This window comes from Chionomys nivalis, chromosome 3 (assembly GCF_950005125.1).
Source record: "Chionomys nivalis chromosome 3, mChiNiv1.1, whole genome shotgun sequence".
NCBI classification, from domain to species: domain Eukaryota; kingdom Metazoa; phylum Chordata; class Mammalia; order Rodentia; family Cricetidae; genus Chionomys; species Chionomys nivalis.
Genome location: NC_080088.1, coordinates 77,179,333 through 77,287,732, shown reverse-complemented (window position 1 = coordinate 77,287,732; position 108,400 = coordinate 77,179,333). Strand labels below are relative to the sequence as shown.

General features: G+C 41.0%; 4 protein-coding genes and 2 pseudogenes across 4 annotated transcripts in view; 4 read left to right on the top strand and 2 right to left on the bottom strand.

Moving 5' to 3' along the window:
* The first annotated feature begins 21,071 nt into the window (after nucleotides 1-21,071).
* On the top strand, nucleotides 21,072-22,001 carry LOC130871769 (olfactory receptor 19-like). The gene has a single exon (XM_057765371.1). It carries the CDS (start codon nucleotides 21,072-21,074, stop codon nucleotides 21,999-22,001), a length of 930 nt encoding a protein of 309 aa, XP_057621354.1.
* A 9,008-nt stretch (nucleotides 22,002-31,009) lies between these two features.
* Nucleotides 31,010-31,939, bottom strand: LOC130871611 (olfactory receptor 19). The gene has a single exon (XM_057765107.1). The coding sequence runs from the start codon at nucleotides 31,937-31,939 to the stop codon at nucleotides 31,010-31,012; it is 930 nt and encodes a 309-aa protein (XP_057621090.1).
* An 11,519-nt stretch (nucleotides 31,940-43,458) lies between these two features.
* Nucleotides 43,459-58,802, bottom strand: LOC130871329 (isopentenyl-diphosphate Delta-isomerase 1-like). The gene is made up of 3 exons (XM_057764678.1): nucleotides 58,736-58,802; nucleotides 58,321-58,399; nucleotides 43,459-44,185 (listed from the first exon to the last, which is right to left on the bottom strand). Exons 1-3 carry the CDS (start codon nucleotides 58,800-58,802, stop codon nucleotides 43,459-43,461), a joined length of 873 nt encoding a protein of 290 aa, XP_057620661.1.
* Nucleotides 58,803-67,131: 8,329 nt separating this feature from the next.
* LOC130871328 (U3 small nucleolar RNA-associated protein 18 homolog) lies at nucleotides 67,132-68,818 on the top strand (annotated as a pseudogene).
* A 25,878-nt stretch (nucleotides 68,819-94,696) lies between these two features.
* Nucleotides 94,697-95,656, top strand: LOC130871327 (Golgi to ER traffic protein 4 homolog; annotated as a pseudogene).
* A 12,001-nt stretch (nucleotides 95,657-107,657) lies between these two features.
* The window catches only part of LOC130871326 (barrier-to-autointegration factor-like), a 1,270-nt gene continuing 527 nt past the window's right edge, over nucleotides 107,658-108,400 (top strand). Inside the window, exon 1 of the mRNA XM_057764677.1 lies at nucleotides 107,658-107,677. Coding sequence (XP_057620660.1) covers nucleotides 107,658-107,677 — 20 coding nt within the window. The remainder of the gene's footprint in view (nucleotides 107,678-108,400) is intronic.

Genomic DNA, 108,400 nt, shown 5'->3' with positions numbered 1-108,400 from the left:
CTACCACGAGTCATGGGGATTGGACATAGGTCAGGCTTGTGTGAAGTACCGTGACACGTAAGCTAGGTTACATCTCGCAAGCCTGGGTTCTAGTCTTTCATACAGTGTACTGGAAATTGCTCTGAGGCATCTAGTGGAGTTGCATCCTCCTTCCAGGGTGTTCCCATCACTGTCCCCAAGTCACATGCTTTTGCACTCAAGAACAGGACCTGAGTGCCCACCAGAGAAGATGACATGATTCCCTGGGAGGAGGACATTTCTTTTCCTTTGGTAATCCGAGTCTTTCCATCCCTTCAACTTAATGGGTGGAGGCTCATGTCTGGAGTCATCTAAGGACCATATGGATGTTGGGTCATCTGCTTTGTTCCTCTGAGAGTGTTGAAGTTGGTGAGGCTTGACTCTTCCTGGCTTCCGGTGATCCGTGGTGATCTATGGTGGTCCACGCAGGCGGTGGGAGAAGCTAAGCAATTGCAGTGGTTCTCAGCCTTCCTGACACTGTGACCCTTTAATATAGTTCCTCACGTGGCGAGGCTCAACCATAAAATCATTTTGTTTCTATTCATAACTGTAATTTTGCTATGTTATGGATCATACTGCAAATATCTGATATGCAGGATATTTGGTATGTGAACCCAAAGGTGTCACGCCCCACAGGTTGAAAACGGCTGCATTAGAGGCTCGCTTGTTCCTATAGCATTGAAACCATCCTGTCTTTGTAACATGGAGCAAGGGTTGCCTGGGTTCCTTGTCACTGTTTAGTGAAGGACTTTTAAAATTTATCCTAAGCAGTTACATTGTATTGTCTTTGAAGCCCAAGATGTGAGTTCAAGGTCAGTCTGATCTATAGAGCAAGTTCCAGGACAGGCTCTAAAGTTACAGAGTAACCCTGTCTCAAACAAACAAACAGACAAACAAACACAAAAAAAGAAAGAAAAGAGAAAAAAGGATGGACCAGTAGTGATAAAAGATACTGTGCCACTATGGTGTGTGCCATACCCAGAGGTGAGAAGTGTGGAGGTGTGCCTTTCTTTGATTCTCAGGACAGCATCAGTTACAGAGGGAGAAGCAAAGAAAACAATGCAGAAAGGGGAGAGAGAAGGAGTTTTTCACGTCTGTAAACTGCAAAATACTACTCTTTGGTCCCTCAGAGGCAAGCTTTTTCTTTTAGTTTGTTCTGAGACAGTATCTTGCTGTGTATACCAAGCTGGCTTTGGATCTATGATCATCCTCCTGCCTCTGACTCTCCAGTTCTGTGATACAGGCCTGTGTTACCACACCCAGCTCAACTAGAACTTAGTATAAAAGCACCGCCTTCCACTGATGCCTGTCAGACCCTCTATAAAATCTATATTGGGCAAGTAACTTGAACAGTCTGCCTGACACATGGAGATTACATGACTGTCACTTATTGGTAGTATTAGGAAGGAAACCTAAATTTTCTTTTGGATCCCAAAATTGTAAGCAAGAACACCGTGGAAACAATGAACTAGGACACCCCACGGGGAGAAAGAACAGTTTGTTGCAGGTTGAACTGCTAAAGCTGTCTCTTGGGCAGGCAGAGAGAAAGAGAAAAGCAAACTGGAGGAGACGCAAGGAGTGTTTCTATGACAGTCAGCAGGGTGGGTCTTCCGGAAGACCCAGAATGCTCAGTTTAACCAGGAACTAGATGTCCTCTGGGGGAGCATTGGAAGAGGTTCCTATTAAACGGAAACCTGTCTTACACGATTACTGAGGAAGGTCGAATGCATGCTTCTGTTTACCTAATAACAATCCTGTTTCCTGGTCAGCATCGTTCTGCTTAGGACACTACCACAAGCATTGCCGTGTGTGTGTGTGTGTGTGTGTGTGTGTGTACACGCGTGCTGGTTTTGACCCAACGAAAAGGCCCATTCTTTTTATGATAGAATATGCTGCCTTGAAGACTGACTGGTCTTTCTTCTTTTCTCAGGTTCATACTCGCATTCAGGAGTAACATTGCTTAACTAATACAAAATCCTAGTTTTGTGTTTGCTGCTGTGATAAAACACTGACCAAAAGCAAGGCGGGGAAGAAAGGGTTAATTTGGCTTACTCATCCTCATCCGTTTCATACTTCAAGAAGGGGTGTCAGGGTAAGACCTCAGCTGGGAGCAGAAGCAGAGGCCAAGGAGGAGACCTTTATCCTGGCTTGTCCCCTACTCACTCAGCTTGCTTTTTTTATACACTGCAGCACCACCTACCGCCCAGGGATGGAACTGCCCACGGCTGGCTGGGCCTTCACACATTAATCATTCACCATAAACGCCCCCACAGACTTGCCTACAGGTCAGCCTGATGGAAACGTTTTCTCAACTGAAACTACCTCTTCCCCGATGACTCTGGCTTCTATCGGATTGACAAAAACCTACAGCAGTGCCAGAGTCTTTTTCTGTTTTGTTTTTGCAACACTGTCCTGCGATGCAGGTGTTGAACTTAGCATCCTCCTTCATCAGCCTCCTAAGTGCTGGGGTCATAGTTGTGTCTAGCAAGAGTTCTTTTAATTTTTTTTTGTCATCAAACTATTTTATTTAGAGACTTGAATTTAGGAAGATGCTATGTTTCCACATGCTTATCCCACCCTGGAACAGGATCCGACGTCCTCAGCAGGGCGGGTATCCCTAGCCTCTGAGTTGATGAAAGTTCCTTTTGTTGACTCCCAGGGTTCTCTTCTCCATTGGGTGCCCAAGTTCAAGCCGTTTCCCATGCTCTATTTTTGACGCTTTTTCCTGCAAGAGAAAATAATAAAGAACATGACTCAAACTGAGCCTCTACCTCTCTGACAACAGAGGTAGGTACTCCCAAAGCCAAGATGTTGAAGCACCGGGCAGGATATGGGAGAGCATGTGAATGGTGGATGGGCTGCAGGCAGGCAGACCGGCCTACCCACTGTCTATACGGAAGGCACATGGGATGACAGATCCGATTACTTCAGTTCACACTGTGTAAATCAGGTGTCACCACAGTTGGGTTTTGTTTTCGTTAAAAAAAAAAAAGTGCAGATAATATTTATTCTTTTAGGCTTTATGGGTTATGTATGATCTCTGTAAGATATTCTTCCACACCCAGTTCTTAGGTAACTTAAAAACCATATAGTTTAAGCTGCATCTAGCTTGGCCAGTAGGTGAAATATTGCTGACCCCTGCTTTTAGCACTCACTTGGGGAATGTGAGACTCCTTTTTTTTTGGAGAGGAAAGGGTTTATTTCAGAGTACAGTTAATAGTCCATCATCAACATAAATCTGGGCAGGAACTCAAGCGGGGCAGGAACCTGGGGGGCAAGAACTATAGCAGAGACTATAGTGAACGCAGCCTCCTGGCTTTCTCCTCATGCTATGCTCAGCCTGCTTTCTTATGCAATTCAGGAACTGTCCAGAGGTGACACAGATCTGTATGGGCTGGACACACAGGTTTCTGTCAAGCTGACTAAACCATGTCACTATTGAACTGTAACCTCTCCTCTCTTGCTTATGGTGAGACTCCTTCTTAATTGGGAGTTTCGATAAGATCTGATCCAATGCCTGCCAGTCAATGTATTAGTCACAGTTCTCTAGAGGATCATAACTGTGAGAGTGAATCTCTCTCTCCTTTTCCCTCTACACACACACACACACGCATGCATGTAGGTATGTGCATAAAATATATTTTATCTATAATTTCATGTAATTCATTATATATATCTATTATTTATTAATTTATTACATTCATTAGAGTGGCTTTAGGCTGTGGTCCAGCTAGTTTAGCAAGGGCTGTTTCCTGACAGAAATTCCAAGAATCCAGTATCTGTTCGGTCCATGAAACATGATGTCTCAACTGGTCACAGTATGCTTCAGAATTCCAAAGAATTGGGCTCCAATACCAGTGAAGAGATGCCTCAGCAGCAGGCAGATAAGCAAACAGGCAGAAGACAGAAGCTTCTCCCATGTTCTTTATATAGGCTGCCATGAGAAGGTGTGACCCGGATTTAGAACGGGTCTTTTAATCCTAAGTGATCTGGATTTAAGGCAGATCTTTCTACCTCAAATGATCTGATCAAGAAAAGCCCCTCACAGGTATGCCCAGGTGCTTGGGTTTGTAGTTAATTCGAGATGTAGTTGACAGCCAAGAGTAACCACCACAAGTTCCTTAAGTTGATACTGTGGTAAGAAGCGGTATGAGAAAAAGGCTCTTAGTACAACAGGCCGGTTTTTCAGCATGGTGTGGATAGAAGCACTCTCTGTATGCCCTAACAGGTAATTAAAGGCAAATGATTGTTTTCTCTGTATGTTTGTTGTTGTTGCATAGAAAAGCTATTGATTTGTGCAAGTGGATTCTGTATCCTGCCACACTGCTGCATTTATTGTTTCTAGAAATTTTCTGGTATGAAGTGGGGCATCTAATGCATCTGTAAGAAGTGTTAGTTTGACTTCTTTCCCGGCAGGTATCCCTTTAACTCTCTGCTTTTACCCTGTTGACCCCCACTAGTGCTTCATGCACAACATTTAAAAGAGCTGGGGATAGGGTCGTCCTTGTCTCATTCCTGACTTTAGTGAAGCTGCTTCTAGTTTTTCTCAGGTTAGGTTAATGTTGGCTGAGGGTCTCTCATATATAGCTTATCATTCCATTGAAGTAAAATAGAATAAAGTAGAAAAGACCAAATGTCAGATACTGATCTATTGATTTACGTAAGCACTGCTTGTATTGCCTCTTTGCCAAGTGTGACTTTATTGCTGCCTGGAACAGAATGACCGAGAGTAGTAGCTAAAACAATGGGTCATCGTCCTTAACAACCTGATGGTGGCCACATAGACTTCTCTAAAACCTTTCTTCCCTTCCTCCCCTGTGGTTTAGAGTATAAAATGAGAAAGCAAACTGGACCTGGACTCCAGGACTTTAATGATATCCTGGCTTCAGTCCAAGCCTGACATCTCCTTTCCTCTCTCGCTGGTGTCAGAGTGCTTATTCCAGACACACTTCCTCAAGGTATGTTCCCTCCAATCTCACTTTCTCTAGGAATTTAGTCTTGAAGACACGTTGCCTTTTGTCAAAGGCTTTTGATGCATCTATTGAGATAATCATGTGATTTTTTTTGTCCATTTGACCATTTCTGTGGTTTATTATATTTATTGACTTGTGTAGGTTGAACCATCCCTGCTCCTATTCACAGCAGCCCCAAAGAAAATGGAATATCTATGAATAATCCTCACCAAGGAAGACAAAGACCTCTACAACCAACACTTTAAACTTCTGAAGAAAGAGAGAAAGGCACTAGGAAATGAAAAATGCTCTTGTACTGGTAGAATTAATCCCATCTCCATTTCTCAATGTTCACAGAAATAGAAAGAAAGAAACTAACCTGGCACAGAACAGACATGAAGACCAATGCGACAAGATTACAGAAATGTATGTTGAGTAAAACAAAGCATCTTCAACTGTGGTGCTGGGGAAGCTGGATGCCCACATGCAGAAAACTGGAATCGACCTCACCTACGACATTGTGCGCGCGTGCGCGAACACACACACACACACACACACACACACACACACACAAATAAATCCAAAAGGATCAAAGACCTAAGCCTATAAACAGAAACACTGAAACTTCTAGAAGAAAACACAGGCAGAATCCTACATGATATAGACATAGGAAATGACTGTCTGAAAATAGGACTTCATTTATATATCAATGAAGGCCAACAATTGATAAATGTTGTTTACCAAATGTTTACTCAGAAAAGTAAAAAGTGTCTGCAGAGCTAAAGAAACAATCAAATAAGGAGGGAGAACGGAGAATGAGAATGAGTCTTTGCCAGCTGTAAACTTCTAACCAAGGATTAACAACCAGAATATGTAAAGAACTATAACAAACAAAAACAATAACAATTAAAAAACCCACAAAAAAGAGTAAATAAAAGATGGCCTATGACAAATAAAACTGGGACTTGAACAGAGAGCTATCAAAAGAAGGGGAACAAAGACTAACAAATATCCTCAAAAAATGATCGTTGTCCTTACCAATTAGGGAAATGCAAATCAAAAGTTTTGAGATTTCATCTTAGCTCAGTCAGAATGGCAAAGATTAACAAAATAACTGCTAACAGTGCTGGAGGGGATACAGGGGAAATGGAACCCTCACTCCATGCATTTCAAAGTGGTTCAGCCACTGTGAAAATCAGTGCAGAGAGTTCTCAAAGAAATAAAAATATTCCATGACCCAGATATGCCACTTCCTATGCCTAAAGGACTTGCAATCCTATTCAGCAGACACTTGCTCAACCATGTTTATTGTTGCTCTATTCACAGGGCAGGAAATGGAAATAACCTAAATGTCCTTCAGTTGGTAGACAGAAAATAAAAATGTGGTATTTACACACAAGTGGATTCCTTTCAGCTGTAAATCAAAATGAAGCCACAAAATTTGCAGGTAAGTGATTGGCACCAGAAAAGATCATATTGAGTGAACTAACCCAGAATAGAAAGATAATGTCACATGTTTTCTCTCTTTGGAGGCTCCTTGTTCCAAATCTTCAAATGTGAGTACATATCCTGGAATAACTGCAGAAACCACAAAATACAAAGGGACCATTTCCACAGTGGTGGGTGGTGGAAGCAGCAGAGAGGGAAATAGCAGGGTACGTCTGATCTAATGGGAGAAATGGGAAAAACAAGCTGTGCTGACCAATTTTATATCAACTTGACACAGGCTGAAGTCATCTGGGAGAAGGTACCCTCAACTGAAAAAGAATGCTTCCATAAGAAGCATTGTAGGCAAGCCTGTAGGGCATTTTTAAATCAGTTATTGCTTGGGGAGGGCCCAACCCATTGTGGGTGGTGTCACCCCCTGGTCTGTTGGTCCTGGGTTTTATAAGAAGCAGGCTGAGAAAGCAATGAGGAGCAAACCAGTAAGCAGCATCTCTCCATGGCCTCTGCAATCAGCTCCTGTTTCTGGATCCCCTTCATTGTTTGAGTTTCTGTCCTGATTTCCTTTTATGAGGAACTGTGCTGTGTAACCATAAGCTGAACAAACCCTTTCCTCCCCAAGTTGCTTTGGTCATGATATTTCACTATAGCAACAGTCACCCTAACTAAGACACAGGGGAAGTTCAATTAGGGAGGATGAAGAAGAGAAACACGAAGATGGAAGAGGGTAAAAATATCAGCAAGGAAGTGTGGAAAAATCATAACAAATTTACTATTACCTATTTACCTTAGAAAATCTATAATACATGCAATTCTGTGTATAAACATTTATACATTTTTGAAATAAAATTCTCTCTTCTGGTGGACAAGAGCCAAAGGCTACCTATTGATAGCTTTGAAGGCCTGCTCCACAAAACTGTCTTCCAGAGTTCAGGTCAGAAGCCCCAGCAGAGCAAAGGGGAACTTAGGATCGCTCTTAATCTGAGGGAAAGGCTCACCTACATGCTGTTCCAGTCATGTCTCGTTATTGTTCTGCCTCTATTCTAATTTTCCTGTCCTAATTCTAATTTCTCTTAGTTTCTCCTCTTCTAGCCTAAAAACTTTTCCTTTTCAGGAAGCTTTGAGCAATTAAAAAAACTACAAGAGTTACCTCCCATTGCTCAAAAGCACATTCCTAGGTAAGCGAATAAGGAGCTGAACCATTTGCCATGGCAACACAAGGATTTCAAGGTTTCGGGAGTAAGACTATGACCAGAACGGGAGGGGGCACAGTTTCCAGTGACAAACTTTGAGACATATGTCTGTTGTCAGCAGACTTGGCAAGTGAAGAATTGGCGTGCTTTTCTTAGGGTACTTTGTGTAGCAACCTGGCTGGACACCTGCGACTCTGACCTGTGCATAGCTGTAAAGTTTTAAACTCATGATCTATAATTACAAAAAGCCTTTAGTCTAGTTTGAACTTGCTCAGAGGTGAAAGTGAGCTAATTGTGTGCAGTTAGTCTGAACAAAAGGAGCAAGGCAGGCTTTTAAGTCTGTCTATAGTCCTCATGGGACAATAGATCTAGTTATGAAGCATATTCTAGTATGTTTTCTATATATCAAAATTATACACACAAATGTTGAAAAATCATCTTCCTGACTATCCACAGATATGTATGCCTATTGATGGAATATTTTCTTTTTTTAAATATTTATTTATTATGTATATAATATTCTGTCTGTGTGTATGTCTGCAGGCCAGAAGAGGGCACCAGACCCCATTACAGATGGTTGTGAGCCACCATGTGGTTGCTGGGAATTGAACTCAGAACCTTTGGAAGAGCAGGCAATGCTCTTAACCCCTGAGCCATTTCTCCAGCCCTAGATGGAATATTTTCATGAGATAAACACATAAGCATTAGGGAAGAAATAAAGTGGCCCATTAGAGAAATTACAGATACAGGCAGTTGGTTTTCATAGTCAGTGGTCCTGTAAGCCTTGGTAGACAGGATTATCTCCACCAGAGTCTGGTGGGTTGACACTTGAATCATCAATTGCCATATGCTTTATACTTCTATGGCCCCTGTAGCCACCGAATAAAACCCCAGCACCAGGAATAGGAAACTAGTCAGGATTGCTCAAGAGACTCAAACCATTATAAACTATTGCTATTTCCTTTGGTTTCCCCACAGAGGCAGACACTAAGTCTATGTTTCTGAGAACACCATGTACTTCAAATACAGGGCAGAGAGGCCTTTGAGCTGGAACTAACTAGGAAGCCTCTTACCCAAATACTGCCTTTCATACACAGTACCAGAAGAAACCATGAAAGCTTCCAAAAGAGGGAAGCAACCAACGGTTCTACCTGGCTATGATGCCTCTTAACCACAAGGACCAGCATAGCACAGTAAGTCAAGGAATGCAATAGTGGCACACACACCTTGGCAGTAACCAACAGCTCTCTAATTGGACTTCAGGCCCACTCAACAAGAAGGAAGCCTGGTACAGGAAACCTAGCCAACTACCCAGGGATAGTGTAGTGAGGTATCCTGGAGGACAGCCTACAATCACTTTACTAAGCTGCATAATCCATAACCACACTCTAACTAACTATCTTTCCTTAGAATTACAGGTAAGTATAGTCCTCATCTCTCATCAAAGGAACTTCTTTGCCTTAGATGCAGGAGACCCTTACAGAAAAATGCAGTCAAGCAAATTATAGAGTTGTAGATTACAGTCTTCATGCACAATAAAAATGCTGCATCTAAGGATCAGGGAACATTGGAGAAGAGAGGGTGGAAAGATTGTTAAGAGACAGAGGAACAGGAAATTTGCTGTGAGACTGTGTCTTTTAATAAAGTCAGAAGCTAGATACATAAATTGTCAACAACATGTTTGTATAAACATGAACTGAACAAGGACAACAACAATAAGTTATGCAAACATGGATGGGGAAATACCATGAGGCCTTGACCCTACACAAAGTACCACAGGCAAGTAAAGAATGCTGATAGCAAGAAAATAGTTTTCTTCAGGGAAGAACACAACAATTGCTAATCCAATCAGTACCGGATGTTCAACTTTGAAAGCATACATACAGGTGATGTTAAGAGACTGAGCAGGATGTATTTATGTATTTAGAAATACATATATGTCTGGTTTAATTGGAGGCTTTCTCCATGAGAGGGCGCCCATGCTCTGCATTGCCTGAATGGCCAGGAACTGGAGACTGGACAGCCCAGAATCCTAGAATAGAAACAAACATGGCTGACAAACAAACAATCAAACAAAACAAGCAAATAAAACCAAACCAAACCGAAAAAAACACAAACAATGAAATGGTTCCTGATGATATTCTGCTATACTCTTATACTGGTTCCTTGTCCAGTCATTATCAGAGAGGCTTCCTCCAAGAGCAGATGGGAGTGGGTACAGAGACCTAGAGTCAGTCAGACACTACACAGATAGGAAGTCTAAATTGGAGAACTCCATCAGGTCCCTCCTCTTAGAGATTGGAGAATCCAGTGTGGGGGAGATGTAGGAGTCAGAGGGGATGTAGGATACCAAGAGAACATGGCTCACTGAATCAACCAAGCAGGGCTCACAGTGGCTTACAAAGACTGAAGTGGCAAGTACAGGGCCTGCATTAGGTCTGCACCAGTTTGTGGATGCTAGGAGTCCCACATAAATACCAAGTTAACAGTGGGAGCAGATGTATCTCTGACCCTTTGGCCTGTTCTTGGGGCTCCTTTCCTGGGTTGTCTTGTCCAGGCTTGATATGACAGTTTTTGCCTTGTCTTATTGTATCTTGTTTTGCCCTGTTTGTCTGTCCTATCTTGAAAGCATGCTCTTTTCTGGGGAGAAAATGGGCAGGGATTGGATCTTGGGGAGAAAGGGAAGTGAGGGGGGAGCTAGGAGGAGTGGGTGGAGGGGAAACTGGTTGAGTGCATTGTATAAAAAGAAGAGTTTATTTACTTTTAATTAAAAGGTGTGTGTGTGTGTGTGTTAAGAACAGTTAATGAAAAAAGAGGCTGTAATTTGAAATTGGGTATCTGGGAACATCTAGAGGAAGGAGGCGAAAGTGGGAACTTTTGTAAATACACCACACTCTCAAAATAATAAAAGAAACAAAAATTTCAAACAACACCACTAACAAAAGCCAAATGTTTGTTTATAGTGCAGACTAGAACAACTCTGAGGCCATTTCTGAGGCCTCTCAGCCTTAGTGCTTTCCCCTCTCCCCTAGGAACCTAACAACTACACATGCATGTGCTGGAATGTTGGGAACTTTCCATCTCCCTGTGTCCTTGTGGATGTTCTCCAAATAGAGCTCTGTTCCTGGAATTGGGACAAGATAACCCACAGATGTTTTGACTCAGTCCCTGGAAAGGGGGTCAAAGTAACCCTCAGATGTTCTCTCTTACCTCACCTGATCTGGCAACCGCTCTCCAGCCCTGGCTCAGACCAATTATTGTTAGTAGCTCTTTGAATAAGCCAATCCTAATAGTTGAAAAACAACCCCCAAGCTTCCCCCCTTGTCTCTATGGCTTTTTATTTTAAAAGTAGCTTGTGACAGTCATTTGGGGTCTTTTGGCTTCCTGAATGCTGAAGGACCCTGTCACGACAGAATTAAATCCTCTTGCTTTTACATCAACTGCAGTGTGAGAATGGTCTCTTGGGGCAACTCCTCCTTGGTAATTGTACTTCCCGGTCCAACATTAGGTTGATATAATTGAGATGTCATTCTATCAATATCAACTGTAACATACTTTCTGTCTTACCTCAAAACAAAACAAAGACTTCATCACTATCACCAGATGTCTTAGTTTGGATTTCTATTGCTGCTACTAAACATCATGATCAAAGAAATTTGGGGAGGAAAACATTTATTTGACTTACACTTTCAACACTGTTCATTATCAAATGAAGTCAGGAAAGGAGCTCAAACAGAGCAGGATACTGGAGGCAGGAGCTGATGCAGAAGCCATGGAAGAGTAGTGCTTACTGACTTGATCATTATGGCTTCCTCAGCCTTCTTTCTTATAAAACCCAGGACCACCAACCCAGGGATGGCACCACCCAAAATGGGCTGGGCTGTAGACAGCAACTGCTGATTCTGCTCCTAAAGCCTTTGATGTTTCAGGTGTGACCATGGATTCAGGCTTTTAAAAAAAGGATGTGTCCTTTCCAATGCACCCTCTAACTATCCCAAAAGAGTCACAGTAGCCCATGAAGTTTAATATTACGTATTTACATAACTTTTCTGGGAAGAATGATTTTAATGACAAGAGTCTTGGAGAAATGCTAATAAATCAACGATATCAGGAGTTAATGGGAACAGTCTAGAGATGGGGGTGAAGTAGAATCAGAGGCCCTCAATTCTCTCAATGCTAATAACTGTGCCAAACCCCAAGAACCTAAGGGAGAAGGACATGAACACAAGGGATAAATAGTGCCAGCTATTAAGAGTAAGTTTTCAAGTTATGTTGCTTATAGAATAAAAGGAAAAAACTGGCATATCCCCAGAGGTGTTGGAGTAGCACAGAATGTAGGATGGATTGATCCAGCTTCAGTGGTAGTTGATTGTCAGAATCTAGACCTCACCAGATGGAAATATTAATCACCAGAGACAAAACTGTCTCTCACTCTGCATAACGCTGTAACTGCAAATGCTGTCCATTGGGCACACAGTTCTACCTGTAGGTGTGCCAAGTTAGAAAACTCCCTTTGTGGCTTGCAACACTGCTTATGCCTCTAACTTTAGAGCTATAGATCAAGTAGGTAATGTTCGTGGGTGGAAAAGTTGGGGGATGGAAGGGGAAAGAAGCAAAGGAACAAACTGGTAATCATTGTAACTATTTTTAGAAACTAAAGGAAACAAAACTTACCGTAAAACTGTTCAACCAAACCATTGAAATTGTATAAATAAAAATGGCCTAGACTATTCAGGGCCACTTGTTTGAACAATTTTAGTGCCAACTTCACACATTATCCCAGGCCATTGAACCTACCTGGAGTGAGGCTTCCAGCAACTGTACTTCCTCTTTATTAGGATTTTTTTTTTTTTTTTTGGTTTTTCGAGACAGGGTTTCTCTGTGGTTTTAGAGCCTGTCCTGGAACTAGCTCTTGTAGACCAGGCTGGTCTTGAACTCATAGAGATCCACCTGCCTCTGCCTCCCGAGTGCTGGGATTAAGGGTGTGCACCACCACTGCCTGGCTAGGATTTTTTTTTTTTTAGTTGTGCAAAAGCTTTTTAGTTTTATGAAGTTTCACTTGTCCATTATTGGCTTGAACAAATGGAGTCATTTGGAAAGTTCTTTCCTACACCAATAGCATGGGGGTTCTGCCTATGTTCTCTAGCAGTTTCAGGGTTTCAGCTCCAAGGCTTTGACCCGTTTGGATTCAGTGGTGTGTGTGTGTGTGTGTGTTCAAGGTGATAGACAATGGGTCCATTTTATTCTTCCACATGGAGACATCCAATTTCTCATCACCATTTCTTGAAGACTTTTTTTTTTAGCTCCAGCGTATGCTTTTGGCATCCCTGTCAAATATTAATTGACTGAACCTATGCATGTTGATGTTTGGGTCTGATTTTTGTTTATTGGTCTACACATTCACTTTGTGCCAGTACCATGTTGCTTATGTTGCTATGCTTCTCTCATATATGTTAAGATCTGGCATGTCAATCTTTTCAACATTTTTTGCTCAGGATTGTTTTGGTTATCTTTTTATTTCTTTTTTTTTATTAAAAATTTCCGCCTCCTCCCCACCTCCTTTTTCCCAGCCCCTCTCCCCACTCCCCACACTCCACTCCCCTCCCCCTCCATTCCAGTCCGAAGAGCAGTCAGGATTCCCTGCCCTATGGGCAGTCCAAGGTCCTCCCCCATCCATCCAGGACTAGGAAGGTGAGCATCCAAACAGGTTAGGCTCCCCCAAAGCCAGTGCATGCAGTAGGATCAAAACCCAGTGCCATTGTCCTTGGCTTCTCAGCAGTCCTCATTGTCCACCATATTCAGAGAGTCTGTTTTATCCCATGCTTTTTTAGTCCCAGTCTAGCTGGCCGTGGTGAGCTCCCAATAGATTAGCCCCACCATCTCAGTGGGTGGATGCCCCCCTCGCAATCTTGACTTCCTTGCTCATGTTTTCCCTCCTTCTGTTGTTCATTTGGACCTTGGGATCTCAGTCCATTGCTCCAATGTGGGTCTCTGTCTCTATCTCCATCCATCGCCAGATGAAGGTTCTATGGTGATATGCAAGATATTCATTAGTATGGCTATAGGATCGGGCCATTTCAGGCTCTCTTTCCTCAGCTGCCAAAAGACCTAGTTGGGGACATCTCTCTGGACCCCTGGGAACCCCTCTAGAGTCAAGGCTTTTGTCAAACCTAAAATTGCTCCCTTAATTAAGATATGTACTTCCCTGCTCCCATATCCATCCTTCCATTATCCCAATCATCCCATTTCCCCAAGCTCTCCCTATCCTCCCCTTCTTACTTTTCTCTCCCCATCTCCCCTTTCCCCCATCCCACCCCACCCCCAAGTTCCCAATTTTTGCCCAGCAATCTTGTATACTTCCAATATCCAGGAGGATAACTATATGTTTTTCTTTGGGTTCACCTTCTTATTTAGCTTCTCTAGGATCACGAATTATAGGCTCAATGTCTTTTATTTATGGCTAGAAACCAATTATGAGTGAGTACATACCATGTTCATCTTTTTGGGTCTGACTTACCTCACTCAGGATAGTGTTTTCTATTTCTGTCCATTTGCATGCAAGATTCAAGAAGTCATTGTTTTTACCGCTGAATAGTACTCTAATATGTATATATTCAACACTTTCTTCATCCATTCTTCCATTGAAGGGCATCTAGGTTGTTTCCAGGTTCTGGCTATTACAAATAATGTGCTATGAACATAGTTAAACAAATACTTTTGTAGTATGATAGGGCATCTCTTGAGTATATTCCCAAGAGTGGTATTGCTGGGTCCTGGGGTAGGTTGATCCCAAATTTCCTGAGAAACCACCACACTGCTTTCCATAGTGGTTGCACAAGTTTGCATTCCCACCAGCAATGGATGAGTGTACCCCTTACTCCATATCCTCTTCAGGAAAGGCTATCATTGGTGTTTTTGATTTTAGCCATTCTGAACTTCTTCTGTTGAGAATTCCCTGTTCAGTTCAGTGCCCCATTTTTTAAATTGGGTTAATTAATATTTTAAAGTCTAGTTTCTTGAGTTCTTTATATATTTTGGAGATCAGACCTTTGTCTGTTGCGGGGTTGGTGAAGATCTTCTCCCAGTCAGTAGGTTGCCTTTTTGTCTTAGTGACAGTGTCCTTTGCTTTACAGAAGCTTCTCAGTTTCAGGAGGAACAATTTATTCAATGTTGCCCTTAATGTCTGAGCTGCTGGGGTTATACGTAGGAAGTGATCTCCTGTGCCCATATGTTGTAGAGTACTTCCCACTTTCTCTTCTATCAGGTTCAGTGTGTTCAGACTGACATTGAGGTCTTTAATCCATTTAGACTTGAGTTTTGTGCATGGTGATAGATATGGGTCTATTTTCATTCTTCTACAGGTTGACAGCCAGTTCTGCCAGCACCATTTGTTGAAGATGCTTTCTTTCTTCCATTATATACTTTTAGCTCCTTTATCAAAAATCAGGTGTTAATAGGTTTGTGGGTTAAAATCCGAGTCTTCTATCCGATTCCATTGGTCGACTTCTCTGTTTTTATGCCAATACCAAGCTGTTTTCAATACTGTAGCTCTGTAATAGAGTTTGAAGTCAGGGAAGGTAATGCCTCCAGACGTTCCTTTATTGTATAAGATTGTTTTGGTTATCTTGGGTTTTTGTTTTTCCATTTAAAGTTGATTATTGTCCTCTCAAGGTCTGTGAAGAATTTTGATCTGTTTTTTTTGTGTGTGTGATTTTGTACGAATGTTAGCATAGTATTTTATATATTTTATAATAAATATATATATATATCGTAAACCATAAGATGCAGATTTTGATTGGGGTTGATTTGAATCTGTAAGCAGCTTTTGGTAATTTGGTCATTTTCACAATATTAATTCTACCAATCTATAAGAGGGCTGTCTTTCTATTTCCTAGTACCTTTCTCTCTTTCTACAGAGGTCCAAATTTTGATTGTGGAACTATTGGACTTCTTTGGCTAGGTTTATTTCCAGATATTTTATTTCCTTTGAGGTTGTTGTGAGTGGGAGTGTGTCTATGATCTCCTTCTTAATATGCTTGTTCAATAGAAAAGCTATTGATTTGTGGATGTGGGTTGTTTATTCTGCAAGGTTGCTGAATTAATTTATCACTTCTAGAAGTTTTCTAGCCGGGCGGTGGTGGCGCACGCCTTTAATCCCAGCACTTGGGAGGCAGAGGCAGGTGAATCTCTGTGAGTTCGAGACCAGCCTGGTCTACAAGAGCTAGTTCCAGGACAGGCTCCAAAGCCACAGAGAAACCCTGTCTCGAAAAACCAAAAAAAAAAAAAAAAAAAAAAAAAAGTTTTCTAGAGAAATTTTTGGCATCTCCAATGTATAGTGTCATGTCATCTGAAAGCAGGGAGTTTGGCTTGTTTGTTTGTTATTTGTATACTTGAATTTCCTTCTTTTCTCTTAGTGCCCCAGTAAGTACTTTGAGCACAATGTTGAAAAGGATGCAGAGAATAGATGTCCCTGTCTGCTTGCTGCAGTGGGATTGCTTCAAGCTTTTCTCTTTTCAGGATGATATTGTTTGTCATACATATCTTTTATTATGTTGGTGCATATCCCCGACAGACATCAATTTTCTGGGACCTTTATTGTGAAAGTATGTTTTATCCCCCCCCACCCACGTCTATGGAGATGATCATGTAATTTTTGTCCTGAAGTCTGTTTATATAGCCCATCACACTAATTGACTTTTGTATGTTGAACCATCCATGCATTCTAGGGGTAAAGCCAATGGGTCATGGTGTATACTCTTATGACTTTTGTATTCTCACCAGATATGGCTGTACCACACCCATAAACAAAGAACTTCAGATAACAAATACCAGCTGAGAGAGGACAAATTAACCTCTCACATAGAAGGGACCCATATTTGTGATCTGATACACAATAGTAAGCTCTAAAAACACATACACATAAATAACAACAATACATTCAGCAGTTGTATTTATATATTTGTGAACATATAATATATATGTAATGATAATGAAAATCAATGAAATATAGACTATAAAACTGAGAATGAGGTGTATGGCATGTGTTGAAGGGAGGGTCTTTGAACGAAGCTGGTGGAAGAGAAGGAAAAGGGAAAGGGATGTAATTCTAGTTTAGTTAAAATCTGACTCTGAACCTTAACAAATTCAGAAAAATTGAAATAATTCTATGTATCTTTTCTGACCACAATGTAATAAACTTACATCAATAACAAGGGAATCCCTAGTAATCAAACAAACTCATAAATATTGAACAACATGATGATGAATAAGTCATAGAAGAAATACAGAGAGAAATATAAAGATTCCTGGGACTAAAATAAGATGAAAACAGCACAAGAAAACCTCTGGGCTCATATAACACAATTAAATAAAGTCTCAGCCACAGCGAAGATTGAATATGTGTTGCTTGCATGAAAATGGGTAGAACCGGAGGTCACTGTGTTAAGTGAAATAAGACCCATAAAGACTTGTAACCTATGTTTTCTTTAAGATGAGGAAAATACATGAAAATTCAATGGGGTGTGCCGGGAAAGATGAAAAGAAGAGTGAGGGATAAGAAAGAGTCACAGAAGTGAATACAATAAAAATACAATGTATTCATGTATGGAAATGTCAAAACAACTCATTTTGTACAATTAATATGCAATGATAAAAGAAAAAAAAAGAAAACCTCTGGGGCACAAAAACAGCCCTGAGAGGGAAGCATAACAGGATGTTCCATTATTAAAAAATATTGACACAAATAAATAACTTAATGATGCAACTCAAGAATTTGAAAAAAGAAGAACAAACCCAATCCAAATACAGTAGACCAGAAGAAAAAGCAAAAATAATATGGAAAAGTCAGGAAATACAAGTGAAGATAATACAAAGAATCAAGAAATCTAAAATCTGGCTCTCTTAAATGGTAAATTGAATCAGTAGAACTTTGACATACTGTGATTTCATTTAGTTCCATGAATCTAATGTTAGTCTTCATAGTTGTGTAAGATTTCTTTAAATATTTTCAGCGGTGACGATTTAAGGGTGATAAATTTCTTGTGTTTCTGAATATGGTCAATGTCTTGATTCATTTGAAGGATAATAGTTTCCATCTCATTAATTTCCATGCCACACTCCTCACTTGTTTTAGCTTTGTGACTATAATGAAAAAGGCTGAGTGTTTCCTCTTCCAGACTATTATAATATTGGAATTGTTTTGTAATGGGGGCAATGAGGTCAAGGACTTTTGTGATCATAATTTGGTCAAAAAATCATGAGTCACCGTTTTGTTTTAGAAAAGAATAATAAAATACATGGATATATTAAGAGTTGTATACCCAAACAAAGTTAAGGCTTTGAAGGACTCATGAGACCTATTCATTCCAGGATACATTCACCAGAAGAGAGACAAAAGAAACATGAAGCAAACATTTGGTCAAAGTGATGTCATGGTCTTAGTAGGTTATGTTTTGGAAGGTAGACAAGCACATAGAGATGGATAAATCAAGTGTGATTCACATGACACTTAATCAGGTGTCTTGGGAACAGAGACTCCACAAGAAAAACTCATTTCTAAGAAGAGCAAAGTCCCCTAGGAAAATGATGTAATCAGGATTGGAGATGGCAAGAGGGAATGGTGTATATAATGTGCAGGTATATAGAATTTTAAATATCTCCCCAACCTTTGCCTCCACATTTCAACCTTGCTGTGGACAGAGCATTTCTGTTTTATTTAGCATATTCAGTTAATTTGGAAATTAATACATGATCCCTCCCTGCCATAGTAAAACTATCATCAGTCTTTATTTTCAGCCATTAGGGAGAAAATTAGATTTCTAATCAGTGTCTTTCCACCCAGAAGCCCTATCCAGGTGAGTCTGAGTTCTCAGCACTTGTGACAGAAACGAGACAGAGATCAAAAGTAAGACCACGTAGAGTGACTTATCCAGGAGGCTGAAGTTGACAGCAGCCATTTTAAACTTGCCTGATTAATCCACTGATGCAATCATCTGAAGAAGCAAGTTTTCCTCAAGTGAAACCTCCATTTATAGTCAATTTTCTGGATAGAGAAGCATCCTATGAACTGTGGAGGAACACAGTGAAATGAGGATGCTCCTTATTTCTGAGATGAAACACCAATTCGATTAGCTTATACTAAACTTTTGCCATGAGTCTTCCCAAGTAGTTTTTACTTTTGGCTTTTTCTGTTTCATTAAATGGGTCTCTCTTCTTACTAATGAGATTTTGCAGCATTGTAGATAATTTTGTTCCCCAAATCTATATGTAGGTTTTTTAAAAAATGTTCTTTAAAAATGTATGGTTTGTTTTCACACAGTTTTTTTTTTTTTGACCTTTTGTAGTATGTTAGCTAGAGGACTGGTATCATCTTACTCTAGACTGATAGCCACATTTTTAAGTTTTATTTAAATATTTAAGTTTCTATAACAAGCATTCCCTATTGAAATCACATGACTACAGGCAACACTAAACAGCCTCAGCAGGTTGTATTTATACATCTATCTATATATGGATATCTATTACATTTCTATCTATCTATCTATCTATCTATCTATCTATCTATCTATCTAATGTAATAATGACAAAGAAAAAGGCTATGATTCTGGGAGGGAGAGAGGCAGAGACAATGGGAAGGATTAGAATAAGGAAAAACAAGAAACAAAGTGATATTTTTATAATTTTTAAAAATTGAAAAGATAGGCTATATAGCTGAGTTTAAATAACACATTAGCATGTGTTATATTCCTAAATGTACTGAGACTCAATTTCCAATTAATTAAAATAGCTACTGAGTATGTATTATGTACCACAATGTTAAAGAAACAATATAGTATTTATTTATTATTATGTCACTTCCAATTAAGTTATGAATTTCTCTTGGAAACACTTGTTGATGTTCCATTTAATTTGTTTAATCCAAATGTTTTAACATGATTTAGTTAAATCTGACATTATTTTTCTGCCACTATTTTTGTTACATAATATCTTTTTAAAAAACCCTTATGCCAAAAATGCAAATGTGTTTGGCCAACTGAGAATATTGAAATGAGAATAAAACAGAATACTTCTCATTTGGATCTTTAATTACAACTTCAATACAAAATAGACTTAGTAAATGTGCATAGAGTCCAATGTCCTCAGGGACCATGCAATCCAGCACTTGGTTTAGTGCAAAAGGTAGAGCAGTGCTGGTAGGTACAGGACTTAATATAACGTAGTAAATATAACCTAGCATTTGTTTATAGAATTTGAAAATAGCAGCCACAATTACAGTGCTCCTGTGCTATTTATTCAAACAGATAAATTTTGAAAGCCCAGAGTTAGACAGAAAATACTCTATGGGATAATGAGGTCTAACCTTCTATTGTTCACTTGCTAAATTATTGGTATTTCTCTTTCTATATCTGGTGCATACCACAGAACTAGATACAGTGATGTTTCCCTGTGAATCCTAGGACATTTTTATCACAAAACTAGTAGATCAGAATTTTCAGAGACCAACAAATAAGAACGGAGGGAGATAGAAACGTGAGTAGTAAGACAGGAGGTCACATCGAGACATGAAGGAGATTGTGCCCTCCTTTGTGCACCACAATGACTGTAGCTAATGTGCCGTAAACTTCACAGTATGTAGAGGAGAATATTTGGAATGCTTGAACCGCAGGAATTCGTGATGGTAGACATAGAGATTATCTAGACTTGGTTATTATGTCATGTATAGATGTATATAGCTCTATAAATATATTGTATAATTCAATAGATTCAATTATTATATGTAAGTTAAAATTTAAATTAACCTTGAATGTAACAGGAAAATTTTTTTAGACTTCACATGTGCTGTTCTCTTCCCTGTGCATTTTGTGACCAAATGGAAGCTCAGTCTGTAAGGATGTGTGCACCAAAGTGATGAAACAGGTTTTCTTCTGAGTGCTTCACTTTGATGGTTTATTGTTCTAGTGACACCTCAAGGGATGTGACTGGGTTTGAAATGCAGTCAGAATCAAGAAAGTTTTTCTTCCTTTCTGTCTCTCAGGAAGCACTGGAGCTAATTAGAAATTATTACCCCTGGAGACATTTTTAAAAATAAAATCTGTATCTGTTTTTGCTCATGAAGCTAATTCATTATATTTAATTAATCACTGGGTACAAAATGATCATGGTAAAATATACTCTCAAGGGCATATGTGGAGCATGGCCCATATTAAAGTGTATTTCCCAACTATAACATTCATCAGAAACATTTGTACTACAAGTCTTCTTGGGTACAGGCTTAGAGTAAGAGAGCAGTTGCAAGTGAATTATACCAGAGACTGCCCCCAAAAGATCCACCCTCGGACATAAAACAGGAGCTACTGTATGCGTACTATAGTATAAACTATAGTTTTTCTGTTTAATATTGCATAGTATTACAGATAATAATGTAATTCTATCAGGTTACTTTTCTTTTTGTTGTTATACTAGCTATATGGAGTTGGAAAATGAGACACAAACTTTGAAATTTATTCTCCTGGGAATTTCAGAGGATCCGCTATGGCAACCATTCCTTTTCGGACTGTTTTTGTTCATGTACTTGGCCACTCTGCTTGGGAACCTGCTCATTATCATTGCCACAGTTACAGATTCCAGTCTGCACACACCCATGTACTTTTTCCTCTCTAACCTGTCCTTTGCTGACATTTGCTTCACCTCTGTTAGCATCCCAAAGATGCTAGTGAATATTCAGACACAGAACAAGGAGATTACATACGAAGGCTGTATTGCTCAGGTGTACTTTTTCATACTGTTTGGAATTTTGGACAACTTTCTTCTAGCTGTAATGGCCTATGACCGATACGTGGCAATCTGTCACCCTCTGCACTATACAGTCATCATGAATCGCCACCTCTGTGGGTTGCTAGTTCTTGGGTCCTGGGTCACAACAGCTTTGAATTCCTTGCTACAGAGTTCAATGGCATTGCGGCTGTCTTTCTGTACTGACTTGAAAATTCCCCACTTTCTTTGTGAACTTTATCAACTGGTTCAACTTGCCTGTAATGACACTTTCCCTAATGACATGGTGATGTTCTTTGGAGCTGTACTGGTCGGTGGTGGTCCTCTGGCTGGCATCCTTTACTCTTATTCCAAGATAGTTTCCTCCATTCGTGCAATCTCATCAGCACAGGGGAAGTACAAAGCATTTGTCACCTGTGCATCTCATCTCTCAGTTGTTTCATTGTTCTATTCTACACTCTTGGGTGTGTACTTTAGTTCTTCTGTTACCCAAAACTCACAGTCAACTGCACGAGCATCTGTGATGTACAGTGTGGTCACCCCCATGCTGAACCCTTTCATCTACAGTCTGAGGAATAAAGACCTGATGGGAGGTCTAAGAAGACTCTTCAGAAGGAAGCCATGAAAGAGACATTCATCACAAAGTGCATAAGTCTGGGCAGCGAATACAGGCATCACAGCGCCAATCAAATAACTCCAGAGAATTTCCTCTTTTCACTTTGCCCCTAGGGTTTTGATTTCTTATGATGACTTTACTGATCTTCTGTACAATTATTAGCAAGCTTTTTCTTCTCTGTTGTATCATGTCAGAAGCAACCTGTAGATTCTTATCTATTTTACATAGCCATGAGTTGTGCTGGTACTTTGGAATAAACTGAACTTGATGAGGTCTTTGATATCATTTTACTATAGAAGAGATTCTGTGACTGGTTTTTACCACTTTTCTGTTCACCTTTCTATATTGCTGCCTTAACATTTCTTACAGTGTAGACTTCAATGTTATTGCTTTTATATTTGTGTAAGAGCCTAATACTGATTAGGTTCCTGTCTCTCTGTTCAATTTTGTGTTCATAAAGCCCATTATGTTCCTTGGTATACAATACTAGTGAAATATTCATATAAAATATACATTAGTTTGTACTGGTACCATTGCCTGACATGACACCTGTTCTAACGTCATGCTGATGTACTTTCCAGCTGTCTTGATTAGTGCTCACCCCTTTGTTAGCATGCTCACTCTTTTCTAAGGTAGCTTCATTGTTCCTAAAACATTTTGTACAGAAATATAAATTTACCACATTAATTGTCTTAATGTGGTTTCCAAGTCAGATAAGACCTTCTATATGTAAATATTTCATCATACATTAAAATCACAGTAATATACTTTGTGATGTGGGATATCCTTCTGTATATGTATTGTTTTTATTGGCTAATGAATAAAGCTGCTCTGACCGATGTCAGGGATGAATATAGCCAAACTTGAAGGGAGAGAGAGAAAGAGAGAGAAAGAGAAAGAGAGAGAGAGAGAGAGAGAGAGAGAGAGAGAGAGAGAGAGAGTCGGTACAGTCTGGGAGACATCATGTAGCTGCCTTAGAAGCAAGAGGTAACAAACCACAAGCCTCGTGGTAAAATACAAAATAATAGAAATGGGTTAATTTAAGATGTAAGAGCTATCTAGAAATATGCCTGAGCTGTTGGCCAAACAGTGTTGTAATTAATATAAGTTCTGTGTGATTATTCAGGTCTGGGCACCTGGGAAACAAACAAGTAGTTTCTTTTTGCAACTTTTTATGAAATATACAGTTTATGATGTATGTCTGTTTGTTTCAATGCCAAGCCACAATGTCCAAACCTAAAGCATTTATTAAATGACCTTAATTATCAGATATGTGTGAAATGGCCTCATTTGCTTTTCTTCTGAAAAATTTCAAGTGCTGGACTGAAGGGATGCTTTAGGGATTAAGGTCACTGGCCATTCTTCCAGAGGGTCTGGTTCAATTTCCAGTAAAAAAAAAAAAGGTAGATAACAACCATCTATAACTCAAGTTTCAGAGGGCTCTGACACCCTCTATGGACTACATGAGCAATGTGCTCACATGATGTATATATATACAAGCAAGAATATACTTCAACACACAAAATAAAAACTTGCAAATCTTTAAAACCATTACAGACCTTCCTGCAAATGTCTTCCATTACCCTATAGCAAGAACATTACCCTTTAAATATCTGCTCATGAACATTAATGTTCTGTGAGCAAAAACATGTTTAAGTATTGTGTTCTTTTTCTCATGTTCTGAAATCTGTTCAACGCACATAGGAAGGATGTCCTGTGTAAGAACTGTAGTCTTAAGTACACGCACTTCTAAGAAAGAGGCTGGACAGAAGGTATCACTTCATAAACAATCTGTCCTTTCAACTCCAGAACAGCTAGAAGAGAAATCAAACAATGGCCAATTAAAAACAATTACCCTAATGTCAGCTGTGGTTGCCCGCACTTTAATCCCAGCACCCAGGAGGCAGAGGCAGGTGGATCTCTGAGTTTGAGCTCTGCCTGATCTACAGAGTGAGTTCCAGGACAGCCATGTATAGACAGTGAAACCCTGTATCGAAAAAAACCAAAACAACCAAACAAACAAAACCAAAAAGAGTTATGTGAAATAAATGTGAACAATTTGATAATTGTTAATACTACCTTTAAATATCAGAGCAAATGTCAAATGTAAGGTGCAATGGGTTGTTCTGAACATTTTCATTGCTGTTTGCATTTGTTAATTGTAGTCGTCAGTCATCTCCAAATAAATGGTTGAAAATAATGTGCTTCTATTTTCTTACGTAGAAATGCATACTTGGAGTCTTTTGAACCTCCCTCGTCTTTGTCTTGACTGTAGTTAGGTCTGAGTCTGGACTTGCTCTGCTAATCTTAGTTGGAATCATTTGGATTTGAGGGTTTGCCTGGATCTAGGCTGACTGGTGGTGGTCTAGGTCAGGCTATCTGATAGCACATAGTTTCAGCCTATAGCAGGTAGCCTGCTGGTACATCCCACATTATAACAGAGAACAGTAGATCCCCACAGAGGTCCCTTGAATTACAGCATAACTTTCAGTGCATCCTTGAAAAGATCAAGGATGAAAAAATCTACATGGCATGAGGGCATCTCTAACAATGGCTCAATGTAAGTATCATTTTCAATTCAGAACATTCTTACACAGACATTTTAGTCTAAAATTTGAGGGATTATTTCCTCACATACACCTGCAGTGACTGAATCAATTCTTGAATAAGGTAGTGATATTCAAACTCTGTGTATAGTGACATGCCATAGAAGCTGCATGGCATAAAGTCCCATGTGAGATCCAAATATTCCCTTTCTGCTCCTTAATTCTAGCTCAGTGTTCTTTGATGGAGCAGCAAAGAATTTTGACATTCTAAGCACTGGGCCCCTGACATTTCTCACATATTGATTAGCAGAGTCATTGAAATTTAGTCACTGATTTCATCTTAACTTCACTCTTTACTTATGTATATTAATTATATAAAAATGATGATTTCATCATGACATCTTCATATGTGTGCACAATGCACTTTGTCACTCATCCTATGCTAATGGCCCAGGAGAGTCAGTATGTGATGGAGACAGGATTGTGGGGGAAGATGGATTTTACTTTCAGGGATTCTTGGGATAATAACATGAAACTGTGTGTGACAAGGTCTCTAAGCACAAAACTTCAGATTCTCTACAATGTAGGCATGGATCCCCTCACAAGTTCATTCTGTCCCAGCTTCACTTTCCCTCCTCTGACTCAAGTCTCAATTTTCATGATATTGACTTTACTTGCCTGTACCTGATATTTACTCCACAGTCCTGCTCCTGTGTGGCTTCTTATGATTTCCCTGGCATTCACAACCCAAATTCTGTTGAGCAGTGGTATACAGCCCACGGCTCACTTTTTTTGGGGGTGGGTCACATATCAGATATCTTGTGTATCAGATATTTACATTACAATCATTTTGAAATTTTTATTTAATTTTTTTTTTATACATACCAGTCCCAAGCGGTGGAGAGCCCGGCGCGCAGGCCCAAGCAGCGGAGACCCTGACGTATTTCAGCATGTCTTTGGGTTTCTGTGTTTACTGGCTTTTGTGTTTCTGCATGAAAAGTTATAAAACTGTCTCTTCAGACTTTTGGAATTTTAGAATAGTCTTCACATCTACTGAATATAATATTTTAACAAAGATGAGGATAATAAGATATTGTGAATGCCAGGGAAATCATAAGAAGCCACACAGGAGCAGGACTGTGGAGTAAATATCAGGTACAGGCAAGTAAAGTCAATATTATGAAAATTGAGACTTGAGTCAGAGGAGGGAAAGTGAAGCTGGGACAGAATGAACTTGTGAGGGGATCCATGCCTACATTGTAGAGAATCTGAAGTTTTGTGCTTAGAGACCTTGTCACACACAGTTTCATGTTATTATCCCAAGAATCCCTGAAAGTAAAATCCATCTTCCCCCACAATCCTGTCTCCATCACATACTGACTCTCCTGGGCCATTAGCATAGGATGAGTGACAAAGTGCATTGTGCACACATATGAAGATGTCATGATGAAATCATCATTTTTATATAATTAATATACATAAGTAAAGAGTGAAGTTAAGATGAAATCAGTGACTAAATTTCAATGACTCTGCTAATCAATATGTGAGAAATGTCAGGGGCCCAGTGCTTAGAATGTCAAAATTCTTTGCTGCTCCATCAAAGAACACTGAGCTAGAATTAAGGAGCAGAAAGGGAATATTTGGATCTCACATGGGACTTTATGCCATGCAGCTTCTATGGCATGTCACTATACACAGAGTTTGAATATCACTACCTTATTCAAGAATTGATTCAGTCACTGCAGGTGTATGTGAGGAAATAATCCCTCAAATTTTAGACTAAAATGTCTGTGTAAGAATGTTCTGAATTGAAAATGATACTTACATTGAGCCATTGTTAGAGATGCCCTCATGCCATGTAGATTTTTTCATCCTTGATCTTTTCAAGGATGCACTGAAAGTTATGCTGTAATTCAAGGGACCTCTGTGGGGATCTACTGTTCTCTGTTATAATGTGGGATATACCAGCAGGCTACCTGCTATAGGCTGAAACTATGTGCTATCAGATAGCCTGACCTAGACCACCACCAGTCAGCCTAGATCCAGGCAAACCCTCAAATCCAAATGATTCCAACTAAGATTAGCAGAGCAAGTCCAGACTCAGACCTAACTACAGTCAAGACAAAGACGAGGGAGGTTCAAAAGACTCCAAGTATGCATTTCTACGTAAGAAAATAGAAGCACATTATTTTCAACCATTTATTTGGAGATGACTGACGACTACAATTAACAAATGCAAACAGCAATGAAAATGTTCAGAACAACCCATTGCACCTTACATTTGACATTTGCTCTGATATTTAAAGGTAGTATTAACAATTATCAAATTGTTCACATTTATTTCACATAACTCTTTTTGGTTTTGTTTGTTTGGTTGTTTTGGTTTTTTTCGATACAGGGTTTCACTGTCTATACATGGCTGTCCTGGAACTCACTCTGTAGATCAGGCAGAGCTCAAACTCAGAGATCCACCTGCCTCTGCCTCCTGGGTGCTGGGATTAAAGTGCGGGCAACCACAGCTGACATTAGGGTAATTGTTTTTAATTGGCCATTGTTTGATTTCTCTTCTAGCTGTTCTGGAGTTGAAAGGACAGATTGTTTATGAAGTGATACCTTCTGTCCAGCCTCTTTCTTAGAAGTGCGTGTACTTAAGACTACAGTTCTTACACAGGACATCCTTCCTATGTGCGTTGAACAGATTTCAGAACATGAGAAAAAGAACACAATACTTAAACATGTTTTTGCTCACAGAACATTAATGTTCATGAGCAGATATTTAAAGGGTAATGTTCTTGCTATAGGGTAATGGAAGAAATTTGCAGGAAGGTCTGTAATGGTTTTAAAGATTTGCATGTTTTATTTCATGTGTAGTGTAATGGTAAAAATAAAAATACTCATTGATCTCTGGTGGGTGCAGCAGCAGAAATACTGCAAGTTTCTAGGTGGTGGCACGCAGCGGGCCATGTGGTGGCAGACAAGGGTCAGTGGTTCCAAGAGCATCTAGTCCCAGGCAGTTCTCCGAGTGGCTACCGCAGGCCACTAGGAGTGACAGACAGATGGGCACATCACAAGACCACCCCAGACCATACCGCACATCTCCCAAGTTGGCTGGTCCCGGGCAGGGAACCACGCAGTGGGCAGGCAAGAGACAGATGGATAGGCACACCATGCAGAGTGAGGTTGGATATTTATTTCTTGGGTTATGGAGGTGGGAGAAGGTGAAAAGAGCAGAGAGGCAGAGAGAGAGACAGAAGTAGGAAGGGGAGAAGTGGGGAGAGGCAGAAGGTGCCTTTTCGAGAGGGAGACAGAAAAGGAAGGGAGTCAGGCTGAAGTAGGAAGGAAGATCTGCCTGCCTCAGCGGACAGGGGAGGGAGTGGGTAGGGCTTGTCTCTCTCCCGAAGTCCTTGGGACTGGCTGCTATTGGACTAGCTGCTCACTGCTGCTACATGGGGACCTGCAGCATTTCTGCTGCTAAGCCCCTCGGGGATCCGCAGCATTTTACTTTTCCCATTACATGTAGGAATGTATTCCTGCTTGTATGTATATACATTGTGTGAGTACATTTTCCATGTAGGCCATACCAGGGTGTCTGAGCCCCCTGAAACTTGAGTTACAGATGGTTGTTATCTACCATTTGTTGACTGAAAATTGAACCAGACCCTCTGGAAGAATGGCCAGTGATCTTAATCCCTGAAGCATCTTTTCAGTCCAGCACTTGAAATTTTTAAGAAGAAGAACAAATGAGGCCATTTCACATGTAACTGATGTTTCAGACCATTTAATAAATGCTTTATTTAGGTTTGGACACTGAGGTTTGACATTGAAACAAACAGACATACATCATAAACTGAATATTTCATCAACATTTGCAAACAGAAACTGCATGTTTGTTTCCCGGCCACCCAGACCTGAATAATCACACAGAAATTATATTAATTACAACACTGTTTGGCCAACAGCTCCAGTGTATTTCTAGATAGCTCTTATATCTTAAATTAACACATTTCTATTATTTTGTATTTTACCACGAGGCTTGGAGTTTGTTAACTCTTGCTTCTTAGACACCTACATGGTGTCTCCCTTACTCTGCCTACTCTCTCTCTATACCTCCCAATTTGGCTATATTCTGCCCTGACATCAGTCAAAGAAGCTTTATTCATTAATCAATAAAAATAACACATATACAGAAGCATATCCCACATCACAAAGTATACTACTGTGATTTTAATGTATGATTAAATATTTAGAAACATTTCTATATTAAATATAGAAAGTCTTATCTGATTTGGAAACCACTTTAAGACAATTGATGTTGCAAATTTATATTCATTCACAAAAGCTTTTAGTAACAATGAAACTACACTAGAAAAAGAGTGAGGATGCTAACAAAGAAATGAGCACTAATCAAGACAGCTGGAAAGTACATCAGCATATCATTAGAACAGGTGTCATGAAGGCCATTGGTACCAGTACACACCAATGTATATTTTATATGAATATTTCACTAGTATTGTATACCAAGGAACAGAATGGGCTTTATGAACATAAAATTGAACATAGAGTCAGCAATCTAATCAGTATTAGGCTCTTACACAAATATAAAAGCAATAACATTGAAGTCTACACCTGAAGAAGTGTTAAGGCAGCAATATAGAAAGGTGAACAGAAAAGAGGTAAAAACCAGTCATAGAATTTCTTCTAGATTCAAATGGCCAAAAGACACTTAAGGTCATGCTCAACTTCCTTAGCGATCAGGGAAATGCAAATCAAGACAACTTTAAGATACCATCTTACACCTGTCAGGATGGCTGAAATAAAAAACACCAATGATAACCTTTGCTGGAGAGGTTGTGGAGAAAGGGGTACACTCATCCATTGCTGGTGGGAATGCAAACTTGTGCAACAACTTTGGAAAGCAGTGTGGCAGTTTCTCAGGAAATTCGGGATCAACCTACCTCTGGACCCAGCAATACCACTCTTGGGAATATACTCAAGAGATGCCTTATCATACAACAAAAGTATATGCTCAACTATGTTCATAGCAGCATTGTTTGTAATAGCCAGAACCTGGAAACAACCTAGATGCCCTTCAATGGAAGAATGGATGAAGAAAGTATGGAATATATACATATTAGAGTACTACTCAGCAGTAAAAAACAATGACTTCTTGAATCTTGCATGCAAATGGACGGAAATAGAAAACACTGTCCTGAGTGAGGTAAGCCAAACCCAAAAAGAGGAACATGGGATGTACTCACTCATATTTGGTTTCTAGCCATAAGTAAAAGACATTGAGCCTGTAATTCGTGATCCTAGAGAAGCTAAATAAGAAGGTGAACCCAAAGAAAAACATATAGGCATCCTGCTGAATATTAACCTTCATCAGGTGATGAAAGGAGACAGAGACAGAGACCTACGTTGGAGCACCGGACTGAAATCTCAAGGTCCAAATCAGGAGCAGAAGGAGAGAGAGCACGAGCAAGGAACTCAGGACAGCAAGGGGGGCACCCACACACTGAGACAATGGGGATGTTCTATCGGGAACTCACCAAAGCCAGCTGGCCTGGGTCTGAAAAAGCATGGGATAAAACTGGACTCGCTGAACATAGTGGACAATGAGGACTACTGAGAACTCAAGAACAATGGCAATGGGTTTTTGATCCTACTGCATGTACTGGCTTGGTGGGAGCCTAGGCAGTTTGGATGCTCACCTAATAGACCGGGATGGAGGTGGGTGGTCCTTGGACTTTCCACAGGGCAAGGAGCCCTGATTGCTCTTTGGGCTGAGGAGGGAGGAAGACTTGATTGGGGGAGGGGGAGGGAATGGGAGGTGGTGGCGGGGAAGAGGCAGAAATCTTTAATCATTAAATAAATTAATTAATATAAAATAAAAAAAAGAACAATGGCAATGGGTTTTTGATCCTACTGCACGTACTGGCTTGGTGGGAGCCTAGGCAGTTTGGATGCTCACCTAATAGACCGGGATGGAGGTGGGTGGTCCTTGGACTTTCCACAGGGCAAGGAGCCCTGATTGCTCTTTGGGCTGACGAGGGAGGGGGACTTAATTGGGGTAGGGGGAGGAAAATGGGAGGAGGTGGTGGGTAGGAGGCAGAAATCTTTAATAAATAAATAAATAAATTTTAAAAAAAGAATTTCTTCTAGAGTAAAATGATATCAAAGACCTCATCAAGTTCAGTTTATTCTAAAGTACCAGCACAAGTCATGGCTATGTAAATTAAGTGAGCATCTACAAACTGCCTCTAACGTGATGCTAAGGAGACTACTAGAAAATATGAAACAACAGAGAAGAAAAAGCTGGCTACCGATGCTACAGAAGATCAGTAAAGTCACCAAAAAAATCAAAACCCTAGGGAAAAAGTGGAAAGGGAAATTCTCTAGAGTTATTTGATTGGAGTTGTGATACCTGTATTCGCTGCCCAGACATTGTGCACTACGTGAAGAATGTCTCCTTCATGGCTTCCTTCTGAAGAGTTTTCTGAGAGCTCCCATCAGGTCCTTATTCCTCAGACTGTAGATGAAAGGGTTCAGCATGGGGGTGACCACACTGTACATCACAGATGCTCGTGCAGTTGACTGTGAGTTTTGGGTAACAGAAGAACTAAGGTACACGCCCAAGAGTGTAGAATAGAACAAAGAAACAACTGAGAGATGAGATGCACAAGTGGAGAATGCTTTGTACTTCCCCTGTGCTGATGAGATTGCACGAATGGAGGAAACTATCTTGGAATAAGAGTAAAGGATGCCAGCCAGAGGACCACCACCTAGCAGTACAGCTGCAAAAAACATTACCATGTTATTAGGGAAAGTGTCATTACAGGCAAGTAGAACCAGTTGATTAAGCTCACAAACAAAGTGGGGAATTTTCAAGTCAGTACAGAAAGACAGCCGCAATGCCATTGAACTCTGTAACAAGGAATTCAAGGCTGTTGTGATCCAGGACCCAAGAACCAACAACCCACAGAGGTGGCGATTCATGATGACTGTATAGTGCAGAGGGTGACAGATTGCCACGTATCGGTCATAGGCCATCACGGCTAGAAGAAAGTTGTCCAAAACTCCAAACAGTATGAAGAAGTACACCTGAGCAATACAGCCTTCGTATGTAATCTCCTTGTTCTGTGTCTGAATATTCACTAGCATCTTTGGGATGCTAACAGAGGTGAAGCAAATGTCAGCAAAGGACAGGTTAGAGAGGAAAAAGTACATGGGTGTGTGCAGACTGGAATCTGTAACTGTGGCAATGATAATGAGCAGGTTCCCAAGCAGAGTGGCCAGGTACATGAACAAAAACAGTCCGAAAAGGAATGGTTGCCATAGCGGATCCTCTGAAATCCCCAGGAGAATAAATTTCAAAGTTTGTGTCTCATTTTCCAACTCCATATAGCTAGTATAACAACAAAAAGAAAAGTAACCTGATGGAATTACATTATTATCTGTAATACTATGCAATATTAAACAGAAAAACTATAGTTTATACTATAGTATGCATACAGTAGCTCCTGTTTTATGTCCGAGGGTGGATCTTTTGGGGGCAGTCTCTGGTATAATTCACTTGCAACTGCTCTCTTGCTCTAAGAAGAGAGTACCCAAGAAGACTTGTAGTACAAATGTTTCTGATGAATGTTATAGTTGGGAAATACACTTTAATATGGGCCATGCTCCACATATACCCTTGACATTATATTTTACCGTGATCATTTTATACCCAGTGATTAATTAAATATAATGAATTAGCTTCATGAGCAAAGTCAGACACAGATTTTATTTTTAAAAATGTCTCCAGGGGTAATAATTTCTAATTAGCTGAAGTGGTTCCTGAGAGACAGAAAGGAAGAAAAACTTTCTTGATTCTGACTGCACTTCAAACCCAGTAACATCCCTCGAGGCGTCACTAGAACAATAAACCATCAAAGCGAAGCACTCAGAAGAAAACCTGTTTCATCACTTTGGTGCACACATCCTTACAGACCGAGCTTCCATTTGGTCACAAAATGCACAGGGAAGAGAACAGCACATGTGAAGTCTAAGAAATTTTTCCTGTTACATTCAAGGTTAATTTAAATTTTAACTTACACATAATAATTGAATATGTTGAGTTATACAATATATTCATATACATCTATAAATGACATATTAACTGAGTGTAGATAATCTTTATGTCTACCACCACGAATTCCTGTGGTTCAAGCATTCAAAATATTCTCTTCTACATACTGTGAAGTTTATGGCACATTAGCTACAGTCATTGCGGTGCACAAAGGAGGGCACAATCTCCTTCATGTCTTGATGTGACTTCCTGTCTTACTACTCACGTTTCCATCTCCCTTAACCCGCACTACTTGGCCTCTAAAAATACTTGATTTACCCAGTTTTTGTAACAAAAATATCCAAAGTCTCACAGGGAAACATCAATGTGTCTAGTTTTGTGGCATTTACCAGATATAGAAAGACAAATACCAATAATCTAGCAAGTGAACAATAGCAGGTTAGACCTCCATTATCCCATAGAGTATATTTTCTGTCTTACTCTGGGCTTTCAGAATTTATCTGTTTGAGTAAATAGCACAGGAGCACTGTAATTGTGGCTGCTATTTTCAAATTCTATAAACAAATGCTATGTTATATTTACTATATTATATTAAGTCCTCTACCCACAAGCACTGTTCTACCTTTTACACTAAACCAAGTGCTGGATGTCCCTTATCCCTGAGGACATCGCACCCTATGCACATTTATTACAGTGTGCTTTATACTGAAGTTGTAATTAAAGATCCAAATGAGAAGTATTCTGTTTTATTCTCAATTCAATATTCACAGTTGACCAAACACATTTGCATTATTTGAAATAAGGGTTTTAAAAGAAACCCTTAGTATTTGTAACAAAAATAGTGGCAGAAGAGTAAGGTCAGATTTAACTAATTCGTGCTAAACCATTTGGATTAAGCAAATTAAGTAGATAATTGACTAATGTTTTCAAGAGGAATTTATAACCGAATTATAAATAACCTATTAATAAATGAATATCATAATGTTTCTTAAACATTGTGGTGCATAATACACTATCAGTAACTATTTATTAAATGAATTGGGAATGAGTCTCAGTGCATTTAGAAATGTAACATAAATTTAGCTAAATGTTTTATCTTTTTAATTTAAAAACTATAAGTATATCCATTTCTCTCTCTTTTTAATCCTCTAACCCTTCCCATATTCTTCCCTTATCACACTTTCCAAGATTCATGCCTTCTCTCTTTCTTATTACAAATATATATATATGTAGATAGAAATTCATATATTAATAGATAGAAAAATACAATCTGCTTAGGCTGTTTAGTGTTGCCTAGGTGTATATTATTTCAGTAGGAAATGCTTGTTGAGGAAGCTTAAAGATTTAAATGAAAACTTGAAAATATGGCTATCAATCTAGAGGAAGATGATACCAGTCCTCTAGGTAACATATTATATAATGTCAAAAAAACTGTGTAAACAAGCAATACATTTTTAAAGAACACTAAAAAGATCCATGAAATCATAGATTTCATGAACAAAATTATCTACATTGTTGCAAAAACTCAGTAGTAGTAAGAAGAGAGAACCGTTTAGCAAAAGAAGGAAAAGCCTAAAGTAAAAACTATTTAGGAAGACTCATGGCATAATTTTAGTATAAGCTAATCAAACTGGTGTTTCATCTCAGAAATAAGGAGCATCCTCATTTCACTGTGTTCCTCCACAGTTCATAGGATGCTTCTCTATCCAGAAAATTGACTATAAAGACTCTTAGGTAGAGGTTCCACATGGAGAAAATTCCTTTTTCTTCAGATGACTGCATCAGTGGATTAATCAGGCAACTTTTAAGTGGCTACTGACAACTGCAGCCTCCTGGATAAGTCACTCTCCGTGGTCTTGCTTTTGATCTCTGTCTCGTTTCTGTCACAAGTGCTGAGAACTCAGACTCACCTGGATAGGGCTTCTGGGTGGAAAGACAGTGATTAGAAGTCTAATTCTTCCTGATGGCTGAGAATAAAAACTGGAGATAGTTTTACTGTGGCAGGGAGGGGTCATGTATCAATTTCCAAATTAGGTGAATATGCTAAAGAAAACAGAAATGCTCTGTCCACAGCAAGGTTGAAATGTGGAGGCAAAGGTTGGGGAGATATTTAAATTTTTCTATACCTGCACATTATATACACTATTCCCTCTTGCCATCTCCAATCCTGATTACATCATTTTCCTAGGGGACTTTGCTCTTCCTAGAAATGAGTTTTTCTTGTGGAGTCTCTGTTCCCAAGACACCTGATTAAATGTCATATGAATCAGACTTGATTTATTCATCTCTGTTTGTCTACCTTCCAAAATATAACCTACTAAGACCATGACATCACTTTGGCCAAATCAGTCTTTCTTCTTTCTTTCTTTCTTTCTTTCTTTCTTTCTTTCTTTCTTTCTTTCTTTCTTTCTTTCTTTCTTGTCTTTCTTCTTTCCTTTCCTTTCCCTTCCCTTCCCTTCCCTTCCCTTCCCTTCCTTTCCTTTTTCCTTTTTCCTTTCCTTTCCTTTCCTTTCCTTTCCTTTCCTTTCCTTTCCTTTCCTTTCCCTTCCTTTCCCTTCCTTTCCCTTCCTTTCCCTTCCTTTCCTTTTTCTAAGATTTATTGTTATGGATACAGTGTTCTGCCTGCATGTATCCCTGCAGGCCAGAAAAGAGCAGCAGATCTCATTACAGATGGTTGTGAGCCACCATGTGGTTGCTGGGAATTTAACTCAGGACCTCTCTGGAAGAGCAGCCAGTGCTCTTAACCTCTGAGCCATCTCTCCAGTCCCTTTTTCATGTTTCTTTTGTATCTCTTCTGCTGAATAGGTCCTGTAATGAATAAGTCTCATGAATCCTTCAAAGCCTTGAAAGTTTGGATATACAATTGTTAATATCGCTATGAATTTTTTTATTCTTGTCTTAAACAAGGGGGCGATTTGTGTTTTTTTGACCAAATTATAATCACAACAGTTCATGTTTTCATTGTCCCCATTATAAAACAATTACAATATTACAATAGTCTGGAAGAGAAAACACTCAGCCCTTTTTATTATAGTCACAAAGCTAAAACAGGTGAGGAGTGTGCCAGGGAAATTAATAGGATGGAAACCATTATCCTTCAAATCAATCAAGACATCGGCAATATTCAGAAACACAAGAAACTCATCACCCTTAAATCACCACTGCTGAAAATATTTAAGAAATCTTACAGAACTATGAAAACTGATATCAAATTCATGGAACTAAATGAAATAAAACTATGTCAAAGTTCTACTGATTCAATTTACCATTTCAGAGAGTCAGATTTTATATTTGTTGATTCTTTATATTATCTTCAGTTGTGTTTCCTGACTTTTCCATATTATTTTTGCTTTTTCTTCCAGTCTTCTGTATTTGGATTGGGTCCAAATTCTTTGAGTTGCATCATTAAGTTATTTATCTCTGTCAATATTTTTTAATAATGGAACATCCTGTTATGCTTCCCTCTCAGGGCTGTTTTTGTGCCCCAGAGGTTTTCCTGTACTGTTTTCATTTTATTTTAGTTTCAGAAATCTTTATGTTTCTCTTTGGATTTCTTCTATGACTCATTCATCATTATGTTAGTCAACATCCATGGGTTTGTTTAATTACTAGGGATTCTTTTGTTATTGATATAAGTTTATTATATTGTGGTCAGAAAAGATACACAGAATTGTTTCAATTTTTCTGAATTTGTTAACATTTATAATCACATTTTAACTAAAATAGAATTCCATCACTTTCCCTTTTCCCTTTCCTCCACCATCTCCTCCCTGGCCCTCCCTTCAACACATGCCATATGCCTCATTCTCAGTTTGATAGTCTATATTTCATTAATTATCATTACATATATTTTTATTTATTTTATTAAAGATTTTATTTATTTATTTATTATGTATACAACATTCTGCCTCAATGTATGCCTGCATGCCAGAAGAGAGTGCCAGATCTCGTTACAGATGGCCGAGAGCTACCATGTGGTTGCTGGGAATTGAACTCAGGACCTCTGGAAGAGCAGCCAGTGCTCTTAACCACGGAGCCATCTCTCCAGCCCCCTACATATATTTTTAATATGTGCACAAATATAAAAATGCAGCTTCTGAATTTATTGTTGTTATTTACGTGTATGTGTCCTTAGAGCTTACTATTATGTATTAGATCACCAATATGGGTCTCTTCTATGGGATAGGTTAATTTGTCCTCTCTTAGCTGTTATTTGTTATCTGAAGGTCTTTGTCTGCTGGTAAAACCTAATGATATTTCCTCCTATTCCACATAAGCACATATATTGATATTGTAATTGTTTTGGTCTTGTTTATATGGCCATTCTATTTCACAGCAGACTTCCTGGTATTTTGTTATGAGAACCTTTCCACACTCTCTTCCCTAATGTTCCCCGAGCCAGAGATGTAGGAGCTATGATGGAGCTGTATCCATTGGGATTGGAGTCTCCACTAATCATTGGTCTCTACATTGTGTCCACTTACGGTTCTCTGTGATGGTCTCCATTGCTGTAAACAGAAGCTTCTTTGGTGAGGAGCAATAGATACACTTATATAGGGGCATTATGATAAGATTTAGAATTGTGCTTATTCAGCAAATTGTCACTAGTAGATTCTCTTCTAAGATCCAGACCTCACTAGCTCTGGAAACATGGCTAGGTGTCTAATACTAGACATGATTTGTCTTCTGTTGAGTATTTCTTACATTTAATCAAACAGTTGATGAGTGTCACTAATTGCATTTCATGAATATTTAGCCATGTTGCTAATTCCTGTCATTCATAGAATTCAGAGCTGTGTAGTACTATCAGTTCACTATCAGGCACAGTGATACACACTAGGTCTACTTATTTTAAATATAGTGTAAGAAATACTAGCCACAAGGCAAAAAAAAATTAGAAGCATATAAATAGGAGTCAAACAAGTAGTCAAATTATCCCAATTTGCAGATGGTACTATTTCTAAGAGACAGAAAAATCCCATCAGAAAAGAATTAGAGAAAATCATTAATTTCAACAAAATATCAACTTACAAAAACCAATAGACTTTCTAAATATCACCAACAAGTACTGAGAAAGTATCAGAGACACACACTCATTTACAATAGCATCAAAGACAGTAAAATGCCTCCGAATAGACCTAACAATGGGCGTGAAAGACCTCCACAAAGAAACGTTCAAACCTACAAACAAAGAGGTTGAGAAAGATACTGAAAAGGGGAAAAACATTAGTGTTTGTAGATTTAAAATTAATATTGTGAAAATGACCATTCCACCAAAATCAATTAGAGGTTTGATGCAATATAAATCAAAATACCCACAACATTCTCACAGAAATAGACAAAGCATCCTAACATTCACATAAAACCAAAAATACCTCGGAAAGCTAAAACAAGTCTAATCAAAAAGAATAATATTGGGGGAGTCACTATTCCAGACTTCAAGATATTCTATAGAGCTAGTGTAGTAAAGACAAATGTAGTACTGGTCCCCAAATCCTGCACAAATCACAGGAATAAAATATAAGAGTCAAACATAAGTACTTATAAGTACAGCCATCTTCTATGTATCAAAAAGGAAAAAAGAATCAAAACAAACAAACAAAATAGCCACACACTGGGGAAAAGACAGCATCTTCCACAATGGTTCTGGGAAAACTGGATGTGTATAGTTGGAAGAATTATATAAGATCCCTATGTGCTCCCTGCACAATAATTATATCCAAGTTCAGCAAAGACCTCAGTTTGAATCCTGAAACACTAAAGTCTCCAGAAGAAAACACAAGCAGTACCTTACAAGATATTGGTGTAGGAAAGGACTTTTTTTCCTGAACTCTATTTGCCCAGAAATGAAATTCAACAATTGACAAGTGGGACCTCTTAAAACTAAAATATTCTGTACAGCTAACAAGAAATCATCTGAGTAATGAAGAAACATCCAGATTGTCAGAGTATCAAGAAAGAAACAAAAATAAATAAATAAAACTTCCTGAAACTAATTGAAAGTGAAAAGAACAACTCCAAACCTCTGGGACTCCTTGGCAGTCACCCTCAGAGGGATATTTATAGCTCTAAGAGCCTATGTTAAAAGCCGAACAAGAAGTCGGGCATAGTGGTGCATTCCTTTAATCCCAGTACTTGGGAGGCTGGCAGAACTCTGTGAGTTCGAGGCCTGCCTGGTCTATAAGAGCTAGTTCCAGGACAGGCTCCAAAACTGCAGAGAAACAACAACAACAACAACAACAAAAGAACAAAACAAACAAGAAACAAATGACACAGCAACAACCAAAACAATATTTTTAAAAAAAATCAGTGGCTATAAGTGTAGTTGGTTTGTTGAGAAGACAAATAAGAGCCTTGGTCCAACTAGCCAGAAGAAAGAAAGTGAGGACCCAAATTAGTAAAATCTGAAATTAATTGGGAAATACTGCAACAGGTACCAAAGACATCAGAATATTATTCTTAAAAACTTGATAGTAATCTTTAATCATTATTTTGCAAGAGATAGTATTTACAATTCACACATGAAGGTTACAATTATTTACTATTATTGATTAAACATGGAATCTCATACATTCAAATCCTTCAAGATTTAGAAAGACGAATGTCATGTGTTAGCTTCTCATGCTCTGATTTAGCCTTGAATATCATGATTCTCTTTCCAATAGAAAATAGTTTCTGATGGCAAACTTTCCTTAGGGCATTCTTCATCTCTGTATTTCTCAGAGTGTAGATCAGAGGGTTGAACATGGAAGCTATAGTTGTGCATAAAAGAACAAACATTTAAAAAAAGCTAAGTCATGCAGCTGGTATAAGAAATCATGTTCCTTTCTTTGAGAAGGTCGGTGAGAAGCTTGGGAATCAATGTGAAGGTATAACACAGGTCTGACAAAGCAAGTCAATTAAGGAAGATATATATTGGTTGTTCATTTAGCTGGCTGAGTGTGATAGAAATCATTATGAACATGTTTCACCCCAAAATAGCTAGTACCACAACAAGAACAGCAAAAACATAGAATTGTAATTTTTTGATTCTGAGAAAATCCTAACAGTATAAATTCAGTGATGTTATTGGTATTTTCTATACTCTAAAGAAAGAAAGATGTAGATGGAGGTTTCTGTTTTGCCGAGTCCCACAGCCATTCAGTTCCAAAGAAACATACAGAGGATTATATTAATTATAAACTGTTTGACTTATTAGGTCAGGCTTATTACTAACTAACTCTTATAACTCAAATTAACCCATAGTTCTTATCTATGTTTAACCATGTGGTTTGGTACCTTTTATCAGTGAGGCATTCTCATCCTGCTTTCTATACTTCTGGCTGGTGACTGCCAGACTGAACCTTTCCGATTCCCAGAATTTTCCTAATCTGGTCTTCCAGCCCATACTTCCTGCCTATCTATTGACAAATCAGTGTTTTAGTAAACCAATACAAGTGACAAATTTTTATAGGATATAAGGTATCCCACAGCACTTCCCCTCCTTTTTTTTTTAAATCAAAAACTCTGAATCTAATCTCCTTTGCTTAGTTTTTTCCTGATCATTATTCATAACAACTTGTAACCAACACTCTAAACAAAGACAAACATTCATAATCCATTTTTTTGGGAATGTGGGTGTAGTTTTCTAGGCTACTTCCTGCTGATTGTGGGCACTGTTAGTCTTACAGGGACACAAAGATTATTTAGAAGATTATTCATGGGGTCTTTCTCAAAAACCTTATTTTTCTTAACCCAGAATGAATCCACAGTCGCTCATTGTCTGTGAAAACAAAACAAAACCTCTTCTTCAAAGTAACATAACTTTTGACATAAATTTTGAAGTTAAAGTATTTTCAAAATATATAGGTTAAATTAATCCAGCAACATTTATAATCAAATGTCTTTTAGCAGCTTTTGCTCCTTCCTGAACAGTCAAATAATTCAAAGACAACGCAATAACATGCAGTATCCAGATTGTCTGTGTATTTTCGATCTTTATATGGCTTTTAAAAAACCCTATTTTCATCTTTATTTTTAATTTTTACTTTTTTTTGAGATAGGGCTTCTCTGTGTTCTTTCACTGTCCTAGATCTTATTCTGTAGGCAAGGCTGGCCTAACACTCACAGAGATCTACCTGTCTCTGCCTCCCAAGTTCTGGGATTAAAGGCATGTGCCACCACACCTGATTATATTTCTTTTTTAAAGGACTTTCCCTATCCTTTTTTTCTCTCCCAAGCCTATATATATTTTTAAACACAATATAAACCGTTTTGAGTTTCTTGTATGAATCTGTCTTTACTGTATGTATATCTCTCTTTTTATGATCACAAGTATCTTTAATTTGATAAGCGATATGGCTAGGACTAAGGCCACAGCTTTGGTGACTGAATCCACCACATTCGTTAGCTTCCTGAGAGTCTAGCTTCATGACAGAGAGACTGGCAGGACTATGTTTATTGCCACAACTCTGTGGCGTTTCAAGATCCCTGCCACCACCAAGAAGCATGCTGCCAGCTACTCATAAACACTATTTCAGAGTTTGGTGGTAGGACCTGAAAAAAGTTGTAAGATTTTTGCAGCTAAGGCTGAGTCAAAAGCCTCTCTTAAATGAGACATGCTTGCTTTTAGCAAACAGAGCCCAGCTGAGAGAATGCTGCTACCAAGAAACTGTGCTTAAATCTGTGCTTTTGTTTCTAGAATTCCTTCCAAAGATCTTTCAGGTTTTATGGGGATATAGTTGCCTCATGTTGGCACCTTTTGTAGACAGAGGTTTCTGTCCCACCCAGTCCCACAGCCATCAAATCCCAAAGGAACACACAGAATATTATATTAACTATAAACTGGTCTATTAGCTCAGGCTTATTATTAACTAATTTTTACAACTTAAATTAACCCATAATTCTTGTCTAAGTTTAGCCATGTGACATTTTTTAGCTATGTGACCTTTTTTCAATATTAAAATAATTTTATTTATTTATTTATTTAAATATTTATTTATTATGTATACAATATTCTGTCTGTGTGTTTGTCTGAAGGCCAGAAGAGGGCGCCAGACCTCTTTACAGATGGTTGTGAGCCACCATGTGGTTGCTGGGAATTGAACTCAGGACCTTTGGAAGAGCAGGCAATGCTCTTAACCACTGAGCCATCTCTCCAGCCCTTTATTTTTATTTTTTAATAAATATTTGCTACATATCTGTATCTTCAAAGATAAATCAATTGTCCTGAGTTATCAAGAAATTAAAATTTATAACGTTTTTGTAAGCAAAAAGTATTTATTATACAGCACTTAATTCTAAAGTTGTCTTAAGATCTCAAATCTGACACACCATTGGCAAGTTTTAAACAGTGTGTCAATCAAGACACAATCTCAACATATGCCTGTCCTATAACATCAAAATCTCAATATAATACATGCTTATAATATCTATCTATTCCTCGTCACCTTCCTCACTGCTATTCTCTCCTGTTTCCACCTCTAAAGTAAGCCCTGCCTACAGAATTGTAAGTGGTTCTCTACCAGCGGTGTCTCTGCTCCTATCGGATTATCCACTAAAATTCTGGTTGTTGCTGGGCATGATGGTGCAGGCCTTTAATACTAGTACTTGGGAGACAGAGGCAGGTGCATCCTGAGTTCCAAAGCTAGCCTGGTCTACAGAGTGAGTCTAGAAAAACCAGGGCTACACAGAGAGACCCTGTCTCAAAACTCACCCCCCTCCCCAATTTTTCTGTTGTCTTAGCAAAGGGGTGCTAAATGCTATTGAGTGTAAGGGTGCAGATATGCCACTAAACATCCCACCCAGGTCAGACCCCTATAACAAGATTATCCAAGCCCAGTGCTGGTGGTGCTAAGAGTCTTCTCAACTCCTGTAAAGAACGCGCTCCCACCTTGTAACTAATATCCCTTCCACCCTAATGATGAACAGATTTTGTTAAATGGTAAATAACTATTTAAAAGAATTAACCAGTTACCATCGGCACTAAAAAATAATAGTTAACTTTAAGCAATAAAATAATTTCAGGACGATTAAAGCATAAAATCACCCCAAAATAACAGAAATTAGCATATAGAAAAGGCCTTTCAAAACTGTGGGCCAAGTACCCAAGGGTTCAAACCAATTGTGTATTAAATTTGATGTGCACCGATCACAAAGCATAGTATAACAACCATAAACGTTAGCATTTACACTGTGGTCAGTGCTACAACCTACCCAGAGATGAGGTGACGTGTGAATACATCAAATACAACATCATATTGTACAAGACTCGAACTTCCAGAACTTTAGTTTTGAAGGGAGTCCTGAGATTAGGAGGGATGACTGGATACCATTTACTCCCCCTTGAATCTGCTCTGCCTGTTGTTATTGTTATAATTATTTTAAGGACTAGGAACTCAACAACCCATGACCTCATGCCTGCAAGGCAATCATGGTACCACTGAGCGTATTCCCAGCCTTGATCATTTAATCTATTAGTGTTGTTTTGAAACAACTAAGTAATCTCTTTTGCTCATTTTTCTGGCCTATAATAAAATTTAATGGTATAAAAACACTTAGGAATAGCAAAGTGTTGTGAAAATGTTTGTGAAAATGTAAAAAATGAAGAGTTCTACTTATTTCTTTATCATAGTCATGTATTTGGACAGGCTAAATTAAGTTTTATTTATGGCATAATTTTGCAATAACCTCTCATATCTTTTATAAACAGCAGTGCATACATACATACTACAAAACTGAAAGTCAATTGGGCTTTTTTTCTCAAACAAATTCTGGTTGTAAAATACCTATGTATTATACAAGGGAGCCCAGTTCAAAACAAAACAATAAAATATTCTTACAAGGTAGAAAAATTTTCAATTCATTCACACATTTACATTCTATGTATTTTCTCATGGTCAACAAACTGACTCAAATGGTTTAAGTTATCCCACCATTTAAAGAGAAAAGTGTCTGCAATAATTTTAAACCATGGAGTTAACTTAATTTCACCACTGGCTGCTTTCTTCATCATTTCTTTGAGTTCTTCCTTTGATACATAGCAATAGCTTTTAATCTCATTGGGATCTGGATTCAATGTTACATTCTTCCTCAGAAACAAGATATAATCAATTTCATGTTCACCCCATATACCATCAGATTGGACCTTGTAGTAAATTCGTGTTAGATAATGCATTTCCTTTGGATCAACCTCTTCTAAGGGGATACCCAGTTCCACTTTCAAGCGCCTCTGTGCAGCTCGTTTTACACCGATGGCACTGTTTTCTTCAAGCTCATCTGAATTACTTAATGGGTGACTACAGCAACTATTGGTGAAACAACCTGGAAAGGTAATTTTAGCATCTGATCTCTGCTGTAACAAGAGCTTATTTTCAGTATTAAATAAGAAGACACTAAAAGCTCGAGGTAACAATCCTTTGTCAACGTTTTCATTCAGGTGACAATTTTTCTTGGTGTCAGCCCCAATTTTATTGTCATTTTCATCAATAAGAATACACGTCTCTGCCAGAAGTTGAACCTGTTGTTCATCGAGATGGCTGGTATTTATTTCAGGCACTGTGAGAGAATGTCTGATCTGACCTAGAACACAGAGACTCCAGCTAGAACGCTATGTGACCTTGTATCAGTGAGGCATTCTCATCTTGCTTCCTCTACTTCCGATGACAACTTCAGATTGAGCCTTTCCTCTTCCCAGAATTCTCCGAGTCTGGCCACACCACCTAAACTTCCTGCCTGACTACTGGCCAATCAGTGATTTAGCAAACCAATGCACGTGACAAATATTTACAGGGTAGAAGAGCATTGTCCCACAGTATTAAGATTCAATGGTGTTACCTGAAAGCAAATGACAAAGGATTAAAAATGTTTATTAATTGTGGTATGAATCATAACCAATACTATAAAATTTTATTTATTTATGAAAACATCTCTTTTTTTCTCCCTCTCTCTGTGTATGTGTTTCTAATTCTCATATTCTATACAAAAATTTCATTTGAAAACCATCATCATTTCAAACACATTAGTTATTTTGGTAAAAGTGTGTAAAACTAAAAGTCACATTAGTGGAAATCTAAATAAAGTATACAAAAGTGACTTTGAGATTCTTATCACACTGTAATTTGCCCATTTGGTAGCTTAGGGTTGCCAGAAAAAGTGAAAGAACAAAAATAAATATAGACTATGATTTTAGAATTAATATTTTGTTGTGATTTTTTTAGTTATGATAATTTTGTTTGTTAAATTGTTATCATGAAAAGCATTATAGATGCAAAACCCAACCCCTGACTAGGGGCTCAAAAATGCGTTCTTGTGAATACTAGAGCAAGAGGACAGAGAACATCATATCACGTGAAGTTTAAGTAGTTATGCTATTTTTAATTTCATTGATATACGATTAATAAAAACTCAGAGTCAGAAATTGGGGTCCAACCTGAAGATTCAAAAAGCAAAACAGCCAACCACTGGTTCTTACCTCGACCTCAGTTTGAAATGTTGATCCTGCCTCCTGGAATCTCAGAAGGAGACTGTATTTTAGAGCTATCTTCCCCCATTTTATATTTCTCTCTAGGGCTAGGATTAAAGGTGTGCACCACCGTCAATAAAAGTATGCACCAACCAATTCCTATGGCAACTAGTGTGGCTACTGGGATTAAAGGTGTGTGTTACCATAATCTGGTCTGTAAGGTTGAGCAGTGGGACTGTTTTACTTTCAAATCTTCAGGCAGTCTTTATTTATTAAAATACAATTAAAATGCACTACATTTCATAGTTTAAAAAAGTAATCATTAAACTATAATGTGACAAATATATTGCCAGAATACACAAAAATGCCAGTGTCCAAAGCCATGGTTAACAGAAATAAAAAACCAGAAATTTAATAATGTTTAAGTAAGTGAACGCTTAGAATATGAAAAGTTCAGAATTTATAGAAATGACTTTATAAAAGTAAATATTACCCTGAATTTTTTTATGCCAATTCCCACATCATATAGGAGGTCCCTAGCCTCTGTGTATATTTTGTTTAATCTCTAATACCATAGTTCTTTTAATTGCACTCCACATCAAAAGCAATTATTTGCTCTTCAGCCATTAGGAAGCTTCCCCACTGTTGTACGTGGAGCGGTGGGCTGCGTTCCACCACCCGGCTAGCTTTACACCCGAAATAATTACACGGAAACTGTATTCTTTTAAACACTGCTTGGTCCATTAGTTCTAGTCTCTTATTGGCTAACTCTTACATCTTGATTAACCCATATTTAGTATTCTGTGTAGCACTCACGAGCTGGCTTACCAGGAAAGATCTTAACCTGCGTCTGTCTGGAGTGGGAGAATCATGGTGACAGCTTGACTCGGCTTCTTTCTCCCAGCATTCTGTTCTGTTTACTCAGCCTACCTAATTTTCTGTCCTATTAAAGGGCCAAGGCAGTTTCTTTATTTAACCAATGAAATCAACACAAAACAGAAGACTCCCACATCACCATACCTCTGTCATATTGTCCCGTCTGTCTAATCTCTAATTCCCCACAAGTTCACCAATGCTGTCATTAACATGTAATGTTAGTGGTCTCTCTTATGCAGTTCTTCAAGGCAGTTCTTCAGACAAACAAGTACAACATCTTACATTCTGTTTCCCTTTATAATTTGCTGCCATGGTCAATGTATCTCATTACACAAGTTTGATATTCAGATGCAAGATCTGGCCATATGTTCACAGATAAAACGATTGCTAACCTATCTTAAGCTCACCCACTCTTCTTTAGGATGAGCAGAAATTCAGAATATTATAAGGGAATATTTTAAAGACTTGTACTTCATTAAGCAGGAAGTATTTTTTTAATTTGTGAAGCATGAGATGGGGATTTTGATTGGGATTGTATCAAGTCCTAAAGTTCATATGGAACCACACACACACACACACACAAAAACCCAGATAGCCAAAACAATCTCAAGCAAATAAACAATGCTAGAGAGATTGCCATTCCAGATCTTAAGATATACTGCAGAAATATAATAATAAAAACAACATGTTGCTGGCAGAAAGCAGGCATGTAGAACAATAAATAAAATCACACTCAAACCTCAGCACAGGTAAACTAAGTCAATTAACGCTTAACAATGATACAAAAAGCATAAGCTGGAGAAAATAATCTTCAACAAATGGTGCTGAGAACCTGGATGTCCACATGAGGAAGAATAAATTAGACCCAATATCTATCACCTTGCACACACACACACACACACACACACACACACACACACACACACCAGAAAACTAAATTCAAATGGATCAAAGATTTATAGCTGGAACACCGAAACGGCTACAAAACAAGGCAGAACCCTCCATGTAACACCCAATTCTGTGTTACCCCCTCGGTACAGTTCACTCACCACTATACCGTCCGCAAGTCGGGCAAGGGCCTGGAGATTGAAAGAACACACAAAGAGACCTGGGTCATTCGAAAGGAGATCAGCTGAATGCCATTTATTCAACCTTGGGGAAATACTTATATACCTCACTGCTGCACAAGGATTTCCGCCCAAGCAGGTGGGAAATTACCACACCAAAGATGGAGTCAACAATGCCCTACAGCTAATCACCAGGCGGGGCAGAGGGAGCACAGGAACAGAATGTTTTAGCTGGCTGACCAGAAACTGTCCTCAAGATGAACCCCAAGAACAAGGGTAGACTCGGGGTCCTACACCTCCCTACTATCGGAGTATGGAAGGACTCTGAATGGACTCCATTTGTTCAAGAATAAAAGCAACAATGGAGAAGTGGAACTCCACAAATATAAACAGCATCTGCGCAGCTGAAGAAACCCGCTGAAGAGGAAGTGGAGTGAATGTGGGAGAACCTTTGTTAGTTTACAACTGACAGAGACTAAGTACCCGAAATGGACAAAGAATTCAAAAAACCAAATAATTAAAACAACGACAACAAAATGACCCATTCAAAACTGGGCCAGGGACCTGAACAGAGAGTTCTCAAAGGAATTAAAAACTAGCCAAGCAATATGTTCATTGCCCCTAACAATTAGGGACAGCCAAATCAAAATGACTTTCAGATTTCCTTATTCCCTGGTCAGCGTGGCGAAGATCAATAAAATAACCAACAGCACATCCTGGTGGGGTGTGGTGAGATGGGATGCCCATTCACTGCTGCTGGTGTTGCAAAGTGGCACAGGAAATATGGAAACCAATGTGAAGAGATTTAGTCAAACTCAAAATCCGTCTGCTCTGACCAAGCTATACCACTCCCCAGCATGTGCCCTAAGGACTGGATCTCATAACCCACAGGGACTTCCTCATTCCACCATGTCCATTGCTGCTCTATTCACAAAAGTAGGACATGGAAACAACCATAATGCCTTCCGGCTGATGGACAGGGAAGGAGAATGTGGGAGATATACAACGGAATACTCTTCAGCTGTAAAGCAAAATGATGTCACAAGCAAACGTCTCATGTTCTCCCATTGGCGGCTCCTAACTCCAAATCTTCAGATGCAGGTACATATACTGGGTAACTGCAGAAACCAGGAAACTGAAAAGGGGACCCTGTGAAGATAGGGAGTGGGGAGCAACAGAGAGGGGACTAACAAGACACAAATGATCTGGTCAGGGAAATAGGAAAACGGGGCTCAGTAAGAAAGGAGACAAACACAGAAGAAGGATAGAGGGGAGACCAGCAGGGCAACACATGGAGGAAGGGGGCTTGTGGCGACGTAAATGAATGCAGACAGATTATAAAAATATATACAGCTTTAATAAGGAAATAGACTTACAGGACCACAGGTTCCCGCGGAGAACAGGAAAAGCAGAGAAAAAAAGGGATGCTGGGATCACAGGCAGATTTATCAGTAAACATTAGCCCAAGGCGAACACGCCGCCAATGGGTGGGGCTATATCCCTACAGGGGCTCTTTATGATGGAGCAGCAAATACAAAGAAGGAGGGAGGAGGATACCAAGAATGTCTGTAAAAGTCCTAAGGAATCATGCTATTTATCTGAAAAACACTATGATGTATGATTATATTATATCCACAGACACTAATTCCATGCATAAATAAGCATATGTTGCTTTAATGAAATTTTCTCACTTTTGCTGACCTTGCTCCCTCCAAGAGCCAAAGACCATCTAACAAAAACCCCAATATCAGACATAAGAAGCCCACTTTGAGCTGTTGGTCAGGGCTGTCCAAGGAATTACCAAACTAGACACCCTATTTATTTGGTCTTTGGTTGCCACCTAGAGGTAGAATTTGAGTCCGTATTGCTGAACATACCATGTACTTCAGAAATAGTGTCTAGAATTGCCGGAGTTAGTTCTGACCTGAAGGCCTCCTTGCTGAGGACTAGCTTTCAAGGGAATAGAATGTGCCACACCAACCTCTAAAGGAGGGACACAACCAGAGTCCTGCCCAGCTGTGATGCCTGTGATATCCAGCCTGGAACAATATTCAGATGTATGCATAAGTTGCAAATATATCCTGGAGGTAACCGAAGGGCTCTCTAACAGACTGAGTGTAGCAAACACAGGCCCAAATGTGGCGAACATAGGGCTGCCAGGTCTTGTCCTTTGCTCCTTTTCACTCTCCCCCTTACTAAAGTCCACTAGGTCACATTCCTAGGGCTAGTTCTCAAGTTGTATTCCTGTGTTTGGCCACTGACTCATGCCAGAGACAACACACCAAGGTCCAACAACCAAAATTCATTACATGGCTAATATGTCCAATCAGGACTTCTCAGCTTACTCTAGCACAGACTCCCCTTTTCTTCTATTTAAAAATCCACTCCTGTAGAAATACCTGCTTATCTCGACTGTGCTTGCTGCTGCTGCTGCTGCTGCTGCTGCTGCTGCTGCTTACCGCCACCCCTTGCAGCCCCCCCCCCTCCCCGCTTATCCCTCTGGTGGAATAAATCTCCTTTGTGCCTAGAACTTGGTGCCTGGGTGTGTCCTGTACTGAATCCAAGTGGGCCTTCCTCCCTTACAGTAACCAAGAACTCTCTACTTAGAATTAAAACTCATTCATTAAGAGGGAAACCTCGTCTGGTACTGGAAACCTTGCCAAGTACCCAGGGATAATGAAGTTACGGATCTTGAAGCTGAGTCACCAGCCATCATTTACAAAACGTGCATAATCCCTTGCTACATTATGAACATTTTCTCTATGCCCACAGATAAGTGCAGTCTTCAACCCTCATCAGGGAAACTTGTCTCTGCAAGAATCTCCGAGAATTTAATAAACAGCAGAGAGGCAAGCTGTTGCGAGACTCCAAGGCGGTTTAGCACAACAGCACTCAGCAGCTGCTGTTGGTTCCAGCTCTGTGAGTCTGACCCCAAACTGTTTGTATTGGGTACACTTAAACATAGCACAATCTGGTCTTGTGCACAATCCCATGTGCACACCAAAGCATATCTAAAACCCTTTAGAAACAAGGTAAGTTAAATACAGGTCAGATGTGGTTACATCAAACTCTTTGCAAAGCACATTTGACACCTTCCAGAAAGCCAGGTTTTGTAGCTTGATTGAGAAAAACAGGGCCATGGGAATGGGTCAGTAGAAGACTGCAGTGCCAGAAAGTCTTTGGCCACACAAATTGTGCAATGGTCACCAGGTGCAGCCTTCTGGGCAGGCAGAAAACAGGGTTTACTCTCCTTCCTTTGAAGGATCAATCCTGTGTGATTAACATTTCAGGTTTCCCTAGTTCATGTCTTCCAGCCTTCTACAGGAAGCCATTACAGAAACCCATAGCCAATCAAAATGCAGAATTGTGGAGTTCAGGCTCAATGGATACATCTATAAAATACTCCTGCTCCTGAGGTTCAGGGAACGTTTAGGAACATGGGGCAGAAAGATGGTAAGAGCCTGAAAATCAAGGAGCTGGCTTTGAGATTATCTCCTAGTAATGTCAGAAGCGACAGTCATGAAGCCTCACCAACATGGCTGTCTAATTATGAGTTGAACAAGGATGACAACAATACACATCCAAAGCAGCAGCATTGGCAGGAAACCAAGAGGCCTCTATCCTACACAACAAACTATTCACAAGCAAGGAATGCTGGGAGTGGGAGCAATAATCTTCTCTAGAGAAGAAGGAACCAATTGATCATCCAATATCAAAAGGTCGGTCATAAAAATATACACACTCATGATACTGTAATAGGGATTTGCTTATTAGTAATTAATTATAATACAATTATAATATATTTAGATTATATTAATATTATATGTAACATATAATTAAGAATATATATGTATGTGGTCTGGAAACTACAATGAATGAAAAATGAGGCCAGGAATTTGTAGAGAGCAAGGCAAAGTAAATGGGATTGATTGACTAGTCTGACTCCATCTTAAGAATGGAAACCATTTTGTTATAAATTCAGAACAAGTTCATTTCTGGTTGCTGCAAGATTCAAGTTGACAGTGTTTTAACTTGTTTCTGAATTTGACTTGCATCCCATCTTATGGAGTTTGACTCATATCTTGAATATTCCCTGATAAGATAAAATGTTCTTCCCCTTAAAATGTGCCCAAGAATGCCAGAATGCACCACCCCTGGGCTCCATATAGGGCCCACAGCCCTGGTATCCAGGGGCATCCAGGCTGCTCCTAGGTACCCCAGGGTAGAAAACACTTACCACCCACTAAACTTGTTAAGCCTTCCCAACAACCCTAGACTGTATCCCCATCCCTGGTTTCCATATCCTAGCCTACTTCATTGGATGAATTCTTTGGTTTTCCTAGAGACTAGGCAGGATCTAAGAACCCCAAAGGCTAGGCTGGACCTAGAGATCCTACTCCTGGCAGCTCTACTGGAGGCCAAGCTGGTCCTAGGGACCCAAGTTCCCCTCCCCAATGATCCATATCCTGGCCTACAACTTTGGAAGAAGACTTTCAGTTTACCAGAGGTCAGGAAGGATTGAGGGACCCCAAGCCCCCAAAACCTCAGAAGGGACACCCTATTAGTCTAAAGACTTACTAGTCACCAGAACATGTGACCATTTAAGCCAGAAGACCAGAGATGAAAGAGAAACCAAGGGACAAAGCACCCATCCAACAAAGACAAATACAGGAATGAACACCTAGACCTATAATCATCCCAAAACCAGATGCCTAAGCACCGCTATAAAAAACATAATAACAGAAAGGCAACATGGTACTTCCAGAGCATGGCTATCCTATGACAGCAAGACCTGAACTTCCCAACACAGCTGAACCATAAGAAATGACCTTACAGATGACACCTTAGAGATGACTTTACAAAGATGATAGCAGCCTTTAAAGGGGAAATGAAAAACTGCTTTAAAGAAATGGAGAAATAGACAAACAAAAAATTAGAAGAAATCAATAAATCCACTAACAAATGCCAAACCAAGAAGAAAAAGAACAATCAAACAGGTGAAGAAAACAGTTTAAGACCTGAAAATTGAAGTAGAAGCAATAAAGAAAACACAAACCAAGAGAATTCTATGGTGTAGGAAATCCTTCTGTATTTGTCTTGCTTTCATTGGTTATTAAAGAAACTGTTTTGGCCTAGTTTATAGGGCAGATCTCAGGTAGGTGGGGAAGAGAGAACAGAATTCTGGGAAGAAGGGCAGAGTGGCAGACACATAGGTTAGAATCTTGCTGGTAAGCCACGACCTCGTGGTGACATACAGATTATTAAATATGGGTTGAATCAAGATGTGAGAGTTAGCCAATAAGAGGCTAGAACTAATGGGCCAGGCAGTAATTAAATTAGTACAATTTCTTTGTGGTTATTTCAGGGATTAAGCTAGCTAGGCGGTGGGATGTGGCCCGCTCCTCCTACTACAGAGTGGCACTCCAATGTGGTAATGAACTCCATGTAAAACCTGAGAGGGCTTAAAAAGGAATTCTAGACACAAATATAGAGGTTAGCACAGTTGGCGGTGTGCCATAGCTCCTTTAAGAGAGAATGTCCTGACTCAGCAGCCGTAAAAAAAAAAGTTGTGCTGTTTTAAAACATGGCTTTCTGGGCTCTGCCACCTGTGCAAACTTTGGTTGTGGAGCATTTGTGGGCTCAGATGTTTGTGTGCCCACTTGGAGTTGGGAACAAAGTACCTGAGACCATGCCTGTGATCAGTGCTCCCTGCCTGGGCAGGTAGCGGGATCAGGTTTACTAGGCGTGCACAAGCAGGAGAGTATGGTGGATTTCTGCCGCCATACACAGAGATGTTTCCAGGCTGCACAGTACTCTGTGTGGCAGATTTGGCTGTAACTCAGATCAAAAGAGTTTATGTGCTGCATGCTCATTCTCAGAGTTAAAATGCTAAGTACGGCTCCTACCTGGTGGCCCCAGAGGTAGCAGAAATGGTACATCCTCCATTTTGAAATTGGAGAGAGGTGGAACTAACATCCAGAGCAGCTACAATCAAGACACTTAGCATTTTAAAAGCTCTTCAAGACAATAGAGAATTAAAATAATACAATAGGACATATTCAGACATAAAAGACCTCTAAATGGATCACAATGTTGGATAAATGTACGATGGCTTGGGAGAGAGAAGAAAAAGAGTATAGAGTCATAAAATTAAGTTAATGCTAAAAAAGGGTAAAGTCTTTAAAGAGACAGAGTACAGATAGTCATTGATTTTAAAAATAAAGAAAAATAAGCCAAGTAAAATGGAAAATTCACAGAGAGTCTGGATTCTATGTATTATTGTGTTTTCTTTGATTTTTTTTTTTGACTGTGAAGGAGCTCAGTACAGAGAGACATTTCATTGTATGGGCTAAGCTAAACCAGCACGTATAAAGGCATAATGACTTCAGAATTTGGGTCTAAGGATATGATGCTTTGGAAAAGAGGTTCTTCTTTTGTTTCACAGAAGATGAGAACCTGTGAATTGCTTCTAGACCAATATGGTTTGATAAACCACACCCTCCTGAAAGGTTGCTGTGAACACTCTCAAAAAATTACTTCATCCACTGCTGACTGAGATGAACCTAGCACACAGAACACACCATAAAAGACCTGATTAACAGTGTCCCCATACAGCATGTTGGAGAGAAAAAACTATGCCCATATTCCCAAGTATTGTTTATAAATGTTCTTTTACATTTAAAGAGGGATATGATATAGATATGAATAATTTACATTGGTATATATCTTGAGTTATTGATACAAGTTTAAAGTAAATTTTATTATATGTATATGTATTTCTGATCTTGATTAAGGTATTGTGATTGTATAGTTCATTTAAAAAAATGTAATGTATAATTAGAAAATACAGGTTGTTAATGGATAATCATCTATAATAATCAAGTTTGTCGTCATGTTAGTTAGATTTTCTAAATGTGCATAGATATATTTCAGATAGACATTCTTCATATCTTTCAAAGACTACAGAATATGACATTTAAAATGTTTTAATAACTTAGGGTTTTTCATGACAATGAGACACGTCTGCTCCTGGCAGCACAAGCTACTTCAAGAGGAAGATGCTCCTTATAGAGTTTGATAGCCATTTGGGCAAGAAACTGTTCTTGCCTGGACTGATGCATGAACTGGACATGTAGTACCCACAGAGACATGACTGCTGAGCTTGCCAAAAGGTGAGATGATCCTTCGGGGCTTCTACTTCATGAAAGAGTCTGTAGTAGGGGCTGTGCGCCTCTTCCCACAGCCCGGCTCATGGCTGCCTAGCTAGCTTATGCCCCGAAATAACAACACATAAACTGTATTCTTTTAAACACTGCTTGACCCATTTCTATTCATGTGTGTAGCACCCCAAGGAGTGCTTACCGGGAAGATTCTAGCCTATGTCCATCCTGGGTCGGAGCTTCATCGCGTCTGCCTCAGAGAGCAGAGCTATGGCGTCTGTCTCTGAGAGGAGCTGCCCTGCATCTGAGCTCACTTCCTCTTCCTCCCAGCATTCTGTTCTGTTTACTCCACCCACCTATGTTCTAACCTGGGCCAAGCAGTTCCTTTATTATTTAACCAATGACCTTCCTCCATCAAGAGTCTGAGAGACATTCTGTAGGACACAGAAAAAAGTGACTGAACTGTCTTTAAAATTTTCTGCTTCACGGAAATGTCTGCTAGATACTATGGGCCTGTAGGCTGAAGATGGATGACCCAACGGTACAGAAGAACTTTGGGTGACTGTACAGGAAGCAAGATGTCTCTGTCATTTCTAGAGTTTTGGAAGCGGTTTATTTCTCATTTACATAAGTAATATTATATTCTTCTGGAGTCTTTGATAGAGTTGAAGACTATATAGATAGTTATAGTTATAATTTTCCTTTGTTATGATAAAAGATAAAATAGATCTAAATATTGTAATTGTAATTCTTGCTTGATACTTGTTATATGTAATTTTACTATGTTAAAGCCTTCCTATTTGTTTAAACAGAAAAGGGGAAATGGTGTAGGAGGTCCTTCTATATTTGTGTTGCTTTCATTGGTTATTAAAGAAACTGCCTTGGCCTAGTTGATAGGGCGTATCTCAGGTAGGTGGGGAAGACAGAACAGACTTCTGGGAAGAAGGGCAGAGTGGCAGACACCATGAATCTCTAGCCTGAGATGGACATAGGTTAGAATCTTGCCAGTAAGTCATGACCTCGTGGTGACATGCAGATTATTAGAAATGGGTTGAATGAAGATGTAAGAGTTAGTCAATAAGAGGCTAGAACGAATGGGACAGGCAGTACAGTTTCTGTGTGATTATTTCAGGTGTAAGCTAGCAGGGTGGCTGGAACAAAGGGGCCCCACTCCCTACTACAATCTAGAAATGGAAAAACCAAATAAGTGAACAGGAACTATAGATGTAAGCATCACTAAAAGAATACAAGAGATGGAAAAGAGAATCTCAGGTGTTAAAGATACAATAAAAGAAATAGATTCAACAGTCAAAGAAAATGTTAAATCTAATGATTCCTGAAACAAAACAGGCAGGAAATCTGTTTTGACAAGACCAATCCTAAGAATAATAGGAGTAGAAGAAGGAGAAGAATCCCAGAAAATATATTCAACAGAATCATAAAAGAAAATTTTCCTAACCTAAAGAAAGACATGGCAACTTTTATAAAGGAAAATCTTCAATTGGGTAGCTTACAGTTTTGGAGGTTTAGTCCATTTTCATAATGGCAGGACGTGGTGGCACACAGGCAGACATGGTGCTGAAGAAGGAGCTGAGAATGTAGAAGAAGCTACATCTTCATCCTTCAGGCACTTTGAATTGGCCTGAAATACTGGGTATGACTTGAACATATATGAGATCTTAAAATCCACTCCTACAGGGAAACTCTTCCTCCAACAATGCCACGCCTCCTAATAGTACCACTCCTTATAGCTTATGGGAGCCAATTACATTCAAGTCACCTCACCTATTCTTGTCAATATATAGGTTATCCAAACAAAAACTAAACAGAGAAATGCTGGAGGTAACTGACATTATAAAGCATATAGATCTGACAGATATTTACAGAACATTTCACTCAAAAACAAAAGAATATATCCTCCTCTCAGCAGCCCATGAAAATTTCTACAATATTGTCCACATACTCAGACACCAGCCAATTCTCAACAAACACAAGGAAGTTGAAATAACACTCTGCAACCTACCTGACCAAATTGGCTTAAAACAACTACAGAAAACTTATAAGTTCATGGAAACTGAACAACTCACTACTGAATGAAAAACAGCCCAAGACAGAAATTATTAAAGATATTAATGAAAATAAATGAAAATGCAACATACTCAATCTTACAGGACACAGTGAAGGTGGTTCTAAGGAGCAAGGTAACAGCACTAAGAGACTACACTAAAAAACATATCATAAGAGTAACTTAATAACACACCTTGAAAGTCTAGGACAAAGATAAGAAATCATACCCAAATGGAGTAGATGGCAGGAAATAATAAAACAGAGGGATGAAATCAATAAAATGTAAACAACATCAAGAATCAATGAAACTAAGAATGGGTTCTTTGAAACAAATCTGTAAGATTGAGATACCCTTAGTCTTTGAAAGTGTAGACGGAGGGGCGGGCCTGCTTTTCATCCCACCCGACTCCCGCACGGCTAGCTTTACACCCAAAATAACAACACACAAATTGTGTTCTTTTAAGCACTGCCTGGCCCATTAGCTCTAGCCTCTTACTGGCTAACTCTCATATCTTGCTTTAACCCATATCTAGTAAACTGTGTAGCACCACGAGGTGGTGGCTTACCAGGAAGATTCTAGCTTATGTCCATCTTGGGTCGGAGCTTCATCGCGTCTGACCCACTTCCCTTCTTCCCAGCATTCTGTTCTGTCTACTCCACCCACCTAAGGGCTGGCCAATCAAATGGGCCAAGGCAGTTTCTTTATTAACCAATGAAATCAACACAAAAAGAAGACCCTCCCACATCATAAAAGCATCTAAAAGGCAGGGAGAGAACATCCAAATCAATCAAACTAGACATGAAAAATGGGACATAACAGATTCTGAGGAAATTCATAGAATCATAAGGGCATAGTTTAATAGCCCTGTACTCCACTAGTTGAAAGTATAAAAGAAATGGATACTTCTCTTGGTACATTACAAAAGTTAAATTAAGATCAGATAAACAATTTAAACAAGCCTACAATACAGTATAATAGAAGATGCAATTAAAGGTCCACCAACCACAAAAACCTAAAGCTACAGATTCAATGCAAATCTACAGATTCAATGCAAATCTACAGATTCAGTCCAATCCCCATCAAAATTCCAATATGATTCTCCACAGATCTTGAAAGGACAAATTTAAGATACACATGGAAATGGAAACTGTTAAGACAATTTTGAATAATAGAAAAATTGGTGGGAGGTATCACCATTATGATCTCAAATCATGCTACAGAGATATAGTAATAAAAAAACAGATTAGTATTGGCACAAAAACAGGTACATTGGTAACTGGAATGAATGTGAAGAACCAGACATAAATTCACACACCTATGGATACCTGATTTTTATAAAGAACCAGAAAAACACACTGAAAAAGAGACAATATCTTCAATAAATGGTGGTGGTCGAACTGGATGACTCAGACAGAAGAGTGTAAGTAGATTCATATTTATAACCCTCAAATCATCCTCAAATGAATAAAAGAACTCAACATGACACAGGTACACTGACTCTGACAGAGCAGAAAGTGAGAAATAACCTTGAACTCATTGGTACAGGAAAATACTTTTTGAAAACACCCTTGTTAGCACAGGCACTAAGAACAACAATTATTAAATAGGACCTCATGAAATTGAAAAGCTTTTATACGACAAAGGACACTGTATTAGGGTTCTCTAGAGCCACAGAACTTAGGAAGTGAATCTCTATCTCTATCTATCTCTATCTAAGGGAATTTATTGGAATTACTTACAAGCTGCCGTCCAACAATGGCTAGTTATGAATGGAAAGTCCAAGCATCCAATAGTTGTATTGTTCCACAGGCTGGGTGTCTCTGCTAGTCTGCTGGGATCCCAAAGAAGGAATGGATGTGATTACAAGGCAAGGGCAAGCAGGTGAAGAGTAAACTCTTCCTCTTTCTGTTGTCCTTATACAGGCTTCCAGTAGAAGGTGTGACTCAATTAAAGGTATGTCTTCCAGCCTCAAGATCCAGATCAAAGGCCTGTTACCTTTTTGCCTCAAGATACAGATCACAAGTGTGCCCTCCATTTCTGGATTGTACTTCCTTTCAGTTTCATTCAAGTTGATGTTGAGGATAGCCATCACAGACACTACCATAAGACAATGTCGCAGTGTACAGAATGAGAAAACCTTCTTACCAACTCAACATTGGATAGAGGCTTATAGGCAAAATCTGGACATCAAGAAAACAACACAATTATAAACGAAGGTACAGATTTGAACAGAATATTCTCAAAAGAAAAAACTCAAATGGCTGAGAAACACTGAAGAAATGTTCAGCATCCTTAGTCATTGGGGAATTTCAAATCAAAACTCCTTTCACATTTTAATTTACACCAATCAGAATGGCCGTGATAAGTAAAATAAATGATAACTCATTTTGTTGGGGATGTGAAGTAAGAACAACACTCATCCATTGTGGGTGGGGTCAAAACTTGTACAGCCACTCTGTAAGTCAGTGTGGAAATTCCTCAGAAAGATGGGTATCTACCCTAAGATCCAGCTATACCTCTCTTGGGAATGTGCCCAATGAATGTGCCATCCAACCACAGAGACACTTGTTCAGCCTTGTTCATCACCGCTCTATTCATAATAGCAAGAAACTGGAAGCCAACTAGATGCCCCTCAACTGAAGAATGGATAAAGAAAGTGTGGTACATGTACACAGTGTACCATTACTCATCCATTACAAAAATAAGGTCATAAAAATTGTATATAGACAGATAGAATTAGAGAAAAATCATCTTGAGTGAATTAACACAGACCCAGAAACACAAACATGGTATGTGTGTGCTTATATGAGGATATTAGCTGTTAAATCAACAATAATCAAGTAAAAACTTTGTAGCCACAGACACTAGATATAAATTATGGGACTGTGGGGGTGGGTAGATAGATCTTCCTGAAAAGTGAAATAGAATAGTTAGTTATGGGTAGTTGGGTAGGGGGCAGGAATGGGAGGGCTAGGTGTGGAGGGTAAAGGAAGAAGGGTCAAGGAAAGGAATACAGGGTGAGAAACCCAAAATTAAGGGCCATTTAAGGAATAGTATGAAACCTAAGATAGTAGAAGCTTTGTAAAATATATACATATATGAAGGGGATCTAAATGATATTCCCAAATAACGGGAGAAGCAGAGTCCCAACTAAATATCTCTTTTCACCAAGTGAAACTTCCTGTATAGGAAGTGGGTTATAGTTAGTTGAGGTTTTAGCCAAGTATTCTCATAGGAATCCTCAAACAATCCAGGCACTTGTGAAGGTATAGGTTGCTCTCCAAAAACTGTTGGCAAGGCCCCATGGCTGAAGGCAGAATTCGTAACTGGTGTATACACTAACTGTTCACCACTGTGTTCCAGTGTCTTTAAGTACAAGAAGGCACTCTGCATGTTACTAATGGAGAAACATAAACACAAGCACAGCCACACACTCTGATTTACAATGATAGACTGACTGTAAGATATGCTAATACAGTGATAGCTCAAAGCTTATAACAGCAACCAACCAACATCTGACTTGACTGAAGGCCAGGAGATGAAAACCATACCTATCACTGCTTGGGTAACTAGGCAGCTCAGGAAGCTAGGGGACAGCTAAATGCTATTATTCTTTAAAAATAAAAGTCACAGTAAGATAACTTCTGATGATATTCAGCTATACTTTTGGATCACTGTCTTGCTTATCTATCATCAGAGAAGCTATATCCTACAGATGAGAACAAATACAGAGACCCTCAACATCCATTATGTAGAGAATGAAAGACCTTGTATCACTTCACCCTAAATTTGATGTCTGCATCAAATCCCCCCCCCCCGCCCTTCAAAGCTTGGGTAAACATGTGGAAGAGAACATGGAAAGAGTATAAAAGCCAGACTGTATGAAGAACATCAAGAAAACAAGGGCCTCTGAATGAACAGGATCGATGCTTGTGTAAACTTCCAGAGACTGAGGTGACGTGTACAGGGCCTGTGTCATTCTGTATCAGATGGAGTCCTAGAGCTTAAAGCAGATGTAGACAGAAGCAATCACCGATTGGCAACCACTTGAAAATAAAAGTTCAGTTTTCTCCAAGAGAATATCTTAGGAAAACACTGCTCTTAATGTTAGGCTACTTGTCTAGCATTAGATGGCCAAAACCAAACAACCAACCAAACAAGCAAACCAAATGCAGTGGCGTCATTTGAGGTCCCTTGACTAGTAATGTCATGGCTTTTATTTATTCTAATTTTATCTTTTAAAATTATCTTATTTATTACTTTTATTTTTATTACACACACATCTATTTCCCCTTGATCTTTACCATAAAAATCCTTTGTTTTCATACCATGATTTCCACTTAATGTTACCCGAGTGCGGGACTGAGTGTGGCACTGCATCTGTATCTAATTCATGTGCCTTCTTTGGGCAGCTTTCCTTCTGCTTGTTTCTTTGGTCATAGTCCAATAAATTAGCTGTTGTTTCATTTTATTTTGTTTATTTTATTTTCCTATAGAAGATTATTTTTTAATTCAATCATTTACTTATTTTCTATCTGAACCACAGTTTTCTATCCTTTCTTCCTATTCCCTCCCTGCCACTTCCCACCCTTCTGCCCCTACCAATCTAGCCTACTTACTTTTCTGTTGAGAAAAGGGCAGGCTTCCCATGGATATCATCAAGACATGGTATATAAAGTTGCAATAAGACTAAGCACCACCCACACCTTGTATTAAGGCTGGTCAAGGTAGCCCAGTATGAGGAATAGGTTCTCAAAAGGCAGCAAAAGAGCAAGTGAGCAATAGCCCCAGCTCCCGCTGTTATCAGTCCCACAAGAAGACCAGGCTACACGAATGTCACATATATGCAGAGGGCCCAGGTCAGTGCCATGTTGGCTTCCTGGTTGCCAGTTCAGACTCTGAGCTCCTATGAGCCCACATTAATTGGTCTGTGGGTTTTCTTGATGTGTCTTTAATCCGTCTGGCTCCTACAATTCTTCCTCTGTCTCTTCAGCAGAATTCCCTCAGCTTGGCCTAATGTTTGGCTGTGGGTATCTGCATCTGTTTCCATCAGTGACTGGATGAAGCCTCTCTGAAGACAATTAGTGTAGGCACTACTAATCTTTGAATATAACAAAATACCATTAGGTGTCATTACATTGACATTTTTTTCTCTCTCCAGTTTTATGTGATTCTTTCCTCAGTCTCTGAATCATCCAGCCTATGGGTCCTGGGACTCCAGGCATTGTCAAGGGTGGGTTCACTTTTGCGGCATGGGTCTGAGGCTAGATGAGTTATTGGTTGGCAACACTTACTATCTCTGTACCATTCTTACCTCAGGATACCCCATAGGCAGGACAGACTACAGGTCAAAGATTATGTGGCTGGGTTGCTGTCCCAATCCCTCCACTGCAAGTCTTGCCTGGTCAGAGGAGGTGGCCATTTCAGGCTATATAACTGCTATTGCTAGAAGTCTCAGCTCGGAAATCCTTGTAGATTCCTGAGAATTTCCCTTGTACCAGGTTTCTACCTAGCCCCCAATTTCCCACTTTCCAGTCATATCTTTCAGTACTTCCCCCCTCCATACTCTCTTGACCTGATCCCTCATGATCCCATCCCCACACATCCCCAGAACACCCACAAAATATATTCTATTTCCTCTTTCCAGGGAGATCTGAACATCTCCCTTGTGGCCTTTTTGTTACCTAGCCTCTCTGAGTCTGTGGATTGTATCATGGTTATCATTTAATTAACAGATAATATCCACTTATAAGTGAGTATATATTATGGTTGTCTTTCTGGGTCTGGGTTACCACATTCAGTATTATTTTTTCTAGTTCCATCCATTTGAATGATGTTATTGTTTTTAACAGACAAATAATACTCCATTTTGTAAATTTACCCAAGGAAATTAACTATAACCATGAAAAAATCGGCAATAAATAATCTCACACCAGCAAAACCCAAAGAAGGGAAACACAAACACACAGAGACATACTACTACCAACACCACCATCAACAAATTAACAAGAACTAGCAGTCACTGGACATTAGTAACTCTCAATATCAATGGACTCAATTCACCAGTAAAGAAGACACAGCCTACAAGAATGGATACAAAAACAGGCTCCATGCTTCTATTGCATACAACAAACATACATCAACATCAAAGAAAGATATTATCTCAGAGGAAAAGGTTGAAAAATGCTTTTCCAATTAAACAGACTTAAGAATAAAGCTTGTGTCCTGCTTCTCCAATTTGGACAGCATACTGTCAGCAGTTGAGGCAAGAGCACTTTTTTTACCCAGTGCCTAACCTTTCTAACCTTTGCTGTTGCTAACATCTTCCTGGGGGATGGGTGGTAAGAAGGCAAGGCATCAATGATTCAGACAGCAGGAGTCAGATAGAAGGCATATAGCAGGCTCATTTATTTAACAATAGGGAAAAACTTATCTACCCTTCCAGCACCCAGGCATTCCAATTCATTGATATCACATGGTCACCCCTCATTGACTATACACAATCAGGACCTCTGACAGCACCTGTTACTAGGCTCTAACGCACCTTAAAATAATATTCTACAACACTTTGTCGCAAAGAATGCAAATTCCCTGTGGAGTTTCTTCGATGCCCAGCATCTTCTCTAAACTAGATTGGTCCTGCTAGGAGCAGACATGTCTCATTGCCATAAAAAATAGAAGGGCCTATGTTAATAAAACATCTTAAAGGTCATATTTTGTAGATCTCTGGTGTTTGAAGATGACCTGTCTATCTAAAATACATCTCTGTTTGACCTTGGAAACATACCTAATATGACTACAAATTCAATTGTAATAGGTGACTAATTGCTAAGCTGCATTTCCTTATTATCCTAAATAGTAGGTAATTATAACTTACAAGGGTGAGAAATTTACATGTCATTATTAAATGAGTTTCATAGGTACCATATCTTGAATAAGATTAAAAGTATGTACAGTGTGTTCTAACAAAAAATAATCTCAACTTTGTATCAGTATACAAAATCCAAGTGAATGTAAAATATTTAAAAGTAGTAGTTACTTTTTTGGTTTAAAAGTAGATTTAATAACCTACCTTTTAATCCTATTTCTACATCCCCCCTTATTTCTTTTCAGAGTAGATTCATAATCTATCCTTATACCAAATCATATCTTATCTCCCCTCATTTTCAAAACAAGAACTCCAAATCTAATCTCCTTTCTTTCAACCTTCTTCCTGATGACAACTTGTAACCAACTCCCCTAACCAATGACAAATATCCATCACCCATTGAACAACCAAAATCCACCCACCCCACCTCTTGGGCATGTGGGCTTCATATTCTTAAATTTACTTCCTTCTGTCTGGGGGTGATGCCAGGGGGTCCTGGAAAGAAAAATTTGGGTTATTTATCAAGTCCTAGGAGAGGTAGCTGTATCATTTGTTGCCCTGTCCAGTCTCTACGCAATGGGAAAGTTCAGGGCTTGTCTCAAGTCCTGGCTAGAGTAGTCTGTAAGACTGGATCATCTTAGCTAGCCACCTCAAGCACGCTTGAGTTTATAGAAGGAGAGAATCACATTCCAACTCCAAAGTCAGCTTTAATCTTTATTTGGACTGGGACTACAAAAAGACCATTTCCATTATATGTCTGTAGAGAAAAGCAGAAACAAACATTTGGGAAGATTTATGAAGTTTTATCCTTTTGGAGATGTGATATACTAATAGGCCAAATTGCTCTTTTTCTTGGGACATTTTTCTGCATGATTTGTTCTTTTTCTTCAGATGTCTCATTTGTCCAGTGGTCTTCATATTCCTTAGCTGTATGTCTTCACTCTCCTGAAAAGACAAAAACAAAACCTTTCCTCAACCCTAATTTTGGGGAAGTTGTTTTATGGCAAGTTAGATATGATCAAATGAAAAGTATTCGTTAGTTTAGATTGAATGGCGGTGCTTTTTGATTAAATATTTCCTTTTCTAACCAAGGGGTACCTCTTGTTAAAATCTAATCTTATCGATTTTGATGGTATCCATAGCTTTTCTTCTCCTGTAGAAACAAAAACAAAACCCCTTCCCCAACATAACACATGTCCTGGTTTCCATTCTGATGTCAACACATCTGAAAGTATATTGACTGATTTAATTACATAGTTATTTCTATTATCCCATGTCTCTCCACAGCTATTGTTCCTTTGTCATTAGCATTTAGAAAATTCAAAGTTAATAAAGTATTATGCAATCTATTTCTTGGGGTCTTTATGTTTATTTAACATATTCTTTAGAATTTGATTTGATCATTATATAACTGCCTGCCCTGTGGGATTGTGTGATATACCTGTAATATGATTTATATTACAATAAGCAAAAGTATGCTCTATTTTCTTAGAGACATATCCTGGACCACTTTTTTTATACTTTTTAATTTATCGTCTGTCTTTATTTGTACAGGTATACACATGATAGTCATAACTTCTAACAAATGTGTGGTTACCAAATCAGTCATTTCCAAATTCAAAACAGTTGCCCATTGAAAACCTGAATAGATATCAATGATGCCAATATGTAGCATGAGTTTTAATAGGTCTTAATAATAAAAGCCCAGAGTCAGATATAGGGGAAAATGCTATGAGATCAGAGAGATAAAGGAGCAAAACCCCAGCCATCTTACCTACTTAACTTCTCAGCTGAAAAGAGATTTAACTCCTGTCTCCTCTTGTCTTGTTATTTCATCTCTCTGCCTAGGCATATCACTTCCTTTCTGTCTGCACAGACCTCCAGACCTCCATGGTTTGCTAGTAGCTAGCTCTACCTTCTGATAGTCAATCAAGCTTTATTTGTATAAATAAGATACTACCAAAGGATGATGTCAATAGGACAAAATGGCAGAATGTTCTCTTGCCAAAGCCTGAAAGACTGGTGCCTAAATCAAATTAAACCTAGTGCCTCACCAGATCTTGATATCAGAATGTGTGGTTTGGAGGAAGAGAGGAATGGCTGGTGAGACTGAGATTAAGCAGATGGAAGGAGCAAAAGAAATAGAGGCTCCCATCTTGATTAGGAAGTCCCTTTCCAGCAAGGGACAAGGACAGGTTGGTACCACTAGGAAAGAATGGGTGAGGGTAATACCCCTAAAGATGCAGTAAGGAGTAGGGTTTGGTAAACTTGGTAAGGTTGTCCCCCTACTCTGTTTTTCTGCAACAGAGTGGAAATGGAAAGGAGAAGCCAACTGTATTCATGAGCAATAAGGAAGCAGTGAGGTTGGATGGTTTCATCTTCTGTCCTTCTATCCCCCCACCAGGCCTCAGCCCATCTCTCCCATCAATCTCACACACTCCTTTTTAAGATCAAAATAACTTAATATGCTTGTACTATTGATGACTAATCAATAAGGTTGCTAACTTGAGGCGGAAGGCTGGAGAATAGCCCAGTGAAGGACAGAGAATGCCAGACACATCCAGTGCCTGAGGACAGTGTTGACTTATGGCACCCATAGTCCACAGACACCTCAGTAATGTGACAGCCTCTGTGGGACCCCAGCCAGTCACGTAACACAGAGTATTACCTCTTAGCCAGATACTAGACCAAGCACTTCACAAATATTAACTTATATGCTTTGACAACTCACTGATTACTGTGATTTTGTTGCCCAATGTTAAATAATGAAGAGTTTAGCATAGCTACCTGTCTCCAACACCCTGGGATTCCCACAAACACAGAGAGTTACCTCAGCTGAATAATCATGCCTGCATTTGGCCCCTCAAAGCACTTGGCTCAGCATCAGTGTTCACGTGGGTTAATTCCTGTTCCTTTACATTTCCCATGTGCATTTTGTGTCCCTGAGAGACCATACAAAAGTCTTCATCTTCTGTGGGACTCTTTTCCCTTAGTGCCCAGGGCCAGCCAGCCCTTAGAGTGGGATGTGTAGCTCCTCAATAGAAGCCAGGACATACTTGGCTGGGCACACAGTCCTAGATAGATGACCAATCACGTCCCTGAGCGCAGGCCATTTCCTTGTTCCTATCTTCAGATGCTTATGGTCAACCACAGACCTGATGGCCATCAAAAGTTCAGCACCAATTAGCAAGGTCTTCCCTCAACAAGAACTTAGTGCTATGTGGATTTCTCTTCCACACTTCCCTGTGTTCCCCAAGACCCCCAGAGCTCTGAGTACCCACCATCACACTGTTCAAACTCCCAGCTCCAGCTCTTCAAGTCCACACCCGGCGCCCTCACCAGCTGCTGCCACTTCAGGGCAAGAAACTGAGCAGCGGCAAGAAACTGAGCAGCGGTTTTCTGTTTTCAGGTTTTCTGTCGTTTCCTGCCACACTGTCCTTACGGCTACTTCCTGAAGTTTGAGGCAGTTCTTTTGGCTTTAGGTTCTTAAAATGGTTAAGTGTGTCTGTGTCTAGTATTTTGAAAAGTTTTTTCAGGTCATGGGACAGTTATAAAAATGACCACATCTGAGCCACATCCCTAACAGTTAAGACATGTTCAAGAATGCTTTAGGACCGCTCTGTGTCCTACGTAGGACAGTTGCATCTAGGATAGTAAAAGAATTCAGAACAAGCCAGGGGGCTGTGGTGGCAAACATCTGTGATTCCAGCACTCAGGTGTAGCCTGGGCTACAACACTGTTGTAAAGGTCTGGTCTGAGGGAAGAAAACAAAAACAACATTTGATGTGGCTGGAGCAATCAAGAGAGGCTTACTGGGAGATTGATCTGTCTGTGAATCTTGAAGGGCAAGCCTTAAAAACACCTCTTCATTACCTGTAGCACTTACAATGAGGCTCACACAGAACTGATGTCAAAAGGATAACTCCTGAGAAAGGAGGGAGAAAGTTCCCTAGTTTGTTGGGAAACTGTGTGGAGACTGAGCTCACTGATAGAAGTCTGACTCCAGATGAATTTCTCCAAGAGCTGTGAGCTCTGGCACATTCCATGCTGTTAAGATCTGTAGCTCTGACATGCGCAGTGGTGCTCCTCAGACCTGGGGAGCCGCCAGAACCCCAGAGTCAGACGAAACCAGAGCGGAGAGCCGGCACTATGCTGGGGAGGCAGGCCAGACCCGGGAGCGGTGGTACTACCCAAAAGGCCGCCTGCCGGTTCATCCCCACGGGCACCGCAGGCAAGACAGAGGGCGGCCCCTAGCGCGGTCACGGCAGCGGCGGCGGAAGAGGAGGAGAGCCGGCTTCAGCAGCGCAACCGCCTGGTGCTCGAGGACAGCAATCCGGTGGCCTTGTATGGAGCAGCTGGTTTTCGGCGACGTCGAGGACGCGCTGCTGAGGCGGTTGCAGAGCTCGCGGGGTCAACGACAAAAAAGCTCGGACGACTCTGAAGTGGAAGATGAAGCAAACGATAATCTTCCTCCTCAGAAGAAGCCAGTTTGGGTGGATGAAGATGATGAGGATGAGGAAATAGTTGACATGATGAACAATCGGTTTCTGAAAGATATAATGGAAAATGCCATTATATCTTTTGAAAGCAAACTCTCAAAAGATAAGCTTCAAAAGAGACTTAAAGAGGAATTCCAGCATGCCATGGGAGGAGTACCTGATTGGGCAGCCTGGGCACAGGTGCAGAAAATCTTCAGACATGAAAGTGGAGAGGATGAAAATGATTTGTTGCAAAGGACTGGAAATTTCATATCCACATCTGCTTCTCTTCCAAGAGGACTTCTGAAGATGAAGGACTGCCGTCCTGCCAGTGCTGAACGGACTACCGCTGCTCCGGTCTCATCAGTGCGGTCCATCCTGGCGCACAGGTGGTGATGCTTCCTGGGCTAGATAATGCTATCGCTATTTCAGGGACATGGCAAAACAAACCCGAAAATCCTGAGCATCTATTTGGAAAATTTTCTGATCTTTAAGGCTTGTTACACTGCTAATGGAGAAGTGTACACAGCAAGGTTCTTTATGTCGATGATATGCTAGCTGGAAAGTTAGTTCCTGTACATCAAGTGAGAGGTTTGAAAGGGAAAATAGTGAAGTGATTTGAAGTCTCTCCAGATGGATCCTTCCTGCTCAGAAGCGGCATTGCTGGGTTTTCTCATTTGCTGTCAATGAAGACGAAAAAATTGATTGGTAGCATGAAGATAAATGGAAAAATTGCAGCATCCACATTCTCTTCTGATAGTAAGAGGACATATACTCCTTCTGGGAATGGAGACATTTATGGGTGGGATGTGAATTCGAGGAAGTGCGTTAACAGATTCCTTGACGAAGGCAGTTTATATGGAGTAAGCATTGCTGCATCAAAGAATGGGCTGTATGTGGCTTCCACCTGGCTCTAAGAGTGGAGTGGAAAACATAGATAGTCAAGATTCTTGCCTCCAACAAACCAACCCAAAGCCAATAAAGGCCATAAGAAACCTGGTCACTGGTGTCACTTCCTTGAACTTCAATCTCACTATAGAAATCTTGGCAGTGACTTCAGGAAAAATGAAAGAAGCTGTCAGATTGGTTCATCTTCCTTCCTATACAGCATTTTCTAACTTTCTGGTTTTTACAAAGAGTGCTATTTCTCATGTTCAAACCATGGACTTTTCTCCCAGAGGTGAATCCTTTGCCTTGGGGAAGAGCAAGGCAAGGCCCTGCTGTATAGGTTGCACCATTACTCAGATTTCTAAAGATGTTTTTTCAGAAATCCAGTTGAACTCATCTCAGTCCTTCTTCCCAGAAATTTCCCAGTGTGTGATGATATATGGATGATGATTTGTGGAATCCGTGCTAAAAATGAGCAGCAATGTCTTAATAAATGTATGATAACTTTGTTTGAAAGGAAAAAAAATCTGTGGCCCTTCCTTTCTATCCTCAAGTCAGACATGCTCAGGTGACTTGTTTGGGTCAATGAAACAGACCCTTTCTGAGGGAGGGCCACTGAGAGTTTGGAGGCCTTTATTGGCTGCTTTACAAATAATCAATCCCCAAGGGGAACTCCTCTGGCAGCCTGGGGCCCTTGGTGACAAAGACAATGCAAAGAAGTACCAAGAATCTGACCCAGGCTCTTCTGATCTTGGTGGGCTGTGGAATTGTGGCCTGATTGGCTTAGAGATAATGAACCCAGAAAGGGTTCCAGACAGGTTTCTCCAGTCTTGGACTGAAGAGAGCATTTCAGCAGTGAACAGCATTCCTGCAGGAGAACGGAGAGTTTCTACAGAAGAACAGAGCTTTTCTGCAGGAGAACAGAAAGCTTCTAAGATCCCTTCCAAAAGGGACATTTTATTTGTTCTGTTAAAGCTATTTTAAAGTAGAGAAAATATAGAAATCTTTTAGCTAACCTGGAATTCTAATCCAATGTCAGAATTAGAAGTATCAGAGCAGACATTACAACACATCATAAGGCAACGCAGTTCTCTGGAGAAACCACAGGACTTTAGAGATGAGACCGAGAAAACTCATTTCCCCTTTACAGATACCCCACGTTCGTCCCTTGAGGAATGGAGTGTAACGTGCAGGAATAGCTTTGAAACTAAAGCGACTGGGTTCGAAATCCACTTGTACATTGAGATAGCCGGCCAGCTTTTCCCAAGCAGCAACTTCATACAAAAGTGTAATCACACCCACCCAACCCGAATGAGCTATGAACTCCTGCCTTGCGTATCCTAGGAGACTGATTTGCTGTTTTCTTCTGAGACAGAGTCTCATTATGTAGCACAGGCTATCTTAAACTTATTATATGGACAAGACTGACCCCGAACTTATGATCTCCTGTATCAGCCTTTTGAATGCCAGAGTTACAGGCATTCCAAGTGCCTAAAATTTTCCAGTATTCTCTCAGAACTATACACAAGACTTTGGGACTTCACCCTGGCACTCTGCTCCCTTAACTCAGTCTTGGTGTAGATTTCTTTCCCACACCTCGTCTTCTTTGGCTCCAGCAGCTGAGGCTAGAAGGATGCTCACAGCCCTCTGAGGCTGGTCAGTGAGAAGGGAGGATTTTCAGTACTTTAGTACTCCGGGAACCATCCCTCCACCCTCCACTCTCCAGAGTGCAGACACAGGTACGTAACAACTGTACCGACAGACAGCCTCACACAAATCTTCATTAAGTGACACTTTATTATTTTACAATGGTTCAGGAAAGTCCTTGGGATGTTGTGATTAAAATGTAATCACCACAGAACATAGAGCTGATTGGGTGAGCCCATCAGTCTTCTCTTCATCAGGTGATGAGCACAGAAGGGAAGACATCATGTCTGTAATGAGAAAGCTGGAAGTGGGAAGGCTGTTCTAAAAACTACAATTCTGACATTAGAGATGACGGAATTACAAGTTCTGCGAGCTGCGGTCGAGTGATGGGTTTATAGAAGACCTGTGAAACACAGGACGAGGAGGACGTGAACCATCAGGAAGTAGATGGTTGCAAAGCAGTGGCACTCGGGTCACAGGAATGGCAGAGTGAACGCAGAACCCGCTTCCATCCAGCGCCACTCCGGGTCTGAAACAAACAAAACAACAACAACAAAATGAGGAAGTCAGCTCCATCTGTAGGCTCTTTCTCTTCACCAGTAATTCTGCATCTCAGCCAACTGATCCCATTCTCACAGAGGAGGGGCATCCGGGGAGAAAGTTTCCTCAGTGGCTGACCACCAATAACACTGCCCATCTCCGAACCTCAGCCCGGTCCCACCACAGAGCTCTCCCTGCGTCCTTCCCTCTTACCCTTCGACAGCTGCTGCCTGGGATGTCTATCAACACTGACGTCTCCTGAGCGCCACAGGCACCAATGGTAGGAGTCCAGGCGGAATCCCATTCACTCTTCTCCAGCCTGCGTTGAGACAAAGATACAACACATGTCCCCTGCATGAGAATCTTCCCAGCCATCCTGGGAAGGTGGCCTAGGGGACTGGCAGCAAAGATTTCTCCCATAGGCCAGGCCCACACAGTAGTAACGGAACTGCATATTTAGGATGCTGGCTTGGGTGCTTCCGGCTGGGAAGCTGGTTAGTGTCTTACCCATGGAAGCATGACTAACAATCAACGAACTAGAATCCAACGCCCATTAGAAGTTCCACATTTTTTCTGGGTCATCCTTGTTCTCTCTCTTTTCCTCCAGCTTTCTTCTCTCACCCTCTCGGAGAGCCATCTCTTTCTTAGACTCTTGCTTCATCTGGGCTAACTCCTCCTCCAGTTTATTGACTTTTTGTATGAGCTCCTTCCTGTGGACAAGTGTGCCTGGAGCTTCCTCTTCTGCTCCCTGTCTTTATTCAGAAGCTCCAGTTCCCGCTGAAGCCCCTCTTTACTCACCAGCCCCGCTGGGCTTGCTTCATCCTGACTGTGATTAGAAACGGCTCCATGACTTTCTCCTGCCTGCTCCTTTTTTGCTTCTTCAGCTCTGGACAATAAGTGAGCTGCTCCTTCAGAGTTTTGATTTCAACCCCAAGAGAAAACTTCTCTTCATTAAGCTGAACCATTTTCTCTGTCATACTGAAGCTGAGTTCCGTCATTTGCTGACCCTGGGTGGTTTGCTGGAGTGTCTCCACATCTTTCTTTTTCTCTTGCAAGAGTTGGTCTATTTTGGTTATTTCCAGTCCCTTCTGTGAAAGAGCCTGTGAAAGGCCTTCCATCTTACCTGCGATATCCTTCACGTGTTCTGCCCCCTCTAACACCTCACTTTTCTTTCTCTGCAGCTGGCTTTGCAGGGTTTTTATCTGTGTGCCCTGTTGAGAAGACTGTAGTTGCACGTTATCCAGTTCTTTCTGTGAAGATTCAATTTTCACATCCTTATATTTGCCTTCTATGCTTAAGCTGTGGATTTGTTCTGTGAGCAGGTTGTGCTGAGTCGTCTGGCTTTTGTAGTCCAGACCTCTTTGCTTTTCTGTTTCTGCAAGGCTGCATTCCAGTTCTCTGACCTGAGCCCTCAGTTCGGGTAAGACATCAAGCTCTGCCACCCGAGAAAGAAGCTGGTCTTTTTCCTCAGACAAAGTAGTGGGCAAGCTGTGGGCATTCTCTGCATCCTTCTCAAATTCAATTAGCATTGTTAGGCTGCTAAATTCCTTAGCTTCCTCATCTAATTTTTTTCTATACATCCCTTTTGCCTCATGAAGTCTTGTCTCAAACTCCAAAATTTGAGCTTTCAGACTTTCCAGTTCATTCTGGTGACACAAGCAAAGATCTGGTACGGAGGGGGCGTGTCCACACCGTCCAGCTTCAAAGATCTGGTACGGAGGGGGAATGTGTCCACACTGTCCAGCTTCAAAGATCTGGTACGGAGGGGGCATGTCCACACTGTCCAGCTTTGCGGAGCTCAATTCTACTGCATCGTCATTTGGAGACCCTGCCTCAGATGTTGGAGGCTGGTCTTCAGTGTTTGCCTACTCCTCTCTCTCAGGCCCTGGGACGCTGCTCTCTTCACTGAGCACCAAGGGGTCATCCCCCGCTGTCACCAAAAGGGCTCCTTTACTCTCCATCGGCTTTACTTCTTTCTGGTCCAGGACCTCAGAGTCCCCGTCAGGCCTCTTGTCCTGAAGCTGTGACTTAAGAAATGCAGTTTCCTCCTGAGCTTCTTTCATTTCCACTAATAAAACTGGTGGCTTTTTATGTTTCTGAGAAATTATGTTCTCTGGGACATCTGGTCCACTTTCTTTGGCATAATTGCTCTTGCTGATCTTTTAAAATAGAAACGGAAGAAACACCAAGACCTTAACCAGCCAAATATTTCAGAAAACATTAAAAATAGCCACTACAAACTAGCACTTCTCAAACTTGCAACCTCCTGGTTCAAACTATTAAAATTTGTAAAACTCTGCATCTCCCACACTGAACGTATAGGATTCGGTCAGCTCCACTCTGAGCTCTTTCTAGTCAAAAGGTTCAAGGAAGTGTGGAATCAATTTTCTTTTTTTTTTTTTTTTTTTTTTTTTTTTTGTTTTTCGAGACAGGGTTTCTCTGTGGTTTTGGAGCCTCTCCTGGAACTAGCTCTTGTAGACCAGGCTGGTCTCGAACTCACAGAGATCCGCCTGCCTCTGCCTCCCAAGTGCTGGGATTAAAGGCGTGCGCCACCACCGCCCGGCTGGAATCAATTTTCTAGATATTTCTCATACCAAAAAAAAAAAATCTTCTTCTAAAAACTGGTTTTCAAAAAGCAGGCAATGAATTAAACACCCCGCCCCATACCAAGGAGTAAGCTATGAGATTTCTTTCCCTAATCAATTGACTGAAACAAGAGAGTTGTACAAGTAGAGTAAGCAACAACACTGACAAGTTGACCACCAAACAAGCAGATGCAGATGAGTTGCCAGGAGCAAAAAGCCCCAAACGAGCTCTGCTGGTCCTGGACATGGCATGATGGGTGGTGTGGCAATGAGACAGTCATCACAGATTCCTGGTTAGGCTACTCAGTCCATGCCATCTCCATGGAGGTTTGCTTGGGGAAGAAAACTAGTGAGTCTCATGAAATAGTTAATTAGTTTAGGGTCAGTAGTTAATTAGTTTAGGGTCAGTAAGAAACCCTGCCTTAAAAAACACAATGGAGAGAAACCAAGGAAGAAACCTGACAGTGATTTCTCTTCACACACACAGGCACGGGCACAGGCATGCACACACGCGCACACAGACACCATATACAGATGCACACAAACACGGGGGCTTGGGAGATGTGGAGGTGGCTCACTGGAAGCAGTTCTTGCTGAGGAAGCATGAGGACCTGAGTTTACATTCCCAGCACCTATGTAGATGCCAGGCATGGTAGCACCTGTCTATAATCACATCAATCTTCTTGAGTACTTTCTTGATAATTTATAATTTTTTTTGCTCTCTGCATGATTGAGATCATAGTTTATAGAGCTCAAAACTAGCCTCAGTACTGGACACAGGGAAACCCACTCTGTAACTTCTTCATGTTACATACTCATGTTTCCATCGTTACAGACAGGAGGGTCTACAGTAAAATCATCCCTGGCAGGGTTTAGTGTAACCAACTGCTTTTTGTTCCATCATCTAAGGGCATTTATTTCCTCTTTCATAGCTTCCTTTCATATCATCCTTCCATTTCCTTCCCTCACTCCCTACAATAGCTGGAGTTCAGTTTACTTCTGACTAAAGAATCAAGTCACTCCCCACCCCCAAGAGGACAGAGAACGGGAGCTTTGCTCTCTCTGGCCACTCCCCTCTTCTTCCTCCCTCTTCACTGACTTCTTTCTTCTCTGATTCTTTTCTAGTTCATCTCTGTGATTTTGAGGGACATTACCAGTTGGCTCTTCTATGCAATTTCTATGTTTTAAAATTCCTTTTCTTCACTACTGTTTGCTACTTATTTTCCGTTTCTTTGGTTTTTATTTTCTTTCTTTTTTTGTTTGATTTTTTGTTTGTTTGTTTCTTGAGACAGGGTTTCTCTGTGTAACAGCCCTAGCTGTCCTGGACCTAGCTCTTGTAGACCAGGCTGACCTCAAACTCACAGAGATCCACCTACCTCTGCATCCCAAGTACTGGGATTAGAGGCATGTGCTACCACTGCCCAGCTGTTTTTAATTTTCTTACTAGAAGCCCATCTTTTTTTAAAAAATCTGTGCTGATATTTTTTTAAAGCAACATTAGCTTGTTTCCACTAGAAATCACTGGCAGACCTTTAAGGTAATAATTTTAAGTATTCTCCTGAGCAAATAAAATCCAACTAGGTCCTTGGGCAGCTGAGGAGAGAGAGCCTGAAATGGCCCGATCCTATAGCCATACTAACGAATATCTTGCATATCACCATAGAACCTTCATCTGGCTATGGATGGTGATAGAGACAGAGACCCACATTGTAGCAATGGACTGAGATCCCAAGGTCCAAATGAGGAACAGAAGGAGGGAGAACATGAACAAGGAAGTCAAGACCATGAGGGGGGCACCTACCCACCAAGACGGTGGGACTGATCTATTAGGAGATCACCAAGGCCAGCTGGACTGGGACTGAAAATGCATGGGATAAAACTGGACTCACTAAATATGGCGGACGATGAGGGCTCCTGAGAAGTCAAGGACAATGGCACTGAGTTTTGACCCTACTGCATGTACTGGCTTTGTGGGAGCCTAGCCAGTTTGGATGCTCACCTTCCTAGACCTGGATGGAGGGAGGAGGACCTTGGACTGCCCACAGGGCAGGGAACCCTGACTGATCTTTGGACTGGAGAAGGAGGGGGAGGGGAGTGGGGTGTGGGGAGTGGGGGGAGGGGGAAGGAAAAGGGAGGCGGAAATTTTTAATTAAAAAAATTAATAAAAAAAGAAAGAAAAAAATAAAAACACAAATCAAATAAAAAAAAAACACTACCTAACAAAGTAAGCAGATTGTAAGCCAAATAAATAAAGGACTGAGTTCATTCCTTCTGTTGAATAAGCAGGAGACAAAACAGAATTACAAAGAGAAAAAGCAGATAACTTCTACCTTTCATCTCTTGAGAGGTTTGTCCTCATTTCATTATTGTCAAAATAACAAGAAATCAATTTCCAAAGTGTAGTAATGATGGAAACAAAGAATTTAATCAGAGGGCAAGGATGGCATGGCTCCATCACATGACACTAGAAATAAAACTTCTTGTGTGGAGTTGGTGTAGGAGTTCCTTCTGTTTGTGTGTTGCTTTCATTGGTTAATGAATAAAGAAAACTGCTTTGGCCTGATAGGGCAGAACTTAGGTAGGTGGAGAACACAGAACTGAATTCTGGGAGGAAAAAAAGCAGAGTAAGAGAGAAGCCATGGTTCCTCCAACTGAGACAGATGCCGCCGGTTAGCATCTTTACGGTAAGCCACGGCCACATGGAGATATACAGATGAATAGAAATGGATTAAATCAAAATGTGAGAGGTAGCCAATAAGAGGCTAGAGATAATGGGTCAAGCAATGATTTAATTAATACTATTTCTGTGTGATTATTTCAGGCCTAAGCTAGCCAGGTAGCTGTGATGAACAAGTGCCCCCCTTATAAGATATAGTACTCCGGAATGACTAAACTTTCTCATTAATATTGTGACAATCAATCACTATTTTATGAGATCTATGGATTCTGATGGGAAATCAGATCAGGGTTATAGCACTAATAATAAAAACCTAAAGACAGAAATTGGGGTTCAACCTGAAAAGCAGAAAAGCAGGCAACTCACTAAAGAAGTCTTACCTCTACCAAGGCTTGGCAGCCACAGACTAAGCCTCTCTCTCCTCTCACTTTTATGACCTATACTACTGGGATTAAATATGTGACTCCCTAGTACTCGGATTAAAGGTGTGAGGCACCACTACCTGAAATTGCTTGTGCATTGGTCTTGTGTAGTCCAGGGTAGCACTGAACTCTCAGAGATGTTTTGTCCTCTGAATCCCTAATCCTGGGGTGTGTGGGGGGAAGATGTGTTCCAACATTATTTGAACTTTAGTGGTTTAGCATGCCTCTGGTCTTCGGGCAAGATTTATTTATTAAAATATAAAAAATATACCTTTATATTGGTTCTTATGATACAATTATGATGAAGCTTCATCCTCTGAGGCCCACAGAGGTTCCTCGCATGGCCTTCGTTGCATTGGAAACAGAACATCTTATTACAGCATCTTGTGCCAGTAAGGGACCACATCTTTTAAATCTATCAGTCTAAGTTGAAAGCAAAAGGAATTGAATACTCTTGAGTACAGAGATGATGAGGATTGAAAAAACCAAATGTTGATACAGAATTAAAGGTCACAATTCTCAAGGCCATTAAAGAACCCTACATAACTAATCAAAACCAGTCTCCATAACCCAAGGAACCAGAAATCTTCCTGATTCTATCGTTTTCTTTCCCCTTATTTATTATTACCATTGAGGGTAAAAGGTCTTTGTCATGGGTTGAATTTGATATATCCTCTCCTGTCTCATATTCTTGATCCCTTGTGCCCCTTAGGCAGTCCTGTTTGAGTAATTAGGGAATTCAGGGATGTGTGGCCTGGTTGGAGGTGGGTTGGTCTTTAAAATCCCTGGGAAACTATTAATGCAGTGATAACCGTTGCCTCACACTCTCCTGTCAGGGCCAGAAGCTGAACCCAACACCAAGCCGAGCCTGGCAGTCAGAAAGCATAATACAAGACAACCTCTGCCTCTCGAAGTTGTATTTTGACATAGATTTGGGAGGAGCCATGAAAAGAACTAGAAAAGGGTGAAGGGTTTTGGCTAGCTGTGATTGGTCCACAGCTTGTATGACCTCACAAGAAGCCTCTTTGAGGAAAGACAGTCCCCAGCCCATATAAGGGACCAGCTTGGCCTGGACCTTGTCCCTTATACTGCAGTGAAGCTCTTTGTAGGCTACAAAGCAGTGGGACTCAGAATTTTGTTCTGAGAGCATTATTTATAAATATCCATCTTTAGAACTGAACACAGTGAGTTTGTTACCTGGGGCACTGAGGTGGAGGAGCAGTTGGTATTGCAATATAGACTTTGGTTTACTGTTTGTAGTTTTGGATTTACTTTGTGCATTTACTTCAGATTTTCTCTTTTTATTACCAACCATTTTCTACTACCTGCACATTTATCTTAGCCATTTTGTACATTGGTTTATTTCTAAACCTAAAGCTTTTGTCAGTACATATTAGCTTTAGAAAATAGTTTGACTATACCATGCACTTGGACTCAACTCAATAGCTTTGCTACTTCCCACAGCATTTCATTGGCCTTATGAATTCCCTTATGATTGTAAGACTCATCCTCTGGCACCATCCCACTCATAAAATAAAATATGAGTTTGGACATCTTGACGAACAACACATTTCCTAATGGCATCACAGTGTTTAGGACAGGGTACCATATGATTCCCATAACTGGGATTTAATAAAAAAGGACTGAGTGTCATGAATAAAGAAACAAGGAGGTCTGCAGCGGTCAGAGTCACTAGAGAATTTGAGGGTCTAGGTGAAAGCGATATTGACAAAGCCCATGTGTCCACTGTCCAGTGAATAACCACATCACTAACTCGGTTCAGCAGGCAGCGCACTGAGTCTGTTCTTGGTGTCACTGCTGTTCTCCTTATACTCAAATGTTCTCATTAAAGTTTATAAGACAGAGATTATAGCGCCGTCTCATATCTCTGAATTCCTGGTCTCAACAAGGGGGTGATATCTGGGAAAATTGTGAAACAGCTGGGTGGTAGAAACCAGAAGGAAAAAATGAGTCATTACAGGAAATGGAACCCAGAACAGTCATGCAAGCATGCTTGAGATCCACCTTTCCAAGTCTCCATTCATGCCTTCCCTGTGCATTGTGAGCCAGAGTATGAGTGTAGGACTTATGTATGGAACTGATGCTTCTTCTCAAAACTTTGGTCACGGCCAGGGAGAAAGAAATGCCATTCTGGGAGAGAGAAGGGGGAGAAATTCTTTGGTTCTGAATAGCATGAGTGCTTCCTTGCAATGACCTCACTGGATACATTGTGAGGTCTTGCACTCCCCACCCATAGAAGGCATTGGCCAGTCTGAGTCTTGTCCTCACTCTGCAGAGAAGGTGTTCACTTGTTGGCTTCAGGGAATTTGGACTCAGAATTTGGGACACGTTCACAAGGTTATTATTGATCACTTGGAAACAGACATGTTGATCTGATTAAACCAAAAGAGTTTATGATTCCTTCCTGAATTGTAGGTTTTTATCTATATCTTTTGAATAGTGTTCGAATTAATTGTGCTTTCAAAATAGTTTCTTGTTTTAAACCACACTTAATTCGCATGTTAAAAGAGCATGATACTTTGACATTTTTAAAATATTTTCTGATTTTAAGTCTTTGCTACTAGGAGATAATTTCAGAAAGTAAACCTCACTATGGTGTGCACTGTCAACACCCCCAGTATGATTACATTCTCCAAGCTTTGTTGAGCCCCACATGTCACCTATTCTCTTGATGACTTTCCTGAATAGCCATGTCCCATCTACCACAAAACAAAACCATGCCATCTCAATTAGAGACAGCCCACTACACTGCTATGTTCAATGAGGCCTACCACCTTTTAGATCCATCCATATGAATTTAAGGAAAAAATTGAATATCTGGAGTGGAGAGGTGATGATGTCTATCCTAGAGAGTTCTTAGAGAACGTACAGGCACAATGAAAAAGCCACTGAAGCAGTTCTGACCTCAAGTAGTCCAGACCCAAGTCCCTAGTCTAAGTCAGCTCAGAGTTCCTGAGTCTGACATTCTTCTAACTTGGGGCTTAGCTAAGAGTTGAAAAAAATCCTCAAGGTTTGATGTAAAAGGCCTTACAATTCCTCATGTGCCTGAATGCTTGGTCTCTAGTATGGAGTGCTGATTGGTTTGGGAAGTCATAAATCAATAAAGCACTAGAGAATCAAGAGGTATTAGGTGACTGGATGCAACAAGGGCTTGCCAAAGCCATAAAACCAGCTGCTTCAGCCGCATCTTCCCCAGGCCAAGTTCCCCATCTCCTCCATCTGCCATGCCTCCGCTGTACTCAGAAGGCATGAGACAAAGGAGTCCTTATGCCCCTTAAGTTGCATTCTGTTAAAGAAATGTTCACTGCCATGGTATAAATGATGCAGTCCCTATTATTAGACAGAGAAACTACCTTGAGTTACTCCTTGCTGTTACTGGTCCAACCTTGGCAGTTACATAACTTGTCCTTTGTGGGAAATGATAGGAATTTGTTCCTAAAGGACATTCAGTGGCCAGGGCTTCATCCTGAAGCTGCAGAGAAAGTCATGTTGGATAGAGAGCATTTGTATCTAGCATTGGTCCTGATGCACTTGGGGTTTCCCAGTCTCACAAACCTTGACATTGGGAGATTTCCTCTCTGTTGCCATGAGTTTCATGTTCTGTGCAATCTTGGAAGTCACGGAGTCACTGCTGGTGCTGAGACATTGATTTCTGCTTGTGCCCATTTAACTTTTTTCTAAATTTGGTCCCTTTTCTATAATTTTGTTTGGCCATGTAGTACTATAATTTCTTTGGGGGTTTGTTGTTTTATTTCAAACCTTAACTATGAAAAGTAGAAAATATGCCTCGAGACATGTATCCATACATATAGTGAGCATGGATCATTTTATATTGCAAAAACCCCTGGCATGTGCTTACTGCACTCCCCTTTTAAGAACCCACAAACACATCCACGACTCTAGTTAGACTCGGAACATCTCTGGAACTGGCACAGTACATCTGAAGCTGTGTCCATGTGTATTTCAGAAAACAACATTTCATTCGTCGTGGATGAACATGGACCCTTCCCGCTAAACTTGTCTGTTAACTGATGATCCGTTTTTGTGTGGACTAACCCCTAGTACTCCTTGTTGAACATACTGACAACATGAGGTATCCTTAATGTGTTATTGAACAGTGTTGAATAAGGAATCTCATTTCAGATGATGGGCAAAAAGACGTATTATACATTTTGACTGTGTGTATTAGAGAGTGCATGTAAGTGTGTCTGTGTCAGGGTTTGTGTTTGTGTGAGAGTGTGTAAACCCACAAATGTGCACAAATTTGTGTGTGTGTGCATTTATTGTTTTGGCATCAGAGTACTACTGCCATCTTAGAATGTTTAGAACAATCCTTTTGTCTCTGGTGAAGCAGATTGAGGATCATTGATCTCCATTGTATTAAAGACAGCAGGTATGTTTTTTTTATGCAGTCTTTGGGCCTGGGCTGTCCTTATACGGAGAGACTTATTCTCTTTCAATCTTGTACTCATATGGATCTTAGCACATTTCATAAGCTCCTGAATACATCATCATACCTAGGTGCAGCAGTGGGAGGCAGCTGCTGTTGCATTATTGGTTACTTCTTATATCTCTGTTTGTGGCGGCTTTGTGAATTTAGCAATCTCTTTAAGGATTGTCAACACAAAGTTTTCTCGCAGATCCTAGAGTTCCCATGGATCTTACTAATCTCTTTCCTGTCTCACATTGCAATAATACATGTCTTCCTTTGAGGGGTTCATGTCAAGGGTTGTCAGATTTGTTCATCCTTTCAAAGGACCAGCTCTTTGTTTCAACTGCCAAGTTATCTCTAGCTCTGTTCTTCCTTACACTTTCTCATGACAGTTTTGTGGTTGGAATGTTGTGCTTTGTTTGTTTGTTTTTTGCATCTTTGACCACTAAGATGCATCATTAGGATGCTTGTGAGACTTTTGATTTCTTGACACACAAACTGATAGTTATAAGTTTGTCTCCTAGTGCTGATTTTGCTTCTTTTTTTATTTCTAGCATCTTGTGGCAGAGCCATTCCCCACCAGAAAAGGTGGAGGACATAGCAGATGAAGTATCCTGTGTCAGTCTCACTGATGACAGTTTACAAGCATCCAGAAAATTAGCTTCGAAGTACTCCATTTCAAGTTTTGTAAACACAGCCTGCTCACTGACTCACATAGTGGCCAAAGAGAATTTTGACAAAACTGTGCCAAATAGATTTTATGAGACCTTAGCCAAAAACGACTTATTTTTTTAAGAAAAATCATATCTACAGGTGGAAAAGCAAATATCATCCGCAGGTCTGCTACTCCAAGAGGCTCACTCATCACCTCATCCTCCCTCGGTTTCCTTTGAGGAAGAGGTGGAGTGAGCTGGCCCTGCCAACATTCATGACAGAACCCGAAGAAAGGCCAGGAGGTAAATGAAAAAACTAGCAAGGGCTCCTCTAAGTCCAGCCCCCCTGATTTATACATCAGATCTTAACTTACCTGCGAATTCTGCCCCACAGGGTGCTGATATGAAGGCAGAAAATGCTTCAAAAAAGTCATCTGAGGCGGCTAAGATGGAGGACATCACTTATACTAACACACATGTAGATGTGTTCGAGTTCGAGGAAGACATCAACGAACAAAAAGATCTTGAAGGAGATGTTCCTGACGTCACACAGAACAACACCACCAGTTCCGACATCACCAGCCTGAACGCACGGGATATCCTTTATGCTGTATCCCCTCCATCCCCTTCCCAGCATGAAAACGACTATGAAATAGTCGAAGACATTATGAGTAGGGTGTTACCGTCAATATCTCCAGAAGAGCAGCTCCAGAAAGCACCCATAGCTGCCAACAAGCACACTAGAAGGGGCTGTAAGGGGGTGAGAGGGAAGATCAAGAAGCTGTTTGAAAGGATTTCTTGCTGCCTTCTACCCGAAGCAAGGAGTATACAACATCCAGGTAAGGGATAACAAGGACTGGGAAATGGAGTTCCGAGAAAATGATGTACTTGGACGACAAAATAGGCATTTGTATTTGATATGTTCTCTGCAAGGCACTTTGCCACAAGCAGGCGTCAGCCATTTGTAGGATATGAATGTTAAGGTATCTGGCCACCTAGAAGGAGCTTTCACACTGATTTCTGCTCATGAAGAGACTGGGGTGGTTGAGACCGAAGCAGACAGCAGAGTGTGTTGGCAGGGGTCTGGGGTGCAGGGAGACAGGAGGGAGGAGTCTTTGTAAAAGAGACAGCAGTTTAGGGAGGAAGAATCTTATGGAGAGCTCTGGTACCACAGAGCAGATTTTTCTTTTTTTCTCTTTCTTTTCTTGTTTTTCTCTACTTTCTACATTTGCTTCAACTTTTTTCTTTTTATTACCGACTATTTTCCACTATCTATCTATTGATCTTTGCCATTTTGTACATTGGTTTATTTCAAAACCTTAAAGCTGTTGTCAGTACATATTAGCTGTAAAATTAAAGCATTCAACAACTCAGCAGCTTTGTTACTTCCCACAGCATTTCCCTGGTCTGATCAATTCCCTTATCATTGTAAGACTCTTCACCTGCCACCATGCCACACGTGAGACAAAATATGGCTGGAAATCTTGAGGGAAAACACGTTTTCTAAGGCATCACCGTGTCCAAGACAGGCTACCATGCCTATGATTTCCATAATTGGGAGTTTAATAAAAAGGGACTGACTATCACGAGTATAGAAACCACGAGGTCTTCAGCAGCCAGAGTCACTAGAGAATTTGAGGGTCTAGGTGAAAGCGATATTGACGAAGCCCATGTGTTCACTGTCCAGTGAATAACACATCTCTCACTCAGGTCAGCAGAAAGCTCACTGAGTGCATTCTTGGTGTTACTGCTGTTTGCTTTAGAGTCAAAATGTTCTCCTAAAAATTCTAATAATAGAGGTCTAACACTGTCTCGTCATCTCTGAATTCCTGGTCACTACAGGGGGTGCTCTCTATCTGGGGAAACTGTGAAACAGCTGGGTTGTAGAACCCAGAAGGAGAAATTGGGTCATTACAGGAAATGGAACCCGGAACAGCCATGCAAGCATGCTTGAGATCCACATTCCCAGATCTCCATTCATGCCTTTCCTTTGCATTGTGAGCCAGAGTGTGAGTGGAGGACTTATGGAAGTGATGTTGTTTCTTCTCAAGGATTGGGCCACTGTCAGGAAGAAAGAAATGCAGTTCTGGGAGACACAAGGAAAAAAATTCTTTTTGTCCTGAAGAGCATGATTGCATAATTGCAATGACCTCACTGGACACATTGTGAGGTCTTGCAGACCCTGCCCATTGAAGGCACTGGCCTGTCTGAGTCTTGCCTTACATTGCAGTGAAGGTGTTGCATTGTTAGCTTTAGGGAATTTGGATTCAGAATTTGCATCAAGTTCACATGGTAATTTTTGATCACTTGGAAACAGACATGTTGATCTGATTTGACCAAAAGAGTTTGTGTTTCTTTCCTGAATTGTTGGTTTTTATCTTTTGAATGGTGTTTGAATTAATTTGTTCTTTCAAATTAGTTTTTGTTTTAAACCACCTCTATTTTTTTTCTCTTAAGTGAGCATGATTCTTTGACATCTTTAAAATATTCTTTTCTGATTTGAAGTCTTCACTAGTAGGAGATAATTGCAGAAAGTAAGCCTCACTATGGTGTGCACTGTCAACACCCCCAGTATGATTACATTCTCCAAGCTTTGTTGAGACCCACATGTCACCTATTCTCTTGATGACCTTCCTGAATAGCCATGTCCCATCAACCACAAAACAAAACCATGCCATCTCAATTAGAGACAACACACCACACTGCTATGTTCAATGAGGCCTACCACCTTTTAGATACATCTATATTAGTTTAAGAAAAAAAATTGAATATCTGGAGTGGAGAGGTGATGATGTCTATCCTAGAGAGTTCTTAGAGAACTTATAGACACTGTAAAAAAGCCACTGAAGCAGTTCTGACCTCAAGTAGTCCAGACCTAAGTCCCTAGTCTAGGTCAACTCAGAGTTTATGATTCTGTCCTTCTTCTGACTATGGTACTTACCCAAGCCTGGGAAAAACAGTCCTCAAGGTTTGATGTGAAATGCCTCACACTTCCATATGTGCCTGAATGCTTGGTCTCTAGGATGTGATGGAGGAAGATCATTGGTTAAATAATAAAGTAACTGCTTGGCCCTCATAGGTTAGAACATAGGTGGGTGGAGTAAACAGAACAGAATGCTGGGAGGAAGAGGAAGTGAGCTCAGATGCCATTTCCTCTCCTCTCTGGGGCAGACGCCATGCCGCTGTGCTCCAGAGCAGATGCGATGAAGCTCCGACCCAGGATGGACAGAGGCTAGAATCTTCCCGATAAGTGCACCTTGGGGTGCTACACACATGAATAGAAATGGGCCAGGCAGTGTTTAATAGAATACAGTTTGTGTGTCGTTATTTTTGGGCATGAACTAGCCAGGCAACCAGGAGCTGGGGCGGCAGGAACACAGCCCGCAGCTCCTACTACAAGGATGGAGTGCTGATTGCTTTGGGAAGACAGAAAACCTTAAAGTACTGGAGAGCAGCAGGAGGATTCAGCAAGGGCCTGCCAAAACCACGAACCAGCTGCTTCAGCCTCATCTTCCCCAGGCCAACTTCCCCATCTCCTCCATCTGCCATGCCTCCGCTATACTCAGAGGGCATGAGACAAGGGAGTCCTTATGCCACTTAAGTTGCATTCTGTTAAGGAAATGTTCACTGCCATGGTATAAATGATGCAGTCCCTATTATTAGACAGAGAAACTACCTTGGGTTACTCCTTGCTGTTACTGGTCCAACCTTGGCAGTTACATAACTTGTCCTCTGTGGGAAATGATAGGAATTTGTTCCTAAAGGACATTCAGTGGCCTGGGCTTCATCCTGAAGCTGCAGCGAAAGTCATGTTGGATAGAGAGCATTTGTATCTAGCATTGGTCCTGATACACTTGGGATTTCCCAGTCTCACGGACCTTGACATTGGGAGATTTCCTCTCTGTTGCCATGAGTTTCATGTTCTGTGCAATCTTGGAAGTCACGGAGTCACTGCTGGTGCTGAGACATTGATTTCTGCTTGTGCCCATTTGACTTTTTTCTAAATTTGGTCCCTTCTCTATAATTTTGTTTGGCCATGTGGTACTATAATTTCTTTGGGGGTTTGTTGTTTTATTTCAAACCTTAACTATGAAAAGTAGAAAATATGCCTTGAGACATGTATCCATACAAATAGTGAGCATGGATCATTTTATATTGCAAAAGCCCCCAGCATGTGCTTACTGCACTCCCCTTTTAAGAACCCACAAACACATCCACGGCTCTAGTTAGGCTCAGGATATCACTGGAACTTGCACAGTACATCTGATGCTGTGTCCATGTGTATTTCAGAAAACTACAACATTTCATTCTTCATGGAAGAGCATGGACTCTTCCCGCTAAACTTGTCTGTTAACTGATGATCCGTTTTTGTGTGGACTAACCCCTAGTACTCCTTGCTGAAGCCCAGAGAACATGAGATATCTCTAATATGTTCTTAAACAGTGTTGAACAGGGAATCTTATTTCAGATGATGGACATCAAGAATATTACATTATACATTTTGTGAGTGTGTGTAGTAGTGTGTGTGTCTGTGTATCTGTGTGTGTTTGCACCCTCAAATGTGTGTGTGTGTGTGTATGTGTGCATTCATTGTTTTGGCATCAGGGTACTTCTGCCATCTTAGAATGTTTAGAATGATCTTTTTTTGTCTCTGGTGTAGCAGCTTGAGGATCATTGATCTCCACTGTATTAAAGACAGCAGGTATGTTCCTTTATGCAAACTTTGGTCCTAGGCTGTCCTTATATGGAGAGACTTCTTATTTTTCAATCTTGTACTCATATGGATCTTAGCACATTTCATGAGCTCCTCAATTCATCATCATACCCAGGTGCAGCAGTGGGAAGACAGCTGGTGGAGCATATTTGGTAACCTCTTATATCTCTTTCTGTGTCTGTTCCATGAATTTAGCAATAACTTTCTTTGAGGATTGTCAACACTTTGGAGAAAAAGGTTTTCTCATAGCTCCTAGAGTTTCCATGGATCTTACTAAGCTCTTTCCTGTCTCACATTTCAACAATATGTGTCTTCCTTTGGGGGGGTTTCATGTCAAGGGTTGTCAGATTTGTTCATCCTTTCAAAGGACCAGCTCTTTGTTTCAACTGCCAAGTTATTTCTAGCTCTGTTCTTTCTTACCCTTTCTCGTAACAGTTTTGAGGTTAGAATGTTGTGCTTTGTTTGTTTGTTTTTTGCATCTTTGACCACCAAGATGCATTATTAGGATGCTTGCGAGACTTTTGATTTCTTGATGTACAAACTGATAGTCATAACTTTGTCTCCTAGTGCTGATTTTGCTGTTTTTTTTTTTTTTTTTATTTCTAGCATCTTGTGGCAGAGCCATTCCCCACCAGAAAAGGTGGAGGACATAGCAGATGAAGTATCCTGTGTCAGTCTCACTGATGACAGTTTACAAGCATCCAGAAAATTAGCTTCGAAGTACTCCATTTCAAGTTTTGTAAACACAGCCTGCTCACTGACTCACATAGTGGCCGAAGAGAATTTTGACAAAACTGTGCCAAATAGATTTTATGAGACCTTAGCCAAAAACGACTTACTTTTTAAGAAAAATCATATCTACAGGTGGAAAAGCAAATATCATCCACAGGTCTGCTACTCCAGGAGGCTTTCACATCGACTCACCCTCCCTCGGTTTCCTTTGAGGAGGAGGTGGAGTGAGCTGGCCCTGCCAACATTCATGACAGAACCCGAAGTAAAGAAAGGCCAGGAGGTAAATGAAAAAACTAGCAAGGGCTTCTCTAAGTCCAGCTCCCCTGATTTATACATCAGATCTTAACTCACCTGTGAATTCTGCCCCACAGGGTGCTGATACAAAGGCATTACAGACACCCGAGTCAGCAGAAAATGCTGCAAACTTAACATCTGAGGGGACACATGAGGAGGCTAAGGTGAAGGCCAACAGAAACCTTTTTCGAAGGTTTTTCTGCTGCCTGTGCATGCCAAGGACAAAAGAGAGAACATCCAGGTAAGGAACAGCAAAGAATGGAAAGTGCAGTGTTAGGAAATGGAGTGGGTGAAGCCAGTTAATCACATATGATTTGAGCTGACTTTTCGAAGGCACTTTGCCATGGGCAGGCTTCAGCCATTTACAGGACCTAAACATTAAGGTGTCTGGAACCCCAAAAGGAGCTTTCACACTGAATCCTATTCATGAGGAGACTAGCATAGCTGAGACAGAAGCAGAGGTTGCTGGCAGGGCTTGCGGATGCAGGGAAACTGGAGGGAGGAGAGCTTTCAAAGGGACGACAGTTTAGGAAGGGAAGAAGAAGTCTGTGGAGAACTCTGGTTCCTCAGATCAGCTTTTTGCTAAGTCTTTCTATGTTAATGTCACTAAAACAGTCCTTTGTTTCTCTCTTTTCAAGGGCTGATGATGCGGCCCTAACCCAGGTCTGTGTTCGGCCTGGTTGGGGCATAACAGCTTCTGGAGCAAGCCAGGCCAGAACATGAAAGGAGGTGTGCCCCAAACCTCTACCTGATAGACAGCTCCAGCCACCAGGGCATGAGCTCTGTACCCCTCCTCTCCTACTGGGTGCAAGGGTGAACTTCATTGGTCCCCAGAAGAAGTAGCTGGACAGAGAAGCCTGTCACATCATCATGGGCGAGGCATCCATCCCGCTCCGAGTCCACATGAGAAAAATTAAGTGTCCCAGATGACTCTGGGTCCCCATCTCCTTCTCCCCTCACTTCCATCAACAGAATCAATGAGCACATGGAAAGAAGTGCTTGCACGCTTTCCTCTTAGGTGGTAAGGAGGCACAGGAAGAGGAGGGGAGGAGGAGTGGGGCAAGTGGAACATGTCAAGGGATAAAAGCAGTGAGAGAGGGCAGAAGAAAGGGCTTGCGTCTGGATGGGGAGGAGGTGATTTATCCAGAGGAAATTCCATTCTGAGAGCAGAAAAGTAAGGGATGAATGTGTGGTGGTGACAGGGGCCACAACCAAGAAGGAGAGGAGCAGAATTCCCTGAAGAGGAGGTTAGGAGCGAATGGTGCATGGGTACCCCGAGAAGACGACCCTATCTTCCTCATGGGTTCCAGCTTGCTCCAAGCTGCAGCAGGTGAGTGCTGCCTGAGAAATCTGCTCTCCTCCTAAGGTGCTCAGCAGGGTGTGGCTGCAGAGAAGAGAAGTCACGTGTTTTCAGGAGCCTCTTCCTCTTTCTGCTTGACTGAGGATTGGATTGATCTGGTGACATCTGCTTATGTTCAAGCCTTCATCTTTCATGCTCCAAGGTGCTGTTGTCCCATCCAATGATTATTCAGACAGATAAATCTGATGTCCCCATGGGGGATTCCTTGACTTTGAGTAAACAGCAAGATAGGTGTTTGTACTGGAAATGGGTAAATAGTGCTTAAAAGGACTGGGAAACATTACTGCCCAGAAAAAGTCAACAAACTTGGAACATCTTTGAGCCCAGGGCCATCATCAGGCTTTAGTTTAGAAGGAAACCTGATTGACAAGGAGCTGCAGATGACGGCCAGTGGTATTGTGTGCAGCCTTGTTGAGTGGGCTGCCTGCAGTCTTCTCCTGCCCACCATACATATAGGGAGCATCTTCCTGGGTCACCAGGGGCAAGCCAGCTGACAAGCTTTTCAGGGGTCTAATCTTGAGATCAGTCAGGTCTAGTGAATTTGTGTCCAATGTCTCCTTGTGGTAGATGATGAGTTTCTGTATTGTGGCCTTGATGTACACCAACCATCCCAATTGAGTGCTCTCCTCTGCAGAGGCTGATAGTCCTGTCCTGGTCAATGGGAGTATGGTTCTTTATGACAGCTTGTCAATTGTCTGGAATCCACTTCATTTGCTACATCATGTAAATGGAATCTTGACCGAGTCCTATATGGTGCCTTGCTCACCCTAGTCATAATGATAGTATTAGTATATCAGTCATCATTTTATTCTAATAATTCCTGCCATTATATGTTACTTGATGTTTTTATTATACCCTTGAACATTCTTTGTTTTATTGCTTTGATTATATTGTGCCAAGTATGATTTGTTCAATGATCTGGTCAATTTGAGTTCTGTATGCTTCTTTTACCTTAATAGGAAGCTCAATCTTTAGGTTAGGGAAGTTTTCTTCTACGATTTTATTGGAAATAGTTCCTGTTTCTTTGACCTTGCTTTCTTCTCCTTCTATTCCCCTTAATCATGGATTTGGCCTTTACATAATATCCCAATTTTTCTGGTGCTTTGTGCTTGAAATTTTATTAGATTTAACATTGTTATTGACTGGGAAATCCATTTTCTTCTATGTTGTCTTCAATGTCTGAGATGTTTGCTTATATTCTGTCAGTAAGTCTTACCTCCAGTCCCTTACACTTCTGTTTCCAGTTCAACCTTGGTTCCACTTGTCTTTATTGATTCTGTTTTCACGTGTAGCCTTGACCTGTCTTCTTCATTCAAATCCATTGTTTGTGTTCCAAAGATTTCATTAACACATTCATTCGTGTCCTCCTAAGGTCCTTGACCATTTTCATAATAGCTATTTTGAAGTCCTTGTTCTGTGTGTCAGCTGTATTGCCTTGCTCGGGAACTACTGAAGTCCTACTGATGAGCTCTAGTGGAGACACACTGTTGGGGCTGTTTTGATTCTGTCCTCATGCTGACATCCAGACATGTGGGCTTAGAAGGATTTCACTTTCAGTAGTTGATATCTGGTCTTGCCTGTCTGTTGGGTAGGTTTTTCCTTCCTTAGTTTGTGTTGCTCTCTCAGGATTTTTGGAGGGGGTGCAGTGGCTGTGGTAGCCTATAGAGAGTGGCCACTGGTGGTTCCAGGTGGGCAGTGTTTCTAGTATTGGGAGATTGCAGCAAAGAGTAGGATGAGCTAGACTGGCAAGTGTCTCAGCAGATACACAAGGAGGGAGAAAAGGTTGGTCAGCCATCTGGGTCTCTAAAGTCCCCAGGGAGTTGGAGAAAGGGTGAAATCTCTTCCCTATCCAGCACGTGGTCTGGTACAGGGTTAGGGAAGAGACCGAGTGTTTGAAAATGGAGGACAGAAGGAGAGAGAAGATTGCCTATTTGCTTCCATGGTCAGCATGGCCAGAAGGGCTGCAGTGACAGACTGTCTCCAGTGAAGGTGACCAAGACAAAGGGATGGGATGAAGAGAAGGCTGAGAGAGAGGATTTGTTTACCCTCCCAGGAATAGGGACAGAAAAAAGGAGAGTCCAGAAGAGGTGGCCTGCTGAGAATAAGACTGGAGAACTGGGATTGGAGGATGGGAAGGAGATTGAAGTTCACCTACCTGATTTCCTGCTCAGCACAGCAAGTGTGTCCAGGAACATAGTGTCTCTGGTGTTGCTGACTGAGATAAAGTGATGGGAATTGGGTACAGTGGTGTAGGAGAAGAATGATGGATTTGAAATTTGTACATCGACTAGCGAAACATGCAGACACTGGAAGTGAGTGCAGGAATCTCATAAATGAGTGTCTGATCATGTATGGGGCAGACTATTGTATAGGCAAAAAGTGGAGGCTGTAGTGCAGTAAATTCATTTGATAGTTACTGGAATATGTTCCCTTAATAATGAATGCTGTGAGGAACCCCAAATATATATCTTCATGGTAAATCACATACCAATGAAATAATCTGATGGCATTCTCTGTGGGAGAGTTAACAATGTATTATTTCCTTTGATTTTTGTAAGAGTGTTAAAGATTTCTTCTGGATGTGGCAATCTTTTCAGAAGATCAAAGGATATGATCTAGTAGAATCCAACTGGATTCTGAGGGCTGTGTGCTGTGACTGATGATCCTGTTAGAGCTCACCCTGTGCTCACTGAGGAGACTCAGCAGTGCTGTCCTTCTGTCCTGTCAGAGCCCAGGGTGAAAGGAGTCTGCCAGAGCTAGTGATTACTGCTAGGACTCCCCAAAACTGAAAGCCCACCTAGCTCCTCCTCAGGCTGCCATGGCAGTTGAGCTTCAGCGCAGGGCTCACAAGGGTCTTGGCAGCCTCAGTGGAAACATACCCAAAGGAAGAGCCACTTCTCTGCAGGGAAAGGAGGCCTGGGACAACCTAGACTCCCTGAGGAGAACTTTGGTCTTCAACTGCTTCTTTCTCACTGCAGGGCAGGGACAGGCCTAAGCGCTCTGCTGTCACCCCGGCCATATCTGCATCTTAAGCACAGATCACTACTACACTTCACCACAGCATCTCATCTACCATCTGTTCGTCTCTATCACTGCAAGGATCCTTTCCCAGGCCATCCCGCCCTCTGCTTCTAGGCTAACATTGCCTGCACCTTGATCATGGAAATCAGTTCCATTGTCCCTAGGGTACAATGAGGCAAAAAAGTCAGATATCTATTCCTCATATCTCCTTGGATACCCCTATGAGTCAATAATAGTCAATCCTATAAGAAATATTAAATGATCATTTTTCTTGTCAAATACTATAAAACAAATGCTGTTTTTCCTTCAACCCTGAACACTCCTGAGCCTTTTAGACTTTCTTCCTCCATTCCCAATGTCCCATTCTAAATGCCCACTTCTCTTCAAGTGTTAGACACGTTCTTCCAGACAGATGGAATCAGTTTCCTTTCCTTTTTTAAAAAAGAAAACGGAATATCTATACATCCAGTGAGCTCCTCTTCTCTCTGCCTTCTTCACTGTTCATAATTCTTTTCCAAACTAGCTCTAGCTGTGCATACACTGTGCAGCTGGACCTCAGCTCACGCAAACAACCACTTTCCTTCCTTTGGTCATGGATAATAGTGTTAACAGGGATAAAAAGTACAGCTTACTCTCCAGGTATGCTTGCTCTGCCACTTCTGTGAGCATCTACTCTCCTCATTAGAAGTTGCATTGTTAAGATGCTTTAGTAGGAGTGGTGGTCTCTTTCTTTGTGTTCTCAAGATCACTTCCAACAGACTCCAGCTCTTTCTATGAATCTAACTATGCATGAGGTAATATAGGCACCACGCATACCTTTGAGTTGTGGCCTGATGGCGGACCTGGATCAAGTCTGGCACAGGTGAGTTTCTCAAGATGATAGGGACAAGTGAAGCAGTGCAGGATACTCAACCTTCTGGGCCTCGATCCATCTCCACATCTGCAACAGTATCTGTCTACACTGCTGCCTTTGTACACAGCTTCTGCTTACAGTGTCTTTTATTCATTCACATTCAGTGATTCTAAATGATCATAAAATGCAAATAAAACAGACATCAAGGTTATGATTGGTTTACTAATCCAAGTACTTCCCATTGAACCTATTGTTTAAAGGGAACCCAAAGTTGGCATTGTTCTCTTAAATATAGAAATATCAGCCTGTGCTTGGTGCATTTTACTAACAGAAAACAATTCTGGAAAGCTCTATGCCTGAATACACTCCTGTTTCCACATTATCATGTGTCATATGGTTAATATATAACTAACCCCTAAGTGGGCCCTCGAACCTGCTTCATTTCCTAAATCACGGTCTACGACCCATCTTGTACCCTGCACCATCTGCTCTTTTTGCAACTTCTACTTACTGCACCACTGCTGCACCTTCAAGATCTGTCCCATTTCAGCCGTTCCCTGGTTCTCAGCTGTTGGACTGTATCAGCCTCAGGCAAATGCATTCTTCAAGGCCCCTTCTGCGTAAGTTCAGCCCATTACATCTATCAGAGTAGGGTGTCTAATGTCAGAAGAAACAACAGGCAGCAATTTGGTTAAATATCTCTTGAACACATTAACACGTTTGCCTGAAAGCCACACATGACGTCTTGGCATATTGCCTGGTTCTGCACTCTGCCTGTCAGCTGCAGACCCTGTGTTGGTATTTGATCTGCATTCTAGGCCATGCTGTGTCATCTCCTGTGACGTTTATCAAGGCCTGCTTCACTATATGAACCCCCTTTCACACACAGCATCCTGAACAAGTGCCTTCTCCTCTAAAATAAAGACAGATCTAATCATCCTTGATCCATTAAAGGCAACAGAATTGTTCGTATTGTCAGACTCATTTGTCTCTGTTCAGGGTTTGTCCTCCTCAGCTCCTGGGTGGGTCCCAAGCTCTCCTGTGCTGACTGCCATGTGCTGTCCCTGTCCACATTCATCAGGAAACGCACCAGCGATGGCTCCACTGGGACACATCGCCACGCCCCCTGTAGTTTTCCTTCCATGCGTCTGAAATGTAAGTCTGAAACCCACAGCAGCACTGATACAGTGAACGACTGTGGAAGTGAGGCTGCTCTGGGACTTACAGGAGTGTGCTGAGTCTCTCTCTGGAGTTTCTGCGGGACAGGTGCCCACGTGCGGTGACCCTAACAGACATGGGGCCCATGGCTGACTGAGTCCTCCACTGTGAGGAATCAGCAGCTGCTCGCTCTCCTGTGGATCTCAAAGAGGTCTTTGCACACAGGCCTGGGTGTTTTACCGTCTACTTTATATTCCACAGAGAAAGTAATTCACTTCACCTGGCTTGCTCTTTCAGGAGCCCACACTGAAACAACCACTAGGAGGAGCTAATGAGAACTCATTTGCTTGACTCGCACCTCTTCTCCTATGGGATCCAGATGATGAGATGAGACAGCCCAGACAGAAGACCCTGGTCTAAGAAGAAGGTGTGCTGTGCCTGCCATTGCTTGGACTCCCTCATCTTCATTTTTCCATCTCAATGTACAGGTACGGACAGGCCCAAGAGTCCTGGGGAGAACTCCTAAACTCAGTCAGTCCCTTCTGGTTCAGATCCCCAAAATGCTGTACCTCAACTCTGCTGTTCCCTGTGGTTTCTGCTTTGGCAGGTTCCTTTTCTCGGACTATATTGACAGAAACACCCTCCTCCTCTGTGCCACTTGGATCAACAGCCAGACTCACTTGCGCCCTGAGGAGTGGCATCGGCATTGGCGATAACAACATTTACTGGTACCAGCAGATGCAGGGCAGCCCTCCCAGGGTTTTCCTGTGCTACTGCAAAGACTCAAACAAGTCACTGGGGCCTAGAATCTCCATTACATTCTCTGGATCCAGAGAAGCCTCAAAAATATGTTGCAAATTTGCACATCTCTAAACTATAGATGGAAGAATGAAGCTCAGTACTGCTGTATTATCTGGGAAAATAGTGTTTCCCACAGTGATACAGGCAGATGGGGAAGTAGCCATCAATAGTAGCTTCTGCTAAAAAACAAATCAGTTCTGGTAGAGTGCATGTAGCGGCCACAGGGAAGGGAGCAAGGAGGCTCCGCCAACATTGCCTGCCACAGCACCAGTTCTGAACATTGCAGAGGCCCATGGTATTGGTTTTGATCACCCAGAAAGATGCCCCCACCACATGGAGGGCAAACTGCATGCAAGCATCCAGAAGGGCGACTACCACGAGGCACACGAGATGTACCTGATGCTCTTCTTCAGATACATGTCCAGAAACAAAGCAGTCAGAATCCTGAGACCTCAAATACTCAGGAGTATTTCTCTTCTTCGGTCATGACCAGCAGAGCAGTCCAGGCTGACCTGACCATGCCGGTCCTCGAATCCCTGGGGAAGGTAACGGTGTATATAGCTAATGAACTGTTAGAGAACTGTAGAGCCAACTACAGTGTTCAGTTTGACGGATCTAAATTCACAAGAGCAAGTAGTGTTGGTGGCCAGAGCTCTGAAGTGGTCCAGTGGAGGATCTGGGAAACTGGGCCATCCCAGCTTCCACCAGCCCCTCATGCTGTGGGGTCTGCAACACTACTGTAAGTCTCGGTATTACTTCCTGCCCTCCACTGAGGGCAAGGGCTGTACCAACATGGCAGACAGGTACTCCACAGCACAGGCTTCTGAAGCGGGTGGGTGAGTTCATGGCCCAGGCTGTGTACAACTGTTTCTCTGTTTGAAAAACAAGAAAGGTGCCCAGGTGGTCTTTACAAGGTGCACACAGAAGGTCCCGTCCATCGAGGGGACCTTCTTTCAATCCTTGCTCAACTTCATCTGGTTTCTGCCGCTGGCTGTGGACAAGCTGACTGTGTTCACAGTGAGCACTGCCTGCTTCCCTACATGGGGACCCCATGTACAAAGTGTACCTGGACAGGGGAGCTGCCAAAGCAGACCTCCTCCAGAGAGGGCAACCTGGGAACAAGCTGAGCAGCCTCGTGGACTCCTCAGAACAGGAGGATGGGGACGAGTGCTAGGATGGCAGAAGCCTCATCAGCCTGCACGGAAGCTGCCTGGCCAGCATGGAGATGCCCATGACCAGCACCACTGGGATGGACTCAGTGCCAGGCTGGGCATGAGGCCCCTTACACAGTAGGTTCCTGTTCCGGGGCTGGAGGGGCCACCTGTACAGTCTGTCCCTATTTATTATGGAGGTCAAGGGCTGTGTGGTAAGGAACAAGAACAAAGCCCAGCTTCTGCTGCCCGCTGATGTTCCTCATATCTCCCACAATAAAGCACAGGTCCTGCGGCAGCACCCTGTGCCGTCCTTGTCTCTGGTTCCTTGAGGAGGGCTCTAGTGGGACAGGCAGCCTGGTATCAGTAACCGGTGTCCCTTCTTGTGTGTCCACTGTTGCCGTGGCGTGCCAGAGGAGCGGTGCTCACTACTGGGGGCCATGCAGGATCCTGAACCCTGCAGATGAGTGTGCTTTCTTGTTCGATTTCTGTTTGGTCACAGAGTTGTTTTGCAATCATGGTGAGCTTCTCAGGGACAGAATATGTTCTGTGGGGGCCAAGCTCCTAGGAGGTAGAGATCAGTCATTCAAGCTACAGCCCCACGCTGCTGCTCTGCAGATGTTTTAAAGGGTGTAGTAGGTTCTCATATCCTTCATGTTGTCGTATTTATTTTTTGGGGGGTGAGTGATTTTGCAATCTAATGTTTAGGACTTAACCATTTTAAGAATTCAGGAGTGAGCAACCAACTCTATTACCACAGATAGTGTCCATGCTACCAATCAGATTATAAAGAGAGACTCCACATTTTTTCACAATTAAAATAAATAAAATTTCTGGATTATAACACTCTAAGCTGCTTGGGAAGGAAGCAGATGTGCCCTATTTTCTATAAAATGGAATTTAAAGGAAGGCTTATGTCATCAGTTGATTAGTTCTCAATTTTTTTCTAAAGGTCTGTATACGTTTTGGATCTATTCTTGGTTTAATTTCTCTGACCCAGATATATCTAGAATTTTACCCCTTTTATTAGGGTTTTCTGGTTCTTAGATTTCAGAACTGTCTAGCCTTGTGATTTTTAAAAAATTATTTCTTGAGATTATCCTTACATCACTTTCCCTTACCCTTAGTTCATCTCAATCCCTCCCATGTGCCCTGCCTGGTTCTCTTTCAAACCATGGGCTCTTTGCTCACTCTTGCATACATTTATTTATATACATATATATTTCTACGTACATGAACACAACCTGCTCAGACTATATAATCTTCCTTGTATGAATGTTTTTAGGTTTGACCATTGGTTTTGGGTCGCCAATAGTAAGTGTGTGCTCCTCATGAGGAAGACTATTTCTCCTACCCTCAACATTCTTTGGTTGAGATGTTTTTATTTAGGTTTGAGTCTTTGGGTTTTTGCTAGCCCACACATGTTGGTGAGACATTATGGGAAATGCTTCTGTTATTACTTGGAGGCACAGTCTCACAGCAAACTCCCTGACTCTCTGTACTCCCTGACTCTCTGTCCCTTACAATCTTTCCACCTCCTCTTACTCAACTTTCACTGGGGTGTGGGAGTGTGGACTATACAACCCTGTGGTTTGATTGATTGTGGTTTTGTATAGTGGTCTCCATCTGTTGCAAAGGGAAGTTCATTGATGAAGGATGATGACTATACTTATCAGTGAGTATAAATTCATGTTTATAGTTGTTACAAATTATTCTGGTTTAGTGGCTGTACAGTTTCCTATAATAACCATAATTTCTCTAGGACTGAGTAGTTAGGTAGTTTTCCCCTACAAGGGTATGGTATTCCTTTTGAAGTATGGGTCTTAAAATCAATTGGAGAGCTTGTGGTTAGCACTAAGGTATGTTTGTCAATAGTGAGTTTGTAGAGTTATCATACCCTGCTGGTTATTGTTGTGGGTTCATAGATATCAAGCTGGGTTAAGATTGTGTAGGTTGTCTCCTTCCTGTGAAGCTTGCATGACCATGGAAGTTAGACTGCAGAAAGGGAATGTTCAGGTCAGTTCAGTTAACAGGTCTCAGGGATCTTTTTCTGAAGAGTTTGGTGTCTTTACCAATAAGGAATTACACTCTGGGCGGGAACAAAGGGCAACATCACTAGACTGTATGTTTTAAGAATCTCTTGAGAGCTCTGACCAACAACTCAAAAGAGGGCTTCTCATATCTGGCACTGGTGCCTTAGTTAGGTGGCCTTTGGTTCTTAGGGGAGCACTGCCTTTGCATATGATAAAATCTCAATAACACTATATACATACTAACATGCGTATTTGTGTATGTTTAGGTAAATAGTTAATAGTATGATTCTTTGTGGATTTTTGAACCATTCTTATGGTTGATTAACCAACCTCCCTCCTTCTCCTCTTCTCCCTTTCTAAGAAGCCCCATGTTTCACATTTCTGCTATCAGATATCTAGTATTCTATTTTCCTTTGCCCTGCTCTCTGTATTTATCTCCCTCTCCCTCTCTAATCAGCAACCCTTTCCGTTTCTCCTTTATGGTCACTCTTACCCTGACATTACCCTCTTTGGCTCCCCAACAACCTTCTTGTGAAGAAGACATCCACCCGATCCTGGTAATTAGCTTTATTTTATTTAACAGAACATGTACTCACATGTGAAAATTTGGACCTAGGCGCCTCCAATAAGAGAAAACATGTAATATATTTTTTCTGTGTCTGGGCTACCACACTCAGTAGGATCTTTTCTAGTCCCATCCATTTACCTGCAAAGTGTATGATGTCAGTTTTCTTATAGCTAAGTAGTATTCCATAGAGCACATGGATCACATTTTTGTATCCATTTGTCAGTTGTATAACCCTTGGTTGTTGTCATTGTCTAGCTCTATGAATAGGGCAGCAATGAGCATGTCTGAGAAAGCATCTGCAGAGTGGATGGTTGAGTTCTTTGGGACCATACCATGGAGTAATATAGCTGGATCATCTGGTAGATTTTTTTTTTAATTTTTTGAGGATTCTCCTCAGTAATTTCCAAGTGACCAAACCCATTTAGAATCCCAACAGCAGTGGATATGTATTTAGTTTTTGACACTACCATCTTTGTTCTCTATCTTAGTTTGGCCCATTAAGCACTACATTCATCATTTGACCACTTTTCAAAAGTCCCAAAGTCTTCCACATCAAAAAAGTAAAACAACAACCAACCAACCAACCAGACCAAACCAAACTAAGATTACCAGCTTAGGTCTGTCAGCAGCTATTAATACCTCACTCTCTGGTACCAACTTTGGTATTAGTTATTTTTCTATTGCTGTAATAAGACCAAGGTAACTCATAGAAGAAAGAATTGGTGGGCAGCTGAGGTGACTGAGGAAAGCCTTGGTGACTGGGCCTGGGCCTGCTCCCTCAGCATTTCAGGACCTGAGGGGGCCACATGGGCCTGAAGGTGATGGTGGGAGCCGAGGCATGGAGGAGCAGAGAGAGGCTGGCTCCAAATCACTGAATAGAAACTCTTAGGAGTTGGAGCTGTTGGAAAAGCCAAGCCTGCCCTGGTGATACAGCTAATTCAGAAACAATTTGTAGAGAGCAGGCCTGAGGCAGCAAACTCCACAAGAGCAGGACTGAGCCAGCAACCTGGGCTGGAGTAGACCTGAGACAGTAAACTCCACAAGAGCAGGTATAGGGGAGCAACCACTGATTGAGTGGACCAGGGCCAGAGACCTCTGCAAGTCTGGGCATGAATCTGGGACCTTCAAGGGAGTATGCCTGAGCCAGGACCCCTGCTGATCCAAATGTGAGACTGGGACCTCCAAGGAACTAGGCCTGAGCCAGGACCTCTCTGGGTCTGGCCATGAGTCTAGGACCTCCAAGGGAGGAGGCAGAAACCAGAGACCTCTTCAGGTCCAGGCATAAGTCTGGGACCTCTGAGGCAGTGGGCCTGATCCAGGATCTCTGCAGATCTGGGCATTGGTCTGGGACCTCCAAGGTAGTAGGCCTGAGCCAGGTCCTCTGTAGGTTCAGGTGCACATGGGTCTGGACCTCTATGGGAATAGATCAGAGCCAGAGACCTTTGCAGGACCAACCCCAAGCCAGGGACTTCTGCAGGAGCAGATCCAGACCAAGGACACTTACAAAAACAGGTCTGAGCCAACAACCTAGGCCAGAGCAGTCCTGAGTGAGTGAACCCCACAGGAGCAGGACTGAGACATTGACCTGTACTGGAGTGGACCTGGAAAAGCTGAACTCCACAGGAGCAGGACTAAGACAGAGACCTTGACCAGAGCAGGCCTGAGGCAATGAATTCTACAGGAGCAAGACTGAGCCAGAGACCTAGCCAAGAGCAGGCCTGGGACAACAAAGAACTCCACAAGAGCACACTCCATGGGAGTGGTATAAACCCCGGGAGCACTTAGCAACCTCCTGGAACACAGAGTGACCAATGAGTAACTGGAACCATAGCACTGACTGCACCATGAGGAACAACCATCTGAGCCTTGGATCCACTGGCACCTGGAAGATTAATCACCAGAGTCACAGACAGCCCCAACTACACCAATTAGAGGAAAAGAATAGACAAGATAAGAACACAGGCAACACAACAAAGAACAACATGACACCAGTAAAATCTAGTGACCCTACAACAAGTCTTGAACAACCAAGAATCAATGAAGCAGAAGAAAATGACCTAAAAAAATAACTTCAGGAGAATGTTTCAGATGCTTAAAGAGGAAATGAGACATTCCCTCAAAGAAATGGAGGAAAAGACAAACAAAAAATTGGAAGGCATCAACAAATCCCTTAAAGAAACCAAGAAAACCATCTGAAAGAAGCTATTCAAGACTGGAAAACTGAAAAAGAGATAATAAAATGAAAAAAGACGGAACTTATAGAAGCAGAAATCGTGAGAAAACGATCCAGAACCACAAATGCAAGCAGAAACAGCAGAATACAAGAGATGAAAGAATCTCAAGTGCTGAAGATAAAATAGAGGAAATAGACTCATCAGTCAAAGAAAACATTAAATCTAACAAAACCTTAACCCAAAACATCCGGGAAATGTGGGACACCATGAAAAAACCAAACCTAAGAACAATAGGTATAGAAGGAGAATTTCAACTCAAAAAGCACATAAAATATATTCAACAAAATCATACAAGAAAACTTTTCCAACCTAAAGAAAGGCATGCCTATAAAGATACAAGAAATTTACAGAAAACCAAATAGACTGGACCAAAAATCCTTCACCACATAATAGTCAAAACACAAAACATACAGAATGAAAAAAGAATATTAAGAGCTACAAAGGAAAAAGGGGAAGTAACATATAAAGGCAAACCCATCAGAATAATACCTAACTCTGAAAACCAGAAAGTCCTGGACAGATATTGTACAGACACTAAGAGAGCACGGATGCCAGTAAGACTACTATACCTGGTGAAACTTTCAATCACCATAGATGGAGAAAACAAGATATTCCATAACATAACCAGATTTAAACAATATATATCCACACATCAAGTCCTACAGAAAGCACATGAAGGAAAACTCCAACCCAAGGAAGTTAACTGCACCCATAAAAACACAGGCAATAGATAATCCCACTCCAGCAAATCCCAAAGAAGGGGAACACACACTACCACCAAAATAAAAGGAATTAACAATCACTGGTCATTAATATCTCTTAATATCAGTGGACTCAATTCACTTATAAAAAGACACAGGCTAACGGAATAGGTACGAAAACGGGAGTTGACCTGCTGCATACAAGAAACACACTTCAACTTCAAATACAGATATTACCTCAGAATAAAGGGTTAGGAAAAGATTTTCTAGTCAAATGGACCTAGGAAACAAGTGGATATAGATATCCTAATATCTAACAAAACAGACTTCAAACTAAAATGTATCAAAATAAATAGAAAAAGATATTTCATATTCATCACAGGAAAACTCCATCAAGGTGAAGTCTCAATTATGAACATGTTTGCCCCACATAGAAGGGTAGCCACATTTGTAAAAGAAACATTACTAAAGCTTAAATCTCACATCAAACCCCACATACTATTAGTGGGAGATTTCAACACCCGCTCTCAACAATGGACAGGTCTGTAGACAGAAAACTAACAGAGAAATAAGGGAACTAACAGATGTCATGACTCAAATGTACTTAACAGACATCTATAGAACCTTTCAACCAAACACAAAAGAATATACCCTCTCCTCAGCACCTCGTGGAAACATCTATAAAATAGACCCCTTAGTTGGAAAAAAAATCTGAACAGATACATAAAAATTGGAATAACCGCCTGTATCTTATCAGATCACCATAATGTAAAGTTAAAAATCAATAAAACAAATTACAAAAAGCCTGCAAACCCTTGGAAACGGAATAATGCTAATCTAAAATATCACTATGTCAAGGAAGAATAAAGAAAGAAACTAAAGAGTTCCCAGAATACAATGAAAATTAATGCACAACATACCCAAATTTATGGCACACTATGAAAACAGTGCTAAGAGGAAAGCTCATAGCACTAAGTACATACTTAAAGAATTTGGAGAAATCTCACACTAGTGGCATGACAGCACACCTGAAACATCTAGAACAAAAAGAAGTGCACCCAGGATGAGTAGATGACAGAAAATAATCAAACTGAAAACAACAAAAGAGAAAGAAAGTGAACAATATAAAGAATCAAAGAAACAAAAAGTTAGTTCTTCGAGAAAATAAAAAGAATGGACAAATCCTTATCCAAACCAGCCAAAAGGCAGAGGGGGAATATCCAAATGAACAAAATCAGAAATGAAAAGGGTACATGACAAGAGACACTGAAGAAATCCAAGAATCATCAGGTCATACTTCAAAAATATGTACACCACAAAATTGGAAAATTTTAAAGAAATTGACATTTTTGTGGATAGGTTCCATATACCAAAATTAAATCAAGATCAAATAAACAATTTAAGCAGACTGATAGCCCCTAATGAAGTAGAAGCAGTCATTAAAGTCTCCCAACCAAAAGAGCCCAGGACCAAATAGATTCAGTGCAGAATTCTCGCAGAATTGCAAAGAAAAGCTAGTACCAATACTCATTCCACACAGTGGAAAAAGAAGGAACATTGTCAAACTTCTTTTATGAAGCTACAGTTATGCGGATACCCAGACCACAGAAAGCTGCAACAAAGAAAATTACATACTGATCTCCCTCATTAACATTGATGCAAAAGTACACAATGAGCCAGGCGGTTCTGGCTCACAACTTTAATCCAGCACTCAGGAAGCAGACAGGCAGATCTCTGTGAGTTCAAGGCCAGCCTGGTCTACAGAGTGAATTCCAGGACAGGTTCCAAAGGTACAGAGATACCCTGTCTCGATCAAAATATTCAGGAGGAGTCAAACTTTTGCTATTTGCAGATGATAGGATAGTATACCTAAGTGACCCTAAAAACTCTACCAGGAGGCTCTTACAGCTGATAAATGTGGCAGGATACAAGTTTACTCAAAAAGACCTATAGCCCTCCTATATACAAATAATAAATGGTCTGAGAAATAAATCAGAGAAAAATCACCCTTTACAATAATCTCAAATAAAATATTCTGTGATAATACTAACCAAACAAGTTAAGACCTGTACGACAAGACCTTTAAATCTTTAAAGACAGAAATTAAAGAAGACATCAGAAAATTGAAAGATCTCCCATGCTCAGCCGGGCAGTGGTGGCGCACGCCTTTAATCCCAGCACTCGGGAGGCAGAGGCAAGCAGATCTCTGGGAGTTCGAGGCCAGCCTGGTCTACAAGAGCTAGTTCCAGGATGGGCACCAAAGCTACAGAGAAACCCTGTCTCGAAAAACCAAAAAAAAAAAAAAAAAAAAAAAAAAAAACCAAAAAAAAAACCCCAAGATCTCCCATGCTCTTGAATAGGCAGGATCAACATAGTAAAAATGGCAATGTTACCAAAAGCAACCTACAGATTCAATACAATCCCATCAAAATTCCAACACAATTATTTACAGACTGTGATAGAACAATACTCAACAAAAAACCCAGGAGAGCCAAAAGAATCCTGCACAATAAAGGAACTTTCAAAGGCATTACCATCCCAGACAGCATTTTCTACTTTAAAGCTATAATATAGTAATAATAGTAATAATAATAATAATAATAAAGCTTGGTGCTGGCATGAAACAGATGTGGATAAATAGAATCAAAGGACCTAGGCCAGAGTGGGCCTGAGAAAGCAAGCTCCATGGAGCCGGAGCAGATTCAGTCCAAAGACATTTGCAGACCAGAACTAAGACAGCGACCTGGGCCAGAGCAGACCTGAGACAGCAAACTCCACAGGAACAGGTACAAGGGAGCAACGCTAAGCAAGTGATCCAGAGACAGAGACTGCTAAGGGTCTGAATGTGAATCTGGGACCTTAAAGGGAGTAGACCTAAACCAGGAGCCCTGTGGGTCCAGGAGTGAGTCTGGGGCCTCAAAGGGCATAGGCCTGAGTCAGGACCTCTGTTGGTCTGGGCATTGGTCTGAGATGTCAAAGGGAATAGGCAGGAACCAGAAACCTCTGCCAGTCTAAGCATGAGTCTGAGACTTCTGAGGGAGTAAGCCTGACCAGGTCCTCTGCGGTCTGGGTGCACCCGACCATAGGAACTCCAAAAGAGTAGACCAGAGCCAGAGTCATTTACAGGATCAACTCCAAGCCAGAGACCTCTGCAGGAATGGATCCAGACCAGTGACATTTACAGAAACACGTCTGAGCCAGCAACTTAGCCTAGAGCAGTCTGGAGACAACAAACTCCAAGGATGTAGAGCAAACCCTGGGAGCACTGAGTGACCTCCACGAACATGGAGTGACCAACAGAGTTACTAGAACCGTGGTACTGACTGTATCATGAGGAACAACCATCTGAGCCTTGGATTCACTGGCACCTAGAAAATTAATCAACAGAACCACAGACAGCCCCAACCACAAATATTAGAGAAAAAGATGAGTAGATAAGGTAAGAACACATGCAACACCACAAAGAGCAGCACAACCCCAGTAAAACCAAAAGATCTTACAACAGCAAGACTTAAACAACCAAATATAGACGGAGCAAAAGAAAATGATATTAAAAATAACTTCAGGAGCATGTTTGAAACTCTTAAAGATGAAATGAGAAATTCCCTCAAAGAAATGGAGGAAAAGACAAAGAAAAAAGTTGGAAGACATCAGCAAATCCCTTAAAGAAAACCAAGAAAAAGCAATCAGACTTATGAAAGAAACTATTAAAGACTTGAAAACTGAATTAGAGCCAATAAAAAAACACAAGCCGAGGGAATTACAGAATTTCTGGAGGCATCACACTCCCTGAGTTCAAATTCTACTACAGAACTACAGTACTGAAAACAGCCTGCTATTGGCATAAAAATAGACTGGAAGACATTGAAACCAAATCGAAGACCCCGGTATTAATCCACACACCTTTGAACACCTGATTTTTGACAAAGAAGCAAAAAATATCAAATGGAAAAAAGAAAGCATATTTAACAAGTGGTGCTGATGTAACTGGATATCAACTTGCAGAAGAATAAAAATAGACCCATATCTATCACCATTGTGGTGATTTCTCAGAAGATGGAGAATTAATCTACTTCAAGACCCAGCATGACCACTCCTGGGCATATAGCCAAAGGAAACACATCATACCACAAAGACATTTGCTCAACTATGTTCATAGCAGCAATACTTGTGGGTTTTATAATTTTTTATTTTTTTAATTTCATTTTATATTCCAACCACATTTCCCTTCCCACAGCTTCTCCTGTCCCCCTCGACTCCTCCAAGCCCAGCCCATATGCAATCTTCCCAAAGGATAAGGGATCCTGGGGGGAGTCAACAAAGCATGGACCATTAAGTTGAGGGAGGACCAAGACCCCGCCCCTGCATGGCATCCCACCATAGAGAATGGGCTCCGACAAGCTAGCTCATTCTCCAGGGATAGATCCTAGTTCTACTTTCAGGGGCCCCTCAGATAGACCACACTACACAACTGTCTCCCACATACAGGGACCCAGTTTGGTCCCTTGGAGACTCCTCTGCTGTCAGTCTAGAACTCATGTGTTCCAAAAATCTCAGTTCAGCTGTCTCTGTAGATTTTCTCTCTATGATCCTGACCTCCTTTCTTATACATTCCATCCTCCCTCTCTGGACTGGATTCCCAGAGCTCAGCCTGGTGTTTGGTCGTGGATCTCTGCATCTGATGCTGTCAATCACAGGAAGGCAAATGAATGGAACTAGAAAAAACCTGACTGAGGTAACCCAGGCTCAGAAAGATGAACACAGTATTACTCACTCATAAGGGGATACTAGATGTAAATTAAAGGAGAACCAGACTACAATCCAAAGCTCCAGAGAAGCTAGGTGACAAGGAGGACCCTATGAGGGATGCATGGATCACCCTGGGAAGATGATATAGATAAGATCTCCTTGAGACAAGGAGGGTGGTAAAGGAGAAAGGATGGGGCATGAGAACACGAGGGAATGGGATGGTCAAGTTGGGGGACGGACAGAGTAGGAGAGCAATGAAAGAGATATCTTGATATTGAGAGACATTGTGGGTTTAGGGAGAAACATGCCGATAGGGAAATTCCCAGGAATCCATAAGGATGACCCCAGCTAAGACTCCTAGCAATAGTGGAGAGGACACCTCAACTGACCTTCCCCTGTAATCAGATTGGTGAATACCCCAACGGTTATCAAAGAGTCTTCATGCAGTAACTGATGGAGCCAGGTGCAACATTGTTCATAATAACCAGAACCTAGAAACAACCCAAATGTCTCTCAACCAAAGAATGAATAAAGAAAATGTGGTACCTTTACATAATTAAGTATTACTCAGTAGTAAAAAAGAAAACAATGACATCTTGAAATTTGCATCAAGGATGGAACTAGAAGAAACCAGTGAGGTAACCTAGATCCAGAAAGACAAACACAGTAGGTCCTCACTTATAAGTGGATATAGACGTAAAGCACAGGATAGTCAGTTTACAATCCACAACCCCAGAGAAACTAGGTAAAGAGGAGGACCTTAAGAGGGACATACATGAAGGGAAATAGTTAAGATCTCCAGGGTAAACTGAGAGGGGAGTAGATGGGAAGTGATGGGGGATGGGAACAGAGGGCTCCAGATGGCCAAATTGGGGAAAGGATAGAGAGGGAGAGCAAGGAAAGAGATATTTTGATAGAAGGAGACATTATGAGGTTAGGAAGAAAGCAGGTGCTAGGAAAATTTCCAAGAATTTACAAGGATGACACCAGCTAAGACTTCTACCAATAGTGGAGAGGGCACCTGAGCTGGCATTTCCCTATAATAAAATTAGTGACTACCCTAATTGTCATCATAGAACCTATGTCCAGTAACTGATGGAAGCAGACGCAGTGATCCGGATCCAAGCACTGTGCTGAGCTCCTGGAGCTTAGTTGAAAATAGGGAGGGGGATCAAGATCATGATTGGGAAAACCACAGAGACAGTTGACCCAAGCTACTGGGAGATCACGGACACTGGATTGACAGCTGGGGAGCCTTCATGGGATGAAACTAGGCCCTCTGAAAGTGGGTGACACTTATATGGCTTGACCTGTTGGGGGCCCCTGGCAGTGGGTCCAGCACTTATCATTATGCTAGTTTCTCAGAAAATTGGGAATCAGCCTACCTCAAGACCCAGCATTACCACTCTTGGGCATATACCCAAAGGATGATCAATTATACTACATGGACACTTGCTCAACTATGTTCATAGCAATATTATTCATAATAGCCAGAACCTGGAAACAATCTAGATGCCCCTCAACCAAACAATGAATAAAGAAAATGTGGTACATTTACACAATGAAGTGTTATTCAGCTGAAAGAAAAGAAAAAAAAATGACATCTTGGAATTTTCAGGAAAATGGATATAACTAGAAAGAAATCAGACTGTGTGAGGTAACCCAGACCCAGAAAGACAAACACAATATGAACTCGCCCATAAGTGGATTCTTCTAGATGTAAAGCAACAAATAAACAGACAACAGAGAAGCTAGGTCACAAACAGGACCCTAAGAGGGGTGCATGGATCACCCTGGGAAGGGGAAATAGATGAGATCTCCTGGGTAAAATGGAGATGGAGGCCATAGAAGGTAAGTGATGGGGGATGAGAACATGAGGTAATAGGGTAGTTGAGTTGGGGAAGGGATGAAGTGGGAGAACAAGAAAAGATGCCTTGATAGAGTGAACCATTATGGAGTTAGGGAGCAACCTGGTGCTAGGGAAACTCCCAGGAATCCACAAGGATGACCCCAGCTGAGACCCCCAGCAATAGTGGAGAGGGCCAACTGGCCTTTCACTGTAATGAGATTGGTGAATACCCTGTCATCATAGAACCTCATCGAGTAACTGATAGAAGCAAACGCAGAAATCCACAGCCAAGCACTGGCAGTCCAGTCAAAGAGAGGGAGGAGGGATTATATGAACAAGGTGAGGTCAAGACTGTGATGGGGAAATCCAAAGAGACAGCTGACCTGAGCTCATGAGAGCTCACAGACTCTAGACAGACATGGGGAGCCTGCATGGGATGAAATGGGCCCTCTGTATGTGGGTAACAGTTGTCTGTCTTTGTCTGTTTGAGGGGCCCCTGGCAGTAGAACATGAATCTAACCCTGGTATATGATCTGGCTCTTTGGAGCTAATTCTCTATGGTAGGATGCCTTGCTCAGCCTTGATACAAGAGTGAGGGTTTTGAGTTGCCAGGCAGGTAAAAGATGGGAGTAGTCTCCTAGGCCTCACCAGGTGGGAAGGGCGGCCGGAGAAACAAGACCGCAGAAAGCAGGGCTGCTTCCTGTGAGGAACCGGAAAACAGCTTCCTGTGGGCACCGCACTTATGGGTTGCG

Coding starts and splice junctions, on each gene's coding strand:
- LOC130871611 (XM_057765107.1), bottom strand. CDS start 31,939: ATGGAGTTGGAAAATGAGACACAAACTTTGAAATTTATTCTCCTGGGG.
- LOC130871329 (XM_057764678.1), bottom strand. CDS start 58,802: ATGAACAAGGCTGAACAAGTGTCTCTGTGGTTGGATGGCACATTCATT. Junction 58,400..58,735: donor TGGGCACATTCCCAAGAGAG/GTATAGCTGGAT, acceptor CTTGATGTCCAG/ATTTTGCCTATAAGCCTCTA. Junction 44,186..58,320: donor CACTGCGACATTGTCTTATG/GTAGTGTCTGTG, acceptor ATAGCGTTCTAG/CTGGAGTCTCTGTGTTCTAG.
- LOC130871769 (XM_057765371.1), top strand. CDS start 21,072: ATGGAGTTGGAAAATGAGACACAAACTTTGAAATTTATTCTCCTGGGA.